Consider the following 144,179-nt stretch of genomic DNA (forward strand, 5'->3'; position numbering starts at 1 on the left):
TAAAAAAAATAATATATAAATTTATTTTTTTAATTTAGTAATGTATAAAAAAATAATTTATTAATAATTATTACTAAATTTAAAAAGCAGACCAAAATTGGTGGGATCACATGTGATTTGGCATTTTGTGGCAGTTCGCAAAGTTGACGCGGACTCCTCAGTTGTCCTTGGGTATATTAACGTTGTGTGTCGTTTCTCACTAAAATAGTATAAAAATACCACTTATTATTTGAATTTAGCGATATGTCAAAAAAGATATATTCTTGACATATTATTAAGGTTAAACAATAAATTTAAAAAATAGATTTGTATATATTTTTTTATTATAATTAGCAAAACATTATTTTGAGTTTTATAAAAATTAATTATTTTCAAATAATAAATAAATAAACGTTTAATGTGTAACTGATTGAAATCCCTCGTTCAATTGGTCACTTAATTATTGATTATTTATTCTTAAATTAAGTTAACTGTCTCTAAAATTTGAAACCAAAAAAAAATACTAGTAATTTTATATTTTTAATATAATAACATTGTCTTCTTTTTAGAAATGCTACATAGACTGAAATTAATATAGATATTTTGAAAACACAAGAATAATTAAATAAAAATATACTTCATTTTAGTATAAAATTTATATGGCAAATCAATTATTAATGAAAATAAATTTAAGTATTATGTAAATTAAAACTTTGAATCAATATAATTTACTCATTTTTTTTAGTTATTTGGATTTTTTTCGATTAACAAGTAAACTTTTTAAACCTGTCATATGTCAACTTCGAAATCAAATACTTAATAATGTTGGTTTTGTCGAAACAAGACAAGAGATAAATCTCGGGTATGTGTATTAATTCCAACACACACTATTTAGGTCAAGAAGTGTCGTTGTTAATATTGAACTTTACATTCAAATCTTATATACAGTTTGTCCAATACTTAAAGGGTCGTTTTAGAAATACTGTACCAAACCTACGAGAGTTAGCTCTAAAAAGTATAAAATCTGGGACCCCAGCACATTGTAAGATGTTTGTATTGTTGGACATAATTGTCTTAATATTTATATAAATATAAATATCCTTCCATTAAAAAAAAAAACATAAAAAAAGGGTGGGATATAAATATAAATATCCTTCCATTAAAAAAAACAAAAAAAAAAAGGGTGGGATTGATTGAAATATTTGTTGGTTTGACAAGAATTTCATGGATATTTTGGTAAATAGAGAGCAAAGCAACATGGGCACTTTAGTCTTTTTACTCTTCAACCACCTACAAAACTGCAATAATGATTATGCAAAATATCTCTCTCTCTCTCTCTCTCTCTCTGGGTGCAAGTGGAGAGGGAGAAGAAAGATGGACAGAGAAGATGAAAAGCCATCCCTAGCAACACCTCTGATTGATATCCTCCATGAAGATGATGGAAAAGGACTTGATTTTGATAGAGAAGAAAGGAACAAGAACAGTGACGAGAAGGGCATTAATAAGAGGAATAAGGAGATTGTGGAAGAAGTGAAGAAGCAACTATGGCTTGCAGGGCCTCTCATCTGTGTCAGTCTTTTACAGTTCTGTTTACAGCTTATTTCAGTGATGTTTGTGGGTCATCTTGGAGAGCTGGTCCTCTCTGGTGCTTCCATGGCCAGCTCCTTCGCATCTGTTACTGGTTTTAGCATGTTGGTGAGTAATTCATTGCGGGTTTCTCTCAATTTTGTTGTCCTCTATATATATATATATATATATATGTATATAACGGTATTATGATATGTATCAATATTGATGTTATATCAACCGATATCATATGCTGATATGAATATAAGTATCGAAGGTGTAAAATCTTGATATATTGTACATTTATGTAGCGGGGTTCTTTGTGCCTGATTCTTTTTGTTTTCTATTTTTATTTTTTAGAAAATACATAAAACTTTTTGACAATATGTTTCCTAGAACTTTTTTTTTTTTTTTTTTTCAAAACAATCCACCCTTTTAAAAAGTTTTTTTCAACAAAATGAAAACAATATAAAAAAAAATATGAATAGTTTTCCACCTTTCTATTATTTTTGTTTTTAAAAAAAGAAATCGATACTAAAATAGTCCTTTTATATATTCTTACGTTCATTTTTGCCTGGATTTTTACATGCGTGTTTCATAGTTTGGGGCGTTAAGTTTGCACTGCGGATGGGACAGGTTGTGTTGAGTTTTTTTATTGGGGCAATTACAGTACAAAGCTTGGGCCAATTATTTATAATTAAGTGGGGAGTGAAAGAAAGAAAATAAATAAATAAATAAAATTGCCAACAGGTGAAATTCACTTTTGCAATTACTAAAATGCCCTTGTTCAAGGTTTTGTAATTTTTTTTCTTCTAAATTTAATTACCCAAATACCATTTTTTTAGTACTTCTCCCTTTTTTTTTATTCTACCTTGCTAGTGAGACAGGTTTTTCAAAATTATATTTATTGTTTTATGAATACTAGTTTCTGAGTTTGGTAGGTTTAAAAAATGGCTTATTCTAGTCTGTTGATGTTGATAAGGTAACTACTATTAATTAGGGGTTGTTTGGAATGATATATATAAGTACTCTTTTTTATTTTTTGAGTAAAAAAGTAAAGAAAAAAAATATCTATGTTTGAGATAATTTTTTGACTTTTTACGAAAAAACGTATAATAAAATATTGTATCAAATATCCAAATTACTCTTGTACCCTTCCTGACACATACTGTGTGCATTCAGTGCGTTGTTCAATTTTGTTGACTTTGGGAATTCGTGGCTTACAATTTGGTAAAATGTGTAAAGATAGGTACATTGCCATGCACTTTTGGCTGTTGAATTCAAAAGGGCAAATTTGTAATTTTGCCCTCTATTTATTAATTATTTTTTTTCCACCCAAACATGGGAATATTGTTAACTTTTTTACTTTTTGAATGACTTTTTTACTTTTTAACTTTTTGTAGAAAATGTCAAACATCCACTTAATTTTAGGTACTCTATAGCTTCGCGGTGAATCAAATTTCTTAGTACTTGAGTGATGAAATTAAAGTATTTGCTTCATCACCACCTTAATTATATGCTCAAACATTTGATCTTATCACCATTGGTTTGGAAAATAGGTTTCTAACCATAGTTTCAGCTTGATACTGAATTGTACTTTCAGAAATTACGTCTTAAATTTGTAAAAATTAAAATTTATTTTTTTGTGATTAATGTCTTCTCAATAACCAAAAAGAGCACATACGACGGACGTTATTATGAAATTTTCACACTCGTCTGTTTCACGGTTTGTTTTTGAGTTAGCTGGGAATGGCAAGCGCATTGGATACCTTATGTGGGCAGTCCTATGGAGCAAAGCAATACCATATGCTTGGGATACAGATGCAAAGAGCCATGCTTGTTCTTTCACTTGTAAGCATACCTCTTGCAGTGATTTGGGCAAACACCGGTCCTATTCTTGTCTTTCTTGGCCAAGATCCTGACATATCCGAACAAGCTCAACTATACGCATGTTACATGATCCCTAGCATTTTTGCCTATGGCCTTCTTCAATGCCTTGTTAAGTTCTTACAAACCCAAAACATCGTCTTCCCAATGATGATAAGCTCTGGAATCACGACTTTAATCCACCTCCTCGTGTGTTGGCTTCTGGTGTTCAAGTCTGGCCTAGGTATCAGAGGGGCTGCCTTGGCGAATTCCATTTCTTATTGGATAAATGTGGCCTTGCTGGTGCTTTTTGTGAAGTTCTCTCCTTCATGTGCAAAGAGTTGGACTGGGTTTTCCAAGGAGGCTTTGCACAATATCCCCACTTTTATCAAACTTGCAATCCCTTCAGCTGTCATGGTCTGGTAAGTTTTGTGCATATCAGGTTTCTATTAAGCTCTACTCTCCCATTGTTTGTTTATGGATTTTATGTAATGAAAATTCATGATTGAGACCTTCTTGAACAGCATGGAAGCGTGGTCATTTGAAATGATGGTTCTGCTATCTGGTCTTCTTCCTAATCCTCAGTTAGAAACCTCGGTGCTTTCAATCTGGTTAGGATTGCATAATTTTCTTCTTGGAACTTTAGTGGGTTTCTTGAATTAAATCTTAAAAATTATCATCCATTACTAATATAAGTTTAATCCACAGCCTCAATACAGCTTCAACAGTTTGGATGATCCCATATGGACTCAGTAATGCAGTGAGGTCTGTTATACTTGTTTGAATTTAGTGGCTTCCCTTATTCATACTAAGGTTTCAAATTTTGGGCGATTTCTCAAATTTTTCGGTATTGCTTGTCACTATAGATTCATACTCTGTGTTTTCCTCAAGCAGCACAAGGGTCTCAAATGAACTCGGGGCAGGGCACCCACAAACTGCACGTTTGGCAGTGTGTGTCGTCATGGTCATGGCCATTACTGAGAGCGTTTTGGTAGGAGCAATCCTGATATTGATACGTAACATCTGGGGCTACGCTTATAGCAATGAAATACAAGTGGTCAGATATGTAGCAACCATGATGCCCATCCTTGCAATATCCAATTTCTTGGATGGATTCCAATGTGTTCTTTCAGGTCTTCTCCTTCCCATTTTATCTATATCACTTTTTAAGCTCACAGACAAAAAGATAACTATCCAATAGTTACAAGTTTATATCTGTCGTAAAAATTTGTGTGCACAACAATATCGCTTACAACAGAAACTAGGGTTGAGCCTTGAAAATTATTAGTCGGTTTTTTTGAGATAAAAGTCTCTGTCGATTGTGCTAACCAAATTGGTTTGTGTTTGTTAACATTTAGGGGCTGTTAGAGGATGTGGTTGGCAAAAGGTTGGTGCATTTGTGAATCTGGGGTCATATTATCTTGTGGGCATTCCTTCTGCTTTGTTATTAGCTTTTGTCATACACGTTGGAGGAAGGGTATGTTCTTCATCTTTCCTTGCTTTCGATCTATCTCTTTCTTTCTTGTCTTTACTTTTTCTCTGCTTTTTATTCGGATGTAGGGCCTCTGGTTGGGGATTATATGTGCTCTCATTGTGCAAGTTTTATCGCTTCTTATCATTACATTGCGCACTAACTGGGAGCAAGAAGTACTCTCTCTCTCTCTCTCTCTCTCTCTCTCTCTCTCTCTCCATTTTTTGTGGATTACATTGTCATCTCTCTTTCTTATTCTATGAGTGTACTCTTCTTTCTTGTTTTAGGCGAAGAAGGCAACAGAACGAGTGTATGACTCTATAATTCCTGTGGATATAGTGTCATGAAGCTGAAATGCTACAACAACAATAACAGAGCAGAGAAACTTCATTCCCTTTAACAATAAAAGTCATGATATACATTTTTACTGGTACAACTGGGAACCCCAAAGATTGAAGGCTCTATTGAAGCAACCCAACCAATGAAGCTAATTCTCCAAGCGTCTACGTATTAAGAAGCCTCCTACTTGTTAAAGAGAGGAAATTTTACCCAGTTAATTCAGTGACATCTCCTGTATAGAAGTGTTTACAGATTTATAACATTTATTTACGTATGAAAGAAGTATTTTCAAACTTCTGTGCTCGAAAGACTGTTTGAAGCAACAAAATTTGATGTGCAAGGATACATGAAAGCAAATTCTATTAAGATCATCAGTCGTGTGTATTAATAGTTTTGCGTAATTGTAGTGAATCTCGCAGTGAAAATCAAGACTCTTTTTGTATCCTTGTATCAAGACTTGTGCAAGAAAAAAAATCAAGAAACTACGTACTCCCATATAAGAATGGAAGGTACCAAACCATCGTCAAATTGTTCTTGTAATTACACATTCAATACTAAAAGCAGATTTGTTCCATTTCTCTATGGAAGGTACCAAACCATCGTCAAATTGTTCTTGTAATTACACATTCAATACTAAAAGCAGATTTGTTCCATTTCTCTATCCTACATAGGAAAAAAAAACTATCTGTTCCAGCACACCCCCCTCTTCACATTAAAACTTTTTTACCAAGGATTTTCAATGGATGCTCCTCCAGTTGACAAAACAACAAACAAAAAATCTTATACACGGTTCAAACTGTTTCTTGAAATTATGTTGTGAAATCCAAAATTCTGTGTTTGGTAACGTTTACGTTTTCAATTTATATTTACAAAAATTTTATAAACTGATTTTTGTTTATTTTTTGTTTATTTTTAGAAAAACATAAACTACAAACGCGTTTGGTAATTGACAAAATGTTTAAAAAAATTAAAAATATAAAAAAGAGTGAGAAATAACAAGTGGTGGCAAGTGGCGGCGGAAGACGGTGGTGGAAAGTGGTGACGGTGGGTGGTGGGTAGCTGGTCGTGGTAGGTGGTGGCGGGTGGGTGGGTGACGGTGGCGAGTGGTGGGTGGTAGCTAGTGGGTGTGGGTGGTGGTGGTGGTGGTGGCGGCGGGTAGTGGTGGTAGGTGGATGGCAAATGGCAGGTGGTGGTGGCGGCTAGGTGGCGGGTGGTGGTGGTGGTGGGTGGGTAACGGTGGCGGGTGGTGGGTGGTAACGAGTAGATGGCAGTGGCGGGTGGTGGGTGGTGGTGGTTGGTGGGTGCCGGATGGCGGATGGTGGTGGGTAGTGACGGGTGAGTGGTGGGTGGTGATGGTGGGTGGGTAGGTGGTGGGTGGTGATGGTGATGGTGGATGGGTGGGTGACGGTGGCGGGTGGTGGGTGGTAGCGAGTGGGTGGTCGTGGCGGTGGTGGTAGGTAGTGGCAAGTGAGTGGTGAATGGCGGTGGTGGTGGGTGACGGTGGCGGGTGGTAGGTGGTAGCAAGTGGGTGGTGGTGGTGGTGGTAGGTGGTGGCGGCAGGTGGGTGGCGGGTGGGTGATGGGTGATGGTTGTGGTGGGTGGTGGTGGCGGGTGGGTGGCAGGTGACTGGTGGTGGTAGGTGGCAGGTGGTGGCAGGTGGGTGGCGGGTGATGGTGGTGCCAAGTAGGTGGCGGGTGGTGGTGGTGGCGGGCGGTGGATGGTAGTGGCGGGTGGTGGGTGGTAGCGGATGGATGGCAGGTTGGTGGTGGGTGGTGGGTGGTGGTGGTAGTGGTAGCGAGGGGTAGATGGTGCTGGCGAGTGGGTGGCAGGTGACTGGTGGCTGGTGGTGGGTGATGGCGGCGGCGGGTGGTGGTAGGTGGGTGGTTAGTGGTGGTGGCAGGTGAAGGTGGGGGGTGGGCGGTAGGTGGTGGTGGCGGAAGACGGTGGTGGAAAATGGTGGCGGGTGGTGACTAGTGTTGGGTGGTAAAAAAAAAGAAAAAAAACTCAAAATGGAAACACATTTTTTGTGTTTTCATTTTTTAGCCAAATTTATAAACTGAGAATACTGATTTATAAATTAAAAATTTTACCAAACAAATTTTTTTTTTAAGTTTTTAAAATTTTTGTAAATATAAACAGAAAACTGAAAACGTAAATGTTACCAAACGACACCTAAGCTTTTTTTTCAAATTTATATTTACAAAAATTTGAAAACTGTAAACAAACAAACACTCATTTAATGTTTATTTTTGTTTTTCAAAAACTTATGAATAATTTACAAAAAATTCCTCAATTATTATAACCACAAAAAGTTGGTTTCCCTCGTTTTGAAGAAGAAAAAACAAAAAAAAAAACCTTTATTCCTTCCTCCTACCCCCTTCAGCCACCATCCACCACTCATCATCACTGTTGGCCACCACCTCTCACAGGCCACCACATACAGCTATTGTCATCAGTGACTGTCTCCGGCAATCACCTCTCATTGCCGGCAACCACCTCCCATAGGTGACAACCACATTTTGACAAGTCGGCTACCACTTTCGGCCATCGCTAACTGCCTACAAGCACTACATATTGCAAACAGCAACCACCTTTAGCCATCATCTCTGACTATCAACAATCACCTTCGACCATCACCTCCCATCGACCACCACCTCTCACTTGTTTTCAAAATAAGTTTTTTAAATACACAAGTGTACAAATATGTTTTTTATTTTCATTTTTTACTAAAAATAAACAGCAAGCCATAAACATTTCCCAAACAGCACCTAAATTACCAAATCAAATCTCAGCTAACATTTTAAATTCATTTAAATTAAAAGATGTGTTTTGAAGCAACGTTGATCAAACAAATCTCAATAAATACAATTTTAGTCGTATGAAATTTGAAGCAATCGAACCAAACTCTAAATTTGTTGACTATCCTGGTCGATTTCGTGTCTATAAACTTATGAGTGATTTATAAAAATATGAAGGTCTCATATCAAGAGTTCGTTTAAGACCCTTTAAAACTCAAAGGCAGGCCTAATTACGCGTAAGTGAGTCTGAGAATTCAGTTTCTAGGGTGGCTTCACATCATTTTCCTAATTGAATTGTTATTTGAAATGTCATTTTTGCATACTCAAATCTCACTCCGTACTCTTTCCATAGTCTCAAAATAATAATAATAATAATAATAATTCTACTACTACTACTATTATTATTATTATAGATTACTGCTATTGGCAAGACGTGATTTTCATTTTTATCAAAATGTTCAAAACATTTTTTTTTTTTTTGACAATAATTTTTTGGATATTTTAATTAGTAACTATACTTCTACATATATAGAACCAATAACAAAATTAATCCAATAAAATTAATCATAATTATACATATCACATAATGGAACTCAACTCATATTGATCTACTTATGTTTTATATGATTAATTATGTCATGATTATGTATCCATAGACTTATTGCTTTTATAATTAGTGAGCAAATGGGCAACCCCCTTCTAAACGGTGTTAAGTAATAATGCAACCTCTCTCTCTCTCATCTAGTGCGCAAAGACTCATTCTCTCATCTAGTGCAAGTTATGTAATGAGTGAGTTGACGTGGTGTACATTTTCATTTAGAATAAATTACACGGACTTTTCTTAAGATTTATGACAATTATAAAAATTTCCTCTGAAATTTTTGAAATGACACTTGCCCTCTCTTAGTCATGTACGGGAAAGAAATAATTCTCCTCGTATAATCTTGTTGACTAAGTCCACGCTCCTCCGTACGACGTCGCTTTGTCACCTGAAAGCACAAACGTGAGCTAGCCGGCGGGTGTGTGTCGAAAACCTCTCCGATGCCTAAGTCAGCAAACTTGACAAATAGACAAAACTCAATGTATTCAGAAAACAAAATTGTATGTTGTGTGTTACCTCTTCCAAGGTGATGTTTGTAAGCTTTATAGGTTTCGAGTGGCACAATCCTAGTAGGACTTTTATTCCTCCATGCTGAGTCCTCCTAGGATTCATACTCTAAAAGGATAATGCTTATCCTTTTACACCCCCCACTGCTTAAACCAAGTGGGATGGTTTTTACCATGGCCGGACTACAATTTGACCGAAGTACCCATGGCTATGTATAGCCGCAGAATAAGCCGAACTAGTTCTTCCTTTCATTTCTCTTACATCGGCTTCTCATGTACAGCACATGGCATGGTTGGACCGAACTAACAAAACGCGACCAGTATAACTCCAAGACCGGTCTAACTCAAAGGTACCGCTAGATCGACCTATTCAGAATACACCATGACCGGACTGACTCTGAGACCGGCCTAGCTCGAAATTGCCCGGGCCGAAATAGCTTTACAATTCTTCAGCCGAAGTAACTTCATCTCTTTCGGCCGGAGTAACTTTATCTCTCTCTTGGGCCGGAGTAACTTCTCGGCCCTTTCTACCCAGTCCGTACTTTGGGCCATAAAGTCCACTTCATAGCTCGGCCCAATTTTTACCAAAATTACCCTCTCAATTGCCCCTTAATTCCATCTGCACAGCATGATTGGGATTACCTGGTTACCAGCCGAGTTAACGTTTTTAAGCCTTTCCAGCCGGGCTAAAAGAACCCCTTTAGCCTCTCCAACAGAGCTAAAAAACCCGTTAACCTCTCCAGCCGAGCTTAATTTACTCCGGGTTCCGCTTGTCCGGTCAAAACGTCTCTTCAATCACTGTGATTGTAACGCTTCACTTTTCAATGACACGTGGCAGGCTCTGATAGGCTGTGGGCAGCTGTCACGCCGCCCTCGTACTACGAAAAATTTGAACAGTCCCGCCCTTTCTGCCTTTCGTCTTTTTTCACAAAACTATCATTCTGCCTATGAATCATTTACCTATTCTATTTATCTTCTTCTCTCTTCGTGCCTCTGCTTCTCCAACCTCTGAGTTCTCTGAGCTCGTGTTCTTTGTTGGTGTTGTTGCTCCCCTCTCCAGCTTCATCTTCTTCTGGTAAGCAAATCCATTTCACTTCCTCTGTTTTTGCTTTCGTATTTGTTTTATACATTTTGTTTACTGTATTTTTGCAAAACATTTTCTTCCATTTCTGTTTCGCTTCTATACTTTTACGAAAAAACTTTAACAGAACTCATGCGTGTATAAACTATTCTGTAGAAAACTAGTCTTGGATCCAAAATCATGTAGCAACCGAACTAGGATACTGTTTGTCCCGTACAGGTAGATCACTTTAGACAATAACCGGACTAGAACTTGTAGAAATAACAGCAGTTTCAGTAAGTTACCAACTCCCGAATCTCTCTGGCCGAGATAAGCTCATCGAACGAAGTTTGAACTCATTAAACTAGGAACCTCGGTCTTCAACCGAGCTAAGCCTTTGGGGCTAAGCCAGCTTTCCTAGTTTCTGAATCAAACTTCAGAAAACTTTCCCTAGAGGCTCAACCGAAGTAACAAAACTCATAGTTCAACCGATTTAGGCCTTTGGAACTAAACCAGCTTTCTTAGTTTTGTAGACCGAACTCAGAAAGCTGGCCCTAGACGATAAACCGGTCTAACTAAATTGTTTCCAAAGCCAGTATGCCGAGATGCTTGCCCAGATCTGGCTTAATAAGAACCCTGCTCAAACCGAGCTACCAAGCATTTTGTCGAACCGAGATAGAACCTCTCCCCAAAACCAAAGTAGGGCTCTTTTACCTTGCTTTTAATTTGTAGCACGGTCCTATGATCTGTGCTTAACCCCTTTGTTTTCTACTTTGCAGACTTAGGTTGCCCAGGCACTCCTCCGTGCGCTCAACCGAGCTACTGAGCACAATTTTTGCACCGATATAACTTATTCATAAATTATACAACAAATGGGTAAGTATAGGTATTTCGTAAACACTCTAGGCGGCCTAGCCGAATTCCGAAAGGACTATAATATACCTGATGGCGTCCACTTGTCTTTAGCCGAAAAGGATGTCATTCCCTGGGATAATGAAGGCTTTGTTCCCTTCACCCTCTTATCCATAATCGAGACCGGACTACGATTTCCAGTCCAGCCTTTGATATGTGAATTCCTTAGGCAAACTAGACTATGCCCAACCCAACTGTCCACCAACTCCTACCGCATCATAATGGGAATAGCCGAACTGAACCGCCAAGCCGGACTAAACCTTGGCCTGGCCGAAATCTTCCACCAATACTCCATTGGTTCAAAAGAAGATGGATGGGTCTATTATTTAAGAATACGCCGTCGCCGAGAGAAGATAATAAAACATACACCGGATAAAGACTTAAATGACGACGACTTCTTTTGGGTGTCTGGGAACTTCGAGGATCTCCAAGCCCGGATTCCTGGCCGACGTATAAATTGGAAAAAAGGAGAGCCCGGTAACTGTACTTTGGTTTTCTTGCTTGCTTTTTTGCATTTCGGTTTTTTTTTTTTTTTTTTTTCCAACAGCTGAACTAACAGTTGTCTATTTTCACAGATTCTGCCCACCTCCATTCCTTATACAGCTACCCAAACTTAGCAACTTTGCGCGCCGCACTACGGTATCCAGAACGTAGTTAGGCCAAATTGCTGAAGTTCGAGCCGACCTACAGATATAGTGGTCGCCAAAAAGCTAGAGTCACTGATTTTCTGCTTGAAGACGCCCCAGAACCGGACCCATCCTTACCCGAGATTAGACTGATCCCACTAACAGCTGAAGAGGAGATGGCAAAAAAGAACAGAGTCAGGGCGCTTTTAACCGAGACAACCAGGCCCGAAGTAACGCCACCAAGCCAATTGCAGCCTGCTGTTGTGGCCCTCCCTTCTCAACAGCCGTCCTCTTCTCGCTGAACCAAGCGCACCTGGACTCTCGAAACCGAACGAAGTTTGGTTGATGAACAAGAACCTGCTCTTCCACCGAGCTTGCCACCGAGCCCCCAGCCGGAGCCTTCTGACCGAACTACCGGTAACTGGGCACCAAAACTTACTTTCAACAACCGAGACATCCAAGACTCAGACTCGGTTGTTGTTGAGAAAGACCACCAGTTGGCCTTCAACCTGGCCAGGAGTGTGTGCCTCCCCAAAGACATGGAGCACCACCAAAAGCAATTGAACACCGAACTGAAGGCCATCCGGTCTTCCACAAAATCCATGATTCTGGTAAGTAATTTCGGCTGTTTTTCTTTTTAGTTTTCTCCAACTTTCACTGCGGCTCAAAGGGAAGTCTTTATTTTGTCAGGCCATTCAGAAAAACAACGTCACTCACAAAAAAGTGTTAGAGCTCAGGAAAACTACAAGGCAAGCCGTGGCAGAGGCCGAAGCGAAGACGGCCGAGCTAGAGGAGGCCAGAAAGCAAATGGTCGAGCTCCGAGCTGAGAACGGCCGACTGGCCGAATTAGTTAGTTCGGCCGAGGCAGAAAAGCAAAAGGCTGCCATTGCTCTAAAGGATAAGTATCTGCGGGAGCTGGTGAAGCTCAAAAGGAAGAAAGATGCCGAAATATCCCAACTGAAGGAGAGCGCAAAAGGAGCCGAAAAGCAAGGCTACAAGAAGGCAGAGGATGCTTATGTCAAGCAGTGCGAAGCTGCCAAGGAGCTATTCTTCAAGTGCAGCTGGAGGGCAGCTGTTGAGAAGCTCGGTCACGATCCACAGACCGAGGTTTTCAACCCTCCAGCCTACTTCATACCGAACTCCCTTGTGGAGTATGCTAATGCCATGCAACAGTAGTTTCTTGAAGGCTCAGACTCTGGTGAAGACTCAGCCTCTGAGGATACTCCGATTGTCAATGTGGATCAGACAGTTCGGTTGGAGCCCATGGTGGAAGACCTGACTGTTGAACGTCCATGGGAAACCGTGGTTCCGACTGAAACCACCCTTGCGACCGTGAGCGAGCTCCCAGCTGAAACCGATCTTCGTGATGATGCCGATGCAGCTTTTGATGCCGAAATTGAAGACCTTTTCTCTTGATTTTGTACTTTTTCTCTTTTTTGTTACCTTTTGTCTTTGTAACCAGGTTATGCCCCTCTATAATTGCTTTTCTATGAATGAAAATTTTGCTTGAACTCTTATTCCGGTTTTGATGTGTATGCTTGCGCTTGTAATGTCTTCTGTTACTCCAACTGTTATTCCGGTTTTAGATGGTTAAACTAACTATGCTCACCAGCCAACCACTCCTTAGCCGACATAAATACTTCGGCTGAGGAGTACACAGAGTTGTTTAATCCAGCCCACCACTCTTCAGCCATGCCCTTACTCCGGCTGAAGAGTATAAAGAGTTGGTTTAATCCAGCCAACCACTCTTCAGCCATGCCTTACTTCGACTGAAGAGTACAAAGAGTTGGTTTAATCCAACCAATCGCTCTTTAGCCATGCCCATACTTCGGCTGAAGAGTCCAAAGAGTTGGTTTAATCCAGCCAACCGCTCTTCAGCCACGCCCATACTTCGGCTGAAGAGTCCAAAAAGTTGGTTTAATCCAGCCAACCACTCTTCAACCATGCCCATACTTCGGCTGAAGAGTCCAAAGAGTTGGTTTAATCCAGCCAACCAATCTTCAGCCATGCCCATACTTTGGCTGAAGAGTCCAAAGAGTTGGTTTAATCCGGCCAACCTCTAAGTTAGTTTTTCCAGCCAACTTAGAGTAATGTTTGGTTATTCCGACCAAACGTCCTGCAGCCTGGATCCTTATCCTGGGCTTAGGAAGGGTGTTGGTTTAATCCAGCCAACCTCTAAGTTAGTTTTTCCGGCCAACTTAGAATAAAGTGTTTGGTTATTTTGACCAAACGTCCTGCAGCCTGGATCCTTATCCTGGACTTAGGAGGGGTGTTGGTTTATTCCAGCCAACCTCTAAGTTAGTTTTTCCAGCTAACTTAGAATAATATGTTTGCAATGTTCCTAAACTTCGCTAAAGCTAACTTTTACAGAGAGCAGCTTATGTTGAAAAGAATCGCTTGTCTTATTGAGGAAAGAAAAAATTACAAATGTTTGAAAGAGAAAAATCTAAAAATAAAACAACTTGAGATTGGCCGTGTTCTATGGCCTAGGGATTGCTTTGTCGTCCTTGTCTTCTAGGTGGTATGCCCCTTTGCCTGCTAACCCAACCACTTTGTAAGGACCTTCCCAGTTTGGCCCTAACTTGCCATCTCCTGGTACCACGGTGTTTCGCATTACTTTGCGTAGTACCCAATCGCCGATCTTGAATTGCCTTGGGTGCACCTTTTTGTTGTATTTTCTAATTAACTCTCGTTGGTATGAGGCAATGTGAACCAGTGCTCGTTCTCTTCTTTCTTCCGTAAGGTCGAGTTCCAATGTTATGGCTTCTTCATTCAAGTCTGGATCAAAATTTTCGCTTCGAATGGTGGGGAGGCCAACTTCCAATGGGATTACTGCTTCTATTCCATAGGCTAAGGAGAATGGTGTCTCTCCTGTTGATCGTCGAGGTGTGGTGCGGTAAGCCCATAAAACATGAGGAAGTTCGTCCGCCCATTTGCCTTTTGCCTTCTCTAACCTTTTCTTCAGTCCATCCAAGACGACTTTATTTTATGCTTCTGCTTGGCCATTTGCTTGAGGATATGCCGGTGTAGAATTGTAGAACTCTATCTTGTATTCTTCACAAAAGCCTCCAAAGATTCTGCCGTCGAACTGAGTGCCATTGTCTGAAATTAAGGCTTTTGGAATGCCAAACCGAGTGATGATATTCTACCAAACGAACTTCTTCATGTCTTTTTCTTTGATTGATGCCAATGCTTCTACTTCTACCCATTTTGTGAAGTAGTCTGTTGTTGCGAGAAAGAACTTCCTGTTGCCGGGTGCTGTTGGAAGTGGTCCTACTATGTCCAAGCCCCACATTGCGAAAGGCCATGGGCTAGTTAATGGTAGGAGTTCTCTTGCTGGTTGATGTATCTGGTGTGCGAATTTTTGACATTTCTCACACTTCTTCACATATTTTTCTGAGTCTGCCTGCATGTATGGCCACCAGTATCCTTGTGAAATGGCCCTGTAAGCTAGCGATCTTCCTCCTTGATGGCTTCCGCACACCCCTTCGTGTATCTCGTACAAGAATGCTTCTACTTTGCTGGGATGTACACACTTTAGGTAGGGTCCTGAGAATGACTTCTTGTATAATGCCAAGGATGGGGAGAGCCAAAATCGCTGCGATTTCGCTCTTATTCTGTTGGCTTCTTTTTTCTCTTCTGGTAGGATGCCGTCTTTTAAGAACAAGATGATTTGATCCATCCAAGAGGGGCCTAGTTCTGTGCAACATACCTCTTCTGCTTCGGGGTCTTCTATGCTTGGTCTAGGTAGGTAGTCGATTAGTAGTGGATGAGGTATGGAGGAATCTGCCATTGAGGCGAAGCCTGCTAGTTCGTCTGCTCTGCTGTTTTTCTCCCTGCCGATTTGCTCTATCCTTACTACTTCAAATTTCTTGATTTCTATTCTGACCAACTCTTGGTACTTGGCCATCCTATCATCCTTTGCTTCATAGTCGCCAACAATTTGATTTACCACCAGCTGTGAGTAGCTGTAGACCATTAGTTCGGTAGCCTTCATGTAGTGTGCTGATTTGAATCCTGCGAGAAGCGCTTCATACTCCGCTTTGTTGTTTGATGCTGGAAAGCCAAGGTTGATTTCTTACTCAACAACCAAGCCGTCTGGGGAGATGAGGACTATGCCAAGCCTTGCACCATGCCGGTTGGATGCTCCATCCACAAAGAGCTTCCACATCTCTCCAACGAACAACTTCCAGCACGTGGAGGGGTCAGATGATGTCGTGGGGTCAAGAATGGTGTTTTCTTCAAGGTCCATGCTTGCTGTCTGCCCCTCGCCATCTGATTGTACTGTTAGTGAGCCTTGGTTTGTTTCTTCCTTGTTGTCTTTAGTCTGGTCTGCCTTGGAGTCTGACTGAGTACCTTCTACTAGGGGTTGCGCTATTCCGACGTCAACTTCCATCCCTAATTCGGTGGTGTTAGTTAGGTCGACTGGGCAGATATGATGACTTCCAGGAGTAAACTCTGCGACGAAGTCTGCCAAAGATTGGGCTTTTATTGCGGTCCTGGGTTGGAACTTGATGTCGAATTGTCCCAATTCTACTGCCCACTTCAAAATTCGCCCAGAAAAGTTCGCTCTCTCAAACAAAGCTTTTAGTGGGAAAGCTGTGAGGACAATTATGGTGTGGGTGTGAAAGTAGTGTGCTAATTTCCTGGAGGCCATCATCAATGCTAATGCCAGTTTTTCCAGTGGCAAATACCTTGTTTCGGCTCCCAGCAATGCCTTGCTGACATAATAGATGGGCAGGTGTTGGATTCCTTTTACACGAACCAACACTGCGCTAACTGCGTGCTGAGAGACCGCCAGGTATAAGAAGAGTTCTTCACCAGGTACTGGGGTAACAAGCAGTGGTGGGGAAGACATATATTCCTTCAAGCTTTCCAGAGCTTGGTCGCATTCTTCGTCCCACTCAAACTTGGCTTTTAAGGCATGAAAAAATGGTCGTAGTCTGTCTGACGATCGGCTGATAAATCGGTTGAGTGCAGCCGCCATGCCGGTGAGATGCTGCACTTCTTTTACAGAGTTGGGTCTCTCCAGATCCTGGATTGCTTTGATCTGGGAGGGGTCTGCTTCTATACCTCAGTTGGTCACCAGGAAGCCCAAAAATTTGCCAGATCCTACACCGAATGCGCACTTGGATGCGTTGAGGCGCAACTTGTGCTTCTTTAGGATTTCAAACATCTCCCTTAAGTCCTTGAGATGGTCATTCTCATCATTGCTTTTGACCACCATGTCGTCGATGTATGCCTCCATTGTTCTGCCTAACAATGGTTCAAACATCTTGGTGACCATCCGTTGGAATGTTGCCCCTGCGTTCTTCAGGCCAAAGGGCATGACCTTGTAACAATATAGTCCTCTTGGAGTTGTAAAAGATGTGACCTCCTGGTCTGGCTCATGCATGGCAATTTGGTGGTAGCCTCTGTATGCTTCCAGAAAGCTAAGTCGGTTGTTCCCCACCGTTAGGTCCACCAGTTGATCTATCCGTGGTAGAGGAAAGCTGTCTTTTGGACATGCCTTGTTGACTGTTTTGTAGTCGACGCAGACACGCCATTTGCCATTCTTCTTTGGCACTACGACCGTGTTGGAGATCCATCTTGGGTAGTGCACTTCTCTAATTGCTCCTGCCTCCAGCAGGTTTCCTACTTCCTCTGCCACTATTTCGGCATGGTGAAGTGCCGATCTGCGTGTGCGTTGAATGACTGGCCTAGCGGATGGGTGGACATTGAGTTGGTGACTGATAAAGTTTGGATCAATGCCTGGCATGTCGTAGGGTGTCCAGGCGAACACTTCGATGTTAGAGGTCAAGAATTCCAAGACCTCTAATCTCTCAGTGCTGGACAACGATGAGCCGAGCAAGAAGAACTTATCTGGGTTCTTTTCATCTATTTTTACCTCCACCAAGTCCTCCACCGCTTTCTGATCAGCCTCTTTGCCGACATCTGCGAATAGTTCATTACTTTCAGGTTCTTCCACCGAATGAGCGTATCCTTTGGCTGCGCAGCTGCCATTCATCGTGGCGAAACATTGCTTTGACATGATCTGATCTCCATAGACTTCTTCAATTATTCCGGTGTCGTTGGGAAACCGCATTACTTGGTGGTAAGATGATGCCACCGATCGCATGGCATGCAGCCATGTTCTACTTAAGATGATGTTGTAAGTGGAGGGAACCTTCAATACCCAGAACTTCACTTGTTTCGTCACGCTTCCTGCTCTAACTGGAAGAATTATTTTGCCGATGGGCCATTCTGGCATGGAGTTGAATCCAATTAGGGGTGATACAGCAGGCGCCAAGTCTTTGTCTTGTAGCTTCAGCTGTTTAAATGTTTCGTAGTACGTGATTTCACATGAACTACCCTGGTCAATCAGAATCCGCTTGACGTCAAAATCTTTGACTCGGAGAATGACGACTAGGGCATCATTGTGTGGACAGTATATCCGTTCTAAGTCTTTATCTGAAAAAGACATGACGTTTGTTGCCTCTGTCTTCCCATTCTTTGTGGCTGGTTGGGCACTTAGCACCTCTCTCAAATGTTCAGCCTTTTTGATTGATCCCCTGAGCTCGCATACACGCTCAGGTTCAAAGACTCCATGTATCACATTGATAATGCCTTGAGGTGGGGCGTCGATTGGCATTCCGTTGGGGTTATTGTGATCCTAGGGGACTGGCTGCGTCCCTCCTTCAATGTATTTGTCCAAGTGACCTGCCGCCACCAACTCCTCTAGGTGCTGTCTCAATGGTGTGCAATTCTCAGTTCGGTGCCCCTTTTCTTTGTGGAAGGTGCACCGCGATCTTTCGTCATAGTCCTTCTGAGCTTCTCCTAGCTTGGCTGGCCACTTGACGAAAGGCTCATCTCTTATTTCGCTCAGAATCTGATATATCGGTTTCTTGAATACCGTGGTTATGGCAATGCGGATTCTCAACCACCTTTTATCCGGGTCTTCTCCGTTATCTCGTCTGCCACGTCTGTTTCTGTTCTGACGATCCACTGTATTGACCTTTGCTGAGGTTTTCTTTTCTAGTACTGCGGTTGCACTAGATTTTGCTTTGGCACGTGCGCCATCCTCTTCTACCCTGATGTGCTGATGCACTCTTTCCATCAGGGCTCCCATAGTGAGGGGTGGCGTCATGGTGATCGAGTCCCTTAGTCTGTTCCCAACTGGAAGGCCTCTTTTATACTGTGCGATGGTGAGATTGGTGGGGCAGTCCCCAATCTGATTAAATGTCTCCCAGTAGCGACTGTTATAGGATCTTAGGGTCTCTTTATCGCCCATGTCGATGGAGAGTAGCTGGTCGATCTCCACCGGGGTTTTAGTGTTTGTTCGGAACCTTGTCACGAAGGCTTCTGCCAATTGTGCCCAAGAGGCTATGCTGCCTTCTGGTAGTTTCTCGAACCACGTCAAGCCTAGGTCGCCAAGACTTGATGGGAAGAGTATGCACATTAAGGCCTCGTTTCGCCGGTATATAGCCATGACTTGGCGAAAGTGGCTCAAGTGTGAGTAGGGATCCGTCTTCCCTTCATATGTAGTGAATTTTGGCTGAAGGAAGCCTGATGGTAGGGGCGCGTTTTCAATCGTTGGAACAAACGGTGAAGTCTGTAGCCTTGCTAATGCCTTGTCCGTTGGTTCGTAGGCAGGGCGCGGTATTGGCATTCCAACCTCGACGCTTCCATGCGTCCGAGGAGCCAACCGCTGTAAGGCAGAAACTCTGTGCGGATCCCGCGCCCTGGCATCCTCCTTGCATCGTGCTTTCTCTTCGAGCACGGTTCGTAAGTCGGATGATCTTGGTAATTCCGTCTGTCTAGATCTGGTTTGGTGCGAATGCGAGGGCCAATACGTGCTTCCTTCAGTGTATGATCTTTCAGGCCTGGAGTGACGAGTTCTCGAAGACCAGGATTGAGTGTCGTCTGTCCTGAGGCTTCTGCTCTCTCCTTGCGAGGGTGTAGTATTCCTACTACGATTTTCGGAGTGGCGAGGGGGCGTCTTGTTTTTGCGCCCCTCTCCTGTCGCCACTTCTTTTTTTTTCATCTGGCGTTTCAAGGCCTCCATGTCCGCCGCCATCTTTCTTATCAATTCATCTTGCTCTTTCACGCGATCTTCCAGAGCTTGAGGGTCAATCCTCCGCCTTTGCCTGTCAGGACTTTGAGAACAAGAGTGACGGGGGCTGTTAGCTCGCCTCCCCCTAGTATCCCTCCTGGTGTTATGTCGTTGGGGCTCCAAGTCCACCATGGGAGGGACAGAGGGTAATCCTTCACGCCTTGCGCCCCCATCTGGAGTTAGCCCGTCGACGGCGGACTGCGGCAATTCTTCAATGTGTGCCATTGATCGTAAAGGGGAGAAGCTTTAATCAAGAGGTTTTGTTCTGTCTGTTATTCCCACAGACGGTGCCAATTGTACGGGAAAGAAATAATTCTCCTCGTATAATCCCGTTGACTAAGTCCACGCTCCTCCGTACGACGTCGCTTTGTCACCTGAAAGCACAAATGTGAGCTAGCCGGCGGGTGTGTGCCGGAAACCTCTCCGATGCCTAAGTCAGCAAACTTGACAAATAGACAAAGCTCAATGTATTCAGAAAGCAAAATTGTATGTTGTGTGTTACCTCTTCCAAGGTGATGTTTGTAAGCTTTTATAGGTTTCGAGTGGCACAATCCTAGTAGGACTTTTATTCCTCCATGCTGAGTCCTCCTAGGATTCATACCCTAAAAGGATAATGCTTATCCTTTTACACCCCCCCCCTCCACTGCTTAAACCAAGTGGGATGGTTTTTACCATGGCCGGACTACAATTTGACCGAAGTACCCATGGCTATGTATAGCCGCAGAATAAGCCGAACTAGTTCTTCCTTTCATTTCTCTTACATCGGCTTCTCATGTACAGCACATGGCATGGTTGGACCGAACTAACAAAACGCGACCGGTATAACTCCAAGACCGATCTAACTCAAAGGAACCGCTAGATCGACCTATTCAGAATACACCATGACCGGACTAACTCTGAGACCGGCCTAGCTCGAAATTGCCTGGACCGAAATAGCTTTACAATTCTTCAGCCGAAGTAACTTCATCTCTTTCGGCCGAAGTAACTTTATCTCTCTCTTGGGCCGGAGTAACTTCTCGGCCCTTTCTACCCAGTCCGTACTTTGGGCCATAAAGTCCGCTTCATAGCTCGGCCCAATTTTTACCAAAATTACCCTCTCAAGTCAGATTTGTGAATGAAATTGGGGAGCTTCTATTTACACATCCACCTTCCCCTCTTTGCACACACTTCATAAAAATTATTTTTATTATAAATTTTTTTTCAAGTGAAATTACTATTATAGACATCAAATAAACACATTCGAAAGTTAAATGTCGAAAAAATAATAAAAATTCGGAAGTCTACTTCCGAACCAATTGTTTATTTTCGGAAAGCAACTTCCGAACCAATTACTTATTTTCGGAAATCTACTTCCGAACCAATTATTTATTGAAAAAGATGTGTAAAGAGGGGAATAGGTGTGTGTAAATAGAAGCTCCCATGAAATTGTGTTAACAAAGAATGGTTTTTTACATTTTTAACCCTACAAATTATTCATATTCTCTTCACTTAACCAAAGACTTCTACCTTAACCAATAACCTGACCACACCCAAACCCTCTTCTACATCATCACTATAGCCCCTACAACTCCTCTCTCTCTCTCTCTCTCTCTCTCTCTCTCTCCATAAACGAAGGCAAAGCAAAATATTTCCCCCCACATCCCCAGTTACACTTATGCTGCAAAAAAAAAAAAAAATGGATGAGAGAGAAAAGTTGAGACCAATGAGGACTGTCAAAGCACAAATGTAATCTGTGCCATCTTTGGTACACAAAAAAAAAAAAAAAAAAAAAAAAAAAAAAAAAAATCTATGCCATCTATGTTAGATAATGTCTCAATGGGACCACATAATTAAATGTGGTGTTATCATTTATAAGAAGCCTACAATTTAAGTGATTCAATTTAGTTAATAGGCTTAAGAGTATATGTGTTATGGACCTAATGTGTAGATACTAGTTGTATAATTTCTATTTCTATGAGGGGCAGAAATAGAAATTAAAACATATTGGTTAAAGTTGGTTTTCATTCCTTTTGAACTTCCACAACCTTTCAATTTTGAAAACCAATAAATAGAAATTAAAACCAATAATGGTTAAAGTTGGTTTTCATTCCTTTTGAACTTCCACAACCTTACAGTTTTGAAAACCAATTACAACCTTTAAAAGGTTATGGTCCCTATTCCTTCCCAAGTGGAAAATAAGAATACTGCCATTTTTTTTCTAAATCCTCTCAAGGAGAAACATAAGGCACCAAAGGAGAAAGGATTAGAAGGCAATAACATAATCAATAACAAAGAGTTCATTGATAATCACGCTTCCGTTTAACCGTTCATCAATGGATTCAGGTATGTCATTTTGTCTTGATTTCTTGATAATACACATGGTAAATGATCCAAAGTGTAAGGTTTATGTTCTGAAATTTATGTTTACAATCTAAACTTCAGTGACTTCATTTGAGAACAACCAGTGCATTAAACCCATCTCAATGCCATTAGGTAAATGGGTTTTTTAAAAATTTAAAAAATAAAAATAAAAAGATAAAATTGAAGTTTTCTAATTTTAGAGAGAGAAACTAACAGATTAGGTTTTAATTCATAGTGTGTCTAGTATATGCACTTTATTATTTATGACAATTTATGATTCAAAAATATTAAACGTGTATATCATACTATGTATATATAAATGCGTAACAAATATGAATAGATTTTCTTTAATTTATCTATTTGACTCATGACAAGTATAAGAGTGTATATATATATAGGGCTATTTTTGTTAAGTTATAGATGAGCTCAGCAAGATTCATTCATGTTTTTAACGGACTATTAACAGGGTAGGGGAATATGTTACCAGCAATTAAACCATAAATAGGGGTGATAACTGAATTGAATGAGTTGAACAGTTAATTGTTCAAATTTGATTTAAAAATTTTAATGAGTTTCAAAATTTGTTCAAGTTTGATTCATTAAACTATCAAGTCAATCTCAAACGAGCTTTTGTCAAGCCGAGCTCAAATAGTTTGTTATATTTATATATTTTTAATAAGCCGAATGAGTAATTGACTGTTCAAATTTGGTTTGAAAACTCTAACAAGCTCGAAAATGTGTTCAAGTTTAACTTATTTACTTAATAAACTAAGCTTAAACGAATTTTTAACGAGCCAAACACGAGTTGAGCTCTAACCACAAGGCTATTAGGCCAAGTTTGGCAACCCAAAAATAATCATCTTTTTATCTTTTTTCCATCACATCACCTCTCTACTTTTCTGCACATCTTTTCGTAAAAAGACAAAAAGTGCACTTATCTTTTAAAATTCAAGGAAGGTCTGTGCGATTTACCCTTTCATTTATTAATTGATCTGTGGTAAAAAGTGAAGCCAAAATTTGATGTGGCGGAACACTCAGCACTCTTGACAAAGTACAAAATAACTTAGCTGTCGTTTGGCAAGTGGGTTGGATTTGGGTTGAGACTTAAAAAGCAAAAAAAAAAACAAAATAGACTAAATAAACTAATAAGATAAAATGTCATATCCAAACCATAATTATTTTACTTTTTCTCTCACAAAAAAAAAAAAATTAAGCAAAAATGGAGCTATTTTTTTCTCTCACAAATGGAGCTTTTTTTTTGGATAAATAATCAAACTTTATTGAGAAAGTATCAAGATGATGCAAAGAATACATATTAAAAAAAAAAAAAAGAAAGGCCTCAAAAGCCCGACCAAATTAATCCCAGACAGAGCTATTATATGGTAAGTTATTTTGTTCAAACTTATAATTAGTTTCACTTGTATCTAATCGATAGACACGTGTGTCCTCCAAGTGTCCAATAGGTGTCCGGGTCTTCAAAAAAAATTAAAAAATAGGACATGCTGTGTCGGGGAAGTATCCAACTAGTGTCAGTGTCCAACATGGATACGTCACTTTCTTACAAGTGTTCGTGCTTCTTAGCATGTAACAAAAGAGAAGAACTTGCCCACTCATTTAATGCAGTAACCCATCCTAGAATCATAGAATTATACAAAGAACACAAACTAATGCTGCTTTACATCAATTTGGCACCTAAGCTAAAGGATTCTATATACTATGCTTCAATGTTTAAAGGATTTCATTCATGTTAAGAGCTTCCAAGGAAAATTACCAAGTAGAGAATTCAGTACAAAAAAAGGAAAAGGTAAGAACGAGACCTAATTACAGCATAATAATCCATGGAACTTTGATTAAAAAAATTAGTATAGCTATAAGTACATGAGAAACATAATAATGAAGTATCATCCATTACCCTTCTACAATCACTACTTTCATCACCACCACCATCATCCATCACCCTTCTACAATCACTACTTTTATCACCATTGGGATTTCAAGTCATGGAAGGTGGATGAATCCCTGTGTTGAGTCAGAAAGGCAGAACAGGATGGAGTAGGAAAGCTAATGCAAAACTATTCACAATATTCGTTGATGATCTGCCCAGATCAATGAATGCGAAGATGTTGGTTGACATTTTCAGGAAGTTTGGAGTGGTAAGGGATGTATACATCTCTCACAAGAGAAGGAAAGTGAGGAATACTAGATTTGCTTTTGTCCGATATGACTGTGAAGTTGCAGCAAAAGTTGCTGTGAAAAAGGTGAACGGGTTATGGGTGGAGGACAAGCAACTGGTAGTGAAGCATGCGGATTACGGCAAGGTAACTCTGGAAGACAAAATCCAATACCAACCTAAACCAAATGGTCCTCCATATATTGGAAAGGGTGTAAGCAGTGTTTGGAAGCCAACAGTAGGACTCCGTTCGTATGCAGAGGTTACTAAGAACACTAGCGTCATGGGGGATGGAATTGCATCAATCAAGGCAGAGGAAATAGGTAACGGGTGGCTATATGGCAGTGTAGTGGTTCGTCTTAAATCTGAATATGCCAACCTCCAAATTCAAAAAGAAATTCAGGAAAGGGGTATGCAAAATGTCGTAGTCAGGCATGGAGGGGGTAGGGATGTGTTATTAACATTCACATCTAAGGAATGTAGGGAAGCCAGTATGGGGACCGTAAAGGAGTGGTTAGGGAATTGTTGTGACGAAATTGTGGAGTGGAAACCTGACCTTGTTAGAATCAGAGAACGTAAGGTGTGGTTATGTTGTTACGGTATACCATGGAATCTATGGAACAGAACAACTTTAAATAGAATTGGAAATATTTTGGGGGAGGTTATTTGTATTGAGGGTGATCTTTGCAACCCAGCATCATTTGAATGAACTAAGATTCAGATTACAACCAGGTGTATGGAGCCAATAAATAAAGCCGTTAACCTGGAATGCAAAGGTTCTTTCCAATCCGTAAGAGTGTGGGAACTTCAATCTGGATTACCAAATATCACCGCAGTGAGTTGTGTTTGTTCTAAGAAGTATGGTGGGGAAGAGGTCAGTAGCACAAACAATGGTGAGAAGGTGGTGAAGGAAACTGTAAGTGATGAGGCTATAGGAAATGATGACGGGGCTGATGAGTCAGCACAGAAGCTACACCAGGCTAATGACGTGTTTCAAAGGGATGGGTCATGTCAAGTAAGGAGCAATGATGCCGTGAATATGGAGCTACATGGGTGTTCTGAAACAGTGGTGGCAAAGTCGGCTGAAAATGTGCTCGAGGGAAAAACAAGTAGCATGATGAACGCAGCTGGAAACATAGGCAACAACTGCGAAGGGGTAGGTCAGAAAAGTCTTGAGCAAGTTGTCACGCATGGTGTTGTTAGAAGTTTAAGTGGCTCTAGCTTACTTAAACCTGGGGTGTATTTAGAGGTGGAGTTGGGTCTGGGTAATGAGGTGGGCTTAGGAAATGGGCTTGAAAATATGGAAAAAGGGGTGGAGGCACAAGCCCAAGGCCTGAATTCAAGTCTCCAGAGTGGGTCTCAACATGTAGTTGGCCTTTTAATAATATGTTCAGATGTATCACATACCCAGAACGACGCAGCACGCTTAAGTTCAGAATTACAGAAGAAGAAAGGGAGGAAAAGAGTAGTTAAACACTCTAGTGGGAAGAAGCTTAAACAGATGAAAAATGAGCTTGTAAAAAGCTGCGGTCATAAAGGAGCCTCATCAACTAAATTGGGTCCAAAAGGGGCAATTTGGAGAGCAGCAGCCATGGCAGCAACTGGTTCTACATCATATGTAAGTGGGGAGGCCAGAAACAGGACTTTGCTTAAAGAGGCTAAAGAGACTCTACAAATGGGGAAATTGCTGGGAGTTAACTACAAAGGTAATGAAGAGGTTGTGTTGTCCAGAATTATGGATCTTGAGGCAAAGGATAGAGAAAAAATGGGAGGGGAGTTCGGTGCTACAGCGTAAAGTACAGCATCTAGGGGTCAGAGGTGAGTGTTTTTATTAAAATGATGAAGATACTATCATGGAATGTAAGGGGTTTGGGAAAAAATGAAAAAAAGAATAAAATTAAATGTATGTTGAAAGCTAGAGGGGTTGATATTGCTCTATTCCAGGAAACAAAGAAGGCTTCTTTATCAGAAAAAGAGATTAAGGATCTCTGTGCTAGGGATAGGTTGGAATTCATGACGGTGGATGCTGAAGGATCTGCAGATGGCCTATTATGTATATGGGATCCAGGTGTGTTTCAGGTATTAAGTTGCTGTTGTAATAGAAGATTCATCCTTCTCTCTGGTACTTTATTCTTCTCCTTCGAATGTGTCTTAATTAATCTGTATGCTCCTAATGAAGTGGGTCAGAGAGGGAAACTGTGGGAGTGTCTCTTGAAACTAAAAGAGGAGTTTTCTAATCCCTGGTGTATAGGAGGGGACTTCAATGAAATTACAAATATTGGAGAGAGGAAAGGTTGTTCTAGGAGGGAGAGGGGAATGAAGGAATTGAATGATTTCATTGATAAAAGCGAGGTAAATGACATGCCCCTATTGGGTAGAAGGTATACATGGTGTAATGCCAGGGAAGGGGAGAAGTGGAGCAGAATTGATAGGGTTTTAGTGGATCCAAAATGGCTGGAATCTTTCAACCTGAAGTTGTGGGGGTTACCTAAAGTTTTGTCTGATCATAGCCCTTTACTTTTAATGGAAGATGAGAGAGATTGGGGCCCTAGACCCTTTAGGTTTATAAATGCTTGGACTTTACATTCTAACTTCCTACCTTTTGTGGAAAAGTGGTGGACGGAGCAGCAGGTGGAGGGATGGGCTGGTTTTAGATTATTTCAAAAGCTGAAAGGGTTGAAAATAGCACTCAAACAGTGGAACTGTGAAGTTTTTGGTAATGTGAATACTAAGTTGAAGCAAGTACAGGATGAACTTCATATGTTTGATCTGGTTGCAGAAGAAAGGGAGCTTGAAGAGGTAGAAAAAGCTAGAAGAAGGGAGGCTAGAGCTGAAGCTTGCAGGCTAACTAGAATGGTGGACTGGTTGTGGCTACAAAAGTCAAGACTCAATTGGAATTTGAATGGGGATAAAAACACTCGGTATTTTCATGTGACAGTTAAGTGTAGACAGGGAAGAAATGAAATTAACTCTCTAACCATTGGGGATGTGGTCTTAGATGATCCATGCAAAGTTAAGCAAGAGGTCCAAGCTCATTTTCAAAAACAATTTACTGAGGTTTGGAAGTGTAGGCCTTTATTAGAGGGACCCTTCCAGTCAGTGAGGGAAAGTCCCTATTTTGATCTGTTGGAATCAGAATTTTCTGAGGAAGAGATATGGAGTGCTGTTAAGGGTTGTGATGGTAATAGGGCTCCAGGCCCAGATGCGTTTAACTTGACATGCTTTCAGAAATTGTGGAAGGTAATGAAGTCTGATGTGCTATCTTTCATGGTTGACTTCCACAAAAACAGTAAGCTGGTTAGAGGGATAAACAGTTCATTCATTACTTTGGTCCCTAAGAAGGAGAATCCTATGGGCTTAGCCGATTACAGACCTATCAGTCTGGTTGGGTCATTGTATAAAATCCTCAGTAAGGTTTTATCCTCAAGGTTGAAGGCAGTCATTCCTCACATCATTAGTGTGAATCAATCAGCATTTATTGGAGGCGGAAACATCCTAGATGGTATGTTGGTGGCTAATGAGGTTGTGGATAGTTGGAAGAAATCTAGGAAGAGAGGATTGATTTTAAAACTTGATTTTGAGAAAGCTTTTGACACACTGAATTGGGAGTTTCTGTTCTCTATGATGGAAAATTTTGGGTTTGGCGAGAAATGGGTGCAGTGGATTAGGGTGTGTATAACTTCTGTAAGATTATCTGTACTTGTCAATGGAGCTCCTACTGAGGAATTCAGTCCCCAAAGAGGTCTTAGACAAGGGGATCCCCTGTCTCCCTTCTTGTTTAATATAGCTGCAGAGGGGTTGAGCATTTTAATGTCAAGAGCTTTGAATTTGGGGATAATAAAAGGGGTGAAGATTGGCACCGGTGGGGTGGAACTTACTCACCTTCAGTTTGCAGATGATTCACTAATATTGTGTGAAGCTAATGTTCGGGAGGTGCAAAATCTTAAGAAGATTCTGAGGTGTTTTGAGATGCTTTCAGGTCTTAAGATAAACTACCACAAAAGAATTGTTAGTGGAGTGTGTGTTCCAGATGAGGAGATGTTGGAGTTTGCTTCAGTGCTAAATTGTAAAGTAAGAACTATGCCATTTCAATACCTTGGACTCCCATTGGGTGCTAACCCAAGTAGGAAAGCAACATGGAGGCTTGTTCTTGACAAGTTTAGAAGTAAATTATCAGGCTGGAAAAGGAAATTACTTTCATTTGCTGGGAGACTTACGTTAATTAAGTCGGTTCTGTCCTCTCTGCCCATTTATTATCTGTCATTGTATAAATTGCCTCAAGGGGTAGCCAGAGACCTGGATAAGATTCAGGCTTCTTTCCTCTGGGGTGGTTCTGAATTGAAGAGGAAGGTTCACTTGGTAAAATGGAAGGAAGTAGCTAAACCAGTGCAGCAAGGGGGTTTGGGGGTTAGGAGAGTTAAGGAGGTTAATAATTGCCTTTTGTTGAAATGGAGGTGGAGGTTCGGGGTTGACAACAAAGCTCTGTGGAGGAGAGTCATTTACAGCAAATACGGTTAGAGGAGGGGAGTTGGAACCCTCCTGCTAGCCCCATTAACAGGTTTTCTAAAATGTGGAAAGACATATTATCAGGTTCTGATTAGAGTAGCAATCTGCTGGAGTTCTTTCTGAATAACTGTAAGGTGAAAGTGGGGAATGGCCATAGAGTTAAGTTTTGGGTGGATAAATGGTGTAACAACTTATGTCTCAAAGATGAATTCCCACTCTTGTATAGGTTGGTAGGTGAAAAGGGTGTGACTCTAGCTGTAATGCTGGATAGGAAGGAGGATGCTGGTGAGTGGGTGTTCCAGTTTAGAAGGAAATTGTATGATTGGGAAAGTTTGGAGGCAACCAGATTGATAAACCAACTAGAGGCAGGCTCAGTTCTTAGGAACTCTGAAGAAGATACACTAGTTTGGATGGCTTCAAAAACAGGGAGTTTTTCGGTTGAATCAGTGTACAGATTTATCGCAGAGGGTTTCGGTAGCTTCAGTCCAATCAGTAAAAGGATTTGGGTAAAACACATTCCACCTAGAGTTCAATTTTTTGGATGGCTTGCTTGGAAAGGAAAATTAAAGACTTCTGAATTTCTTACCAGGATTGGTGTTCTGCATGCTAATGCACCCTCAGTATGCTGTATGTGCAAGTCTGGGGTTGAGTCACTTAACCATGTGCTACTGTCATGCCAAGTGGCTTGGAGTGTATGGTCTGCAATACTAAAATGATGGGATGTTCAAGGTGCTCTGCCAAATTCAGTGGAAGCTGTTCTTGACTGGTGGGCCGGGGTGAGGTTTAGGAAAAATGTGAGGTTGATGTGGAAAGCTCTACCTTTGGTTGTTATGTGGACTCTATGGAACCATCACAATGAATGCTTATTTCGAGATGTTACCCCAAGTGGGGAGGGTGTTTCTGATCTGATTAAGGTAAGAATGGCTGTCTGGTTTAAGGAGGTATTTAAGGATAGTAGGTTCTCTGTGCATGATTTCATTTTTAATTTGGAGCACATCAGATTTTGCTTGGGGAGTGGTTCTAGGGGTGTTTCTTGATGCTTTGGTTTGCTGCTGTGATATTAATCTGCTTCCTCTATTCTGATCTGTTTAATCTGCCTCAACTGTTCTGCTATTTTGCTTCTTCTGATCAGGTCCATTGGATTAGTTTATCTATTCTGATCTGGTTCCTAGTCTGCTCTGTTATTCTGTCTTGTCCATTCTGGTATAAGCTGGTTCTTTCTAGTCCCTTGCAGTTATGAGCTACTCTGTTATTCTATGGCTTATCTGGCTCTCGAAGGGTTGCAGTGTATGCTTCTGGTTACAGTGTAGGTCCTATTGGATGCTTTGCAGTGGTTTGCAGTGGTTGGTTTTAGGCTGCAGAGAAGGTCTGTTCGTTATGCACTGGCCTAGGAGCAGTGTGGTGGTCTGTTTGTGTTTGTTGATTTTGCTCCACTCTTTTTGTGTTTCTGTCTCTCTGTCTCCTTCTGGTTTTGTCCTCTTTGTTGGTCTCTCACCAACTAGGAGGTTGGAGCTTTTTAAGCTCTAAGCTCCTCTATATTGATGTAATCTTCCATTCTCTGTATGCGTTTTCATCAATATAGTCTTTTCTTTTGCCGATCAAAAAATAATAATAATGAAGTCAAAAGGATCTAAACTAACAAAAACCAATTCTTCAAGTCAAACTTATCAGATGAAATATAAAATAGGAGGAAGTAAATAACCATGATAATCTAGATTTACCTGCAGAAAAGGTTGGCGTATGAGTTCAGCAAATATACAAGCTGTAGCCCACACATCCACAGCAGGACCATAAGCCTTGGCACCAAACAGCAGCCCAGGTGCCCCATACCATCGAGCAAAGACCTATCAATAGTAAAATTGGAGCATAAAAATGAGTTGTATTTTCAAGTAATGCAAATATATGACACCCAAAGAAACAGATGTACAAATGAGAAGAATATTGGTTATGATAAAATATAAAGATAAAGCTACAAACCACAATGAGAAAAATATATTTATACAGAGTAACAAGGTGATTTGGAATGTGAGAATTCAAATGTTAGAAGATTGAGGTGGTTTTGGAGTTGTTGCAAACTTTATGAAGGGTAGATGATGGCTTTGGAGAAGGGGATGATGATGTTAGACGGATTTCCTACAAGGAAAACAAGTTGATAGAGACCACAGATGGTTCTTGAAAGGGGATTTGAATTGCTAAAGTTTTATTTTATCCAAGGTGATGTTCTTTTATGGGAAGATAGTAACCATTTATAAGAGTATTAAAAAAGGAAGTCCTCCCCAAGTGGTGTGGCATGGGACAAGAGACAAGGGAACCAGTCGATCACCTTCTGTTTACAATGGCAGGAAAGATATGGGTTCTACTGCTGCCGTTATTTGATTTGCTAGGGGTATTTCCAAATTTGGTGGCAGAACCTTGGTTGCACAAAGCAGGACCAATAGCTAGACTAAAACCTAATAAGACTGCACATGAACTTGAACCCTAGGAATATTTCTTTGTTTTTTGATATCAATGCAATACTCCCAATTACCCACCTTTCAAATAAATGGTTTAAGCATATGAAGTTAATGCAATACCCTAAATGGAATTCAAATTGATTCACGTCAGCTGTGAGATATGTAAGATATCTAAATGAATGTTGTAATTTCTATATCTGTTGGTTACAAGAGTGATGCCCATTTATAGATAAAGCACCGAAAGGAGAAGACAAAAGCTATGCATAATAATGAAAGTGTGTGAGTGGTGTTTGGTCTTTACAACCGAAAGAAGAAAAGAATCCTATGCTTATGCTTTGTCCTATAATATATTATACTATATACATTATACATTAACAGCCCCCCTCAAACTCAAGGTGGAAAAACATTGACCAATTGGAGTTTGGAGACAAGTTCAACGAAGCGGTCAGGAGAACAGCTTTGGTGAAGATATCAGCAGGTTGATCAACAGAAGAGATCGGATGGAGATAGACAGTACCACGAGTAACGTGTTGACAAATAAAATGACAGTCAATCTCAATGTGCTTGGTGCGATCATGAAAAACATCATTGTGAGCAATTTGAAGAGCACTGTGATTGTCACAAAAGAGGTCAGTAGCACCAGAGGAGGTAACACCCAGATCAGCAAGAAACCAACGAAGCCAGAGAAGCTCCTGAGTAGTATCAGCAAGAGCATGGTATTCAGCCTCGGTACTGGAGCGAGCAGTAAAAGATTGTTTCTTGCTGCGCCAAGAAATAAGAGAATCACCCAGAAAAAAGCAGAACCCAGTAGTAGAGCGGCGGTCAGTAGGATCTCCAGCCCAATCAGCATCGGAAAAAGCACGAAGCTGGAAAGAGGAGCAGGCGGAATAATGAAGACCATGAAACATGGTACCTTTGAGATATTGAAGGATACGAATTAAGGCAGCATAATGAGGGGTACAAGGAGCCGACATAAACTGGCTGACAATATGAACGGCATAGGCAATATCAGGACGAGTAACAGTGAGATAGACAAGACTGCCAATCAGCTGACGATATAGGGTAGCATCAGAGAGAAGAGTGCCATCAAGAGGTGTAAGACGACTCTGAGGTTCGAGGGGAGTGAAGGCAGACCAACACGGGTGAGAAGATCAGAGGTATACTTAGCTTGAGAGAGAAAAGAACCCGTAGAATCATGAAAGATTTCAGGACCTAAGAAATAGCTGAGAGGACCAAGGTCTTTCATCTCGAAATGATGGCTAAGAAACTGTTTAAGGTGAAGAATACCATCGATATCATCACCGGTGATAATCATGTCATCTACATAAAGCAAAAGTAAGGTGGTCCCTTGAGCGGTTTTCCGGATAAAAAGAGCAGTATCATAAGAGCTGGAGGTGAAACCACATTCATGAATAGTTGAGCTGAACTTGGCAAACCAAGCACGGGGAGCTTGTTTGAGACCGTATAAGGCACGCTGAAGTTTGCAGACTTTATGAGGTGGATAAGTAGACCCAGGGGGAGGTTGCATATAGACCTCCTCGAGAAGAACACCATTAAGAAAAGCATTGGTGACGTCCAGTTGATAAAGATCCCATTGTCGGGAGGTAGCAACAGCAATCAAGCTGCGAATAGAGGTGAGACGAACAACAGGAGCAAAGGTCTCTTCATAGTCAATACCATATTCTTGGTTAAAGCCTTTGGCAACAAGGTGGGCTTTGTAGCGCTCAATAGATCCATCAGAACAAGTCTTGATTTTGTATACCCATTTGCAGCCAATGGCAGACTTGCTAGGAGGAAGATCAACAATGTCCCAAGTATGAGTTTTGGCTAAAGCCTGCAATTCAGTAGTCATAGCTTGCTGTCAAAGAGGATTAGAGCGAGCCTCACGATAAGAGGTCGGTTCATAAGTAAAAAAAGCAGTAGAACCAACAATAAAGTCACGAAGACGAGTAAAAGGTTGGGTTACCCGGCGTAGTCGAGCAGAGGGAGGAGGAGCCAGAGGAAGAGACTCAGCAGGAGGGGAGGAGCTCGAGGGAGCAAGAGCAGGACCATCAGAGGGAGCAGGGGCATGGGACAGACCAGGAGGCAAAGCGATCTCGAGAGAAGCTGGCAAGGGCGGTAGAGGAAGCGGATCAGAAAACTCGAGAGAGGCTGGCAGCGGTGGTGGAGTAAGATCATCAGAAAACAAATCGGTAGAGGGATCAGTAAAAAACAGAAAGGGTGAGGGAACGGACAAACGGAAGAGAGAGAGAGAGAGGAAAACATTTTGTGTTCCCAAAAGACCACATGACGAGAGATACGAAGTCGTTGGGAGAGAGGATCCCAACAACGATACCCTTTATGTTCAATACCATAGCCCAAGAAGCAACAAAGACGGGAACGAGGTTCAAGTTTGGTACGTTCATGAGGTTGGAGAAGAACAAAATAGGCAGAGCCAAAGACCCTAAGGTTGGTGTAAGGGGGACGGGTGCCATGCAGACGCTCATAAGGAGTGTGATTATGAATGACAGGTGTAGGGATACAATTGATAGTGTAAGCAGCAATGAGAGCTGCCTCTCCCCAAAAATGTTCCGGACAAGAGGAAGATAGAAGAAGAGCACGAGTAGTGTCGAGAATATGCCGATGCTTCCGTTCAGCACGTCCATTTTGTTGAGACATACCGGGACAAGAACGATGAGGTTGAGTACCATGACTCTAAAGGAAGGAAAGAAAGTCAAAATCTTTATATTCCATGGCATTGTCGGAGCGAAAAAGCTTAATAGTTTTAGAAAATTGTGTGTTAACCATTGTAGCAAAATTATAATAAAGTTGTTTGAGCTCAGAGCGAGTTTTCATAAGGAACAACCATGTAAAACGGGAAAAATCATCTATAAAAACAACAAAATAGCAGGCTCCGCCCATAGTGGGAGTAGGAGAGGGTCCCCAAATATCAGAATTGATGAGATCAAATGGTGCAAGAGAAACAGAGTCACTTTTATTAAACGACAAAGCAGGTTGTTTAGCAAGTTGACAGGACACACAATCTAAAGCATCAGAACTTACAGGACCTAAATGACCACTAGAAATTAAAGTTTTTAAACGACCAGCAGAAAGATGGCCTAAACGACAGTGCCAAAGCTGAAAATGAGATAAACGAAGAGCAGTGGTAGCAGTGGTAGGAGCTGTGATCTGAGAGGAATCCGGAACATGAAGATGGATAAGTTCGTAGAGGCGTCCATGCTTACGGCCTATCCCAAGAGTTTGCCCCGTCCGAGGGTCCTGCACCAAACAACCAGCATGGGAAAAGGTAACAGTTAGACCATGCTCACATAATTGACTAATGGAGATAAGATTTAAAGTGAGAACAGGCATAAGATATACATGGGATAAAGATAAGTGAGAGGTGGAAACAGAACCAACATGACTTACAAACAGAAGAGACCCATCAGCAGTATGGATAGAAGGAACATGAGGAGTAAAAGAGAGATGAGTAAAAATAGTAGAGTCAAAGGTCATGTGATTACAACAAGCGGAGTCAAAGTACCAGGAAGTGTTACCTGCGGTGATAGACAAAGCAGTAGAGGGAGGGGTACCGGATTTCTGCCAAAAATGTTGAAACATGGCTTCGACATCTGTTTGAGAAAAGACTGGAGTGGAAGGATCTATAGGGACAGGGGAAGGTAAATCCTCTGAGGCAGCAGCAGCAGCAGCAGTGCGTTGAGCAGGGATGGGTTTAAACGGAGTCCCAGAACGATGTGAGGTGCTGCGGGAAAAATGCCCGGGAGAAGGACCATTGCGAGAAGCACGGGCGGGATTGCGGAAACAATCTTGCTGGAGATGACCAGGACCAGTCTTGTTACAAAACCGACAGAGGCAAACAGGACAATTAACCAGAAAATGAGTCGACGAAAGACTGCGATTTTGACAGTAGTTGCAGAAAGTTGACTTCTGTGGTGAAGGTGGGGAAGGAGAACTCCGAGTTTGGGGAGTAGCAAGAACAGAGTCCACAAGGTGCGGATAGAGAGTACCAAACCAGGTTTCCTCTGACAGGAGTTCAGAAATTGCTTGCTCAAGAGTGGGTAAAGGAGTGCGATGAAGGAGAGATGCGCGTACTGGCTCAAAACGGAAAGTAAGAGCCATGAGAAACTGAACCAAGCGATGTTGGTCACGGTAAGTAGTAAACAAGGCAGCATCCTTAGTACAATCTCATGGAGGTTCAGAAAGAGCGAGCTGATCCCAAACATAATACATTTGGGAGAGGAAATCATTAATGGTCTGAGTTGTTTCTTGGCGCATACGGTGAAGATGACTCAGAAGCTGATATTGGTTAGCAAGGCCAGTAGTCTGATAGCGTTCCTGTAAAAAATTCCAGATGGCCTTGGCTGGAGAGAAAGCAGAGTCAAGTTGGAACCGACCAAACTGAAGGCTGATAGATGTAATAGAAGTATTGCGAAACCAGGTAATGATCTGATAGTTTTTACTATTCCAATCCTCTAGACGGTCGACATATTTGGCAGCGGAGTCCGTGGTGGCAGCGGATTCCGTGGTTGCGGGGATGGGTTTGCACACATCCCCAGTGATGATGCGCCAAAGTTTCTTTCCTTTGAGGAACCCAGACATAGCTTGTGCCCATAAGACATAGTTAGTCCCATCAAGAACAACGGAAATAGGGTGGTTAGAGGAGTCGAGGCGATCCATGAGGGAAAAATCGTACTTTCGAGGTAGAATTTAAAAAATCCGAGGGTACCAGTGAATTCAGAAGGTCGAAATCAGTGGGAAAGGAGTGAACTGACCAAAAAATAGGACCAGAAAGGCACTAAATTGGCTTGTCAAAGTGAATGGAGTGGTCTGGTCAACAAATTCGGTCAAAGATGATGTCACGGGCGACAGTGATGATGTCACAAGCGCGGCGCACGTAAGCAGAGAAGTGCGCGGCGCACAATAGTAGAGGAGAGCAGGCGGCGCACGAAAACAGCTAAGGCTGACGTCGGCTGACGTCAGAAACACGCGACTCACGTTAGCAGAGGAGGCCGCGGCGTACAGTAGCACAGGACAGGGTAAGAGGCGCGTAGAGCGCGTCTGAGAACGAGGAAGCGCGTGGCCTTAAGTTCTGGCGGCGCGTGGAGGCGCGTGGAACGTCGGCTGGTGATGAATTTGGTGGCGTTAGATTCGTCGTGAGGAGACGAAGGTACTGGTGTGGTCCAATATGGAAGACAGATAAGGTCGAGATATGCAACAATCTGTCAAAATGTGATGCAGACGAGAGACACAGCAATCTGCGAAGGAAAAAAAAAATGTAGTGCAGCGGAAGAAGAGACTAGGCAAAACACCTGTGCTCTGATACCATGTGAGATATGTAAGATATCGGAATGAATATTGTAATTTCTATATCTGTTGGTTACAAGAGTGATACTCATTTATAGATAAAGCACCGAAAGGAGAAGACAAAAGCTATGCATAATAATGAAAGTGTGTGAGTGGTGTTTGATTTTTACAACCGAAAAAAGAAAAGAATCCTATGCTTATGCTTTGTCCTATAATATATTATACTATATATACATTATACATTAACATCAGCAGTGCCCCAATCATCATCTCTTGTTATTACATATATAGTTGCTCAAACAGGGTACCAAATTGCACATTATAAAAACATGGCCTCCTAATATTGCCAATCCACCCCCCACCCCCAACAAGGGGGAGTGAGCTTGCTACGATAGAAATTCTTACTCGTATACGTATTGACCATTGACTTGCATACTCAGACACGGATCAATGTCCAATAGAAAAGAAGCATACCTGGTGGGTGAACCTACGGTCTTGGCTCCCAAATAAACGTGCTAAACCAAAATCCCCAAGTTTAAGTTGTCCATGCGGTCCTATCAACAAATTGTTTGGTTTCATATACCTGAAAAGGACAAGTATAAACAATTGAGGAAAAGTACTATCAAGAGAAGTACAGAGGTTGCACCATTTCTTGTGTGTTTTGAATACAATTTACTTATCCCAAAAAATATATATATTTAAATAACCGCAACCAATGACCTCAAAGAAGGTTCTCCAAAAAAATGTACCTATGCAAAACCCATTTCTTGTGGAAATAAGCGAGTCCCATCAAGGTCATTTGTAGGTATGATTTTACATCAGCTAGCAAAAGAACAATTTTTCTATCACGAATGACATACTCTAGATCCGTCTCCATGAACTCAAACACAAGATGCAAATTCCCCTTATGACGGAATGCATCAATCGGCTCAATTATATTTGGATCCTGGAGCTCCTTCAGCAATTTTATTTCTCCAAGGGCCGTAAAATTCACCCCTTCCTTCTGCGTCCCAAGCCGGATTTTCTTAATTGTGACTGTTAGTCCCGTCTGTGCAAACAAAAAAGTAGATCCTCAAAACCAGTTTTTTATTTTTTAAAACCGAAAAACTGCTAAATTGCTAATAATAATAATATGTTACTGTCAGTTAAACCCAACCAATTGTAACTCTAATATCTTATCTATCATTCAAAATATCATAACGAACAAGTGATATTCATAAAATAAACAGGTCATCAAGTTTTACAATGACATGGGTTCTATAAAGCACAGGTACGGATATAGGTACAATAAGGTATATCGATAGTCAAATCCAAAATAAAAATAGGGTATAGGTACGGTTGGTATGTTTGTTAAAAAAAATATTTATTTTTAATTTGGAGTAACACAAAAATTGATTAAATAGTTTAATTTGTTAAGATCCAACCTATAATTAACATTTAATGTCAAAAGTAAATGTATAAACTAAAATTAAATGTCATTATATTAAATAACTTACAAATCATAGCTTCATTTTAAAATCATGTTAAGTATAAAACTAAAAATAAAAAAGAAGTCTAGTAAAACAAATTTTATCTCTATAATAGAAGAAAATATTGTTTCGACTAAGGTACGATACGGGTTGAGTATATATTAGGTATGTCTGGATACGTCAAAAATTAAAAAAAAAATTTGAGTACGTGTTTCATGTACTCATACGCGGGTAACGGTATGGGTATGGCATGTTTGTCAAAATAGCCATACAGCGTGGGTTGAAACCCTATATAATAACAGCAAATGCCAAAAATTCAAAATTCAAGCTCTGAGACAGAATAAAACATCTTTAATCACTCTTTGAAACCCAATATAATAAGAGTAAATGCCACTTGTCCACACAAGTAGTGAAAAACTCACTCTGTTCAACTGCTGAGAAAATCCAGGAACAGAAAAGAGTTTCCAGTCATTCATCAGATTAATAGGAGGGACAAAACAAAACCAAAAAAGGCAAGCAACCGAGCCTAATAGCATCTGGGTTTCCATGAATCATATATTCTCCCTATAACATGAAGAACAAAACACAAAAATATCATCTATATACTGTAATTATCATTCCCTCCAATTTCTCACCTACCAAACAAGAGATTAAACTAGGAGATTAGTTGAGTGGAACTTAACATCAATTGATAAATCAAAAAAATAAAAAATAAAGGGAAAAGTAAAAGGATCAAAAAACAAGAAATATGGGTTTCCTGGAATCATATTAGTCCCAAAACATGAAGAACAAAACACAAAACTAGCATTGCAATATATTTTCCTCCAATTTCTCACCCACCAAACAGTAGCTTAAAATAGGAGGTTAATTGGGAGGGAAGGGAATGGGAACTTTAAATAAATTTAGAAATGAAAAACAAGGGTGAAAGGAAAAGAAACAGAATTCCTACTCAGAAAATTGAAAAGAGCAGAGACAAGAATCATCCAACATAGAACATTGAAACCCTGGAGAGAAGTACATTGGTGTTGACGGCTTTGAAGACGACACCATAGGTGCCTTCCCCGAGGACTTGGCGCTTCAGGTAGCGATCGGCAACCTTCGTAGACAATTCAATAACAATAAGCAACAAAAAATTTGTGACTCAGATAGCTCAAATCACTCAAAATGACGTTGTTTTGAGTGTAATTAAGTATAAAATGACGTTGTTTTGACAGATTTGAGCCATTTAAATCACAAAATTTTGAGCTACCAAACATTTTCGAATAGGGTCCAGCTTGTCTCAAGTTGAGATCAAGACTGGACCTGTCCAGTCCGCCCCTATAGGGCCCATTTTTGGGCCTGTTTTGATAATCTAAACCGCTGAATGTGTAGAACTCGTCGAGTAATATATGCTTATAAAAAACCACGTTGATCGGATATCAATAACTATTTGATCAAATCAATTTTGTATAAAAAAAATAGACGGTGAAAAAATTAACGGTTGATAAAAAACTTTTTTGTTTACATAGCTATCGATATCCGATCAATGTGATTTTTACAGGGATATAGTACTCGACGAGTTCTACACATTGAACGGTTCAAATTATCAAAACGGAATCCGTGATGAACCTTCACAAGCCCAACAATACGGTCCAGTCCGATCTTAGACTAGACCAAAGCCACTGCCTTTCTAATAATAAGTGATCAACTTCATAGCATCAACATCACATTATTATTCCTAATAAGTGGCTTATTAAAAAATTTGTCATAAAAAAAAGTTATTAATTTTAAATTTTAGTGGTAATTTATAAAAATTATGATAAAAAAAAGTCACTCATTATTAATTTTTAACCACATGCATAAAAAATTGTTAAAAAAATTATTTTTAGCAACAATTTTATCAAAACTTATTTTCAATAGAACTTGATGGGAATTAAGGCCTCGTTTGGGAACAGGTTAATTTAGTAACTTTTTGACTATTTGGCTAAAAAAGTAGGTAAAAAAAATTTATATGTTTGGGATGACTTTTTAGCTAATTACAAAAAGATGTGCAAAAAGTAGAGAGAAAAGAGAATCTTTAACTTTTTTGTATGAGTTGTTGACTTTTTGGCTAAAAATGTAACTTTTTGACTTTTTGACTAAAAAAATAAATCCCTAAACGGGGCCTAAGTCCAATTATTAAGAGTTATTGGTAGTTTATCTTTACTATAATAATTATAGAGGAGGAGGAGAGGGAGGAGAAGGGAGGAGTGTTGTTCTTTGCGCCAACTCAAGTGTATAAATCTACCACCAATGCAATGATCTGTTGGTTCAGTGCTAAGGGTTTGTCCACCTCGTTCGAATGCCTGGTTCAAGTCTCCCTATGATTATTGGATTACACTTCCTTCCTAATGTCCAGAGATTATACTGTAATCATCGTTTTTTTGTTTTTTTTTTTTACATTCAGTTATGTGGGTATTCTAAGCTCGCTTACCCACACTAAACTATGTGTCTATAGTTCAAATAAATTTTTTGAAATAAATCTTATTCCTTGTAATCCGTAGCCTCAAGATATACGTTTATTAACTAGAGAATTTAAACTTAAAATCTGAGAAAAAATCTCCAAATCTCATTCGTAACGCACTAGACCAATCACCTTTTGAACATAGTTTGACTCTAGTTACAGTATTAATTTCGGTAAATATATGTAGATATTAAGAAATAATGCCTAGCCTATTCGCACATTCATTTTAACTACCTTAAAAAAGTGTATACATGGCCTCATTTCATTGTGGACTGAGAACTCTCTAGGAATTTCATAGATGGATATAGATATTAGGTAATGAGATATAATTAAAATAATATTATAATTAAAAAAAATTATTCATAATAAAATAACATAATTTAAATATGCATATAATATTTCCTTTTTAAACAGATATATATATTAGAATTTTCCTAATTATGCATACGCAGTTGATCCATCACCGAGAGAGAGTCGAGGGGACAACTTCCTTGTCAACTATCGGTAGTTTCATTATTTAAGTTGTGATTATTTTAGAATGTAAAGAGCATTTTAAGTTGTGATTTATTCTCTTAAAATTTAGAAATGAGAATATAATTCATTATATTTGGCACTTATTACACATTGATTATTGAGTTAGATGAAATATTTAACGGTACACTTTAATCTACAAATTATAAAGAGATTATAGTTATTTTCAAATGAATTTGTACATAAACAAAAACACAATAGATAAAGTAAAATTTTACCCTAAATTACTCCTACTAACCTCTTTTTGCGTTGGATAGGAAAAACTATGATAGCATTTGGTAGAATTTTCTAAATATTATTTGAGAATAGAGTTGTATTTTGAGTTTGCGAATTTTGGAATTATGATTTGAGTGTGAAAAATTTAGTTTTGGAAAAAGTTTTGAATTGAGTTTGAAATTAATGACGTGACATATGATATTTAATTCAAAAACTTACAACTCATAACCAAACACACAACCCAAAATCCTATTCAAAGCTCATAAAAAATTCTGAAAATATTTTTATTTAAAATATAAAAATAACAGGTGTGCAAAAAAAAAAAATACACCGTTTTGGTTAACCAGTCGAACGGTCCGAGGGATGATCGGGTTAGCCAAATTTTCCCGTTTAAAAATGAGTTTTCAAAGGTGGGTGCGGAATTAAGTTTTGAAAACTATAACCAAACACTACGTGCAAACCAAAAGGTGGAATTATAATTCCAAAACTCTTACAAACAGAGCCTATAATTCATAAATAAATACAATGATATCTTAACTTTATGTTCATTGATTAAAACATATTACCAAATAGGGCATGGGACTGGACCGTGCTGTTGGATCCATGGGGGCCCACCACGGGTCCCGTTTTGATAATTTGAACCATTAATGTGTAGAACTCGTCGAGTACTATATGCTTGTAAAAAATCACGTAAATCGGATATCGATAGCTATGTGATCAAATCAGTTTTGTATAAAAAAAATGGACGGTGAATAAATTAACGGTTGATAAAAATCTGTTTTGATCACATAGTTATCGATATCCGATCAACGTGATTTTTTACAGACATATAGTACTCGACGAGTTTTACACATTGAACGGTTCAGATTATCAAAACGGGACCCATGGTAGGCCTCCACGGACCCAACAACACCGTCCAATCCGATTAAAGACTGGACAGAAGCCATTCCCTACCAAATAATCACTCCTCATTATATTATGATTCATCCTAATATTAATTATCATTTATTATGATTATTATTTTGACTGCACCTAAAAAGATCTTTGGTTATGCTTTCAATAAAATCTTTTTTTGTTATGACCACAAAATTTGTTTTAAGAGTTTGACAAAGAGATCATCTCAATGTTGTAAAGGTTCCATTTTCAAAATTTGTTTATCCTCTTCAAAAACAATGTCTTACTCAAGTAAAAGCCACTAGGTAGTATCGAAATCAGCACTCAAAAAAACTACTCACAAATTCACAATCTACTGTGTCCTTCTCAATGTTTGTTGAATCAGATCAGATCAGCCAGTTCAACTGATAAAATTAATGACTAGACCTAGTTTCTGTCCGAATGACTTCTCAAAATCGGACTATGCCAAAAACCAGTCTCTTTTGAGAGAATTGAAAAAACTAGTTGTTCAACAGGGAAAACCGGTGAATCGGTCCTGGTTTTGTTGAAACCTACTAGTTGAGATTTCTAATTTTTTTTATTTTTCTTCTTTTCTTTTCTTTCTTTCTTATATATATAATATGTATATATATATATATATATAATGGGGAGTCTCATTAGAAGTTTGAGAAGTTTATGAAAGTCTATTCTTATTTATAGGAAGAGATTTTTCAATGAGATCCTAAAAATTTGACGTAATAAGGGTGAATATCGTCTGAATTGATTTGATGTGAAATAAAACTAGGATCAATCCGTTGTCAACGGTTTCATAAAAATTAAAACTAATCCAATCCATTTAAAATCGTGAAATCAATCTGAACCAAACTATTTAAACACGATTCGCTTAATTTGGAACCATAGATTCACATAATCTATTAATAATGAAAAATCATATAACATTTTTTTTTCAACATTAATTTACGTATAATTTTTCAAAACATAAACATCCACATTGTTCCACTATTAATTTAAACAAATATAATATCCAATTCCACAGCAACAACAGCAGCAGTCATCACCAAATTCCAAAAAAAAAAAAAAAAAAACTAAAACAAGTTCCACATTGCACCATTACAAAACTAAAATTAAAAAACAACATAACAATAGCAACAAAAGAGCTGCTGCACACACAGGATAGAAAAGATAATTAAATGTTATGAACTTAGGGTTTTGGTTTTATATATGAAAGGTAGGATGGTATGTATTAAGAGTGTATCGTATGAATATAGACTAAGTTACATACGGTTCGGATCGATTCCAATTTGGAACCGTAAAGTGAAATCTAAAACTAATCCGCAAAAAACAGTTCCTCAATTTTCTAATCCAAAATCGGACTAAGGATTCAAAAATTCAATCCAAACCTACTGGATTGAATTGGACCGGTTTGATTTGCAAATTTTACGAATTCTTTTGTCAGTCCTACCATGTAAAATTCTTCTCTCAGTCCTACCATGTGAGATTCCATCAAATTATTTGAATCATACTGATTGGAAGGAGAGTTAAAAATTTAATTTCCCTCTAAAATTAAATCTAAAATTCAATCAATTTGTTTGGAGTGTTAAAATTTTTTAATTTCTTTAAAACTAATAACTTTTTTTTAGTAAATACTATGCAATAATTTTTATTTTTATTTTAATACTTATATATATTTTATTTATTTATAATATATAATTATATTTTTTAATTATATATTATTAATTATGGCATCAAGATTCGACCGTTTCAACACGATAATTAAATCAATAACTCGTCCATCCGATCCTTTTTTCAATTCGCTCACTAGTCCTATTTTCAAAACATCCATTCTCACCGTCGTTTGTCACTATTTTATCAATAATGCTAGCCATTACAAAAATAAATAAATAAATAAATAAATCACGAAAAACCTCCACAAATTTTTTATCCTAAGATTAATTTATAATATTTTGTTATATGTTATATGAATTTATCTACAATTTGATGGCAATTCGACCAAGAATGTAGCTATAGAATAGCCCAATCTGGATTTCCTTCACTTTTTGAGATCCAAAAGGTAGGGAAGGACTAATCAGCAATAAAAGCACACGAAGCGAGAAATGCAACCCACTGTGATACACTCTAAAAAAGCTTAGGAAGGAGAATATAGAAATCTTTTGGCAACAAATTAAAAAAATCAATTTTTTGACTTTCTAAATTTTGTTAGCCAAGAGTCTCCAAAAAATCAAAAATCAACTTTTTACCAACTTTCCAAAACACTACATAATCACTTTTGAATTAATCTTACAAAAAATTTTATGATGTGCAACATTACTTCTATTTTATATCACCCCAAAATATATTCATAATGGATTCCATATTTAGAAATAATCATTAAGAGAATAACAACAATAAAAATAACATCTTACCATGTATAAACAAAACAGCGGAAAGAATAAACAATATTAAGTTATAAAATAAGCAAGGACATTGGATGTAACCCAATGGTCTAGTAGCTACCCCTTAGGTCATGTTTGATTCAAAAGACTAATAGTGAAGTATTAATAATCCTATTAAATTAGTGTAGGATTCACTATCCAATTGGATTAATATCCATTGGATTAATAATCTCACCCCTAGCCCATTACTAATAATCCTACAAATTTGTTAGATTAATTATCCATTGGATTAATAATCCTAAACCAAAATGTTAAAACAAACATGAGATAATTGGGCCCACGGATTAATAATCCTAATCCCATGCTCTAATCCACCCAATCAAACATGCCCTTAGGGTGTAGTGAGAGATCAGAGGTTCGAGTTGATGGAGCAACGACGGCCCTTCAGTTGTAATCTAATTATACTAACATCCCAACGCTATTGAACAACAACAAACAAACAAACAAAAGGGTTATAAATTAAGCACATCTATAAAAACCAGAAATTACAACTATAAAGTCACTTTCAAATGGGGGGATTGGCGTCTCAAATTTTACCCCCCCCAAGCAAGCATCAAACGTACCAAATACTTCAGAATTGCTATCCAAAAAAACAAAAACATGCAGACACCACAAGTAACAATAGCCAACTACTCGTAATAATACAACACAAAGGCACACTGTCAATGCCATATAAAAAAATCAATGATTTGATTCAGTTGCAAGCAATGCTCCGTGTGCTGGCCTTTTCATTTGTTTCCATACGAAAATTTGTACCGTTGGCTCAACTTACCTGTGAAAAAAATAAAAAATTAAACTACTTAAAATCCTGAGACATTACAACTCAGCAAATGATAAAAAACAGCCTACATGTCTAGTTTTCCTGAACGAAGGTAGCATACATTTTTATTGGTGGAACAACTTAATTGGCTTAAAATTCCACGGCTCATACGACACGACCCCTTCTATGTGAATGCAGAACATAAAATAATGTAATGCATTCTTTATAATAAGAAAACAGCATTTTCTGTACTTTCTCAAATGGACATAACCACATTGTGGCCCGAGGGGGGTAATAACGCCTCACCTTTTCAAGAAACCATATATATATAATACAAAGCAAAAAGAGTCAAATATTTGCCAGATAAAAAAGGATTGAAGGGGTGAACAACAGTAGCAACCCCCCTTGGGTGTAACCATAGTAGCCGGGTAATTCTATTTACACACCACACAACTCTCAATACACACCACAAAGATTTTTAATACTTTGATTTCTTCTCACTTCACACCATCAATTTTTGAAAAATCCTAAATTACCCTTTATATTCTTCAACTCTCTATCCAAAATCCTAACCTTATCGCCTACCGCCAATCCGTCGCTGTTGCCTACTCAAAGAGATGAAAAGCAGAGAATCAATTGTCCATCTACGATAGAATAACAGAGAATTGATTTAATGATTTGAGATGAAGAAGAAGAAGAAGAAGATGGATTTGTTAAAGATTAGTCAGATCGAGAAAAATGGGAAAAGAACCTGAATCGACAAAGTTGGACTAATCTTGATAGATTTTTTGGTGTTCTCTCTTGCGCTTTCTCTCACCCACTTGTTATTTCTTGCACTCTCTCTTTCTTAATTGTGATTGTGAGATCCCGATCTACTCTCTTCGTCAGTTTACGACAGTGCTAAGGAACAACTCCCAAAGGGGTGGGGAGAATGAAAGGAGTGGAAGAAGGACAGTGCTGGGGAGAGAAGATGGTTGGTAGAAGTGACTAGGAGGGGTGGGGAGGTGCTATGAGGTTGTAGATGGCGACGCTGACGCCAGCACCAAATTTGCAGAGAGAAGAAAGATGTGTAGAGTTTAGAATTATGTCCAAAATGGTAATTTAATAAAAGGATACAAGTGTAATAAAAAAATTAGTATGAAAATCGTGTGTACTGAGAGATTTGGTGGTGTGTAAATAGAATCACCCATAGTAGCCCCTCTACCCACTGGGGTGCCGAATAGGAAATGACTAAATGGGCCCAGCACTGCAGGAATACTGCACATATCCACAAGTGCTCCCTCCAGACAGGCTATGATACTAGCCCCCAGAGGGCATAGTGGCAAGTAGACAGTGGCCCAAGACTAGCAGGCATGAGTCTCTCATCCCCAAGCATCACCCTAGAGACTTGAACTCATGTCCTCCTCGTCAGCAAATCATAGGCTATTCCCATTTTGCTCTATTACCAACTCCATAGCTTATGTTCTTATTTTGATTTATTACCAAAGTAGAGCTCATATGGGTTAATCCATAGTTTTTACATTTTGTTTTAAGTCATTTGTTATGTTTGGAACTTAAGGAGAAATTGAGAACATATTGAGTGGATTATTTGATGAATGGATCTAAAATCTTTCTACATGTAGTTTGAGAAGTTTGGATTAGTATTCTCAATTTTATGTGAAAAGTAGATTTTGATAGATTGTATGAACTACAAGTTTCATTGACGACAACTTGTGGAATGCCCCATTGAATAAATATTTTTAAAACACCACTGTTTGCCCCCCCGCCCCCAGGTAAAATTGTGGTTCAACCTATGGAAATAGTCTGTAACTAGATATGGAAAGAAAATGTAAGTACATAAAATTCTTTACCTCTCACACCAAAATTGTTTAAGAACTAACACTAGGCAGAAAGATCAGTAACTTTTCCCACTGCAATTGTTTTCCCTGCAAAACATGATAATCCTTGTAAATTCGTAGTGGTTAAAGAAACAAATAAAAAACCAAAAAGCCTACAAACTAAAAATGGAGGTTATCAATAAGACAAGGGACATGTCAGTTTGTCACCTTCAGTACGAAGAGTGAACCTTCCAAGTTGTGGAAAGTCAGAGAACTTCTCAATGCATATCACATTATTCACCTGGAAAAAAGCATTTAAAGCAGGAGAAAAATTCAGAGAGTAGAACAGAAGAATCACCGAGTACAAGGTTTTGGAATTCCATAATCACTTTTTGTCAAGAATGAAAAATAAAAGCAGCAGGGAGGAAGGTGGGAATAACAGCTACAAGTTTAATATGGAGATTCCTCATTTCTCAGAGATCAAATGATGAAAATGACCTGGATGCGACATACAACGATGGCACCATTCTTCACAAAGAGAACTTTCTTTCTCATAGGCTTTTTTGTCTTAAGATCAATCTGTTGCATCAGTTCAACAATCTCACATTCCTCCACAACAGCATGAATGTGCAACACAGCCTTGTAACCAGCAGTAAAAATTGCCTGAAACAGCAGCAATGTCACTTGGAATTAAATGAAAGGGAAAAAAACAAGTTTGCCTTCAAGAAGTGACAGTTACGGAGGGGGAGAGGGGAAAAAATGACAGGACTTTGTGAACAAAAGAAAAAAATAATATTCACATACATTATCCAGCAACTCAAGGATCTGTAACTGGGCAACAAACTCAGATACTACGGCTATTGGCCTTGCTGCATGGAATAAAATGTATTAAAATCTTGATTAGCATCAGACAATCATTCAAGAACAAACAACACAAACAAGGATAGAGGTGGAACCAAAAATTAAAATAAAACACAAGATATTTACAAGTTACATTCACTATCTTAAATTTTTCATGTCCAAATTTAAAATAAAATAAAAATTATTGTCATATCCCCGCCATGTCCATATCCTAATTTTTTGATAATTGTTGTATTGTGTCTGTCTCTGTGGCTTCGTAGGGTATGTTAAAGCTAGTCTCATCCCACTTGACTAACAAGTGGGTGGTAGCAAGTAATTCAACTAGCGCAATATCAACTAGGCTAGTTTCATCCCACTTGACTAACAAGTGTGACTCTAAATCTCACCTTTCATACATAAGCATCAATGTTCTTTCCGCCATCATTCAACAGGATAGACTAGTAATACATGATTGTTCTAAATTGCATACAACATTCACATACATTATACAACCAACACAATCAAATCCATCAATCATACCAAGTAAAAAGGTTTGATATTCCCAACAAACCAATTTGTTTAAATAAACTTACCAACACCGCACAAGACAAAACCACATACAATATCCTCTTCTTCAATCCCAGACAATCTAACCCTCAGGTTCTCACCAGGTCCAGCACGCCTAACTTTATCTTCATCACAGTATACAGCAAGAACTTTCACTTGAGCCTGCAGGATGAATACGCGAGGTCCTCATATCTCAACAAAATTGATAAATTCATACAAAATAAATAAAACATGGGGGGGGGGGGGGGGGGGGGGGGGGGGTTGGGTGGGTTGAATGGCAAGAAGGAAGCACCATATTTGGCATGACCAACAAGTTATCACCCTCGCGCACACTGCCAGATTCTACTTTGCCCATGACAACGGTGCCCATATCCTTAAATTTGTCAATAATAGGCAATCTACAATGCCAAAAAAAATTGACAATTACATAAATAGTTTAAACAATAAAGTCAAAATTATTGTTACAACAAAATAGAAAATCCAAAAACACCAGTTCCATTCCTAGTTTTGAAAATGAGGAGTTAGGACCAACATTAAAGATCTAGAATCTACACATACAATGCAAGATCAACCAAAAGGCTCTGTATAATAAAAACTTCAACAATACTCCCTCCACTGTGCCAGAAGACAATAAAAAAAATACACTAATAAATTTCAAACCAAGTTCAAAAATGGTTTTTAGACTACCATTTGATATGCTAAGATAAAGAACAATACAACCTTAGAAAATTCAAGGCATTCTAGGTAGGCTAAAGGATCCTATCTAAGAAGCACTGATTAGGATTCAGGATAACTCAATGAAGCGCTAATAATAACTACCAAGCATAACTCAATGAAACATGAAACAATAAAAAATTAACGAGTGACATAATTGAACCAGCACGCCAAGAGAGGAGTTAAATATTAGTACAAAGCATGAACATAGGAAGCTTCTATCGCACCTAAATGGGCCTTTAGGATCACGTTGGGGAATTTCAACAGCATCAAGAGCTTCAAAAAGACATTGACCATTCCACCATGGACAAATACTTTTGTCCACTCTTGTTTTCATATTTGCACCAGCAAGTCCAGATATAGGCAGAAACTGAACATCTGAAAGTTGAAATAAGCCAAATTAGAATGAATGTAAATAAAATCCTGTATCCTGATATTAGCTAGCGTGGGACATGTGTTAAGCGTTCATGTGCAGCACAACTATGCTTCATTTATAGAAGTGACCATGCTGATGCTATATGTTAGACAAGCATAGAGTCAAAGACAAAGATCATGAATCTAATCAACACAAAGAACAAATATCAAATTAGTTTTTAAGAAGAAAAAAAAATTAAGTGAAATAGCATGAAAAGAAAAAAGCAGCTCCTGGACAATTGCATGAGCTATCCAACACTACCATTGAAAATTAATAGTTCTTGTTAACAACACTTTCATTTAACATGATGAATTACCAACTCAAAAGCAGCAATGTGTGCAAGACAGCATGCTTTCAGATCAAGGCAGATACTCTTTTTAATATCTAGATAGCCATATTAAAGAAGCAAACTTGCAAAAAAAAAGACAACCACATAGCAGCATGAGTGTCATTCACCTTTCTTCACGTTGTAACCCGAAGATCTTAGAAATGGTATCATCTTCGATTCAATTTCATCATACCTGTTAAAGAACACCAGTATTAAATGAAAAGAAATTGCAAAAAAAACTAGAGTCGTCTTACACAAATACATTGAAATCTCACAAAGCACCTCTCTTTTGACCAGTTCACGGTAGGATCATCCATCTTGTTTACAACAACAAGCAACTTAGAGACACCTAAAGTTTTAGCAAGTTGTACATGTTCACGGGTCTGTCCACCTCTTTCATATCCAGTTTCAAACTCGCCTTTCCGAGCAGATATTACCTGAGAGAAAGAAATTTTTAAGAAACCAAACAAAAGATTCATCCAACTAGCAAGCATGATTGAAAAACTTTTGTACAACTTACTAGTACACCTATGTCCGCTTGAGATGCCCCACTGATCATATTCGGCACATAACTTTTATGTCCCTGAAAAATCAACACCACAACTGAAAATTGTAAGGGCATCATTGAAAAAAAAACTTGAGCCAAAAACAAAATGGAATAATTTGTTCTTTGTTTTGCACTAATAAAACATGTTAAGTTCATAACACCACTGAGAATATATTTGGACCAACATCAAATACCAATTAAATATAAAGTTGGGCTTATTTGGATCTTAGCTCTTTTAAGATTGTACATATTGACCTTCAGGCCCATAAGCAATACCAGACAGGCAGGCCTTCACCCATATATCTGGTGCACACTAGATGAAGCCTGCAAGAAATCTCAGGAAAAGGGAGAGCAGAGCACAGGCTTGCTCTTTTTTTCCCTTATTGATAGATATACAAGTAGGTGTTTGTTTTGTATGGGCTTCTTTATGGGTTTCCACCAATTCTAGATGGATCTTTGGATTGATTTAACCCCACCCTAACTTCAACTCGTCTACCAAGTTTACTTGGCTCCCAAGTAACATCAACTTGACACTTGAATTCTCACACAAGTGAAGTATTAGCATTGTTTTGACCTGAAGTATGAGATCTTAGACCTCAAATATCGAATATCAAACCAAAAACAGCCTTATATCCCTATTAGGTGGAGTTAGCTACATGAAAAAAAATTCACCATTTTGCTCTATCATGCTATGTGCTATGTCAAATTCAATTGGGTGAGAAAGGACCATCTGCCTTGGTAACCAAATTTTACAGATTATAAAATAAAATACTGGTGCAGACCCAGCTCAAATTCTAGAATCGTATAAAAGAGGAAACCCAACTAGCTAATGGAATTCATACACCAAGTGAATACATCCAAAACACCACCCTTGTTAGAATTTCCCATCTTTACCTTCACCTACTCCACTACACACTCCACTTCACCTATCTCCACTTCACCACACACTCCACTTCACCTAACCCACTATCACCTCCACTACACCTACTACCACATTTTCTTCTATATATAGATTGTATAGGAATTGTAATTAATCAATCTTGTAATACATCAAGATATCCATCAATAATACAATTTATTCTCTTTCTCTCTCTATCAATATTACTAACATGGTATCAGAGCAAGGTTAACAACCTACTCATTTTGCTTCACCGGCGGGCGGCAGCCTCGCCTTGGCCGCCCGCCGGACCTCTACCTATTCCATCTCTAAACAGTATTTTCGCTACATATAGATTTCCATCTCTAAACAGTACACTTGCTGCACATGCTCCTCCATTTACTCCCTGACTAAGAAATTCCTTATCAGTGTCCAAATAGCCGCTATGTATGGCTGCTTCTAACTGATCTTCTTCGTCTCTGACAAATTCAAGTGCTTTCACAATGTTCTTTCCCAGATTTTCAGCAACATAATCTGCTACCTTCTCAGAAACTCAACTTCCTTGAAAAGTGTTACCCGAGAAAAGCTGAGGAGACGTGGGGACATCCAATTTTCAGTTGTTGATAACCTGTCTGTTGCTTCTTCACCAGTAAGCCCCATGGATGCATCTGGTTCAAATCTTTCTGGAAAGGATAAACATCCAGAAGCTACTGGAATGGGCTTATTCTCTCCAAATTTGTTGGAATCACTTGGCAAGTCTGGTACACCACCCTTTTTATGCCCAGGATCTCAAGAACCTTCAATGGGCTCATCCCTTTTTTCTCCCTATTATTGTTGGTGCCCTCCTATGGCATCAATTTTTCAATACACAGTAAAACCTCCACAACTGCCTATGTCATTCACTGAATCACTATCTTTACCTCCACTTTCTTCTTTACTACCAGCTACAAGGTCTTCTAGTGTGTTGACACCAATATCACCTCTTAATGTGTCTGATCTCCCCCCTCTGGATTTTCCTACTTTGCTGCCTGAGCCACTGGTCAGGTTGCCACTATCTAGATCAAGTTCACCCCAGATCCTACCATTCACACCTCTAATGTGTGACCCTATTGTTCATATTCCAGTCATTGATGTTTGTTCCTCAGGCCAGTCTATCCCAGGTGGTGGTCTTGCTTACTATGTCACTGCACCATCAAGCTTGGCAGACATGGCAGCCAATCCCTTTCATGCTCTCTTCTATTTAGAGTTCATGCTGTCAGCCTGTGCACTGTTCTCAAAAAACTTGGATTGAGGTTTCTGGATCTTCTGCTAAAGATGTGGCCAAGCAACTTAAGGAGCAACAATTTTTCTGTTGATTTTTCTGCATTACCACACCTACCATTCGAGTTTGCACAACACCCATATTTTATTCATCTCAGGGATCAACCCCGATCACACTGTTACAAAAAAAAAAAAAAAAAAAAAAAAAAAAAAAAAAAAAAAAAAAAAAAAAAAACAAACAAACAAACAAACAAACAAACAAAACAACCACATCCACTGGCAGATTTTTTCTTCTCTACTCTGCAGCCGGTCTCTTCTTCTTGCCTCCGTCCTGGGCGGCCCTTGACGGTGCTGCCTCCGTGTTTCCCACTCCACTGGGCATAATCACTACTCCCTGCTCCTCCACTGAAGCATATGGTGGACCTCCAAAGCGGAACATCACGGTGGCCTTCCGCTTCAACTCCTTGTTTTCTGCCTTTAGCACACTGATCTCTGCTCGCGCATCCTTATACATGCGTTGGAGCAGAGCCAGCTGGGAGTTTAAATGCTGCACCTCATTTGTTCTACTCTGCAGCCGGTTCGACAAATTTGTGACCGCCGTCATGCTTTCCACACATGCCTTCAAAGTATACTGATTGGCCTCCACATCCGACAGCCCTGCCATTCTTTGCTCCACAGACCGCATCGGAAAGTTCAACGGAGTATACCCAGCGGTGTTTGGTTGAGGTTCACTGGCCACCGCACCAGTTCTCTCTCCTGTGGACTCGTTGAGGTCGGGAAAGAGGGTGAGCAGCCCGCGGGAAGACGAAGCCATTTTTTCTGGGCAACAGAGTGTTATAGAGAGTGTTACAGAGTTTCTTCTCAGCAAAACCTCTCTTTCTAAGCAGAATGAAGAATTTTTCAGAGATTTCTCTCAGTTTTTCTGTCTCAGTTTCTGCCTCCTCCGCTTCGGTTTATAAAGACCATGACACAGAGGCAGCCACGCGCATCGCGCGCCTTTTGACGCCGACAACCTGGCACGCCTTTTCATGGCACGCCTTTTGATGGCACACCTTTTGATGAGTTGGGCACGCCTTTTGATGGCACGCCTTTTGACAAAATTGGGCACACCTTTTGAGGGTGCCACTTTTACAAGGGTCCGACAAGACTCTATAAACTGTCCCGACATTTGATACCGGTTAGCTTTTTCAAGGGTCCGATAAGACTCTGTAAACTGTCCCGACATTGATTCCGGTTAGCTCCTTTATGGGTCCGACAAGACTCTGTAAACTGTCCCGACATAGATTCCGGTTAGTTTCTACAAGGGTCCGACAAGACTCTGTAAACTGTCCCGACATTGATTCCGGTTAGTTTCTACAAGGGTCCAGCAAGACCCCATAAAACTGTCTTCTACAACGGTCCGACATGACCCCATAAACTGTCTTCTACAAACGGTCCGACATGACCCCATAAACTGTCTTCTACAACGGTCCGACATGACCCCATAAACTGTCTTCTACAACGGTCCGACATGACCCCATAAACTGTCTTCTACATCGGTCTGACACCCCCATACAGTGTCTTCACCAACGGTCTGACACGACCATACAGTGTCTCCTATCCTTTTTTATTTTTATGTATTTTCTTGTTTTGTTACTCTCTCCAAACTCAAGTTGGTTAGTTTCTCTCCTCCTTGAGTTTGCGGGGGGCTGTTAGAATTTCCCATCTTTACCTTCACCTACTCCACTACACACTCCACTTCACCTATCTCCACTTCACCACACACTCCACTTCACCTAACCCACTATCACCTCCACTACACCTACTACCACATTTTCTTCTATATATAGATTGTATAGGAATTGTAATTAATCAATCTTGTAATACATCAAGATATCCATCAATAATACAATTTATTCTCTTTCTCTCTCTATCAATATTACTAACAACCCTTAACTCATAAAACTGACCAAACAAATCCACATTTCCAAATGATATATGGTCTATCCTTTTTTTTTCCTTGAACTATAAAAAGAAAAAAAAACAAATAAATATGTATGCATATAACATGGCAGAGGGCGGCCTACTGGAGCATCCAGAATTGTAAATCTTGAAGTTTCTGTCTCAAAATGTGCTCTTCCGACTTCAACTGTTTTACCCTGAAGTAAGATTGCATATTAAAACATGGACAAATAAGCAAGCTTTAATTCTAAAGCATAAATGAATGGAAAGAATGCATACCATTTGAACTGATTAAATATAAGGCCATAAATGATATCACAGCAAACTAGACACATGAAAAATACCTTAACTCTCTCCTCTTCATTAGTGTCCATAATATATGCCATATACCTAGGACATAACAAATAAACATGATCAAAAGGCACAATTAAATAAGGGACCATCCATGTCATAATCATTAGATATTCAAATGCTAGAAACAACATATTCTGAATAATGATCATCATCCGTCTAGAAAAATACAATAAAGCCAATTAAAAAATAAGATGAAAGTTGTGATATCCAATGTTGATGAAAATTCTCAAACAAGATTAAGGTCTATACTCTATAAAAGGAGCCCGTAATTTATTCATCATTCCGAACAAATAGGATTTTGGAGTTAGCTAACTAAATCTCACATACTTACTTGGGGAAGGTAACAAATAAAAAAATGGGAATAAACATTATGGAGTAGAACTAGACAAAACCCCTTATGCATAACAACAAATGTTAAAAGAGCCATGAATGATATGTATAATTCTAAAATTATTAAAAATTATAGGGATGGCTATAGAAGGACTTGACATAAACCAAGGAAAACGAGGCAAATAACAAGACAATGTGGGCTGCAATGGATCCTCACTGAAATCAATGGAGCAGACACTTTTTGTGCTAAACATTGAGGAAATTATGGATTGCACTGAAAACAAGGGGATTTATATTATGAAAGTGCTGAAGGTCACTAGAAACATTGACTGAGAGTGACTACGAGGAATAAATTGAAATCCTATTATAATGCTCTAAAATATGATATTCAATGAAAAAAACATATATTGATAACTATTCTCTGGGATTTGTTCCTTATTTGGGCTTCCAACTGCTGTAAAAGTAGTAGCTTTGGCTCATCCACATTATAGTCTCCTAATTAGAAAGCAGTGCAACTCAGAAAAAAGCACATATATAGTACTAATGCAATATGTCAGGCAACAAACAAGCTTTTTATGGACAATTCAAGATTCCAATATGGGCAATTTGGCATCCAATCCACATCTGATATCTTGAATTTAAGTTTTGCAGCTGTATTAAAAATGAATATTTGGTGAAAAGCAAAAAATATCAACTAACATCAGAAACATATACAACATAATCAGGAAACGCAAGGGCCAAGGACTTGAGAAGATAAAAAGAGTTAAAAGACTTGAGAAGATAAAAAGGTTAGGACTGTCCCATTCAAAGACTAGGACAATTTCAAAAATTTCATGGAAAGTAAAATATAATATTTTTTCCATCACAAGGGATTTCTAGTTTTCTGGTCATGAATGATTGTTAAGAAAACTGGGAGAACAAGCCCAAATTAGGAATCCATTTCATAATTATAAGACCATCGAATATTTTTATTTTTCAGTAATCAATATAATTATTACTTAAAAACAACCACCCAAATGCTTAGGGCAAGCTCCATTACACACACAAAATAACTAACCTAACATCTGTCAGTGGAGTGGATGGAGTGCGACTAAGTTACTATATGTGCAGCTACCAAGTTGCAAAACTCTTTTGAGAGAGAGAGAGAGAGAGAGAGAGTGTGTGTGTTTTTCAGTCATCACATGTTCTGCCACAATAGATGTACTAAAATAAAACACAGGTAACAAGCTTTAATTGAAAAGCAAAATAAGGTCTCACCAACTTTGTCGACTTTTATCCTTTGCTTCTTTCTCATATTTTTGGATTGTGCGGTCATCCACCTGACCACTAAGGAACAGTATCTGCCCTCCAGTGGTGGACTTCCCTGCATCTGCATCCCACATGTACATATTTTTGGTAAGTAATAAACTAGTTAAGCAAAAAGGATCAACATACCACACATTCAGATTTAGGCACTGAAAATCAACTAGTGCTAATGAGCCAAACAAAATTCCATTAGTCCATAATTTCTCTTGGACATGTTTTCTATCAGACTATCATCATCCATCTAAAATACCAGCTGAATATCATATTTGACTAGATAATACCACCAGAGATCAAAATGCAGGAAGAGAATGAAATCAGGAGCAAAGGTTGATTTGAATCTGAGCTCATACATTTACAATCAATAAACAGAAAATGTTTTAAAGCAGATTCAGAAAACATGCATCAAGTGATAGAGAATGAGAAAAAAACTACATCAGTCCAATCATCACTTGCATCAAATTTCTTTCATAAAAAGATCCACCTCTAACATAAGAACATTATAAAAATAAAAATAAAAATTACAGTTGGAATAGAAAAATCCATTAGAAAGATTTCAAAATTAAAGTTTATTAGAGTCACTATGGAAATACAATTATTCTTGCATGTTCACAAAAGAGCCATCATGCAATCTTCTGATTTGGTAACTTCCTATTCACACTTGCAAAATTAGTTCTCACCAAATTCTAACCAACTTTAAGAGAACCATGATTTGTATATAATGTTTACTAGTGACAATAGAGTATTAGAAAAGAAAACATGAGATGACTTTAAATAACTTTGACAATAATTTCACATGTCCACTGGCATGTTTGAAGTTTTTTTTTTACGTGGCTTTAATGACCTTAACAATAATTCACCAAGAGGAAAAAAATACATGCACTTGGAAAAGTCATTTACCAAGTTGCAATAGTATTAGGCATCAATCATGTTTTACCAAAGAGTTTTATTAACAATGTCTGATATGTTTAAGGGAGAACCTAATAATTAAAATAAAAAGACAAATAAGCACCACGAACCAATTATCCAAAAAAAAAAAGCACCAAGGACCAGTTTCCATTTTGTTCCTCACACGGAAACCACCAGAAATTGATCACTTCTAACAAATGCCTTTAAGAGAACAATAATAGTCAGGAAGTTACGTAGGTAAGCCATTCAGTAATAAAGCAATAAAACCTAGGCTCCTATCCACCAAGCCACCCATAAATAATAAAATTTTTGTTCAACAAGACGTCATTAATGGAATGCCACCCAAAAATACACCAAGACGTGCATCAAAAAGCTCTACAAATTCTTAGGATTCGTTGAGAGTAGGTTTACTAACCATCGATATACACTCAAAAAAAAACTTACAAATAAAAAAGACTTACAAATGTAAACAGAACCTCTCTACTATCAAATGATTTACAATTCCTCTACTAACCCTGAATGATCCACATATTGCATAAGGAAATCAAAAACAAAATCTTCTTCTTCTTTCACCTACTCTAGCGATGTGAACTATGAAGAAGTTCAACCACTCCCTCAAAAGAATACCAACCTCATCATTGTTACTTTTTACTTGCTAGCTTTTATGCAATACTGAATGACCTAAGCACGCGCAAAAGATGGAGATGTTTTTCCACACAAGGAAAGCAAAAAATCAGGCAGTAGCTTCACTCCTCACTATTAGAGTTCTAATGCAAATAGAAGAGCAGAAATCAAGATCAGAAATGCCCTTAGTCTGGCAAGCAAAGCTTAGTCAGACGAACAATGGACTCGACTTAGCTCTGTTTGGCGCAGCTCATTTGCAACTCTAGTTGATGCATTTGAAATGTGGTACAGAAAATATCACATATACAGTACAAATTCAGGGAACATTGAATCTTCTGATTTCAATCGCATATTATAAAGCTGCTAGATAATCTTTAAAATGTTATACTATTAACATTTGGAAAATTAAGTAGTACAAAACTTTATTCATAATCTACCAAATATCTGAATCAATAATGACCCAAAAACAAATAAGACTGAACCACATTTGTAACTTTCAAGTAAAATAGCAGCATAAAAAGTATATAAAGGAACTGGAAGTACAAATTTAATTTATTGAAATACCAACCACCACATCAAGACAAACAGAAACCTCTGATAAATTTCCTTCCATTTTAAATCGACTACAAGGCACTGTTAAAAAAATTTAGAACCCCATTAACACTTGTTTGAGAAATGATGAAAGATAAAGGTTATTATAAACTTCATATTACAAGCTTGGTTATTTGTGTTCCAACAATATTCAAAAGTGAACTTCTTCTACGAGCTCATGATCTACTTTCAATATGCCTATGACCAAAATACATGTTGCATATCTAGTAAACTCAATACAAGCTCACAGGTAAATTGTGTCTACATCAGGCAAATATACAAATATACATATATGAAGCTAAAACATTAAGGTGTATGGTTTCAGTTCCCACCTCCATATTGGTTAAATGGAAACAGCTACAAACACATGCACGCGAGCACAAACACAGGTCAAAAAAAAGTGCACAAAAACCCAAAATTAAAATTTTGACCGAACACATGGATTCTAAAATTTTGTGCTTGTTATGGAGATATTGTCTAGGATTCTTGCTGAAAAGGCTTCCCTCCCCGAGTTTAAATATCATTGGAGATGTAAGAAAAACAGGATTGTTAATCTTTGTTTTGCTGACGACTTGATGATCTTTTGTAAGGGGCCTGTTCCTACTGTTGTGGCTATTAAAGAGGGTTTACAAGAATTTCAGGCATTGTCTGGTCTCTCTACTAGCCCTAACAAAAGACATGTCTTTTTCTTTGGATGTGAGAAGAAACTGAGAGATGAGATTCTTGATGTGACTAAATTTGCTGAAGGCCAGCTTCCTGTTAGATATTTAGGGGTTCCCCTTATCTCTACTAAACTCAAAGCGGCTGATTGTTAACAGCTTGTGGAGAGAATCACTAAGAGAATCAAGAGTTGGACTAACAAATGCTTGTCCTATGCTGGTAGAGCCCAGTTGATCCAGTCCATCCTTTTTTCCATGCAAGTGTATTGGTCCTCTCTCTTTATCCTTCCCAAAAAGATTATTACGGATATTGAGAGTTTATTTCGTTCTTTTTCTGGACTGGTAGTGATCTCAAGAAGCATGGGGCTAAAATTCCTCGGGATAGAATTTGTGCTCCTAAAAATGAAGGGGGTCTGGGTTTTAAATCGGTGGAAGTGTGGAACAAAGCGGCTGTGGCCAAACACATTTGGTTTTTATTCTCCGGGGGTGAGCAATCGATGTGGTGTCAATGGGTTAAATCCTACCTTCTCAAAGGAAAAAGTTTTTGGAAGGTGACGGCTCCCTCTGACCCCTCCTGCGTTTGGGGTAAGATTTTGGCACTTAGACCCATTATTTATCCCCTAATCAAGCATGCTATTGGGGATGGTTTGAACACTTTCCTGTGATATGATAATTGGCACCCCCTTGGCTCTTTGAGAGATAAGTTTGGGGAGAGAATAATGTATGACACTAATCTCAATTGTGAGTCCAAAGTTAAGGAGATTGTCTGTGACCAGGCTTGGAAGTGGCCCATTGCCAATACTTGGGAGGTTAGGGATCTTATTGATAATACCCCTGATACCTTACAGCCTGGCCATGGACCTGATAGGGTTATTTGGACCCCTGATAAGCATGGTTCTTTCTCTATCAATTCCACTTGGAATATTTGAAGGAAAGCTTTTACCACTGTTCCTTGGGCTGCTTTGATCTGGGGTCCTTGTAATATCCCTAAGACTAGCTTTGTGACTTGGATGGTTGTCCAAGGTAGACTCACAACTAGCGACAGAATTGTGTTGTTTGGCATTGATTAACCTTCTGTCTGTGTTTTTTGTAATTGGGATTGTAAGGATCATTGTCACTTATTTTTCCAATGCCCATTCTCTGAAAGAGTGTGGATTGGCCTGCAGTCTAAGATTGTTCTTTCTTGGCCCAATCTGCCTTGGCCTGATCTGGTACCTTTCCTGTCTCAACAGATCAAAGGTAAGTCTTTGAAGGCCATTATCTCTAGACTTGTGTTTACTTGTACTGTCTATTACTTGTGGTTAGCTCGGAAAAATAGAATTTTAACCAAGCCTTAATTCCAGAAGAGATGGTTATTAAATTGATTGTGGACATGATTATGTTCCGTATACTTTCTTTTACTAACTTGAAAAGCTGCCCTAGTGACAGATGGTTGTTGAATACCTGGAGTCTCCCCCAATCTATCTTAAATGACTATACAGGTATGGAAGGAGGCACTAGAAGAATGAGGGATAATGGGAGTTCAGTAAATGTGGGTTGAGTGAAAGTGAGCAAGAGTGTGTTCTCTAATGTTTTGTTTCTTGTGTAGCTCAGTGTTTGCCGGAATGAAGATCAAGTATAACCAATGTGGGTTGAGGGATGTAAGCACATCTATAATACCAACCTGTCACTGCCCATATAGTTTATTTCTAACGTACTACATATATAGCCATACTTTATCTATTTTGCAGGTACAAGAGGCTATGAAGGTTTATGTTGCAACCATGCTCTGTGGGTTGAGTGATGGGAGCTTATATATTGTGTGCTTGTCTTTTCTTGCCGAGTGTTGTGAGCTTCTAAATAGAGGGTTGAGTGATGTGAGCATTTATGTTATCTATGTTGGTGATTGTGATTTGGAAAAACTGCATATGGTAATACAACCTTGTCTAATTGAGGTGTTCTTGAGTAATATCTTATACTGGACAGGATTTATTAACATAAAGTGGAAGGAAGCTACAAGTACATATGGCTGCTGGGAGTGCCTAAAGTGTGAAGAAAGTTTTACTCATATTTGTATATATTTGTCTAGTGCCAGTTTATGTCTAGATAGGACCTTTTTTGGCCTGCCCTTGCGGGCTATGCTAGGGATTGCTCCTGTACTGTGTTTTTCTTTGTTTTGGGTGGTTCAACATACAGTCCGTATAAGGTTCTTGAACATATTAAAATCTTTTAATCTGAACAAATAGACTTTTTGTTTCTTTCTTTTTCTTTTTTCTTGTTTGCCATGACGGCTATGAACAGGTGAATATGTAGTCTAGTCTTTTTTGTGGTGGCAGTTTTTTGCTATGTTGGTAGTCCTAAACAGGTGGGCTGTTTTGCTTCGTTTTTTACTGTGTCTGGCAGTTTTGTATAGGATCTGTTAGGGCCTGGGGCATGCCCCTTGTATTTGTGTATCCTCTTGTCTTTTTAATTTATGACTTATTCACCCAAAAAAAAACATTTGTCAGCATTGCAGAAAGTAGGAACATTGAGAAAGCTAGCACAAACAACATATCATGGAAACAAAAAATGGGAAGAATAAACAAAAGGAAGCAATGCCATCACTCGTGGGGTATATAGTCGCATATGTAAGGTGTGACAATATCAATAGTCAATAGCCAACAAAACATATCCTGAGTAGGCAACATAAATCATAATTATATGACTGACTTTGATGACCAAAAATTTAAGACCAGTTAAAAAAGATCAACCTACCAACATGGCCAATAAATACAACATTCAAATGGCGCTTCTTATTATCTTCAATCTCGTCTTCAGTATCTTCAGCAGCAGAGACATCCTTGGATTTCACTGAAAACCAATAAAAGTTTTAAAAAAAAAAACTGGTTGGAGTAGATATACCCAATATCAGCACCTACTACCAAAAAATTTCACATACGTACTTCACAACAAAACACAACAAATAAAAGAAGAAGAAAGAAAAAGAACAAAACAGCAAGCAAAAACCCCAATATACACATACAAATATTTATTAATTGGTGTTGCCTTTGCAAGTGCAACGAAGATATGTGGCGGGCATCACATTTGGTTGGTGGGGAGGCAACATGTGGAAGAAAATGTGGAAGGCTTGATGTTTAGGCTTTTTGTGCTTGATGTGGCTTTCTAAAGAAAGAAGTGTCGACTTTTTTTTTTTACTATTTTGTATAGTTCGATCTCATGGAATGATATGCCTAGCCTCGAAAATATTGTGGATTATTACAAGAACCCCCCCCCCCCCGCCCCCAAAAAAAAAAAGGAATAACAAACCTTCCATGATGCCTTTTGCCTCCACTGGCACTGGCTGAGTGGTTGCATTGACCTCATCCTTCAAATCTGAAACCAATCACACAAAAGTACTTTTCATCAGTCTCACATGAAATATTCTATGATAATTCACATCACTATGGCAAACATATTACTGCTCAAAAAACGAGTGACCATCATGTTTTATTTCACAACTAGGAAAATAATAAATGCTGGTCCCTTTTCTCTTTTTATTGTTGGGGACATGTGGATTGGGTGGGGGGGGGAGTTCAAGAAGTCTAAAATATGGGGTGTCCAAGTTGGATCTTTAGTAGCATATGGCTATTAATGCAATAGGCAATCAATAATTTCTCATGACATTATAAACATCTAAACTAGATGACCTCTTCAATCCAGTTATTATAATAACTAACAGACATGATTGTCAACAGCTTTCACACGGAAAACCTATACTAACAAGAAATCAAAAACTCTCCATCTCCCAATTCCCAAAATTGTTCTTAACTTTGAACCAAGTTACCATCTCAACAACCTGACATATTGCATTAATGCTTCTTTGATAAATGACCAACGACCAACCCCAAAAATGCCCGGAGTCCGTAACAACTGACGAAATATTTCACAAGCTTTAACACCAAAATCCCTCCAGTAACATATTTATGTAGTAAAGTGTGCCACTACAAACTTACAAAACCATCTTTTGAAAGAATATATATATATAAAGTCAGTAGACCTTTTAACACCTTCAAAAGGTAAGTGGATAACTCAATTGTTTCATAATTCACCATAAGAGGCCTATATTTCAATGGGTCACCAAAAGGAGTACCAATGTACTCCGTGTAAAACGTGCACTGCCAAATTGGGCATGCATACAACTCTAAAAGTGTACATGTCCATGCTAATTTGTGTACGCAATTGATCCATACTGAAAATAAATCCTACAAATTATTACGTTTTTTTCCTTCTCAAGTCATCCAAAGATGGGGCACCTAAAATGTGGCATACTATTTGAAAATCCCTCACACTCAAAGTTAACTCTAACTATCAGCTACATTATTTCCCTTTTTCCAAGCACTAAATAATGTAGTTCCTACATTAATATTTCTAAAATTTAAATAGCACCACATGCTGAGTTTTCCATCTTTTCCAACATCCAATTCTTGTATTTTCCATTTTCTATACGTTAAATTTCAACAAGTTGCTAAAAGTATATAGGACTTCAACAAAATGCAAGCCAGCTTCATGTTCATAACATCGATAGAACTCACTCAAACCAAATGGAGCACGCGATAAGCCTACCTTCACTGTTGTGGAGAGAATATACAACTTGAAGCAGTGAATGTCTATGTCTACGATAAGAACCATGTTTACCAATAGAAAACAGCATTGGGTTCTTAACGAAGCAAAACACAATTTTATGCCAATCCAACATGCAAAAGCAGAGCATACATCACGAAAGATAGAATAAAATATAAAAGAATAATAAACATGTAAAACAGCACGAAAACAACAATGCCAAAAGGCATCATTCTCTTCAAACAAATAAAAAATTAAAAAAAAAAAAGGGAAAGGTTCAATAGCAATCACACACAGATAACAGAATTTTGGTGATTCAGCCAACCTTCTTCCATCTTATCGGGTATTTCAACTTCGTGAGTCGGCTTCACATCATCTGCATTAACCATATTATCTTCTGATAACATTCAACCGAACATTTAAATAACATATTCAAAAATAGCAAATCCATAGTAATAATATTCACCTTGTTTGGTTTAAAACTCTTTTCAGAAAATTGAGGTTTTTCATTTTCCATATATTTTTTTTTAAATATTTTACTCAAATCTTTTATTTTTTAGATACACCTAACATAGATATACTTGAAAAGTATAATATTTGTGGAAAAAAACTTTTAAAAAATCACCAACTAAAAAAAATACAAAAATTCAGTACATTTTAGTATTTTGTTGTATTCAATGAATTTTTAAAGAATTTTTGTACAAATTTTATATTTTTTAAGTTTATCAAGATTAAATGAATCTAAAAAGTTAAAAAAATAATGACAATTAAATATTTTTGAAAAAATCTTTAAAAATACAAATTAAAAATTTTGAAAACTGTTTTTTTAAACTACAAACCAAACCGGGTGAATATTATTATAGCTGTATATGGGTACCAATAGATTCAAACCAACAAAAATGAAAATCCAAGAATTCAAAGCCAAAGTTATAACACTAGCTAGCAGTAATAATATTAAGAACAAAAGTCACTCATACCAGATGAATCAAGCTGCAGAGCCCGGATATCCTCCTCGATATCTAGCATAAAAAAAAATATAAAAAAAATTTCTAAAAATCACAAAGCAACCCACAAAACCGCCTAATAAAACAGTTTAGGGTTCGTCAATAGCTTATCAATCCCATCCCTTTACCTTGATTTTGGAAATTACAATAAAAATAATTCAAATTGGAATTAAAAAATACAAAAAAAACATAGATCGGAACACATGTTGATGTGATGATAATCTGAAAGTTCATAGAACTAATGAGATGAACAGAAGAGTCGTGTATGTGTTGATGAGAGGGGAGAGAAGAGAGAGAAAAAGCGTACCCATTGTTTGAGAGGCAGTGAGACTCAGCACCGGCACTAGGGTTTTTCCTTTGATGAAAATACAGAGAGAATAGAATGATTGTGATGAGATTCGTGAGGGTAACGTTAGCGAATAGTAGTTATAGGGTTAATTTACATACGCAGCCCTCTACTATCTTTGATATCAATTTACTCACAGCTATCAAGATACTTTTTTTTTTTTTTTTTTTTTTTTTTTTAACGAAAAAAAAAAAACATGCAGTAAGGAATAATCAGTTGCAGGCTTGATTTGACTTAATTTATACAAAGTGATCTACTATCGAGGCATTAACGGACTTCAACTATAAGAATAGAGGTAAGTAATTATTATTTTGATTATTTACTCAATCGTTTTTCTCTGTCTTTCTCATTTCTCTTTTAATTTTTTCTTTTCTCTACACTTGGCAATTTTAAATCCTCTTTGTTGAAGCAAAAAAACCGTCAGCGCAATCGCTTAATAATTGGTTTAATTTAATCTATAAAAATTTTTCAATCCTTACTAGTACACTCATATTTATGATAAAAAAAATTAAAAAAACATTTTCTGAAAATCAAAACAAAACAAGCTAATTAATTTTCTCTTTTTTTACACGTTTTTCAAAAAAAATCAATTTTTAACTTACTTTTCAAAACAAGTCTTTATTTAACTTGAACTCGACTCGATAATTAATTAGGCTTAAGCTTGAGTTGATTCATTAATATTAATAAACCTCAAACTTCGCATGGCACAGTAAGATTTTTTTATTATTATTTAATACATAAATAATAGGTTTATGCTATTATTTATATGTTATTGAATATATAAATAATATATTTATTATAGAATTTAAATAAAGATGAACGAGTTGGGCTTGAAAATCCGAGTGGAACCAACTTGAAAAGAGTTTCGTTTGTTTGCAACCCTAATTGTATCACTTTAGTCCTTGGTGAAATTGGATTTTTTTAATTTTTATGAATTTATAAATGTGTGATTTTATAAATGTGTCGTGATTTAATTAAGGAAAAATTAGTCTAAGGTCCCTCTCCCACTTTTAGTAATGGAAGAGATCCACAATATTATTTTTTGATGTCTAAGGTCTCTAAACATATATGAGAGAAATTTGACTCTATCTCTCCTCCTCTATTGGAGAGCAGCACTTCCAATCTCTTTCTCTCTCTCTCTCTCTCTCTCTCTCCGAAACCCTAGAGAGAAAAGATGGGCAAAGTCAACCAACTTGAGGAAGAATGGTATGGAAACTCAAAGAAGAATTCTAAGTCTGAAGGACCAATCCGGTCGGAGTGTTGAGTTAACTCTATGGGGTGATTTCTACAATAGGGAAGGTCAAAATCTGCAAGAACTGGCTGACTGTAGGCTTTTCCCGATTTTAGCTGTCAAAGCTGGGAAAGTTAACAACTTCAGTGGAAAATCTATAGGGACCATTTCTTCCACCCAGCTCTTCACAAGTCCAGATTCTCCAGAGGCCCAAAGCTTGAGAGTTTGGTTTGATCAACGGGGCAAAAATATTGCTTCTCAATCCATCTCTAGAGAGATGCCTGGAGGACCAAAGAATGAGATTCGTAAAACTGTGTCTCAGATCAAGGACGAAGGCTTGGGAATATCAGATAAGCCAGACTGGGCTACAATGAAGGCATCCATATCATTCATCAAGACAAATACGTTCTGCTACACCGCTTGCCCACTGATGATTGGAGATAGACAATGTAATAAAAAAGTGACAAGGTCAGGAAATTCAAGATGGCAATGTGACCGGTGCAATCAGGAATTCGAGGAGTGTGATTACAGATACCTTCTTCAAGCTCAAGTTCAGGATCATACGGGGTTGACATGGGTGACCTCTTTTCAGGAATCAGGTGAAGAGATTGTGGGTTGCTCAGCAAATGAGTTGTACTTCTTGAAATATGAAGAGTAGGATGATGTCAGATTTGCAGAAATCATCCACGGCAGTCTCTTCAGAGAATATCTGTTTCGGCTCAAAATCAAAGAGGAAATGTATGGTGATGAACAGAGGGTATTCTACTGAAAACAGACACCTGCTTGATTTGATCTTGAGAGTTCGCCCTCACTGAATAATTCAAAACTGAATTGAATGGTTAGTGATGCAATACAATTAGTTATGTGAAGAATATTGGTCCGATTATGTTTAGGAGGAACTGGCAATGAATTCGTAGTTATTGATTTTATGAATAAATGTCAACAAATATATATATATATATATATATATTCATGTTCACCAAGAACAAAGAGTAATAGAAAAAGGAATTTTTTCATTCCAATGGATGTGTCTGCAGTGTGTTTGTTAGTGTAAGAATTTAGAAATCAAAAATCCAAATATGAGAGAAAGATCAGTGGCTTCCCATGAGGACACAGCTTTGTAGATATCCAGAGAAATTCCTTATCATTTTCTCTACCTTCAACAACAACAACAACCATCTAGCTTTGAATTTCTCTGGTCTAAACCAGAGAAATTCTCTCCAAACTAAAAAAATTCTCTCTGGTTTACTTAAAATTTTCTTTGATTTGTTTACCATTTTCTTTGCCTTCAACAACAACAACCATTTGAATAAATCAACCCCAACTATTAATTAAACAACAGATTTAAGAACATAAACCATGCAATGGTTTGGACCAGAGAATTTCTCTGGATTGTTCAAATTTCTCTAGGTTGTTCAAATTTCTCTAGTAGGTCTTTGGTTTGTTTAAATTTCTCTGGTTGTTCAAATTTTTCTGGTAGGCCTTTGGGTTGTTCAAATTTCTCTGGAAGCTTTGTTATTGCCTCATGCTACCTCCAGTTAATCATTTGTCATGTTGTGTATTTGTGTTGATACTATCAAAGTGCTCTTACTTTTATGGCTTTCATGGTGCTACTACAGCTACTTATTTGATGTAGAAAGAAGATGATGATGATGAAGGCTATCAAAGAATTTATCTGGAGGAAGAATTTGAATTTGAACTCAAATAAATTGGTCTAAGGTTTATTAAAATGATTTCATAAAATGATATTGTGATACAAAGAAAATTGGTTAAAATGAATCTAGAAAAATTTGAATTTTATCTGGTTTATAAATGAACCCAAAGAAATTTGAATTTGAATTTGAAACCAGAGAAAATTGGTCAAAATGAACCCAGAGAAATTTGAATTTTCTCTGGGTTGAACCCAGAGAATTTCTTTGGGAAGTCTAGAATTTCTCTGGAGCAAATTTCTCTGGACAGGATTTATCTAGATTGAAATTTCTCTGGATCAATGTTGAGAGACCTTAAACATTATGAAAATATTGAATGTCCTTATGTTATACAATCTTAATATCAGGGACCCTAAAAAAAAAGTCTCTTTAATTAATCAATGATTTTTAAGTTTGGAGAGAATAGGGACATTGATTATTTTTATAAAAAGTAATTGTTTTGAGTGTGAAAATATGTCGAGTATTAAAAAAATATGATATATACACACAGCAATTAATACGAATTTAGCAAAAATCCCTAAAAATTAATTTTATTGTTGGATAATAACACTTTAATAAATGTTAATGGTAATGTTGGCACCATAAATCCATAACTCAAGTTATGAAATGTGAAAAGATGATGGAGAATAAAGTAAAAAATATGGAGCATGAAGCGGAGATTGAAGGAAGTTATGGAAGGTCATGTAGAATGAAATGGAGGTGGTGGAATAGTGGGTAATTTTAAGTAGTTTTTTCCTACAAATGTTTGCCTATAAATAGCCATTCATGGCTACATTGTAAGAGATCCATAATTCAAATCAAAGACAATTGATTTCAATATTTCTTGTCGTTTTCCTTATCTTAGGAGTAGTTTAATATAGATTTATATTTCGAAACATTTATTTTTAGCATTTCATTTTCAAAACATTTTATGCACTTCATTTTCGAAGCATAGGCGTAGAGGTAAATAATTATTACTTTGATTGTTCACTCAATCGTCTTTCTCCGTCTCCCTCATTCCTCTTTTAATTTTTCTTCTCTCTACACTTGGCAATTTTGAAGCCCTTTTTGTTGAGGCAAAAGAACCGTCAACGCAATCACTTGAATTCTTTTGTGCAACACTAAGTTATAAAATAGTTTAAGTTGGCCATTACAATTTCTTTGGAATTGAAATGTATAATTTTATCCCATTATTACAATGATATTAGTACAAACAAGTAAAACATTACTATGTAGTACAATAACATTTTACTATAACATAGTAAAATATTATTCTATTACACATTAATATTTTACTCTGTAGTGTAGTAACATTTTACTGTCTAGTAAATTATGGGTCGCTGTAACTGTTACAACCAAATATATCCAACCAACTACACCAAAACTCACAAAATCACTGCAATGAAGTGTATAAGCATTTATCATAAGCATAATCACATTTACTAATAACACAGACACATATTACCAAAATAACAAGTAATCATATTCCATTATATATATAGGGAATTTTTTTCATAAATCCTATTTCTAACAGTTTTATGCCATAAAATTCAAATCATTTTTTATTATTCCATTAGGTTCATTTAGTGTAGAAAAACCAAAGTACCCTCCCTCCACTTCTCCTGTGTATACTCCATTCTGAAAACAAACCATTCCTATTCCATCTCTTCACTCCACAAAACACTGATTTCCCAAAAAAAATCTCATCGTTGGCCCCAAAAAACTCCTAAACCATAACCCTAGATTCACATCGCCTCACTACCGTTGTCCTCCACCATCCACTGCTATTCCACTTCATCTTACCGCTGCAAAGGTTTACATCAAAAGGAAGGTAGTTCGTTATTCCATGTTTCCAGTCGGTCGACTGACGGTGGTCCACTGACTTCCATACCCATCCACAATGTGGAGCAAAAGTAAGCACCATCATTCCACCCTTTGTTAATATAATGTAATTCCCCATGTATATATTTACATTGTCATATTATTATTGTTGTTTTTGGATTTGATTTTGTAATGAAATCCCTATTTTCACTCTTTGTCCATCTTGGTTGTACGAGCACGAAATAATGTTCTCGTATAATCCTGTTGATCAAGTCTGCGCTCCTCCAAACGTCGTCACTTTACTCCCTGAAAATACAAACGTGAGCTAGCTGGCGGGTGTGTGCCGGATACCTCTCTGATGCCTAAGTTAGCCAAATAGACAAATGGGTAAAAGCTCTGTGTATTCGAGAATCAAAGTTATGATACCTGTACATAGATTCTGTTATGAGCTTTTATAGGTTTCGCGTGGCACAATCCTAGTAGGACTCTTATTCCTCAATATAGAGTCCTCCTAGGAATCATACTTCTGAAAGATAATGCTTATCCTTCAACACCCTCCTCACTGCTTTAACCAAGTGGAATGGTTTTACCTCGGTAGTATGACAAAGAAGCCAGGCTAACATATACTGATGTGGCAAGTTTCACTGAACTCTCCTTAGCTCAGTTCTACCTTGCTTTACCTAGCTCGGTATCAACTTGTTTGCATAACGCAACTCCTCGTACCCCAGTTCAGAATACTCGAATCGAGCTAACTTCAGTCATCTATGACCGGGCTAATAGAGCCCAGTGGCAAAGTCCATTCTACTTAGCCCATAGCTCGGCTCGCTTCTTTCCAGTTCTAGCTTGGCCCAGACTTACGCTTTTTACCCTCTCAATTGCCCCTTAATTCCATCTGCGTAGCATGTTTGGGATTACTTGTTACCAGCCGAGCTAAAGGTTCAGACCTTCAACCGAGCTAAATTGTTACCGGGCTATCGCCCTGTCTGGTCAAAAAACGTCTTTTCAATCACGTTGTTCATCTTAATCGCTTTCTATTCTTATAGACACGTGGCTGGCCCCTATTGGTTGAATACAGCTGTCAACGCCGTCTTCGTACCTCGCGAATTTTGAACAGTTCCGCCTAAAACTAGGTTTTATACAAAAATCCTATTTTTTCAAATCAAAACATTTCACTATTCATCTTCTTTCTCTTGCCTTCTGAGCCTCCATTTCTCAATCACAACACTTGTAATAACTTGTGCTCCTGTCTGGCATCTTCACCGTTTGAAACTTCATCTTTTTCTTTTAAGACTGTAAGTGACTCAATCCCTAACTTTTTTCCGTCTATTCCGTGAATATGTATAATATAGATGTATATACACATATATTTTCCAAAACACACTCTGTAGTTTTGCTCAAACGGGTAGGAACCACGAAAACTCAAAAACCAGAGCCCCAAACCATAACCACCTTGGTTGAATCTTCAATGAATTTGGAATGCGATCCTTCCGATCGAGAATAGCACCATGACCGAACTAGGAGCCACTTTGTGATAGGCGCACACTCGACCGAACTAGCACACCTTACCCAACAACCGAGCTAAGATCCCGAATGCTTAATAACCGGGCAAAAAGCTGACGTAATAACCGAGCTAAACGTTATAAACCTTTTTAGCTGTTCTTAGAGTTTTTTTATTTTTCCTTTTTTTTAAGCCCGGTTTAGTTATCTGGGCATAACACTTTTTATCTTCACTTTGCAGACTCTGACTAGGTTGGCTAGGCACATCTTTGCACGCTCGACCGAGATACTCTACGTTATCTCAATACCGAGCTAGGACACCGGGCTAAGTTATTCATAATTTTAAGTCATAAATGGGTAAATATCGATTTCTAGTAAACTCACCACGGGCTATTGCTGAATTCCGCAAGGACTACAACATCCCTGATGATGTCCACCTTTCACTAGCTGAGCTAGATATAATTCCATGGGGAACATCGGGCTTTGTTCCCTTCACCGTTATTTTTATCGTAGAGGCCGGACTCTGATTCCTTGTTCAGCCACTATTATGCAAATTCCTTAAGCAGACTAGAATATGCCCAACCCAACTTAGCACCAATTCTTACAGAATAATAAATGACATCGCCGAGCTAAATTGCCGACTTGGCCTTAACCGCGGTATTGCCGACTTGGCCTTAACCGCGGTTTAGCCAAGCTATTTCACTAATACTCACTTGGCTAGAATGAAGACGGTTGGGTATATTATTTAAGAATAAGAAGCCGCCGAGAGAAAATAATAAAAAACACACTGGATAAAGACTTAAACGATGATAATTTTTTCTGGGTTTCTGGTAACTTCGAGGACCAGGAAGCCCAAATACCGGGCTACAACATAAATTGGAACAAAGGGACTACTGGTAAGGACACATCGGTTCTCACTTCTATATGTTTTTTACCCTTGCTGTTTGTTAGTTTCTCACCGTGCTAACTGTTTGCCTTTTTCCTTACGCAGATTTGGACCAGCTTAAGTCTCAATACCAATACCCCAATTTGGACGCTCTCCGCGCCGCGTTTCGATACCACGATTGAGGTTGGGCCGAGCTACTTAACTTCGAGCCGACTTATAGATACAACGGAAGAAGAAAGACCAGGATAACTGACTTTCTCCTTAAACCATCCCCTGAACCAGATCCCGCTCTTCCTCAAATTAGGCTGATCCCACTAACCGAGGAACAAGAAATGGCTAAGAATAGAGCAGTCAGAGCACTCATCACCGAAACAACGGCCCCAACTGTGGGGGATCAAACCGAGATACCACATGCTGGCCAAACACATGAGGCCGTGGCAGCCCTGCCAATAGCTCGGGCCTCGTCATCTCGGCCAAACAAGTGTGCTCGTACCTCCTCGACCGAGCCACGTCTTATTGATGAAGAGGACACCGTGCTTCCAGAGACCACACGACCGAGCCCAGAACCAATGCGTTCTGACCGGCTAGCCCTTCTGAGTGGGCACCAAGAGTGACCTATAAGAACCGGGCCATAGCAAACACAGATTCAGTGGTCGCTGAAAAAGACCACTCGCTTGCCTTCAACCTCGCTAAGAGCGTATGTTTGCCAGCCGACATGGAGCATCATGATCATCTGACCGAGCTGAAGGCCATTCGTTCGGCAACAAAGTTGATGGTGCTAGTAAGTTTCTCTTCTTGTCTTTCTAATTTGTATATCTATTTGCGTGGTTTTAACCATAATTGCTATCTCTCATTTGCAGGCCATGCAAAAGAATCATGTCGCTCACAAGCGCGTGTTGGAGCTGCATAAGACCACACGGCTGGCTGTGGCAGAGGCCAACGCTAAGATAGCCGAGTTAGAAGTATCCAAGCAGAAAATGGCCGAGCTTAAATCTGAAGTTGCCCGGCTCACCAGGCTGGTTAACTCGGCTGAGGCAAATAAGCAGAAGGCTTTGGCCGAGCGAAAAGACAAATATCTGCGCGAGCTGGCCAAGCTCGAAAAAAAGAAAGATGCTGAGATCGCCGAGCTAAAGAAGAGCGCGGACGATGCAGAAGACCGCGGCTATAAGGAAAGGGAGGCCACCTACATCCTACAGTGTGAAGCTGCCAATGTGGATGGAAGGCAGCCATGTCAAAGCTCGGTTATGGCCAAGAGACCGAGGTCTTTCAGAACCCTCCTCCCCACCTTATTCCAAGCTACATGGCGGAGTACGCCAATGTTATTCAGCAAAAATTTCTTCAAGAAGAAGAGGAAGATGAGGCATCCCCAGAGCCCAACAACACCCCGGCTATTACCAATGATCCTGGTCTTCAAACCGCTTAGTTAGCTTGAGTGGAGCCCCAGGTGCCCAGTACGGTTGAAGATGTGACCGACCTTCCTGCTGGAACCGGGCTACGGAGTGATGAAACTCGAGTTGACCTGGACGCCGACCTAGATGATCTTTTTGCCTGACTTTGTATTTTTCTTCTTTTGAGATCAGTTTCTGAAAGCATTTTGTAACCGGGCTGGAGTCCTTCATTGTAATGCAGTTTCCAATCTTGAATGAAATCCGCGGTTTTTGTCCGTCTTTTTGTTTGGTTTATTTCATACCTATATTTATTTTTCAACTCTGATTTGTATGAATTTGTTAACATTTTCTGGCTGAGATACTTATCTCGGTCTTGAAGCCTTGTTATCTGTTTGGTCATACCTGCCAAATCTCTTCAGCCTAGATCCTAATCTTGGCTAGAGAGAACTCAAAGTTGGTTATTCCAGCTAACCTCTCTTTAGCCTAGATCCCTATCTCGGCTGAGGAGAACTCAAAGTTGGTTTTTCCAGCCAATCCTCTCTTCAGCCCAGGTCCTTATCTTGGCTGAAGAGTACTCAAAGTTGGTTATTCCAACCAACCTCTCTTCAGCCTAGATCTTTATCTTGGTTGAAGAGTACTAAAAGTTGGTTATTCCTGCCAACCTCTCTTCAGCCTAGATCCTTATCTTGGTTGAAGAATACTCAAAGTTGGTTATTCCAGCCAACCTCTCTTCAGCCTAGATCATTATCCTGGCTGAAGAGTACTCAAAGTTGGTTATTCCTGCCAACCTCTCTTTAGCCTAGATCCTTATCTTGGCTGAAGAGTACTCAAAATTGGTTATTCCATCCAACCTCTCTTCAGCCTAGATCCTTATCCTGGCTGAAGAGTACTCAAAGTTAGTTATTCCGGCCAACCTCTCTTCAGCCTAGATCCTTATCTTGGGTGAAGAGTACTCAAAGTTGGTTATTCCTGCCAACCTCTCTTCAGCCTAGATCCTTATCTTGGGTAAAAAGTACTCAAAGTTGGTTATTCCAGCCAACCTCTCTTCAGCCTAGATCCTTATCTTGGCTGAAGAGTACTCAAAGTTGGTTATTCCTACCAACCTCTCTTCTGTTGCCCCTAGCTGACAAATGACTGAGAATAACTTTTACAATAAGAAGACTTTATACTGAAAAAGTAAACTACTTGTACTATTTTGAAAAAAGGAAAAACTACACTTATTCTAAGGAAAAAGCTAAAAATAAAATAACTTGAGATTAGCAGTATTCTATGGCCTGGGAACAACCATGTTGTCTCTATCTTCCAAGTGATATGCCCATTTTCCCGCTAAACCAACCACTTTGTACGGTCCTTCCCAGTTAGGTCCCAACTTGCTATCTCCGGGTACCAAAGTGTTGCTCATTACTTTGCGTAATACCCAATCCCCAATCTTGAATTGCCTCGGATGCACCGTTTTGTTATATTTTCTAGATAACTCCTATTGGTACGAAGCAATGTGAACTAGAGCTCGTTCTCTTTTCTCTTCTGCAAGGTCGAGTTCCAAGGCTATGGTTTCGTTATTTAAGTCTGGGTCAAAATTTTCATTTCTAATAATGATGAGGCCTACTTCCAGTGGGATTACTGCCTCCATGTCATAAGCCAAGGAAAAAGGCGTTTCTCCAGTTGACCGCCGAGGTGTGATACGGTAAGCCCATAAAACATGAGGAAGCTCCTCAGCCCACTTGCCTTTTACTTTCTCTAACCTTTTCTTCAATCCATCTAAGACGACTTTGTTTGATGCTTCCGCCTGGCCATTTGCTTGGGGGTATGCTGGTGTAGAGTTGTAAAATTCTATCTTGTATTCATCACAAAAGCCTCTAAAAATTTTGCCATCGAACTGAGTGCCGTTGTCAGATATTAAGGCCTTGGGTATGCCGAATCGAGTGATGATATTCTGCCAGACGAACTTCTTTACGTCTTTCTCCTTTATTGATGTGAGTGTTTCTGCCTCCACCCACTTTGTGAAATAGTCTGTTGCTACAAGAAAGAACTTTTTGTTGTCGGGTGTCGTTGGAAATGGTCCTACTATGTCCAAGCCCCACATTGCGAAGGGCCATGGGCTAGTTAATGGTAGAAGCTCTCTAGCTGGTTGATGTATTTGGTGTGCGAACTTTTGGCATTTCTCGCACCTCTTGACATACTTCTCTAAATTTGCTTGCATGTATGGCCGCCAATATCCTTGTGAAATTGCTCTGTAGGCCAATGATTTTCCCCCTTGGTGGCTTCCGCATACGCCTTCATGTATCTCAAACAAGAATGCTTCGACCTTGCTAGGATGAACACATTTTAGGTAAGATCTTGTGAAGGATTTTTTGTACAAGGCCAGTGATGGAGAGAGCCAAAATTGTTGTGACTTTGCTCTTATTTTGTTGGTCCCTTTATTCTCTTCGGGTAAGACGCCGTCTTTTAAGAATACTATAATAGAATCCATCCATGAAAGGCCTAGTTTGGCACAACATACCTCAGCTACTTCGGGTTCTTCAATTCTTGGTCTTGGTAGGAAGTCGATCAATAATGGATGTGGGATGGATGTATCTGCCATCGAAGCAAAGCCTGCTAGTTCATCTACTCTACTATTTTCTTCTCGACCGATCTGCTCTATCCGCACTACTTCGAATTTCATGATCTCCTTTCTGACTAACTCTTGGTACTTAGCTATCCTCTCATCTTTCGCCTTGTAGTCTCCTGAAATCTGGTTTACTACTAGCTGGGAGTCACTGTAAACCATTAGCTCGGTGGCCTGCATGAAAAGTGTGGATTTTAAGCCTGCTAAAAGTGCTTCATACTCCGCCTCATTGTTTGATGCTGAGAAGCCAAGGTTGACTGCTTGTTCCACTATTAAGCCATTTGGTAAGATGAGGACTATGCCAAGTCCTGCACCGTGCCTGTTGGATGCTCCATCTACGAAGAGTTTCCACATCTCTTCAACGAATAGCTTCCAACAAATAGATGGATCGGACGATGTTTTGGGATCATGAATGTTACTGGTGTTTTCCTCCAATTCCATGCCAGCTGTAGGTGTTATATCTTCATTGTTAGACCGCCTCAAGTCTTTGCTTTTTGATGAGTCCTCACTGAGAATGGCATGGTTTATTCCCTCATTCTGATCCTCAAGCCTGTGTGGTTTGTAATGTGGCTGGGTATCCTGTAACAGGGGTTACACATTTTCTACGGCACTTTCCATCCCCATTTCAGTTGTACCAATCAAGTCAATTGAGCAGATGTGATGACTTCCTGGTGTGAACTCAGCCACGAAGTTTGCCAAAGCTTGGACTTTTATTGCGGTTCTGGGTTGAAACTTGACATCGAACTGTCCCAATTCTACTGCCCACTTCAAGATTCATCCTGAAAAATCTGCTCTCTCAAACAAAGCTTTTAAGGGAAAGGCTGTTAAGACGTTTATGGTGTGGGCGTGAAAGTAATGTGATAACTTCCTTGAAGCCATCATCAAAGCTAAGGCCAGCTTTTCCAATGGTAGGTACCTAGTTTCTGCACCCAACAAGGTTTTGCTAACATAAAAGATAGGCAGGTGTTGGATTCCTTCCGCTCTGACCAACACTGCGCTAACTGCATGTTGCGAAACTGCTAAGTACAAGAAGAGCTCTTCTCCCGGTACTGGGGTTACTAGCAACAGCAGAGAGGTCATGTAATCTTTCAAGCTCTTTAGGGCGCAGTCGCATCCTTCGTCCCACTCAAACTTGGCTTTTCATGCTTGGAAGAATGGTCGGCATCTGTCTGATGGCCGACTTATAAACTGGTTGAGTACGGCTACTAGGCCGGTGAGATGCTGTACCTCCTTGACTGTGTTAGGTCTCTTAAGGTCCTGGATTGCTTGATTTGAGAAGGTTCTGCTTCTATACCTCGGTTAGTCACCAGAAAGCCTAGGAATATGCCTGATCCTACGCCGAATGCACACTTGGATGCATTTAGGCGCAACTTGTTCTTCTTTAGGATTTGGAACATTTCGTCTAGGTCCCTGAGATGGTCTTTCTCATCCTTGCTTTTGACCACCATGTCATCTATGTAAGCCTAAATTGTTTTGCCTAACAATGGTTCAAACATTTTGGTGACCATCCGTTGAAATATGGCCCCTGCAGTTTTTAAGCCAAAGGGCATGACCTTGTAACAATACAATCCTCTGGGCGTTGTAAAAGATGTGACCTCCTAGCCTGGCTCATACATAGCAATATGATGGTAACCTCTATACGCATCAAGGAAGCTAAGTCGATTATGCCATGCCGTCAAGTCTACCAGTTGGTCTATCCTGGGTAAGAGAAAGCTATTCTTTGGGCATGCCTTGTTGACTGTTTTGTAGTCCACGTAAACACGCCATTTTCCATTCTTCTTTGGTACTACTACAGTATTGGATATCCACCAAGGATAGTGTACTTCTCTGATAGCTCCTGCCTCCAGCAAGTTTCCCACTTCCTCTGCCACTATCTCTATGTGGTGGAGTGCTGATCTGCGAGTACGCTGTATGATTGGTCTAGCAGTCGGGTGGACATTAAATTGGTGACAGATGAAGTTTGGGTCAATACCAAGCATGTCGTATGGTGTCCAGGTGAACACTTCGATGTTAGAGGTTAAAAATTCCATGACCTCTATTCTATTAGTGCTGGACAAAGACGAGCCGAGTAAAAAGAACTTTTCTGGGTTCTTTTCGTCTATCCTTACCTCTACCAAGTCTTCCATTGCCTTCTGTTCAGCTGCCTTGCCAACATCCGCAAACAGTTCATTGCTCTCAGGCTCTTCTACCATCTGTATATACCATTTTGCAGCGCGGTTGCCATTTACTGTGACGAAGCACTGCTTTGACATAATTTGGTCTCCCAAGATCTCTTCAATTACTCCGGCTTCGTTGGGGAACAACAATGCTTGATGGTAGGCTGACACTATCGATCACATGGCGTGCAACCATGTCCTCCCCAAGATTATGTTGTAAGTGGAAGGAATTTTCAATACCCAGAATTCCACCTGTTTCGTCATAATTCTTGCTTTGACTGAGAGGATTATCTTGCCCACTGGCCACTCTGGCATTGAGTTAAATCCGATTAGGGGAGATGTTGCAGGTGCCAGGTCTTGTGTCCTCTAGTTTCAGTTGTTTAAAGGTTTCATAATATATTATCTCACATGAGCTTCCTTGGTCAATCAAAATCTGCTTGATGTCGAAATTTTTGACGCCTAGAATGACAACCAGTGTATCATTATGAGGGCAATATATCGTTGCTAAATCTTTGTCTGAAAAAGATATGACATTCGTGGCCTCTGTTCTCCCCTTCTTGATGGCAGGTTGCGCACTTAATACCTCCCTTAAGTGTTCAGCCTTTTTGATCATCCCCCTAAGCTCACATACCTGTTCAAGTTCGAATATCCCATGTATTACATTAATTACGCCTTGAAGTGGAGCAGTGACCAGCATCCCGTTTGGCCCGTTGAGGTCCGGGGGGGTTGGCTGTGTTCCCTCTTCAATATACTGGTCTAGGTGACTAGCAGCTACTAATTCTTCCAGATGTTGCCTCAGGGTTGTGCAGTTTTCAATTAGGTGCCCCTTCTCATCATGGAAGGTGCAGCGGGATCTCTCATCGTAGCCCCTTTATGCTACTCCCAACTTGGCTGGCCGCCGAACGAAGGGTTCATTCTTTATCTCGCTGAGAATTCGGTAGATGGGTTTATTGAACACGGTGGTGATGGCAGTGCGAACTCTCAACCTCTTTTTTTCTGGGTCCTTCCTGTTGGCTCGCCTGCCTCGTCCATTCCTGTTTGGTTGTTCTACCGTGTTGACTTTTGCTGCAGTCTTTTTGTCTGGTATTATTGTTGAGCCAGATTTTGCTTTAGCCTAGGCGCTATCTTCCTCCACGCGGATATGTTGGTACACCCTCTCCATTAGGGCCTCCATCGTAAGGGGTGGCATCATAGTAATTGAGTTCCTCAACTTGTTTCCGACTAGTAAACCCTTTTTGTATTGCGTGATGGTGAGATTTGTGGGGCAGTCTCCTATCTGGTTGAAAGTCTCCCAATATCAACTGTTGTAGGATCTCGACGTCTCCTTGTCGTCCATGTCAATAAAGAGTAGCTGATCGATCTCCACTGGTGTCTTGGTGTTCGTTCTGAACCTAGTCACGAACAACTCTGCCAATTGTGCCCAGAAGGCGATGCTGCCTTATGCTAGCCTTTCGAACCAGGTTAGACCTAGGTCGCCAAGGCTGGATGGGAACAGGATATACATCAGGGCCTCATTCTGCCGGTACACTGCCATAACTTGGAGAAAGTGGCGAAAGTGCATGTAGGGGTCTGTCTTCCCCTCATAAGTGGTGAATTTGGGCTGGTGGAAGCCCGAAGGTAGTGGTGCATTCTCTATTGCCGGAACGAGCGGCGAGCTCTGCAACCTTGCTAATACCTTATCCGCTGGTTCGTAAGTAAGGCGAGGCATTGGCATCCCTACTTCGACACTTCCATGTGTCCTAGGGGCCAATCGCTGTAGAGCTGAAATCCTGTGGGGGTCGCGGGCCCTGGAGTCCTCCTTCTATCGGGCCCTCTCCTCAAGTACTGACTGTAAGGCAGATGATCTAGGCAACTCCGTGTACCTAGATGTCGTCTGGTGCGTGTGCAAGGGCCGATAGGTGCTTCCCTTAGTACACGATCTCTCAGTTCTTGTTCTCTCAGACCTGGAGTAACGAGTCTTGGAAGTCCTTGATTGAGTGTCGCCTATTTTAAGGCTCCTACTTTCTGCTTGTGATGGTGTGGTATGCCTATCACGATCCTCCGAGTGGCGAATGGGCGTGTTGCCTTTGCGCCCCTCTCTTGTTGCCACCCCTTTCCCTTTTATCTGGCACTTCATTGTCTCCATGTCTGCCGCCATCTTCCTAATTAACTTGTCCTGCTCTTTTATGCGATCCTCCAGAACTTGAGGGTCCATCATCCGCCTCTGTCTATCAGGACTTTGAGAGCGACGGGGGCTAGTGCCCCGTCTCACCCTTGCGTCTCTCCGGGAGTTCCGTTGCTGGGGTTCTAAATCCGCCATGGGAGGGATAGAAGGCAAACCTTCGCGCCTCTCACCCCCCTCCGGGGTTTGCCCATCAATAGCTGATTGCGGCAAGTCTTCATTGTGCGCCATTACTTCCAACTAGAGAGGAAAGCTTGATCAAGAGGTTTTGTTCTTTGTGGACTTCCCACAGATGGTGCCAATTGTACGAGCACGAAATAATGTTCTCGTATAATCCTGTTGATCAAGTCTGCGCTCCTCCAAACGTCGTCGCTTTACTCCCTGAAAACACAAACGTGAGCTAGCCGGCGGGGTGTGCCGAATACCTCTCCGATGCCTAAGTTAGCCAAATAGACAAATAGGTAAAAGCTCTGTATATTCGAGAATCAAAGTTGTGATGCCTGTACATAGGTTATGTTATGGGCTTTTATAGGTTCCGCGTGGCACAATCCTAGTAGGACTCTTATTCCTCAATATAGAGTCCTCCTAAGAATCACACTCCTGAAAGATAATGCTTATCTTTCAACACCCTCATCACTGCTTTAACCAAGTGGAATGGTTTTACCTCGGCAGCATGACAAAGCAGCTAGGCTAACATGTACTGACGTGGCAAGTTTCACCGAACTTTCCTTAGCTCGGTTCTACTTTGCTTTACCTAGCTCGATATCAACTTGTTTGTATAATGCAACTCCTCGTACCCCAGTTCAAAATACGCGAATCGAGCTAACTTCAGTCATCCATGACCGAGCTAACAAAGACCAGTGGCAAAGCCTATTCTACTCAGCCCATAGATCGACTCGCTTCTTCCCAATTCTAGCTCGGCCCAGACTTACGCTTTTTACCCTCTCATTGGTGATATTGATTTTTTTGTTAAATATGAATAACATTAAGAAATAAATGCACAATTTGCATTCCTTTCCACCCTCTGTTTTTCAATCAATGATAACATAATGTAATCACCGATGTATACATTTACATTGCCCTATTATTATTGTTGTTTTTGGATTTGATTTTGTAATAAACTCCCTATTTTTACTCTTTATCCATCTTGATGATGTTGATTTTTTTTTTTGTTGAATATTACATTCATTTATTATTAATGTTGTTTGTGGTTGTGATTTGTAATGAACGCCCTAGTTTTTTCCCTCTGTCAATGTTGGTATTGTTGATTATTGATGTCCATAGAACCCCAATCTTCACCTAAAAATCTAATGGAATATGATATAAATATTCACATTGTGACATCAATGGCAATATTCACATTATGAACATCAATGGCAATATTCACATTATGGTTGTCAATCTTCTTTTGGGTCAATGTGAATTCCATTATACGTAATGTTAAAATTTACATCAGATTGTCAAATATTAGTAATGACTTGTTTGTCTTAAATTGTCATGTGTTATTGTTTTGTAATACACTCTTTATCTCCTCCTTTGTGTCAATGTCAGACTTGTTGGTGTTGTTGGTTGTTGATGGTCATAAAATAATTACAGTCAAAACTTTGGATGGTTGCTAACCCTGTTTTGGTTACATGTTAATTCTTGTAAGCATATTGTAAATAATTACATCATATTGTTTCACTTGTTATTGATTAACATCAATGTCAATATGCAAATTCTGAACATAATGTCAATAATTACATTCTGAACATAATGTTAATATTTACATTGTAACATTCTGAACATAATGCCAATAATTACATTCTGAACATAATGTTAATATTCACATTATAACATTCTGAACATAATGTTAACATTCACATTGTAACATTCATATTGAATATTCACACCATATATTTGGCTGTGAACATTCACAGTCAAATATACAATGTAATGATGTGAAGATTAACATCATGTATACGTCGTGCTAGTTTAATAGTTGTAATATGTTATTATTTCATATTTCATCTGCTATTTTCCTCCCATTTTTTAGTGGTTATTCTTGTTGGAGTAGTTGATTATGATCAAATGATTTGAAGTGCCAAAATTTTGCTCATTTTTTAGACACGTGAACTAATGACATGATATATGATCCATGTGAATATTCACACAATTTATTTAATTTTTATTGTTTTATCCTATGTTGTATAGTGTTCATGTGAATATTGACATCATGGTTTTGCTCAATGCAACCATGGTCACATCATTCAAATTTTGGATGGTTGTCAACCCTATTTTGGTTACATGTGAATTCTTGTAAGCATATTAAATAATAACATCTTATTGTTTCACTTGTTATTGAATGATTGTCACGATCCAAACCCGCTCCTATGGGTTCAGCATCGTAACCGGCCAGTAATCCTGAGATTACTAAAGGCCTCTGAGACAGATTAATATAATAATAAGGGCTAGCGGAAGCAAATAACAAATATACAATATCCATGGAGCTGTGCAGACCTATATGAGACAGAAAAATTTTAAACTTTTATATACATATCTGTACATCATCCTTACGACATCATATACATATAGACTAAACCAAAAAGGACTTAGCCCTATTTACAAAATAAACGAAAACTTGTTTAACCAAACAAGAAGACAAAGCTTAAACTTTATGCACTTAGCCATAAACTCTAGACACGTCCGGAACCTCCACGAGAGGCACATAGGTAGGCTGACAGAAAGAAGAATCCATGCAGCAGCTCTAGGACTAATCACACGCCTGATCACCTACATACATAAAATAATACAGTGAGCTGGAGCCCAGTGAATAATAACAAAGTAAAGGGCTTTTAATGAATGATGTCCATCACAGGATCAGAAATTAGAGCTTATATCAGAAACATATTCTTATTATATCAGAAACATATTCTTATCGGAAACAGAGTCTTATGCATATTCGGGTTTCAAATCAGAAATAAATTCAAATACATGTTCATATTCATATTCAGATTTTGCATAAGATCATACGTGGTACACCCATTAGCTATCAAATCAACTTGGTCCTGAGACCCACATGTATAGTCGGTACCGACGACCATAAAGGTCCATATCTTGCGCGCAAGTAGCCATGGTATTGTTATCCCCAGGTAAGGGCCACGTGAATGTAGGTCTTGGTATTATTACCCCCGGGCAAGGGTCACATGAATATAAGCCACAGTATTGTTACCCCTGGGCAAGGACCACGTGCATATTGGCCACAATATTGTTACCCCCGGATGAGGGCCACGCGCAGATTGGCCACGGTATTGTTTCCCCCGGGCGAGGGCCACGTGAACTAAAGGTGCCACAAATACATTTCAGAAAATTGGACATTCATTCATAATTCATAAAATAGCATTTCAGAAAACAGATCGTATCATATCAGTCAGAAAATACTTAAAGTTAAACATAACTTTACAGAGTTATTACTCACAGTGTTCAGATGCTTGGTCCGCCCTTGTAGCTGACCCTACACAATTCATAATACACATAGAAATCGGGTCACAATATAATTTATTCTGTTCTTAACTTGTTTAATTCTCTTTTTACCAAATTACACATCAATTTGCAATTTCACAAATTCATCACAAGTCGCAAATAATATCATCAACTCAACATACTTCTTAACACATATCTCAACACAATCCAACATAATCCACACTATTTAACATGATTTAACTCATCACCACTAAATATAATTCAACATCTTTCAGGGTGAAGTCTTAAATTCCCATTTCATCATTTCATCTCAAGGCTCTTATCATCCATAACATTAATAATCTTGTTCCCCAATTTGCACCTCACATAATAGCATGATTCACAATGTCTATAATAGAGGTTCATTCGCAAATTTTAAACATAATTTTCAAACACTTTCAAATTCCAATTAAACTTGTACTTATATAATTCAACGTACCAATTCCATGATTCTACTTTCAATTTGGGCAAAATCATTGGTAATCATCATGGATCAACTTAGGGTTTTCAAGAAAATTAAGGATTTCAAGAAAAATCCAAACTTCCCAAACTATTACTGTTTATTCCAATTTTCTCATTGATTACACACCTAAGGTTCATAATCCATCATCTTAACCCAACAATTGCACCCCCAACATTTCAAACCCTAAACCCCCAAATCTCATATCGGACCCTATATGCTCAAAAATATAGATTTTGTATTTATATAGTCAAAATACCATAAATCCATCCATTAATGCAAGTATTGAAAGGAAACTAGGACCCCTATCTCAAGAATCAAGCAAAAGAACGAAGCTCCAAGAAGAATCCTTCGCCAATCCGAAATCCAATCGGTTGAAAAGTGAGTTCTTCAAGCCGTCATCACTTTTTGGTGGAAGATCTTGATCAATCTAAAGGGAAATGAGAGGCATTTAAGGTCAAAGACCTAGGGTTTTCGGACCTAGGTGAGAGGGATGAAGAGATGAGATGAAAAGTGTGAAGAATGATCTAGAAATGTGTCTTTAAACTTACTAAATTTGCGCAGTCAGCTCGAGCATCTCTTTTCCTGCTCGAGCGTACCTGTTTTCAGCACAGATTCCAAAACTTCAAACATGCGTAACTCTCTCATCCGGACTCCATTTTAGGTCGTTCTTGTGTCCAAATCGAAGCCCCGGAAATAAGCTTTCCAATGGTCTAGCCTCACATATAAATTCAAAGTGTGGAAAAAGAAAAGGGCAAAAGAGTGACAGTTGCTCTTAAGAAAAATAATCCGAATTAAATTCTTGGTTCACTCTTACTTTACCATTATGCTACCATTTCGATCAATAACCCAAAATAAAACAAGGAGATTCCAAATACACTAATAAAAAAATGTCAAGGACAATCTCACTTTCCACGCTCGAGCGCACAGACCAACAAAGCTGTCCGTTCGAGCGACCATTCCTACACTCGAGCAAGAATTCACAACTTTCAGAATTTCGGACCGTCTGCAAAAATGCTGGGAACCTCTTAAGTTCGCTCGAGGGTCAACTCCCCCGCTCGAGCAGAAGGAAAAATTTTAGATCGTTACAATCTTTCCCCCTTTAGGAAGTTTGGTCCTCCAAACTTAAATCACTTGTATCGCAGTCAAATCATATAGTTTTGTCTCCTTCCAATTTTTGCTCTCAAGTAACTTCCTTATCACAAAATCTCATCGCAGGAGTTTAACTCATCATCATTTATGTATAGATTAATAATCCAAATTGGCTTAGCCACCATAATTTATCCTCTAATATAATGGTGGACCTCATAGTTAGCCTCATATTTAGGTTCACAACATCAATACATAAAACGCATTATTCATGAAACTCATATATTTTGTGTAGCTATTCACATAACTTCAAATAATTCTCATATTTCCCAAATAATCAAGGCTCAATCTCAAATAATACTCATGACTATACTTCCTTGTTTCAAATGAATTCAAACTATTCTATCATTGATATTCACACAGTTTAATTCCTTTATTCGACGGCCAGTGATCAATAACAAGTAAAAGTTTTAATGAATGACGTCCATAACAGACTCAAAAATCAGAATTCAGATCAGAAATAGATTCTTATAATTGTTCAGATTTATAAATAGTCATATGTGGTACATCCATTAGCACAAACAGATCATATTGGTCATAAAGACCCATATACAGAGCAGATGGTCACAAAAGACCCTTATACAGAGTAGATCAGACAGATGATTATGCATAATCAGTTCTATGAATGGAACCCACGTGAAACCCTAGTACCAGATAACAGATAACAGATACACATGATGCTAAGGATGCCACGATACATTTCATAAATAGGACAATCATTTATCTATACAGAAGATATCATTTCAGAAAATAGAGCCTATCATATCAGTTAGAAAATACTCATAATTGAACATATCTTACAAGGTTGTTACTCCCAGATAGTAATTCATAATTCATATATAGCAAAGATTGATGCTAATGATATTCATGACCCGACTCTTTCGTTTCAAATAAATCACAACATTTTATTGCGAATAGCCACTTGAAGTCCTCAAATTAGATTATGTATTTGATACAACAACGATAACTAACCCGAATTCCTGGTCCACAAATTCTTTGACCAATGATTTGGATATTTGCTCCCATGTAATTCATAAGTCATCTAGTCAAATAAGTGGGGGAATTTACTCAATTAGTCCCACAAGAAAGATATTTAATCTCGGAAGTCAAAGACAAGTCACTTAGGTGTCTGATTAACATTCACTTAATAGATAGAAGGTCCATTCACATACATCGGGGTTTTGGGTCATATTCATGGTACAATATTCCACATAATATGATTTTTTTTTTTTAACTAAACATATTCTTATTGATCTCTTAATTAAGTACTAACCTTCATTCTGAGTAAGTGACTTGGGATATCCTTTCATTTTTGGACAATCTTTCACCCGATGTCTTATTTCTACACATCCGAAGCATGCTCCCGTAAATCAATGACATATCTGTCTATGAGGCTTGCGACACATTGGACATATTGGGGCAGTTTTACTTTTTCATTGACATCCCACATGAAGTGCTCAGAACAGGTTGGGTATGTCAGAACAGGTTGGGTACGTGAAGCAACCTCAACAACAAATTCAAATCCACAATGTCTCTGACCACAATAGCCTTATTGACAAATCAATAGGGTGGGGTTTTGTTCCATTAGTTCTAAAAGAAAAGTCATTTACTTCTGAAAGTCAAAGACAATCGCATATGGCCAATATTCACATATCATACTCAGCATTACATCCCAATAATCCATATTAAAAGCATTGAGTCAAATCTATAGTATAGCATTTCCAAATAATATAGATCCTCCGGGTAATGAAGAAACACTTATTACATATCACTAATCCCAATAATCAACTCATTTATGTTCAAATGGGTTGAAATAAAAGAACGAGTTCTGAATCAATCATTATACAAACGTTCGTTCACAGGTAGAAAGGGTGCTCAATAGTGGTCTCGGCAAACCAAAGCATTCCCATCCCAATTGTTTCAATAACCTCAAATTAAGTTCCAAATGCCCAAGTAGATGAGTTCTAAATTTACCATAATCAATTAAACAAATATAGGAAAGTCAATTCTAACTTAAGACCTTTTTGCATTTACTAGACATTCTACCACCAACTTTCGAACACATTCTTTGATTCCTTAGTTGGCCAGTACTATATTGGCATAGACAATTGACGATTCATTATTTCCATTCTTATCGAGTTATTGTTAAAACTAAGCTTCAACCTTCTCAATCCTTTGCAAATTAGTCAATTCAAAATTATTATTTTTTTGTTCCATGAGGTTCTTTAAGAAATACACATTTACAACTTCGACGAAGAATAGTATCTTGCTTTCTATTATGCATTAACTCTTTTGACTAACACTAGAAGCGAACTTCATTTCCAATGTTGACAATGCAATCCTAGCAAATAAAATTGATCTCTTTCCAATATTAAACAAGCCAATCTTCATTGGTTTAGCCCTTAGTCACACTTCATTAATTCTAGTAATTTCGATCAAGTTTTAAGTAACCAGATCCTAAATTTATCAAACTTTAGGTAGGAGAAATTCACATAACCAAAACATATGATATAACTACTCAAAATTCCATACACATGCTTAAGGTACTCCTTCACTTATCAATTACGTTAGGTACTAATCCTTAAATTGACTGGTCGACTTGAAATCTCCTTAAAATTTTATTATTCCTGAATAATCTTTCATTAGCTGTTTTATCTCTCCATATTTGAAGTAGGCTTCTTAAAATCTGATAATAAACCCGTTAGAATATTTTCAACAAATCGAACATTTGGAGAATGCACTTATATCTTGTTTACAATTACTTGTCTTTCCAAATTTTGCTTAACACTTAACATTCTGCTTCTTAGGCATATTATGTGATCACAAGGCAAAGGTGGATAATACTTGAAATAAAACTGGTAAGCTTAAAGCATAACATCAGAAATTTGACTATAAGTTAAACAATTATACAAAGTCATCGGTGGGGCAACCTAATCACTCCCATGGAGTTGACCGAGAATTTCCGATTCGAAGCTACGCCGGCTGAACGCGATTCTAATTGGACTTTCAAGGTCATTCAACAAAGGTATGAGACTCTATGGTTCACACATTAGATTCTTCACTGAATCAATATATTTCTTACATACTTAACAGTTTTCTTATCCTCAATCACCATAGCTCCACGTACCTCATTGAATCATCAAATTCCTCAATTTTCTCAAATATTCTCGTAGTCTAATTTTACATTCAACTATGCAACTTTCGTAACTTCCATCAAAGATTTCATTAATTCCTTCTAATACCGCGTTCCCACAGATCAATATACTCGTATTCATTAATGTGCCAACCAGAAAATTACATTTCCTTTATAGCATTAAAATTCCACAACAGCTCTTAACTTCAATACTAAACTTATTGAATAAACACATTCCAGTCTCCCCTAATCATTGAAATATCAAAATAACCCTTAACTCTTATAACACTATATTCTTACAAATCATTACGCTTGTGCCCACCAAATTTTTAGTCGAAAATTATAATTTCCTCATAACATCAAAGTCCCATAATAGCTATAACTTTTGGTCTTCATACAAAACTTATCGAATGAACACATCCCGACCTCTTTCAATCGTCAAAATTTCACAATAACTCTTTATTTTTAGTTTCAATACTTAGTTTATTAAACAACCTTATACATATTTTTCTGAATGCACAACATAACATTTACTTGTTAGATGCATGCCAACTTAAATTCATCCTAGACATTCTAATGCTCAATGGATACATGTGTGAGATATTAACTCGTGCTTTGATACCACTCTATCACGACCCAAACCCGCCCCTATGGGTTCAGAATCGTAACCAGCTAGTAATCCTGAGATTACCGAAGGCCTCTGAGATAGATTAATATAATAATAGGGGCTAGCGGAATCAAATAACAAATATATAATATCCATTGAGCTGTGTAGACTTATATGAGACAGAAAAATTTAAAACTTTTATATACATATCTACACATCATCCTTACGACATCATATACATATAGACTAGACAAAAAGGGACTTAGCCCTATTTACAAAATAAACGAAAACTTGTTTAACCAAACAAGACAAAGCTTAAACTTTGTGCACTTAGCCATAAACTCTAGACACGTCCGGAACCTCCACAAGAGGCACATAGGTAGGCTGACAGAAAGAAGAATCCAGGCAGCAGCTCTAGAACTAATCACACGCCTGATCACCTACATACATAAAATAATACAGTGAGCTGGAGCCTAGTGAATAATAACAAAGTAAAGGGTTTTTAATGAATGATGTCCATCACAGGGTCAGAATCAGAGCTTATATCAGAAACATATTCTTATCGGAAACAGAGTCTTATGCATATTCAGGTTTCAAATCAGAAATAAATTCAAATACATGTTCATATTCATATTCATATTCATATTCAGATTTTGCATAAGATCATACATGGTACAGCCATTAGCTATCAAATCAACTTGGTCCTGAGACCCATATGTATAGTCGGTACCGACGACCATAAAGGTCCATATCTTGCGCGCAAGTAGCCATGGTATTGTTACCCCCAAGCAAGGGCCACGTGAATGTAGGCATCGGTATTATTACCCCCGGGTAAGGGCCACATGAATATAAGCCATAGTATTGTTACCCCTAGGCGAGGACCACGTGCATATTGGCCACAATATTGTTACCCCCGGACGAGGGCCACGTGTAGATTGGCCATGATATTGTTACCCCCGGGCGAGGGCCACGTGCAGATTGGCCATGGTATTGTTATCCCCGGGCGAGGGCCACGTGAACTAAGGGTACCACAAATACATTTTAGAAAATTGGACATTCATTCATAATTCATAAAAATAGCATTTCAGAAAACATATCGTATCATAGCAGTCAAAAAATACTTAAAGTTAAACATAACTTTACAGAGTAATTACTCACAAATGCTTGGTCCGCCCTTGTAGCTGACCCTACACAATTCATAATATACATAGAAATCGGGTCACAATATAATTTATTCCGTTCTTAACTTGTTTAATTCTCTTTATACCAAATTACACATCAATTTGTAATTTCGCAAATAACATTATCAACTCAACACACTTCTCAACACATATCTCAACACAATCCAACATAATCCACACTATTTAACATGATTTAACTCATCACCACTAAATATAATTCAACATCTTTCAGGGTGAAGTCTTAAATTCCCATTTCATCATTTCATCCCAAGGCTCTTATCATCCATAACATTAATAATCTTGTTCCCCAATTTTCACCCCACATAATAGCATGATTCACAATGTCCATAATAGAGGTTCATTCGCAAATTTTAAACATAATTTTCAAACACTTCCAAATTCCAATTAAACTTGTACTTATATAATTCAACCTACCAATTCCATGATTCTACTTTCAATTTGGGCAAAATCATTGGTTATCATCATGGATCAACCTAAGGTTTTCAAGAAAATCAAGGATTTCAAGAAAAATCCAAACTTCCCAAACTATTACTGTTTATTCCAATTTTCTCATTGATTACACACCTAAGGTTCATAATCCATCATCTTAACCTAACAATTGCACCCCCAACATTTCAAACCCTAAAGCCCCAAATCTCATATCGGACCCTATATGCTCAAAAATATAGATTTTGTATTTATATAGTCAAAATACCATAAATCCATCCATTAATGCAAGTATTGAAAGGGAACTAGGACCCCTACCTCAAGAATCAAGCAAAAGAACGAAGCTCCAAGAAGAATCCTTCGCCAATCCGAAATCCAATCGGTTGAAAAGTGAGTTCTTCAAGCCGTTATCACTTTTTGGTGGAAGATCTTGATCAATCCAAAGGGAAATGGGAGGCATTTGAGGTCAAAGACCTAGGGTTTTCGGACCTAGGTGAGAGGGATGAAGAGAGGAGATGAAAAGTGTGAAGAATGATCTAGAAATGTGTCTTTAAACTTGCTGAATTCGCGCGGTCCGCTCGAGCGTCTCTTTTCCCCCTCGAGCGTACCTGCTTCCAGCACAGATTCCAAAACTTCAAACATGCGTAACTCTCTCATTCGGACTTCGTTTTAGGCCGTTCTTGTGTCCAAATCAAAGCCCCATAAATAATTTTTCCAATGGTTCTAGCCTCACATCTAAATTCAAAGTGTGGAAAAAGAAAGGGCAAAAGAGTGACGGTTGCTCTTAAGAAAGATTATCCGAATTAAATTCTTGGTTCACTCTTACTTTACCATTATGCTACCACTTCGATCAATAACCCAAAATAAAATAAGGAGGTTCCAAATACACTAATAAAAAAATGTCAAGGACAATCTCACTTTCTACGCTCGAGCATCGCTTTCCACGCTCGAGCACACAGACCAACAAAGCTGTTTGCTCGAGCGACCATTCCTACGCTCGAACAGGAATTCACAACTCTCAGAATTTTGGTCCGTCTGCAAAAATGCTGGGAACCTCTCAAGTCCGCTCGAGCGTTAACTCCCCCGCTCGAGCGAAGGGAAAAATTTCGGGTCGTTACAGTGACATAAATGCCAATATGCACATTCTGAACATAATATCAATATTCATATTCTAAACATAACGTTAATATTCACATTGTAACATTCTGAACATAATGTCAATAATTACATTATAAACATAATGTTAATATTCACATTGTAACATCTTTTGGTTCAATATGAATTCCATTATACATAATGTCAATATTTATATCAGATTGTTACATATTGGTAATGACTCCAAACCGATGACAATATTAACAACATAAGATCGTAACCATCACAGACATTTACATCATGTTTTGTTCTTGCAGGTTTGTTGTTGTAATATGTGACTGTTCTCACCTCTTTATGTCAATGTTGGTTGTCATGTGCTATCACCTCTTCATGTGAACATTTACACCAACTATTCATATACTATTTCACCATCACCATCCCATTATTCACATGGCATATAATAATTTACACTTGTTATCACTATTTATTTGTGAACAGTAACATTAAATTTGTTTGTATTTGAACAAATAGGCCTTCTCCGTAGATTTGATAGCAAAAGAAAGAGAGAGGAATCCCCGTGTCAAAGGCAAACCCGATCAAATAGCTAGTCCTGAACAAGTGAACATGAAAAGGTCAACTACCGGTCTAATATCACTGGATTGGTGAAACTATTGAAGGCTACAAAATTTACAAATGGTCAATTGAAATGCCTTAGGAAAACACCATTTTGGCCCTTATTTGATTGTTTGATCAGTAATGAAGTCGACCTCAACTATTGCATGAAATACAATGATGTCATTGTACGTATAGTGCAGACATTCAAGACATCCAGTGGGAGGTTTACATCAGGGATAAGAGTATTCAAATTTTTATAAGTGATGTATCACTTATTTTTGGGGTGGATTGCGGTACGAAGCCAATGGACGTCTCTTATAGTGCAAAACCAACAATCGTCATCATACACCGAACATACAAAGATGTCAATCACTTAAGTGCAGCAAAAATACGTGAAATTCTGAATGAAGCATTAAAGGGCACAAAGAAACAAGACAATGAAGAGGTTACAAGATTAATTTGCATGTATGCATGCGTGAAACTATTCTTTTTCACGTCCGAAGAAACAATTTGATGGGCATTCTATTCATATATAGACCCATTAGACAACATGATTGAATATGACTGGGTTGAGAGCATTTGGGCAACCTTGATGGAGTCGGTGGGCCAAAACTGGGGAAAACCAGGACGAGTCACTCGATGTGTTATGTTGTTAATGGTAAATCCTATAAATCTTATTCTATATCTAATATGAACATTCACGAGGTCTGTAGCGACCCTAATTTTTCGTAGGTCATTATTTATTTATTATTACTTCATTTTATTTTTGATTTTATTAATTGCGTGATTACATGAGAATTTAATGTGTTGTTTAGTTAATTTAATGTGATATTTAATTAGTTTAATGTGGTATTTAATTATATATAATTAATCTAAATATTTATATATATTTATATTTTTTTATATAAAAAGTGTTATATATATATTAATCTTATATTATATATTTATGTATACCTAAAAAAAAGTGTTATATGTATTGATTTTATAAAGCATATTTATATCTGTTGAATTTGTATAGTATAATATTATATAATGTCAATTAGGTTATAAGGAGGCTGTCACTAAGATAAAAGGGGGGAAAAATCAAAACAAAACCAAAACGAGAGGTGTTGTGTGCAGTGGCTGTGCAAGCTGTGAGAGAGAGAGAGTAATCAAGAAAAAGAAAGGGTCATGCGGCTCTGTGTGTGTGAAAGAAAGTGTTAGGGTTTTATTTTGGGGGTTTTATTAATTCTTCAAGTAACTCTTTGACCTTCGAAAAAAATATTGTGAGAACAAAACCCACTTCCCTTGATTTCTGTTTAATTCGTTGTTTTTATTTATTTATTTTTATTTATTTGATGTTAGTTTGATTTTGTATTTACATGAAGATAATAAATTGATTTTGATTATTTTGATTAGTTGTGTATGTCAGGTTTAGGATTTTTATATGTATTTATTTTATGGTTGTAATTGCACTCAAGGTTATATGAAATTAAAATAAACTTAAAACCCATAGATAAATTCCTTGTATTCCACCATGACTCCATGGATTGTTATTTTATTTGAGTGTTGGTGAGAAAGAATGTATAAAAAAAAAAAGGTGAGGATTTTGAGATTTATTCGAATGCTTTAGGCTTGGCATTGTTATTTTGTTCTCATGAGTAGATGAGAGATTGTGTATATAGATATTATTGCCTTGTTTTTAGGAGTAGACGAGTACTTTGATTTACGCGCGTACGTATATGCTAACCATCCGAGAAGTGTGGGTCAAACTCGGGTCGATACCCCCGTGCAAGTTTGACTTCGGAGCGGTTTTAGGTATACGGGAGGTACATGGGATATATGTGTAGGTCGGAAGTGAAACGCTGAAGTGGTGGAGTTAAGGTACAAAGAATTTAATTATGAGTTTATTAGTATAGTGTGAATCGTATTGATTTGTACATGTTGAAAATAGTAAAAAACCTCAATAAATTATGAAATTTGGGTAGAGGCATGTATACGTAATTCCAGACAACTTTTGTGTTTTAAATTTTTACTAAAAAGATCGATTAGAAATTGTAATCGGGTGATCTTTGTTACAATAGTTTTTATTTATTTTAGTATTGCAGATTTTAGATGTTATTTTAACCCACGAAACAAGCTCATTTTTATTGGTCAAGCATAAACTTAAGTAAAACATTATTCTAAACACCTTTCGTGTTTTGAATTTTTCAGAAAAAAATCATCCTAGGGCAGATTCTTTTCGTTTTCAGCTTCAGATTTTTCGGTTGAATTCCGTCTAGGTTCTTCTATCAAGTTTTTCTCTCAACCTATCCAGTTTCTACTAAATTCGTTTGCAATGTCTTTTAGGAAATTTAATTCTATACAACTTTTGTTCTTGGAGTTTTGGTTAATTCGAATTATTTAAGCATGAAACGACACATTTTTATTCTTCTTCAGCAAGTTGCTTATGATTAAATTATCCTAATTTTATTTTTGCATAATGGTAGGTCTTACTAACTTTTTATGCAGGGTTGACCCACCATATTTTTTATTTTTATTTTGTTTATTTTATACTCAATTTAAATTTCATTGTGTACAAGTAAGAAACTAAATGTCACTGTATCTCGAAAAACTAACCATTTGTCTCAGTGCGGATGGAACTACTTGTCTTGTCCCGTAACAAGATTAAATGTATTTTTGTTTGTGTCTGGTGGACACGTGGGTGTCAAATATTTCTACTCATACCAGTATACTTATTTACTGACCTGTTTTGTCTCTTAGCATCTCGGGTGCATTCTGTTTGAGTGCAGTCGAACTTCCTTTGTAGGATTAGTTGGGACTACGGTGGTGAAGAGAAATAACTATAGTTGTTGGACATGTCGTTTGGACTTTTTTTTTGTTTTCTTGAGCTTAGGGTTGATATTAATTTATGTATTTATTATTTTTTTTATGACCTTAGTATTTTGATAATTTGGCATGGTTTGTAACCTTACATTATTTAAGTTATTTTGACTATTTATTATTACTTTAATGTTTGAGGAATTGGTTAGTTATGAATTTATGGAGGATGGATTGGTTGGCGTTTTGTTAGTTTTTTTTTTCCCCCTTGTAATCTTTTGAGGATGGAAATTTACTTAAATCCTTTGAAGACATGAACGTTTAGATTTTGTTTCACCCTTAGGATTTGGATGATGGAATATTGATTGGGGTTTAGTCCTAATTTAATATTTAATTGTCCAAATTTTGGGGTGTGATATCTGTCCACTCATGTTGTCAGCAAAACAAATATGACACACACATCGGTACACACTGGTGGCAAGGTTAGCATAAGTACACAGTGATGTGAATGTTCACGACAATGTGGAACGTTAAGAACATTCACATCAATGTGTACTGATATAAACATTGACACTAGTATTTTGCTCATGTTAGCACCAAAACAAATGCGGAACACACATTACTAGGCAATGGTGTAGAAGTTGACATCAATGATGTGAACATTCACATCGCTGTTTATTAATGGAAAAAGTCACGTTAGTAGACATTGGTGTAAGCATTCACATCAGTGTGCTGCTCATGTGAACATTAACAACAGTGCTTACTGATATGAACATTCACGATTGTGTTAAATATGATGAAATCAATATTGATGTTTATTATTTGTTTCATTACTGGTTGTGTGAGCGCAACACCATCTTACAACCCCACAAACTTAATGCCATTATGTGGTGTGTGAAGTGGGATCTCACAGCCTTACATACCAACATGAAGTCCATATCTTTGGCGAAGCTTGGTTTAAATGAGGTAAAAGTATAACAAAAAATGTTATGAACATTCACATACTGAGACAAGGAACTATGTAACCAACATAATGTTTCCAACTCCAGGCATATAGCGGCGAGCTGATGACATCCCCAACAGAAGCAAAAATGTACCATCGTACCAATTTGAATGTGGAGCCCAAACATGAGGTTTTGTTGAATGCACCACCAAAGCAAGATGAAAGCAACGACAATGAAAGCAAAGACAATAAAGACAATGACAATAGCGATGGAATTTCTAGCAATGCTATTGACCTAAATGATGTTAAAGATGACATCAATACCAGCTTTAACAACCCCAATGCTGAGAGAGGTATCATCATAGCACAACCAAGTGAACCGGACATCGTGGATGTACTTATAAAAGAAAATAAAAAAGCTTGGGGTCTTGTACGACAATGGGAAGCAAAATACAAACAGTTGGAAGAATGATGAGAGTTGAGGACAAGGGTGCTCACTGCACTTGAAGCCAAATTATTCGACCAATCGAGCCCCATCTAATATGGACATAGAGATCAAGAATTGCATGGAGCGGAAGGATACAAAAATTCAGCGGTTGACAAAATTGGTCATCAACCTAGAATGCGAAAAAATGATTCTTCAAAACCTTTACGATGATTAGTCTGTCCACATTATCACGCAAGTCGAAGCACAAAAGGTTCTTGACAGCCTTAAGAAGCATCCCATTGCAGCACTGAAAGACATTCTCAGTCCACCATCTAGGGTAAAGCGCATCAAGTAGAAGGTAAGGAAAGAGCACTGCTTGGATGACTTTTAATACCCCGACTTGCCTGGCCAAAGAAAGGGAAAAAGGGAGCTGAAGAGCAATCCCATACAGTCCACATTGTACAAGATTTAGACAAACATCCACAAACAAAGTGCCCAAAAAAATACAAAAAGTTAATATTAATCAACAAACTGAAGGTTTAGGTCAACATGAGCAAACTCAACAAACAGAAAGTTCAAAATTTGCACAAGAACGGAGGTGATGAGTAATGATTATACATATTGAGATTTAATTTATTTTTATAATGATGTTAAGCTTCATATATGTACTTAATAGATTAGATCATTTTATAATTATGCAATGTTAACATTCACATTTTCTGTAATCATAATGCACAGGTTACTTGTGTGGTGAGGGACTCAAAGTCTAGAAATGTGTATTTTGATGACATCATACACATCATCAAGAAAAAATCAATACATAACAACGTATGGCACTCATAAATGTGTACAAAACACATACGCACACACACACTGTAAAGACACTAGAAATAATATACTGCCACCCCTCTGTTTGTGCGGGTGATAGATGTATATGGTGAAATACTACTTGAACTACAAGAGCTGGTCAACCCAACTTTAGAGGATTCGGCATTCATCTTTATAAGCACATGTTTGGTAATAACTAGACTATTTGTTTGTTTATGTTTGATGTTGATGAGAATGTTCACATGAACAGTATTTGATTTGTATGTTGAATAGATATGAATGTTCATCTAAATAGTATATGCTTATATTATTGATTTAAATGCTAGGCAGATGTGAATGTTAACAACAATATTATATGACTGATTGAGAAGTTAACAGGTGTGAACATTCATATATGTAATACATTGTAGGACTGCTTGACAAATTAATAGATGTGAACATTCACATCATTCACAGTGAATATTGATATAAATACTTGGTACATCATTGTATGTCCATTGTATGCAGAAAGTCATGCAAGAGTACCCTCTCACAAGAGAAATAAATTGATTAATGTACATATCAATGACTATCAAGGCCAAAAATACTTTAGCTTCCCAATACACCAGGACTTTCACTGGACGATTGTTGTTTACGATGTCAAAGACAATTTGTGGAGGCATTATAACTCACTACGACTAAGACCCAGCATACATGACCCATATATTGACAAAGCACAAATAGTCGTAAGTGACTGACACATATAATACTTGTCATGATGTGTAATATTTGAACTTTGACGTATGCATTATGTTGCTTTGTGCCTAATATGAAATTTTATTATTCCCCCCATGGCAAAGGGACTACATCGAGGCAGTGGTGCGCAACATCGGACTATCATCACCACTATGGACCAAATTATCACGCCAAAATCTGTCGCAACCAATCATATCAATAGATGTCTGTCCTTAGCAAGCATCCGAATCGTAAGCCTCAAATCAATTTGTACACATCTTCCACAACCATTATACACACCTAAATTTCAAAAGCTAATAATAACAACTTTGCATTTTAAGGGTAGATTGTCGGCCTGCAGTGTGTTACATCATGAGGGCGCATGTATACCGTGAGAAAATTTTTGACAGACTTAACCGTTTTGAATGGTGTCAAATAAGAGACTTATTAGTACATTTTTTTTTGAATCACAGAAAGACAATGCAATGTGAAAACCTATAGGTGGGGGGTGTCCACCTATAACTGTTATCCGAAACTATTATCCACATTTAAAATAATTTAGTATCAATAGATTTGACATATTGAAGCAGACTAGCTTGATTGTAAATCAATTCTATATCACTGCTTGTACTGTTGTTTTTCATTTAATATATGTATATGCATTTTAAGGCCTATTTCGTGTTGATCATTCACATTGAGATTGTATTTTTTTTTTTTTGACACACAACATGATGTGAATTTCTACATCATGGAAGGATCATACACATTCTTATGTTTAAAGCCCTACAACATGGATGTGAATATTGCTTTAAGTGCTATTGTAACACAATATGACAAGTGTAAATATGATATCTCTTAACACATAAGTCAATATTTATAGCAAATAATTTGATGATGTGAGTATTCACATCGTGACTTTTGGTGATGTAAATGGTAGCAGCGATGTCAATATTCACACTATACCCATGCATGCATCATAATATATACAAGAATATCTTATCTTTGCTAACAAAAAACACTCACAATTACATTTCATAATACATATTTGAATATTCACATCTTCTGATTTGATGTTGTGAATAGTTACAGTGATATAAATATTCATGTCATCTACTTTGATGCTGTCAATGGTAACAAGAATGTGAATATTCAAGCCACAATAATGTTAAAAAGTTCATCCCATGTGCAAGTATTCACATAATGTGATTATCTTACACAAGTGTGAATGTTCACATCATGTATTCATTCTTAACACACCAACAAAAATGTCAGTTTACTACCAAAAAAAAACACACACACACACACACACAAATCAAATACTAATGCATTATTATGTTTGCCAACACAACGTAATCTTATTGCAACACAATGTTTACCAAAATAACACAATCTTATTTCAAAAATCAATATAAGAATTCCATGTAAAACACAATGTTGAAATGAAAAAATATACACCCTACATCGGCTCTTTGCATGATTTCCGATTGTGGCTTCCCAACTTATCACATCTCCCACACCTTATTTGCTTCAGTTTCTCACCCCTTGATGGGATTCTATTCTTTTTCGGCCTACCAGGTGGTCTTTTCACAGTTGGTGGGTATATAGTGAAGTCCGTGGGATCAAAATGCAGCTTTTCCATTAACGGTATAAGGAATATGACACCCGAATAGGCTATATGATACGTCTCTACATGAAAGTAATGTTCCACACAACCATTAAGATTGTAGCTGCTCTTTTGAATAGCAATAACAGCATGGTCACATGAGAATCCGTTGATTTGCCATTTGAAACAAGAGCACGTACGCCTTGCAATATCAACTGTAATAGATGGTATAGAATAAATCTCAAACACATCCTTATTGGCTTTGCTCACCTACCAAGACCTGTTGTCATTGAACGAATCAAGAAACATTGTTTCGAATGTAGGACAAATAAGCTCATTCCACTTGTTTGCTTGGTCACACCGCGCAGACATTTGCCATATCAACTGAGTATGAATTGTGTCCACCATCTGAGTGATAGGAAGATTACGTGCTTCTTTAATCCAATTATTAAATGACTCTGCCGCATTCGATGTCATCTCCCCATAACGCATTCCCCTACATAACATCACAAACATTGTACAATATTGAATTAAATTTCTTCGAAACTGAATATGAAATTTCACATCGTCACAAAACATAACTGAAATTTCACATCGTTACCATTCTAAACTTGACAAATAGAATACATCAGGAAACTACTATTATCTGAAGTATGAATTCGTCTAGTGTTCAGGTGCCAATTCCTTGAAAAAACTATGTGCTCATTGCTTACCCTCCTCTTTTAATTTCTCAATTGTTTTTCATGGAACCCTACCATAGTTGGCTCGTAAGCACAGTCACCCAAACTACTAACGAGTTGGTCTCTAAATCCATTATCAATTCCCTTTATTCGATCTCTTAAATTGTTCTTCAAGTGTTGTAAGCAATAACCGTGGTGAACAGATGGGAACACCTTCGGCATCACTTCTAACATACCAAGATTACGGTCTGAAATAAAAGTAATTTAACGCTTACCATCAACAGCCTTCCCAAGTTCGTGCAAGAACCACGATCAATTGGTCGCGGTCTTTGAATCAATAATCGCAAATGCAACAGGGAATAGACCTACAAAAACAACACTATTAAACAACTGTTCACAATATTCCAATGTGAATAGTAACACAAGTAGTTTACAAAAATACTATAAAGCAAACAGGTTATGTGAATATTTATACTGTGTAATGGTCTGTCATATATCCACATTATGCCGCTCAATATAAATATTTACATGGATACATAGCTAAAAAAAATATTAACCATTGTTTCCATCTTTTGTCGCTGCTGCAAGTAGCTGGCATTTGTACTTTCCTTTGAGGAATGTTTCATTGAGGAATAATAAAGGCCGACAAGAATTGTACCCAAAAATACACGCAGTGAATGATACAAAAAAATAACAAAACTGTTGACTACTCGCGTTATAGTCAATATTGACATAACTCCCCGAATTGTAACGCATCACAGCATCTGAATACCATCGCAACTAGTCAAACGATAATGAGTGATCTCTATGAATAACAGCCTTTGCTTTCTCTACGCCCAACCATACCACGTAGTAACTCACATCTAGCCCATAATCCCTCTTCAAAATAGTTACCACCTCACATGGCCGAGTCAGCGGCTTGCCCCATACAATTTCAAATATAGTACTCGACACCAAATCAGAACTAACTCTCAGATTCTTCGATGTTCGAACATCCGTACCACAACTATGCACATCATTGAACCTCTTGATGTAGAAAAAACTATTTGCTCGTTGTGCTCTACAATGTATAGCCCACAAGCAACCTCTCTCCTCGCTCATCGAACATACCGTAGTGACCCTTGTTGTCTCATTTTTGACATACATAAACTGACACCCATATTGGATTGCATACTTACATAAAACATCACGAAATTCTTGTGCACCTCCAACAAACCGTTGTCCCGTATGCATAATATTATTTGCCCAAGGGGCTGACAACAACATATTCTCCTTATGGTTGTAAAATCTCCAGCGTGCATCAATTTCTTCTTCACCCCCCACACGCAGTGACCCAGAGCTACTCGGCTGACCAATGTCACTTCTCAACTCAATGACAACCTCTACATGTTGTATTCCCATTGATTTAGCAAGCAATAACATGTTCTAAAATTCTTCCTCATTATCTAAATCACACCTATTAATCTCAGGTAGCCAACAGAACAATGAAATAACAAGCAGACAACTCATCCCATTTTTCACACAAACACTCCACCAAATGTGAATAACACAATGCACAGGTAACATTTATTACAGTTGTACTGCAACCATATGTACACACCAACATCATAAAGATATCCATCTCCTGTAAAAACACAACAATACAACAGTCAACAACCACATTACAACTATACGAACAACAACACATACAATAATCCAAACCATATGAAAATTCACATTGTGCAAAATTAAATACCTATATATATAGTTCAACTACTAAATCCATAATGAAAACTATCACCACCATCTTTACACAACATAAAACATTTTACAATATCAAAATGACACCACTAGAATGAGGTTACAGTACACAACATGCAAGCAACCCTCCATAACTTCATATTAACAAGATGTGAACATTTACATTGTTACATATACTCTGAACTATCTCGCCTATATAGAGCTTCATTAAGAAAACATCAAAAACTCACCAAACAAACACTTGCATCACCACATAAATCAAAACATAAAATAAAACAAACATACAAAGTATATGCGTATATATAAATTTTACACTGCTAAAACCAAACTCAAAATGTCACCACCATCATTACAAATAAAATATGAATATCCACATTCTTCACATAATCTGAATTACCTTCCCTCCAGAGGGCCACGTAAAATGCATATAATTGAACAAACAGAGCATCCGATCCATATCAATAAAAAAACAGAGCATCCCATCCATCATGCAAATCAAAACATAAACTGAATATGTATTCATAACCAAAATGATACTAACCTTAATCATGCAATCCTACACTCGTCTTGTAACTCGAAAACAACTGATTTCAACTAATCATGCTCCATAAATCGTCACAACCGAATACTGTCCAATCCGTCGTCTTCACTCCAAAATCATTGAACCATACTACAACAGCAACAATGAACCCTAGCACATCAAAGCCTTGAAACGAGCAAGCAAAATAGAAACGTATCCATTTGAATTAGAATAATGATAAAAAACGTGAAGATAGAAACTAACAAAGCAGAATAAACAAAAAAAAAAAAAGAAACGTGGTATGCGTATCAACACTATATATAAAGGCATAATAGTCCATTTAAAAATATAAAATTAATAAAATTGACCTCATGAAATAAAAAGATAAGTACATGGGACTAATTAGGCTTTAATAATTCTTTGTGGACCTAATGGGTTACAACAATTCTAAAATAGATTTATCAATAAAAATCCCATATATATATATATATATATATCATACTTTAACATCATTTTCAAAATATCATTTACAAAAAAAAAAAAATCAAACCCTACTTAATTTCTTAAAATAAAATTAAAAAAATCGAACATTGTTTACATTTTTTTCACCATTTAAAACAGCTAAGATATTTTTTAAAAAGTTATAATTCTATTTGTTGTTTCATTGACATTCTCTTTTCCGATGACAATGTTTCACTTTTACATTATTGCTTTTGTACTTTTCTTCAGTTCATGATCTCAGATGATTATATAAGAACACATGCACTAATGCCGTTTGAAAATAATATATTCCATTGTTGTACAATTGTTTTTCAGAATACCAAACTTGTCTGGTAACAAACAATGTAAAAATATAATAATTAAAGGCAATAGGCAATAGAAATAGTAAATTTTATTATGAAAAATAGTAACATTTAACTCTGAAAACAATAACAACATAAAAAAAAACACGAACACGAACGTTAAACAAGGATTTCATGAATTAAACCCCACTAACTAAACCAAATAAAACTCCATACAAAGTCCAAGAAATACAAACTAAACCCTAAAATATCAAAAGAATACGAAACCACACTCTCTCAATGCAGCCGAAAATATCAATGTGGCATGATTATAGATTCCATAACGATGAATGTCATCTTAAATCTTAGATTTCATTTAAAAAATAAAAAATAAAAATTGAACAAAGACAATATAAGATGATGAAATCATTCAATATGCAAATCTAAGAGTTCAATGTCTAAATGTTACCACAAAAGAGATGATTTACTTGGTGTTTTCAAACTTCAACAACTTCTAATGGTTGATTCGAAAGTAACGAATGGTAGAAGATGAAGAAATCATTCGATACGTTCCAAATATACGACAATGGCGATTCAAACTATCTCCATGTGCTTCAAATTTTGCTTTGATCTAGGTTTTTTGAAGGAGACTTTTGTCAAAGAAGAGTTTTGAAGTATGTTTACACATAGAACAATCGTTCGACTTCAGGAAGACCCACGAATACCCACCACTTCGTCTATTCTAATCGTCTTTGTTAACTATATATATAGACGAGCATTTAAATCTTTTTGTCATATTTTTTTATAATTATAGGTTGTTTTGACAACATTAATCAGTGCGTTTGGTTTCAATTTTTTGTAAATTGAGTTTGTTATTTTGCGTGTTTTTTTTAGTAAATATTATTTAAATTTTAAACCTTTTTTTTACTTTGTTAGATGGGCCTTAATTAAATGTATCTAAAAAGTAAAATATTTTAAAAAATTAATAAATACACAAGAGTACAAAAAACGTATTGAATTATTGTTTTTTTTTTTTGGTATTTAATAATTTTTTTAAAGATTTTTTTCAAAAATATTATACCTTTTAAATGTATTTATGTTAGGTATATCTAAAAATTTAAACAAAAAAAAATTCTTAGAATATTAAAAAAATTAAGTAAAAACAAAAAAATACGAAAAATAAAAAAAATTAAATTTTTAAAAAATGAATCTTGAAAATTCAAACAAAATAAACTGAATTTTTTCCTTGTCATTTTCATTGAAAAGGCCTCTACAAGGGAGGTTTTACCAAAAATCCCTTTTTATTTTTTCAATAGAATGTGAGTAATTACAAATATAAGAAGTTTTACATTAAACTAGCCATTAGCCCAACAATAACTTAAAAGGCAACTATCACCAAATTCAACCACTACGACAAGTCCAAGAAGCTTTGGAATAATTAATCAACTAACTACTATATACAACTCCCATAATGCATAAGAAATAAACACCACAACAAATATCGAACTTCTTGAACTGGAATCTCACACCATGAAGTGGTGTTTACATAATTACAATGCCAAAGGCGCATTTTGGTTAGATAGATAATACAGGAAAGTGAAAAATAAAATAAATTTTGATGTGTTTGTTTAAATAAAGAATCCTATAATAGAAAGTAATGTAAACTAAAATTTCTCGTACAATTTAAATTAGCTTCTTAGTTAGGCTATTAATTTCTCATAAAATATGCAGGGAAATTTATTTTTTTTCCCACCAATCTAAGATTTATTTTGTTTTCCTTTTTGACTATATTTCTCTCCACAACTCCCTGCTATGTAGTTATTGTATTTTTTTTCTATCATTTTCTTACAAAAATTTCCATCTATTCAAATGCATATAAGAAAATTAATTTTCATTATTTTTCCTTTCTTTCATTTCACTTTCTACTATTTTCATTTATATCATCCGTTTCTTTCTAAACAAACGAAGTCAGAAGCATTGGTTAATTTATCATAAGTCAAAACTTGATAATCATAATGCAAATACAAAAAATAACCCTCTGACAAATTAAAAGTTTTCTTCGTATTTAAACAAGTCCAAATAAGATTACATTAAAACAATATGACACAAACCTAACTAACTCAAACTACACTGATGGATTGATGTTTTTGTGTATTAAAAAGAAAAAAAAGAGAAAAGAGAAGAAAAGAGAAGAGAATGGACTGGGTTGGGCTGCACTAATGTTTGAAAGTCAATAGTCCAATACCTTGTAAAAAGCCCAAAACCGTGCTCCAACCAACAATCGTCGGCCAGCGATACTGCTACGGTGAAAGTGGGCTTGGGTTGGTTTTCCAAACGGGCTAATGAAAAATCAGACCCGATCAGAAAACAGCAGGTAAATCCGAACAGTAATGAACTCAAACTTCGAACTTGGGCCTTGTTTGGCAAAAGTTTTTTTTTTTTTTTTTTTGCTTTTTGGGTTAAAATTAAAAAAATAAGTTAAAATAATTAATAAGATAAAATTTTATCATTTTTCATAAATATCATATATAATTACAAAATAAATCAATCATTTTTTCAAACATAAATATTGTAGTATATTAAGGCCTCGTTTGGGAACAGGCTGATTTAATAACTTTTTGACTAATTGGCTAAAAAAATAGGTAAAAAAAACTTGTATGTTTGGGATGATTTTTTGACTAATTACGAAAAGCTGTGCAAAAAGTAGAGAGAAGCCGTAATTGTTGACTTTTTGGTATGACTAATTGGCTAATTGACTAACTTAGTAACTTTTTGACTAATTGACTAAAAAGGTAGCATCCCAAATGAGGCCTAAGATAATAAAAATTAAAACAACCAAATTCTCAAATAGACTGTCCCAAATTTTAGTCAATGATAATGTGTGTGGTAAAAATTAAAATAGTACATAATGTTTTATGAATTTGTAATATTATAGACGAAAGGGGCAGGTGAAGTTATCATAGCTCTATAAAGTAGGAAACAGAGATCTAACAGTAGATCTTCATCAATGGGTTTTGGGCTGTCCCCTGTTCATATGCGAAATGGTCTATTCTGCCCCTTGAAAAAATTTAAAATTACTTTATGTTATTGTCGTTTATTATTTTAACAACAATGATAGAGATCACTAATTTTGGAGCTCTAAAAAGACCACTAATGACATGACACTCAATAAAAAAAGAAAAAAAATACAACACCAAGGCCAAAACATCAAATCATTCCTGGTGGGACCCACTGCCACATCATTAGTGATAGCACTAATTAGTGCTCTCACTCATTTTCCTTATTTTAATTATTAGAAAATTTAAAAATTCGGGAATAAAAAAAATTATAAAAATTACATTTTTTATTATAATAAAAATAAATTTAAATAATTATATTTTTGTCAAAGTGTGATCAGCCTCTGTTTGGGAAGTGGGTTGACTTTTTGACCTTTTGACTTTTTTGACTATTTTAGCCTGGTCTAAAAAACTTGGTTTGAGAATGACTTTTTGACTTTTTTGATTTTTTTGTGAGAGAAGAGTGTAATAATTATGGATTGGATGTGATGTTTTGTTTGTTGTAACTAAAATAGCCTATTTTATTTTTTGTGGCTAAAATAGCTAAAAAAACTGGAAAACTTCTTCCCAAACGGTGCCTTAGTGCAATTGAAAATTATGTCTTAGTCTCGTTTTCACATTTATAATTATTTTGAGTTATTTGTATTTAAGTTATAATTTTTTAGGAAAATGAGTGGGACCTCTAATTAGAGCTACCACTAGTGATGTGGCAGTGGGTCTCACCCACTGTCACACTTTGTATTGTGTCTGTTTGTTTGTTTTTTTTTTGTGGTGGGTTTAAAGTTACTAAATTGCACTATCGAATTTTTTATTCTATCGGATGAAAAAAATAATTAGAAATTTATTAGTTAAAGTTGAATAAATGTACTAACAAAAAAACATTCAGACTTAAAACATGTGGATTGATTATAGTTTGAATGTTATTCACGATATAAAATTTACAAATTTACATTATACCATATATTAAAGTTCTAAATATTTTGTAAGATACACAAATACCTTTATAAGGATTTATTTATTTATTATTTATTTTTTTTACATTTTGAATTACCTTTATAAAGTTGAATATAATAAAATGTGTAGTTAACTTAATTGATGGTTTGGCAAGAGTTCATTGGGTTTTTTTGGCTCAATGAGCCATAAAAGACAGAATAGGCTCATGAGTCACAACAGACAAAACATCCCATCCAACCCCATAATCATTACACTCTTCTCTCACAAAAAAATCAAAAAAGTCAAAAAGTCAAAAGTCCTTCCTAAACGGAGGCAAAATTTATTAATTGTTGTTAGCCAAGACTTTTAAATTTTTAAATCACGAGATTATAATTATTTCAATTGCTTAGCTCATCTTTTGTTTGCATAAAAAATGAAATACATGTGTATAAATAAACTGATAATGATAATTTAATGATTGGTTATTAACTTATGGAAAATATTACATTCTATAAACATATATAATACATAAAAGATATAAAAAGATGTTAAATGCATATTTCAATCCATATTGCTTTCCTTATCTAAAAAAAAATAAATAATCCCTATAATTATACTAATTTGCAACATAATAAAATGCATTAAAAGAATTGCCACATTGAGAGTAGTTCTCATAATTATCACGTGATTATTTTTTACACGTTTCTTAAAAGAAAATTCAGTATATTGATTGTTACTGTGTGGGTGATTTTCTGACCACACTGCCCGTTTAGTGATCAGCAGCTAAGCACCGGCAGAATAGATGGCTCCAGCAACCTGTAACAGAAAAGAAAAGCTCCGGCGGTGGTTCTTCCACCCGGGGGCACTCCGACGATCAAGTCAGTATGATTCTCAAGGATAATCAAGTATTAAACTGAATACTCAAAGTATGAATTACATACCTTAGACCCACGGGGGTGCCTTTCTTTTATAATGTACTCAATCCAAGTCCAACTAGAAGTATGACTTCTATGAACTCCAATCTTAGTGCTTACTCTGGACTCTTTAAGAGATATAGATAAACTCCCTAAGAGCTTTATCCTTATCTTAACTAAGTCCCCTCTTTGCCTTAGGACTCTTGTCCCTTATCTTCGGACTCCGACATCTTCGGAGATGACCTCGGCTTCTCCGAGATTACCTCGGTTTCTCCGAGATTACCTCGGCTTAACTACCAGGGCACGTGGCACCTCGGCTGACACGTCGGCGTCACCATGCCACGTGTTGGTATTCAAAAAATATGTCCCCACAACTGCCCCCTAGGTTCTATTACCTCGGAATTCTGAGGTGATGGAACCTATTCCGAATTTTTTTGTCACTTCCTTTCTGAATAATGGCTCAAGAAGACTGCTTTTGCCAAGATTATCTTCTTTCAGCCGACGTGTTCTCTTCGGAGAACGTGGCTTCGGTCGTACTCCCCTATGCACATGAGCTGTCATTCATGTCTAACTGTTCCTTCCACGTGTTTCGTCTTTGTTTGAGCGTGTTAGTGACGCGCCTGGAAGCTGTCTGTTCGTTCGTCCGCGCCGTCTGACGCGTGCGTTACCCTAGGCGCAATAATTGCCCTTTTTTTGCCGCCGTTTCAAATTTTTGACAAAACTTCTTTTGCCTCTATCTTTTCTTCACTTTTTCTTTTCATCTTCTTTACTCTTTCTCTTCCGAAAGCTCGTTCTTCCTCTTCAAATCTGCTATTGCTTCAATTTCTTCTCTGGAACTGTTCTTAGTCCCGTATTTCTTGCAAAGCCTTTTTTGCTGTCGCAACTGGTTTCTGGGTTCGACGAGTATTGCCTTGGCTTCACTTCTCCTGGTAAGTCCCTTTCCTTTAATTTTTTTTTATTCTCTTTATGCGCTATTGTCAGTCTGTTGCCATTGCTGATCTTACTCGAGGTCTGGGATCTATTTGTATCTTGAATTTTGTGGCTATATTTTGAACCTTTATGCTTTTCCATCATTCTTTTCGCCGCTGTTCTTGATTTTTTCCTGTACCTCTATTGTTTCTGAAAATTATACCTCTGTTCTTGAATCTGAAACCTCGTTTTTGTTTTCTCTTTTTTGTATCTGCCCCAGATCTGTGCCCTCGATCTTTATCTTAATAGTTCGTAGGTTTGGGATTTGTCTGTAAAACCCTTAATCTTTAGGGAAACCTGAAAAACGCCCGTCTTCTGAAACATATTCCTCTTAATTTAGGCCGACACAATGGGTATGTGGAGGCACAGGGTAAATACCCCAACAAGTCTTGAATACTTTAGGCAAGAATTCTCTATCCCAGCCGACGTTCATCTTAAGCTGGCTGGGGATAATGACACTATCGTGCCTACAGACCATACAATGCCTTTTCCAGTAGTTGCTTTTATCGAATGTGGACTTCGGCTTCCACTCGATCCCCTTTTTCGTCAAGTTCTCTATTTCTATAGGCTAAACCCCATGCAACTTACTATCAATTCCTATAGGATAATTAATGGTATTATAGCCTTAGCTAGGCAAGAAAACCTCAGAATCACCCTCGCCGACCTTCAATATTGTTATACCATGTGCCCTCTTGATCTGAAGGATAGGGGTTTTGTATATTACCTTAAGCCGAGATCCACTCAGTACAAGATTATAGCCGACCTTCCAGACTCCAACAAGGGGGCTGGAGATGACTATCTTATTGCCTCTGGAAATTGGGAATTTGGCCCAGATGAAGATGTCCACCTTTACCCTCTTCCTCGAACACTTACAGAGGGCAAGAGTAAGAGCCCTGAGTCAATACTTAGTTGTTTTCACTCAACACTTAAATACTTTTGTTGTTTCTGACGTCTGATTTTTTGCAGATCTTCATCAACCACCGAAAAATTTTCGTCAATCCTTCTTCCCAGGACCAGATCTGAGAACACTTCTTGGTCTTCCAATCCTTAAACGAAAAGCCCCAGTATTATTAAACTTTGTCCCCACACACAGATCCATTTTACCCGACGTCCCTCGAAAAAGGAAGAAGAGTCTCTCTCCACCAACAGCCACAACCTTAACTGCTTCTACATCTCGGACAGATCAAGAGTCCACATCTGACCCAGCCGATCTTCCATCAACTTCGGCCCCCTTCTTAATACCAATTCCTGAACGTAAACGCCGACGAAGGCTAGTAAAGACTGCCGAGATGGTTCGTCCGAGGCCTGTCGTCCAAGACCTTCTCGCCGATATTCCAACTGATGCCGAAGCCGTACCGGCGCAATCAACGCTCCCTCCCAAACAAAAGAGAGTAAAAAAGGCTCAGCCTAAGGCCAAGGCTACAGACGCCGAGGCTGAGGATGCTCTGCCGATTTCGAAGCTAGCTGAAAGCAAAAAATCAACCTCTACTGCAACCAAAAGGTCTGCTGAGGGCCAACCCTCAGGATCTACACAAACAAAGAGGCCAAGGTCATCGTCTGCGACGACCTCGGCTTCAAAGAAGCCTGACATCCCATGGGCCCCTGATCTTTCTCTGGAGGACAGGCCTATCATGGCTAGTGAAAGTGCTGATGATATCAACGTTGCTGTTGCCCTTAGCACTGCTCTTCTTCTACCGAATGACTTGGAGCGAAATGCCAAGTTCAGTGAGTATGAAAATTACGCTCTGATGCTCCAACACTCTGCTCAAGTAAGTATTTCTATTTGTATTTATGTTTCTTCCTTCTTTTTCTTTCTGAGAAATTTTTCTGATACTTCTGTTTGCATTCAGGCTATCCAACATGCCCACTCATTTTCAATGCAATCCTTTGAGAATCGTCAAAGATTGGTTGATATGAAGAGGGAAGCGACCTCAATGAAGAGAGAATTAAGGGCTCTTGAGGTAAAAATGAAGAAACTAGAGGATCAAGCCGAGGCTGCGACGAAGAACCAAACCTTAGCTCTTGAGAAGGCCGAAGCTGCTGAGGCCGTTAAAAAAGTAGCTGAGGCCGAGAAAAGGGAGGCCGAGGCTCAGAAGGTCCAAGCGCAAAAAGAACTTCAACAAGCTCTGGCCACCAAGGAGGCCGAAGTCAAGGAGGCCGATGAAAAGGCCTATGCTCAAGGCATGGCCGACGTTGCAGAAGAATACAAACTTCAAGTCAGGCAGGCATGCAACAGGGGATTTTCCCTTGGTTGGATGTCTCTGATAAAGAAGCTTGATCTCCCTGCTGACTCGCCATTGCGCCAGGTTGATGCTAATCTTTTACCATTTCTTCCTCCAAGTCAAGCTGAGGATGAATCAGAGACCGAGGTAGAAGCTGAGGGTGAAGACGAAGATGAAGGTGAAGCCTTGGTGAGAAAACCCAAGGGCGCTACTGAGGCCAAGTCCTTTCCAGCTGAGCAAATTTTAGACTTAACTCAAGATGAAGTGGGTGATGAGGCTGAGGAAGTGCCCAGGGAACCTGTTCAGGGGTGTCCATCATCTGATCTTCTTCTGACTGACAGAAGTCTTGACACAACTTTAGCAGAGATAGATGCCGAAATACGAGCGGAGAAGGTGGCCGAGGATATTCCAGCTGAATCATCCGAGGTTCCAGTTTCTGCTGCTGCTGATGTTCAAGAGTCTTGATTTTCCCTTCTTTCTTTTCTGGATTTTGGACTTTGTTCTTTCTTTTAATTCCTGAACAATGTACATTCCTTCTTATGGCCGATGTGCCTTTTTCAGTATGTAATTGCAACTGTTCTTGCAATGGATATTTTTGATCTTGTGATGTTCTGTTGCTTGCTTCTGCATAGTTCTATACTTAGAAATTTTTGCATGCTTTCTTTGTGCAATCTTCTCGGGGTTACATACCCTGGGTATAACTGCAAGGCTTTTACTTCGGCAGGATACTGACCTACAAACCTTGTATAAATTCTGTCAAGAACTAAACATATACTACTCAATGTATACTTTTGCCATCTTTTTTTAAGTTTTCAATAAGTATTTAAACAATGATTTCGTTCTAACCTACTTGTAAATTGCTACAAATTTCAACAAGTGTTTAAATAATATACTTGACCTTTGCATCGACCCGTTAATTTTCTGTATACCTCAGTGGGTGATCATACGTCGGCTTAACATAACCTTGTAAATGGCTACAACTTTTTAACAAGTGTTAAGCATCTTCTCTAGGGTTCAGACAACCCAGATATTGCTATGAGAACTTACGCAATAATCTCGGCCTATCTTCGACTTGTAAATTGCTACAAATTTCAACAAGTGAAGGTAGGGAATCAGCTTGATTCCAACTTGTAAATTGCTACAAATTTCAACAAGTGGATCAAGGAATAACATCGGCTTAACTTCAACTTGTAAATTGCTACAAATTTTAACAAGTGAGGATAAGGAATCAGCTTGATTCCAACTTGTAAATTGCTACAAATTTCAACAAGTGGATCAAGGAATAACATCGGCTTAACTTCAACTTGTAAATTGCTACAAATTTCAACAAGTGAAGATAAGGAATCAGCTTGATTCCAACTTGTAAATTGCTACAAATTTCAACAAGTGGATCAAGGAATAACATCGGCTTAACTTCAACTTGTAAATTGCTACAAATTTCAACAAGTGAAGATAAGGAATCAGCTTGATTCCAACTTGTAAATTGCTACAAATTTTAACAAGTGGATCAAGGAATAACATCGGCTTAACTTCAACTTGTAAATTGCTACAAATTTCAACAAGTGAAGATAAGGAATCAGCTTGATTCCAACTTGTAAATTGCTACAAATTTCAACAAGTGGATCAAGGAATTACATCGGCTTAACTTCAACTTGTAAATTGCTACAAATTTCAACAAGTGAAGATAAGGAATCAGCTTGATTCCAACTTGTAAATTGCTACAAATTTCAACAAGTGGATCAAGGAATTATGTCGGTTTAGTTTGCCTGAGTTTGATATGTCTTTAATAACCATTAATCATACGTGTTGAGAGAATTCTGAAAAGACTTTATTGATAATATCGGCCAAACAATGATGTTTATCTAATGATAGAAGAATTTCAAGTTACAAGTATTCCAAGGTCTGGGTAGTGCTTTGCCCTCATTGTCTTCAAGCCGATATGCTCCATTGCCCAATACTGAAGTAACTCTGTTGGGTCCTTCCCAGTTCGGGCCAAGCTTGCCTTCCCTGGGATCCTTCTTGTTTCCGACGACTTTTCTTAGGACTAAGTCGCCAACTTGAAAATCCCTTGGATTAACCTTCTTGTTGTAAGCTCTGGCAAGCTGTTGCTGGTATACTGCAAGCTGAATTGCAGCCTTCTCTCTTCGTTCTTCCAGCAGATCCAGGTCTCGGGCTAAGAGTATGTCATTGGTGCCATTCTCTACTCCCTGGGTTCTGATCCCTGGGATGCCGATCTCCAATGGGATGACTGCTTCTGTGCCATAGGCCATGGCAAAAGGGGATTCTCCCGTTGATCTTCTCGGCGTGGTCCGATATGCCCAAAGTACGTTGGGCAGCTCGTCCACCCACTTTCCCTTTGCTGCTTGGAGCCTCTTCTTTATCCCATCCAGGATTACTTTGTTGGACGCCTCTGCTTGCCCATTACTTTGAGGAAAACTTGGAGTTGAGAAATAGTTTTTGATCTTGAATTTCGCACAGAAGTTTTTGATAAGTTTGCTGTCGAACTGTGTTCCGTTGTCGGCAACTATTGCTCTTGGAATCCCAAATCTGGTGATTATGTTTCGCCAAATAAAATTCTTGACATCCACATCTCGGATTTTGGCAAGAGGTTCTGCCTCTATCCATTTTGTGAAGTAGTCCGTTGCTACCAGTAAATATTTTCTTTGCCCAGTTGCCTGGGGAAGTTGTCCTACCAGATCCATGCCCCATTGGGCAAACGGCCAGGGGCTGGATACTGGGTTTAGGTCGGCAGCTGGCTGATGTATCAAAGGTGCAAACCTTTGACATTGCTCACATCTCTTTACATAGGCTTCGGCATCCTTTTGCATGTAGGGCCACCAATACCCCTGGGTAATGGCCCTATGGGCTAACGATCTGCCCCCGGCATGGCTTCCACAAATTCCTTCATGAATCTCATAAAGAAAATCTTCAACCTGCAAAGGGTGTACGCACCTTAAAAGTGGTCCAGTGAAGGACCTCCTGTAAAGATGGCCTTCCGCTGTTAGGCTGAATCTGGCCGATTTCAGTCTAATTTTATGTGCTTCTTTGTGGTCTTCTGGCAGCTTCCCCTCTTTTAGGAATGCAATGATTGCATCCATCCAGCTTGGTCCAAGGCCTACGCACATTGTTTCTTGTTCGGTGATCTGTTTATCTATACTCGGGGCCGACATGTAGTCGATCATAATTGTCCTTGTTTTTCCAGTTTGAATTGAACTGGCCAGGTTGGCTAATGCGTCGGCGTGGGTGTTGTCATCTCGGCTGACTTGGAGTAATCTGCAGTTCTGAAATAGGGCCGCCAGTCGGATGACTTCCTTTGCATATGCCGACATTCTTTCGTCTCTGGCTGCAAATTCTCCTGTTGACTGGTTAACAATTAATTGTGAATCACAAAAAACAATTACCTCGTCTGCCTCTGCTGCTGCTGCTAGCTTTAGTCCTGCAATTAATGCCTCATATTCTGCTTCGTTATTGGAGGCTTTGAACCCCAGTCGGATGGATTGTTCTACAATCTCTCCATCTGGAGATATCAGCAGTACTCCTGCTCCTGCTCCCTGGCGGTTTGAACTTCCATCGACATATAGTCTGAACGAGTCGCCGATGTAGATGCTGCATGGTCTGAGCCTTTCTTTCTCTTGCTGTTTTGTCTTTGACTGGGTTTCTTTTTGTTTGTCGGGGTGATGCTCATCTCGGCTCGACGGAGCCTGAGGTGCGATGGCTTCAGGTGTGAGTTCTGCGACGAAGTCGGCCAAAACTTGGCCCTTTATTGCTGTTCTTGGCCTGAATTCTAGGTCAAACTGTCCCAGTGTTACTGCCCATTTTGCTATCCTTCCTGTTAAGTCTCATTGATGTAATAAGGACTTCAATGGGTGCTCTGTTAGAACCACAATCTTGTGTGCCTGGAAGTAATGGCTTAGTTTCTTTGAGGCCATTACCAAGGCTAGCATTAATTTTTCCAGTGGTAGGTACCTTGTTTCTGCGTTAGCCAAAGTCTTGCTTACATAATAGACAGCTTTCTGCTCCCCTTTTTCCTCGCGGATTAGCACTGCACTGACTGCGTGTTCAGAGACTGCTAAGTACAAAAATAATTCTTCTCCTGGAACAGGGTTAGAAAGGACCGGGGTTGTGGTCAGGTACTTTTTCAGATCGGCTAAGGCTGCTTCACATTCTTCGGTCCACAGGAAGTCTGTGGCTTTTTTTACCAGGTTAAAGAAGGGTCTGCACTTGTCCGAGCTTCTGCTGATGAATCGGTTCAGGGCTGCGGCCCTTCCAGTGAGCATTTGGACTTGCTTTGCCGATGTTGGGCTCTGTAGCTCCAGGATGGCTTTGATTTGGTCTGGGCTGGCCTCTATGCCCTTTCTTGTTACCAGATAGCCTAGGAATTTACCTGACCCAACTCCGAAGGCACACTTTGCGGCGTTGAGTCGGAGCCGATATCTTTTGAGTATGTCAAAGACCTCTTTTAGGTCGGCAAGATGACCTTTTGACTCCTTGGTCTTTACGACCATGTCATCAATGTAAACTTCTACTGTTTTGCCGATCAGATGTTTAAACATCTTTGTTACTAACCTCTGATAGGTTGCTCCTGCGTTTTTCAGCCCAAAAGGCATTACCTTATAACAGTACAGGCCTTTCGGGGTGATGAACGCGGTCTTCTCCTCATCTGGAGGGTACATAGCAATCTGGTGGTACCCTCTGTATGCGTCTAAAAAACTCATTCTTTCGTGTCCCGAAGTGGCGTCTACCAGTTGGTCGATTTTGGGCAGAGGGAAGCTGTCCTTGGGGCAAGCTTTGTTGAGGCTGGTAAAATCCACACAAACCCTCCACTTGCCATTTTTCTTTTTTACTACTACTGTGTTGGACAGCCACGTTGGGTACTGGACTTCTCGGATTGCCCTGGCTTCAAGGAGTTTGTCTACCTCTTCCTCCACTGCTTCGACGTGTAATAACGTCGGCCTTCTGGCTCGTTGAATCACTGGTTTTGCCGATCTGTCGACATTCAAACTGTGGCAAGTGACCTCGGGGTCAATGCCAGGCATTTCATAGGGTGTCCAGGCAAATGCCTCTATGTTTGCCCTTAAAAAATCTTCTAGTTCTTTTTCTTCTTCTTTGGCTAGGCCGGAGCCGAGAAGAAAAAATCGTTCTTCGTCGCCCTCCTGGACGAAGATTTTCTTTAGTGCTTCTTCGCTTTTCTCGGTCGGTTCTTTCCCGACGTCTTCCAGGACTTCCATGTCTCCATCTTCAACTTCTGCTTTCTTTGGCTCTTGTATACTACAGGTGGACTTTATGGCTGCCATGGAGCAATTTTTGGCTTGTAGTTGATCCCCTCTGACTTCTTCAATCCCATGCTCCGTTGGGAACCGGAGTAGTTGATGCAACGTCGAGGGAACTGCCCCCATTGCATGCAACCACGGTCTTCCAAGGATGATGTTGTATGGTGAGGGTGTGTCAATGACCAGGAATTCTGTCCTGATCTTCTTAGTGCCGGCTTGTACCTCTAAGCTGGTTGCGCCCAGTGGCCATGTTGGCGTCCCATTAAAGCCGACCATCGGGCCGCTGGATTGCTCTAGGTCATCGGGGTGAAGGCCTAGCTCTCTGTAACATCTGACGTACATGATATCACAGGAGCTGCCTTGGTCTATTAGGATGCGTTTTACTTGGCATTCCCCAACCTGGAGGGATACTACCAAGGCATCATTATGCGGATGTTGGACCAGTTCTAGGTCGGCTTCGGTAAAGGCTATTGTTGGCCCTTGGCATTCTTCTGGCCGATGTCTCTTGTCCCCAACTTGGTGGATATGCTGCAAATGTCTTACCCTCTGGGTTTCTCCTCTGACCTCGTTTTCGTTGACCCTTGAGTGGATCACATTGACCACCCTTGGTTCTCCTGCCTGTGGTCGCTGTGCTGGGGGAGGGGGTGCTGCTGGTGCTTGGGGCAACCTTGCCTGTTCTTCCCTTGTTCTGGCCTCATCGACCAGGTCCCTCAAAAGGCCTTGCCTTACTAGGTCCTCCAAGTGTGCTTTTAAGGCCCTGCAACCTTGAGTTGGATGCCCTCCTTCATTGTGGTAGGCACAACGTCTGCCGACGTTTTTTCCCATGAATTCCCCTGGTGCTCTTTCTGGAGCCCTGAAATATGGTTGATTCCGAATCCGATCCAAGATTTTATGGATGGGGATCCGGAATACCGTGGTTACCGCCTGTTTATTTCTTAATTCTATTTCTTGCCTGGTGAGTCCATTGTTGATTCGGCCTCGTTTTGGCGAGTCGTTTCCCTTTTCTTGCTTCACTTCTTTGTTTCCCGACGTATCTTCCTCGGCCCTGGCGTATTTCTCAATTCGTGCCATGAGTTCTTCCATGCTCTTTGGCAGTGTTTTTGCCAAAGACTTCCGTAGTGGGCAGTCATCTTTCAGGCCGTTCTTGAAAGACACGACTGCTACTTCCTGGTTGCATTCAGGTATTCGGTTGAACACCTCGTAGTATCTCTTCGCATAGGCCCTAAGGCCTTCTTCCTTGGTTATTCTTAGAGCCATCAAAGCATCAACCCTCAGGGGTTGCAGCTTGTTGGTCACGAACCTGGCCACAAACATCTCGGCCAGGCCTTCCCATGTCTTTATACTTCCTTTCGGTAACTTGTGGAACCAATCAGATGCAATTTCCCCAAAGGATGAGGGGAATACCTTGCAGAGCAATGGTTCGTTCCCGCTATATAGTGCCATTGAATTTAGGTATAGCCCAACATGAAAGTTTGGATCTGACTTACCATCATAGATTTGGAACCTCGGCATACTGAACCTCTTGGGTGGTTCGAATTTGTCCAGTTCTACCGAGAAGGCTGTCTTCGGTTTTACTGGGGAGTTTACCTCGGCCTCTGCATTTTGCTGCCTCCTCTTGAGGTAGTCCCTTAAGTCTTCTTTGCTCCTCCCTGGAGCTCGGCTGTCTTTTGATTTTAGTCTTTTTGGTATACTGCTCTCGGCCTCGAGGTGGGTCCGTTTGGGTCTCTCTTCATGGGTTGTGTCAAAGTGGAGTACTTGCCCCTGAACATGTCGGTGTTCTTTGGGGTCTGGATTCTTCATGTGTTGCGTCCTTCGGGACTCTTCTTGCCTCGGCCTTTCTCGTCCGACTTCCCTGGAAGGCCGGTGAGAATGCCTTCCGCTCCTGGTATGTTGAGGGACCTCGGGGATTGTTTTTCCTCCACCCTTCTGGGTGTTGGTTGCTGGCATTGGCGTATCGTGCAGCGGGTATGGTGGTTGCATAACATTGTTCTGCATCATGAAGTTGACGACCGACTGGAGGTCCGCCAACTTGTTTGCTAATTCCTTTACTTCCTCGTCTCTGCGTAGGCACCTGTCCCTCCATACCTGGAGGTTGTCTTCATTGTAGTATTTTCCTTGGTTTGATCTTTTTGTTGTGTCACCTTCCTGGATATCGTCGTTCTCCCTGTGACCCTGGTCACGGGCTTCTGTATTGCGATTGTCTCCTTCGGTGTCAAGGTTAATCGGTCTGTTGCTTCCAGAAGGAGCATCGTCCCCAGCGTTTCCTTGTTGTCCGTTACTGGCCATCTATTCTTCCTTCGTTCCCACAGACGGCGCCAAATTGTGTGGGTGATTTTCTGACCACACTGCCCGTTTAGTGATCAGCAGCTAAGCACCGGCAGAATAGATGGCTCCAGCAACCTGTAACAGAAAAGAAAAGCTCCGGCGGTGGTTCTTCCACCCGGGGGCACTCCGACGATCAAGTCAGTATGATTCTCAAGGATAATCAAGTATTAAACTGAATACTCAAAGTATGAATTACATACCTTAGACCCACGGGGGTGCCTTTCTTTTATAATGTACTCAATCCAAGTCCAACTAGAAGTATGACTTCTATGAACTCCAATCTTAGTGCTTACTCTGGACTCTTTAAGAGATATAGATAAACTCCCTAAGAGCTTTATCCTTATCTTAACTAAGTCCCCTCTTTGCCTTAGGACTCTTGTCCCTTATCTTCGGACTCCGACATCTTCGGAGATGACCTCGGCTTCTCCGAGATTACCTCGGCTTCTCCGAGATTACCTCGGCTTAACTACCAGGGCACGTGGCACCTCGGCTGACACGTCGGCGTCACCATGCCACGTGTTGGTATTCAAAAAATATGTCCCCACAGTTACAACTGAAAATAGTACAATCGGAATGAATTTTGTACAAAAACATGAGGATGTTAGGTGTGATTAATTAACGTTTTTTATTGCACTGTATTTTAGAATAATGAATTAAAAGATAAAATAATTAAAATTCATAAATATATATATATATATATATATATATAAATTATTAAAGTAGGAACTGTTGATACAGTTTATCCCAGTGAATGGAGCGAATTGGTCCAAGTTCCTCAAGCCCAAGCTCAAATGATTGAGCCCACCGGATAACCTGCAAACAAGTTCAACGGGGAATGGGGTAGTCCCCCAATGAACCCTCCGACGAGTAAGTTAGGAAGAGAAGTAGAGTATATGGGGAGAGATTAGAGATGGAAAGCTTAACCTTTTTCTTGTCTTCAACGTTCGCTTATATCCTTTAGCAATCATTTCACTGTCCCTTCTGACCTGCTCTCCTCGCCGAAAGCCTATGCTATAGCTTACCTTGCTCAGGGTAAGGGGGTCTTGTTCCGGCGGAGAGATGTTATCGTAATAAATGCTGTGATGGGCTGCATTAATGGTGATGTGCAGTGGCAATAACTTTGCAGATCTTTGTCTGCTGATGTGGCTCGTCCTTCTCTTGCCGTGTGTCTGAATGCCATTGGCTCTTTATGCCATGTTGGACTCCAGCAGTCCTGGACCTCACCAGCTGGGTTATGCACTGGGCTCCAAGTGATGGGCTTGGATTGTCCATAGGTGATTCGTGGCCTTTATGGGCTTATATATGTCAGTAGTCCCCCATTCCCGAGTGTAGCTTTAGTCTAACGAAGGGAATATTAATGATGTAGATGAGTGTGTTAGGGATTGGCAGGGTGGAGGTCGACCAGAAGGGGTGATCGATGGGGGTGAACCGACCGGGAGGTGGTTCGACTGCGTAGATCGACCGAGTGGAAGGGCCGATCACGGAAAGGACCGACCGCAAGGTTGGCCGAGTGGGATGGTCGACACTAAGGAGGGCCGACCGCGAAGGGTGGGCCAGCCGCGTTGGTTGGCCGAGCGGGAGGGCCGACCGCGGTGTTGGTCGAGTGGGATGGTCGACACCAAGGAGGGCTGGCCGCAGTGGTTGGCCGAGCGGGAGGGCTGACCGTAAGGAGGGCCGACCGTAAGGAGGGCCGACTGCGGTGTTAGCCGAGTGGTATGGTCGACAGCAAGGAGGGCCGACCGCGAAGGGTGAGGTGGATGGGCGTGGAGCTCGAGACACGGCGTGTCACGTGGTAAGTTAAAGTGGAAAAGACAGGGTAAGGGGAGGAGACAGTGGATCGTGGTCGTACACGTGGCAATATCCCGTAGGGGGGGAAGATTAGGCGTTGGATCATAAATGAAACGGTAAGTCATTATGGGTGTTGAAGAGACAGTTTTGGCGGATGATTTTGAAAAGTTTTCAAATTGGCAAAAATTAATTGGGATCCTTGGAATACGGGAAAACCATGGGCTTTTGGCATTATTCGATTCACCTACTTGCTTACGAAAAATCAAAATATTCCAAGTGTGAATTCCTTTGTTGTTCACAATACACCTCTGCAACACTTTTTCGATTTCCTTGTACCTACCGCCGAAGCGATTCGCAAACACACCACAGAAATGGCCCAAGAAGGAAATGCGATTGTCAGGGTGGACCCACTTGGAGATGATGATGCAGTGGATTTAGCGGTGCAGTATAGGACAGAGAGAGTGGGGGAGTTGGTGGTACGATCCCATGGTTCCACCATGATAGTAGCTCCAAAGCCAATTAGCCAGGTGGAACCAGATCATTGGCACATGAAGGATGACAAATCCACGATTACTGCGGTGGGGTTGGAGGCTATCCACGAAAAATAACAGATCCCTGGGGAAGTGGAGTTATTGCTGCAGACATCAACGGAAAGGCCGTCTGACGCCAGGCCAGGAGAGTTTTCCCTTTATGAGGAAGCTCTGAAGGGTGGACTGAGGTTGCCACTGCCGCAGGTGGTAGTGGATGTGCTCAACCGTCCGAAGGTAGCACCGGGGCAACTAATGCCCAATGCATGGAAGATCCTGCTGGCTTGTGCAAGTGCGTGGCCGAAAGCGAATAGAGGGGAGGCCATGACAGTAGACGAATTCTTTGCATGTTATAAGGCCTCGGTGCAGCAGGAGACGTGGGTTACTCTGCAGGCAGCAGTGGGGAAAGGGTTGGTGGCGAGGCTGCCATCGTCGATCAAGGGGCGGCGACCACGATGGTTCTACGTATCTGCCAATGGGGGGCATGGGGTGCGCACCATTTGGAAAGTGCCCATCAGGTCTGTGGAGCCGAAACTGGGAGCAGCCGCGGAGGGGAGGGAAGGAGTGGTGGGAGAAAGAAGGGGCCAAATGGGACGAGCTCGTTCAGCCGTCTGCATTGTTTGAGGCAGGGTTGGGTCCAAAGCCAAGTAGTGGGGACCTCGACCGAGCGGAGTTGGAGGCGAGGAGAAGGACTCAAGAGGCGGAGGATCAGGCCATCCTTGCTAAAGCCCAAAAATTTAAAGAGTCCCAGGTCGACCGACCACCAAAACCGGTTGCGAGGGAGAGGATTCGACCTCACCCCAAACCCTTGGGAGAGAAAAACTTAGGTGATTTTGTGCCACGGCTGCCCCCAACAGACCCTTTGAAGGAGAGGTCTTTGAAGGAGATGGAGGCGTTGAACGTGGGGAAGAAGAAGAAGAGGGTGAGGCGGAGTGAAGAAGTGCTTGCCCAGAAGAGGAGGAGGGAGACAAGTGTGAAGGACACCAGTGCTACCAAGGGGGCTGAGGGGGGAGAAGTGGAGGGGACCCCAAGAAGGGTAGGTGGCTTAGAAGCGGTGGATGTTACTTCAGAGGGCATGAAGGTGGTGCCAGTGGTGGCGGCGATCGCCGCGGGGGTCGCGAGGGCCGTCCCTGAAGGGCAAGGAGAAGATGGGGCAAGCGGCCCTAGCTGAAGAAGAGAAGAACAGCGCCAGGAGGGCCCTACACCCCAAAGAGGGGGAGTTAGTCTGACCACAGCGATCTACCACGCTCGCGCGGTGGTTGGGCGGTTGGAGGGAGAAAAAGGCCCAACTAGGGCAGGGGCAGACGGCCTGGTGGGAATCGTAGAAGAGGCAGCCCTGCGCTCGGCATCCAGATTCAACGAGGCTGAACTACTGAGGGGGTTATGCTCCGCCCAAATGGAGGTAACCACCTTAGCAGGGGCTCTGTTGAGGAAAGCGGGGGCTGCCAAACTCAAGGCAGATGAGGCCAAGGCCCAGCTTGCGAAGTTGGAGAGGGAGAGTTGGAAAGCTGCCCATGCTAAACTGTAGGCAGTTGAGGTAGAGTGAGAGAGCACATGCCGCCAGGTTGTGTCGCTTGAGTTCTAACTTACGGGCGAGCAGAAGAAGTTGGAGGAGGCCCAAAGAGCCTACGCCGTCGCGGTCGAGCGACATGAAGAGGCCATGAGCAATAATGAAGAGCTGGTCAGGCAAAAAGATGAGGCCGATGGCAAAGTGGGCGATCTCCAGAAGGAACTGGAGGGCGAGCGCGCCAAGGCAGTAGAGGAGAAGAGGAGGCTTCAGTAGGAGTTGGAAACAGAGAGAGCGCAGGCGACGGCGGAGAAGGAGAGCCTGAAGAAGGAATTGGAGGCGAAAAAGGCAAAGGCTGCGTCGGAAAGGGCGACCCTGCAAAAAGAGCTGGACGAAGAGAGGGCGAAGGCAGCCTCTGAAAGGGCGGCTTATCCCGATCTGTGCATCGCAGCAATGGAGCAATTCAAAGGGGGTCTGCCGAATTTCAAATGGCGGTTGATGCCGCGGTCGCGAGCAACTTGACTAGGCAAGAATCTGGGGGGGCGGGCCCATCGAGGACGACTGCTGGAGGCAGAACTGAAGCAGAAGTTATTGAGAGCTTCCAGCAGTCAGACTTTTATAAGCACAAAATGGCTGAGTACTGGGACAGTGGCTGGAAGACGTTCAAACGTAAAGTTGAAGAGCTGCTTCCAGACTTAGACCTTAGTAGTGTAACGATTGGCGAAGACGATGTGGCCCAAACCCCCCTGGATGAGAGCATTGAAGAAGAAGACCTCCTCTCCAGTGAGGAAGAGTAACTGGAGAGGAAGGAGAAGGAGACTGTGCATCGACATTGTTTTTGTTGTTTTTTTTTTTTTTTGAATTGCTGTAATGAACTTTTGTATAAAGTTGTGGATAAATAAAATTTCAGTTGTGTTGTGCATTTCACTGTTTTTGCTTGTGCGTCTGAAATGGATGAAAACATGTAATAAAAACTTGTGGTGAACTTGTGATAAAAGCTGCACTTAGGAATTCCTCAAGACAGAGTGGGATTGAAATTGTAATAAGGACTGGGTAGACTCCTTAAGGCAGAGCGAAATTGGACTTGTAATAAAAACTCAATGCAGAGTAAAGTTAAACTTGTGATAAAAAACTCAATGCAGAGTAAAGTTAAACTTGTGATAAAAACTCAATGCAGAGTAAAGTTAAACTTGTGATAAAAAACTCAATGCAGAGTAAGGTTAAACTTGTGATAAAAACTTAATGCAGAGTAAAGTTAAACTTGTGATAAAAAACTCAATGCAGAGTAAAGTTAAACTTGTGATAAAAAAACTCAATACATAGTAAAGTTAAACTTGTGATCAAAACTCAATCCAGAGTAAAGTTAAACTTGTAAAATATAGTAAAATTACAAGTGTATGTTTGCCACATTGCTTAAGTAAGTTGGTGGTTCATGGAGGGAGACGTGGTTTGTGAGGAGGAGAAAGCTAACTTGTGAGGGTTTGATTGGGGAGAAAATAACCTGTGTCTGACCCTGGGGCTGTGGCGCTCGGTCTGGCTAAGATTTGTTAGGTAGGCCGAGTGCCTCTTGCTCGGTCTGGCAAAGGCTCTTACTGCTCAGTCTGGGCGAGGTTCTTAGTGCTCGGTAGGGCCGAGGTTTTTGATGCTCAGACTGGCTGAGACTCTTGTGCTCAGTCTTGCTGAAGCTTTGGATGCTCAGTCTGGCTGAGGCTTTTGATGCTCAAGTGCACATTTGAAATACGCTCGGTCTGGCTGAGGCTTTTGATGCTCAGTCTGGCTGAGGCTCTTGATGCTCAGTCTGGCTGAGGCTTTTGGTGCTCAGTTTGGCTAAGGCTTTTTCGTGCTTAGTCTGGCGGAGGCTTTTGGTGCTCAGTCTGGCTGAGGCTTTTAGTGCTCAGTCTGGCTGAAGCTTTTTCGTGCTCAATCTGGCTGAGGCTCTTGATGCTCAGTCTGGCTGAGGCTTTTGGTGCTCAGTCTGGCTGAGGCTTTTTCGTGCTCAATCTGGCTACGGCTTTTGGCGATCGGTCTGTCTGAGACTTGTAATAAGTGCTGCAAATGAAAATGTTATTGAGACAACACATAGATAGCCAAGGTATAGAATTGTTGTCATGATCAGTGTAATTCAGTCGATACAAGTTTTCATTATGTAACAAAACAAAAAGAAAATACAACAACTGAGCAATACAACAGTAGGGACTTATTAAAAGTAGCGCTTCAGGTGTTTAGCGTTCCAGGGGTGGGGGAGATCTCGACCTTCCATGTCGTGAAGTCGGTAAGTGCCCGAACGCGGTCGGGTCTTTACAATGTAAGGTCTCTCCCATTTGGGTGCCAGTGTACCCTCGGTCAGATTTTTGGTGGCAAGGGTTCTTTCTCTTAAGACAAGGTCTCATACAGCGAACTCCTTTGGTCGGACTTTGCGGTTGTAGTGTGTTCTCATTTTCTGTTGGTATGAGGCCAGTCTGACAGCAGTGGTTTCTCTGAGTTTTTCAATTAGGTCCAGGTCTGCCCGACGGAGCTCTTCTGTTAGTGTTGGATCCAGATGTAAAACTCTAGGGGTAGGCAGACCGACTTCTACTGGAATAACTGCCTCAGCGCCGTATGTTAAGCGAAAATGAGTTTCCCCAGTGGGAGTCCGTGCTGTAGTTCGGTAAGCCCAAAGTACATTTGGTAGTTCCTCGGCCCAAAGCCCCTTGGCAGCTTCTAGCTTGGTTTTGATGATCTTCAGAAGAGAACGGTTGGTGACCTCAACTTGGCCATTGGCTTGGGGATGTCCGGGGGAAGAAAAACATGGTTGAATTTGGAGGTCCGCACATAACTTCCTGTACTTGGCGTTGTCGAATTGTTTGCCGTTGTCGAAAACAATGGCCTGAGGAATGCCAAATCTGCAAATGATCGACTGCCAGATGAACTTGGTTGTGTTTCGCTCAGTAATGGTGGCAAGGGGTTCTGCCTCTACCCACTTAGTAAAATAATCAATGGCGACAATGGCAAATTTGGTCTGGCCTCGGCCGGTGGGTAAAGGGCCAACTAGGTCAATCCCCCACTTGGCGAATGGGTAGGGGCTGCAAAGTGTGATCAATTCAGTAGGAGGGGCACGGGGGATACTGGCAAAACGCTGACACTTATCACATTTGAGCACGAAGTCAGTCGCATCTTGGTTGAGAGTAGGCCAGAAATATCCAGTGCGAAGTATCTTGTGGGCCAGGGACTGCCGCCCGAGTGATTGCCGCAGATACCCTCATGTATTTCTTGCATCACATAAGTTGCTTGAGTCGGATTGAGGCACTGCAGATAAGGGCGTGAGAAACCACGTTTGTACAGAATGCCGCTGGCGAGGATGTAATTGGACGACCGGGCCCTGACTTTGGCAGCTTGCTGTTGGTCGTCTGGGAGTTCCCCCGTTGTCAGAAATAGAACGATGTCCGACACCCAAGGGATGGGCTCATTTTAGAGGAATTGCATTTCATGCTGGTCGGGGGAAATGGAAGGGTGGGATAGGTATTCGAGGCGGACACCGCTGCTGAGGTCGGACTGGTCTGCGGAAGCCAACTGGGCCATCTCATCTGCCTTAGAGTTCTCCGCCTGAGGAATGTGCTTGATGTGGAAAGTATTGAAGAGGCGAATAAGGGGAAGTGCAAAATCCCTGTAAGCCCGCATTGTGTCCTCCTTAGCATCGAATTCTCCCGTGATCTGTCCGACGATGAGCTGGGAGTCACTGAGCACTCGGAAGTGGCTAACACCAATGTCCCTGGCTAGGTGAAGGCTTGCTATCAGTGCCTCATATTCGGCCTCATTGTTACTGGCCTCAAACAAGAAACGGAGTGCACATTTAAAATAACCACCCTCAGGGGCAGTGAGGATGAGGCCCGCCCCACTACCTTGCTTGCGGGATGATCCGTCGACGTTGAGGGTCCAAGAGTGAGGGTCTTCTGGCTCGATGAGAGCTGGTGAGGGTGGAGAGGCAGTGGTTGGGGTGGGATTAGTGAATTCCAGGATGAAATCGGCTATAGCCTGCCCCTTAATTGTTGTTCGGGATCGGTACGAGATGTCAAACTGGCTGAGTTCCACTGACCACTGCATGAGTCTGCCAGAAAGTTCTGGTTGTTGCATGACCTTCTTCAAGGGTTGGTCGGTAAGGACCACTATGAAGTGGGCTTGGAAGTAAGGACACAGTCGTCTGGAGGCGGTGACCAAGGCCAAGGACAATTTTTCTAACAGTGGGTAGTTCTGTTCCGCTCCCCTGAGGGCCCGACTGATGTAGTAGACCGGTCGTTGGACAGAGTCATCTTCCCTGATAAGTGCTGCGCTGACAGCGGTGTTTAACACTGCTAAGTAGAGGAAGAGGGGCTCGCCCACGATTTGCCTGTGAAAGGAGGGGAGGGTTGGAAATGCACTGTTTTAACTGTTGAAAAGCCTCTTCAGATTCAGATGTCCATTCAAAAGTTTACCGAAGAACTTTGAAGAATGGTAGGCACTTATCTGTGGCGCGGGAAATGAAACGATTGAGGGCTGCAACTTGGCCAGTGAGTCTTTGGACCTCTTTAACCGTTCTGGGTGACTGCATCTCAACCAAGGCCTTGATCTTTTCAGGGTTAGCTTCAATGCCCCGCTGACTGACCATAAAACCCAGAAACTTCCCGGGTCCTACGCCGAAGGCGCACTTCTCTGGGTTGAGCTTCATTTGGTACTTGCATAGGGTGACGAAGGTCTCCCGCAGGTCGGCCGGATGATCAGTGGAGAGTTTGCTCTTAACTAGCATGTCGTCGATATATACTTCCATATTCTGACCTATTTGATGATAGAAGACGGCATTGACCAACCGTTGGTAGGTGGCCCCAGCGTTCTTCAATCCGAATGGCATTACTCGGTAATGGTAGGTACCTCGGTCGGTGATGAAGGATGTATGTTCCCGATCGGACGGGTGCATCAGGTTTTGGTTGTAGCCAGAGAAAGCATCCATGAAGCTGAGCATTTGATGACCGACCGTGGCGTCGACCAGCAGATCTATGCGGGGCAGAGAATAGCTATCTTTGGGGCAAGCTCGGTTCAGGTCAGAGTAATCGACACAGAGTCGCCATTTGCCATTGTTCTTGCGGACGAGGACCACGTTTGACAACCATTTAGGGTAGTCGACATTTTTGATAAATTGGGCCTCAAGGAGTTTGTCGACCTCTGCGGCTATAAGAGTATTGCGCTCCGGATGAAAGATGCGCTGCTTCTGGCGGTAAGGTCAGAAATGAGGTTCAATGCTGAGGCGATGAGTTATGAAAGAAGGGTCGATACCTGGCATATCTGAATGAGTCCAGGCGAATACATCATTGTGCTCGGTCAGAAGGGCAGTAAGGTCGGCCTTAGCTTGGGGGGATAGTTGGCTGCTGATCTTAGCAGTTTTCATTGGGTTGTTGGGATCGATGGGAATCTCAACGAGCTCCTCCACCGGCTCGCCTCTGACCAACTCGTCCTCATCTTGGGTGTCAAGTACTTCAATGATCATGGCCTCCTTCAGCTTGACTTCCTTGAGTGAGGCGACATAACATTCCCTGGCTATGGTCTGCTCTCTCCGTACTATCCCGACGACCTGGTCGGTGGGAAACTTTGTGGCGATGTGGTAGGTTGAAGCGATAGCTTGAAAAGCGTTGAGGGTGGTGCGACCAAGGATGATGTTGTAGGCAGAGGAATAGTCGACCACAAGGAAAGTGAGCAACTTGGTAGCCTGCCGTGGGTATTCGCCGATGGTGATGGGGAGATCGATGGAGCCGATGGGGTTCACCCGGTCACTAGTGAAACCGACCAAGGGGGTTTAGAGGGGAGACAGACTTTCCTCCCCAATTTTGAGCTAGCGGAAGCAGCTGAGGAATATGATGTCTGAAGAACTGCCGTTGTCGATGAGAACTCGTCTGACCTTATAGTTGGAGAGAAGGGCAGAAATGACGAGAGGGTCATCATGAGGATAACGGATGCCAGTACAGTCGGCGTCCGTGAAGGTAATGAGCTCTGTCCACTGCTTGGGCTGTTTGGAGGGTCGGTCTACCGTGTCCACTGCTCTGTCCGAGCCTTGCCTTATCTTCCTAAGCTCTGCCCTCTGAGCGGAGCGGGATGGTCCGCCACAAGCAAGGCCACCAGAAATGACTCGGATTTCACCAACTGGCGGAGGGGGATTACCTAGGGGCCGAGGCTGTTGTGGGGGGGGTCATGGCCTTGGTTAGGTTGGGCTGGCTGCCGGGGTGGGGTACGCCGGCGGTTGTTTCTAAGGGGCTCGGTTCTTTGCCTCTGTTGTGGGCGGGTGTCCGTGAACCGGCTGAGACGCCCTTGACGAATGAGGGTCTCAACCTGATCCTTGAGGTTAATGTAGTCACCAGTGTTGTGGCCATGGTCCTGGTGGAAACGACAATATTTGGACTAGTCTTTCCGGTTTGAAGGGGTCCGTGAGGGTAGGGGCCATTTGAGGGGGTAATCCCGTTGCATCTGGTGGAGGACTTGTTCCATAGGAGAATTAAGGGGCGTGTACCGCTCGAACCAACTGGGCAGTCGGCTGGTGCTAACCGGTCAGTGCGAGGAGGTCGGTCGGTATATTGGGGTGTTTGGCTGTTATACTAGGTGTTTTTGGGTTCCGAGTCTTTTCTCTTTTCTCTGGGGGTCGGGTTTTTGGATATTGGATCCTGCCGAGCAGCTAGTGAATCTTCGGCATTCATGTATTTTTGGGCTTTGGATAATAGGGCTGCCATGGAGGTCGGGGGGGTTTTGGAAAGGGAGAAGAGGAAATCGGATGATCGTAGCTCGACCATGAAAGCCGTGAGGATGACCTTATCGTCATTCTCCGCTACTTGTAGGGCTTCGGTGTTGAAGCGGGTAACGAAGCTGCGCAGCGACTCCCCCTTGGTCTGACGGATGTTGAGGAGTTGGGTTGCAGGGCGGCGTTGGCGCTGGGCTCCAATGAAATGGCTGAGGAAGGAGTCGTTGAGATGTTGGAAAGTGGAGACAAAGTCCGCTGGTAACTGACTGAACCACAGTCGAGCTGACCCCTTCAGTGTCACGGGGAAAGCCCGACACATGATCTCGTCAGGGAAGGCATGGAGGATCATAAGGGTACGGTAGGTTTCCAGATGGTCGACTGGGTCCGTCGTACCGTCAAAGGAGTCAATGGTAGGCATTTTGAACTTGGCGGGCAAAGGTTTGTCCCGGATGGAGGCAACAAATGGTGAATTTGCCGTGGTAAAGGGTTTATGCTGAATATTCTGCATGACCCCTTGGAGTTGGAGCTTCATTACTCGGAGCTCAGCGTCCCAGAGGGAAACGTGGTCACCATGGTCAGTCAATGGAGGCTGGACGCTGCTGGCCTCTCCTTCAGGGGCTGGTGCTACGACCGACGAGTGTGGGGATGGTGGTGGTGGATTTATATGTGGGTGGGGAGGTTGCAAACCTTCCAAGTTGGGTGGATGGAGTTGTGGAGCAGTATGGCTCGGGGCACTTTCTTGGTTGGGGGGAATATCTGGAGGTGGTGGAGGAGGCATCGGAAGATTTCTTTGGAGTAAAGCATTTATCAAGGCCTGGTTTTGCTCGGCCATGCGGTTAATGCTGTTGGTAAGCTCGATAAAATAGTGTGGTGGGTTGTTTGGATTTGGGGGGTCGGCCTGATGGTCGGCAGCATTATTGTGAGAAGCCATGGATCTAGTCGTGACCATGCACTTTGACGGGTAGGAGAAAGAGGTTGTTGGAACGGGGTCTCCGGCGACAGTGAACACAACTGGCGCGGGGAGCAAAGCGTTCCCACAGACGACGCCAACTGTTGATACAGTTTATCCCAGTGAATGGAGCGAATTGGTTCAAGTTCCTCAAGCCCAAGCCCAAGCCCAAATGATCGAGCCCACCGAATAACCTGCAAACAAGTTCAACGGGGAACGGGGTAGTCCCCCAGTGAACCCTCCGACGAGCAAGTTAGGAAGAGAAGTAGAGTATATGGAGAGAGATTAGAGATGGAAAGCTTAACCTTTTTTCTTGTCTTTAACGTTCGCTTATATCCTTTGGCAATCATTTCGCTGTCCCTTCCGACCTGCTCTCCTCGCCGAAATCCTATGCTGCAGCTTACCTTGCTCAGGGTAAGGGGGTCTTGTTCCCACGGAGACGTGTTATCGTAATAAATGCTGTGAAGGGCTGCATTAATGGTGATGTGCAGTGGCAATAATTTTGCAGATCTTTGTCTGCTGATGTGGCTCGTCCTTCTCTTGCCGTGTGTCTGAATGTCATTGGCTCTTTATGCCATGTTGGGCTCCAGCTGTCCTGGGCCTCACCAGCTGGGTTATGCACTAGGCTCCAAGTGATGGGCTTGGATTGTCCATAGGTGATTCGTGGCCTTCATAGGCTTATACATATCAAAAGCCCCCCATTCTCGAGTGCAACTTTAGTCCAACGAAGGGAATATTAATGATGTAGATGAGTGTGTTAGGGATTGGCAGGGTGGAAGTCGACCGGAAGGGGTGAACCGACCGGGAGGTGGTCCGACTGCGCAGAGCGACCGAGTGGAAGGGCCGATCATGGAAAAAACCGACCGCAAGGTTGGCCGAGTAGGATGGTCGACACCAAGGAGGGCCGACCGTGAAGGGTGGGCCGGGCGCGGTGGTTGGCCGAGCGGCAAGGCCGACCGCAGTGTTAGCCGAGTGGGATGGTCGACAGCAAGGAGTGCTGATAAAATAATTAAAATAATACAATCGGAATGAATTTTGTACAAAAACATGAGGATGTTAGGTGTGATTAATCAACGTTTTTTATTGCACTGTATTTCAGAATAATGAATTAAAAGATAAAATAATTAAAATTCATAAATATATATATATTATTATTAAAGTATGAACAAATTAGCCTCCGTTTGAGAAGTGGATTGACTTTTTAGCTTTTTGACTTTTTTGACTATTTTAACATGGCTAAAAAAAATTTGGTTTGGGAAGAACTTTTTGGTTTTTTGATTTTTTTGTGAGAGAATAGTGTAATGATTATAGATTTGATGTGATATTTTGTTTGTTGTGGCTAAAATAGTCTATTTTGTCTTTTGTGACTATTTTAGCCACAAACCAACTTGCCAAACAACACCTAGAGGTTTGAGTATTTTATTTTTAGCGATTTTGTTATCTTAACAATGTTGGTCTTTTCTGGCAAAGGGGTTGAAAGTAATTTTTTTTACTGTCAACCTCTTTTAAATCATATCACTTTTCTATTTTTTATATTAAAAATAAAAATTCAAAAAGTTAGTTTTGAACCTACTTCTCAAAATAACCCATTAAATTCATACATTACATGTTACAATTAGGATTTGTTTGATTAGACGGACTGGATAAGGAGGAATTAGAATCCATCGGACTTGAGTCTTGGGACTGTGAATCCCCCAGACTATTTGGTTGGATTGGATATGTATCCTGTGTTTGTTTTTTCATGGGATTAGATGTCTGGAAATGACTATTTTTCGTAAATCCAACGTTTGGTTAGACGGACTAAATATGATAAATGAACAAAAGACTATTTTACCCTTTTTCAATTGTTTACTAATATTAAACATATCTTTAATATTTTAATTATTTTTAGCTAGATTAAATAAAAATTTATTTTATTTTATTTTTTACACAATTAAATAAATTTATTTTTTTAAAAATAAATAAATAAATAAATAAAATATCAATAAAAATATATATTATTTTTTAATTAAAATTTTAAATAAATTTGTTTTTAAAAATAATAATAATCAAACAATGAAATTAAATAAAACATCTATTAAATTTAAATAATGAAATTAAATAAAATATAAACAATATTTTAAAATAAATCATCAATAAAATATCTATAATTTTTTTTAAAAAAATTAAATAAATAAAACATCAATAAAAAGTTAAATAAAATTATTTTATTTTTAAATTGAGACATTTAAATTTTATTGAATTTTATTAAATATAATACATAATTAAATAGTAGAGGGTCAAAATGGTCATTTTGACCACCTAATCCCAACAGTGGATAGTCTCCCAAAAACTATCCCATACCCCCCTAGGACATAATAGTCCCCCATATGGGGGATAAGGAATCCGACGGACTAAAAAAAAAATCAAACGGCGGATAAGGAGCACTATTTGAATTACAATCCAAATAGTGGATAGTTCCCCCCTAATCCAGCGAATCAAACACGCCCTTAGGGGTGATAAATAAATCTAACAAGCTAAACAATTAACTGTTCAAACTTTGTTTGATAAATTTAAGGAATTTCACAATTTGTTCAAACTTTGTTCGTTAAACTTTCGAGCTAATCTCAAATGAGATTTTATAGAGTCAAATTTAAGTAGTTTGATATTTTATATAATTTTAGGCTTATTGAACATAGCCAAACGAGCAACTGACTGTTCAAATTTTATTTGAAAATCTTAACAAATTCTAAAATGTATTCGAATTTAACTTATTTATTTAACGAATCAAACTCGAACGAACTTTTAACAAGCCGAACACAAGTTGAGCTCGAGTTATTTGGTTTGTTTATCACCTTTAGTTACAATTTTTCAAAATATCATACTTTGGCGGTGTTTGGGAACAAATTTTTTAGGTTTTTTTTTTGTTTTTTTTCACTAAAAGACAAATTGGTTACAAAACCAAAAAAATACAAATCCAAACAAAATATCACATCAAACCCCATAATCATTTCACTTTTTCTCTCACAAACATCACATTCAACCAAAAAAAACCGAACTATCTTCTCAAACACAAAAAAAAAATTCTCCAATAACTTCCTACAACTAAAAAAATCTACAAAAAAATCCACTTTCCAAACACCTACTTTGATAATGCATTTCAAACAATACAAATACAAATTATATATTTTCATTGAACAATAAGTAAATAAAAAATCTATTTGTGCTTTTTTTTGATTTTTTATAAAAAAAAAATAAGTAAATAATGATATGATAACTTATAATAATTTTTTTACTAAAATATTGGTTTGGGATGTTCTAAAAATTGCACTTTTTGACTTATTGACTTATATGGGTTGGATTTGGGTTGAGTTTGATGTAATGTGTTAGAGAGGTGATGTGATTTAAATAAGATGATATGACTTAAATAGGATAGTAACTTTTTGACTTTTTATATTATTTAATTTATGCCAAACCAACCAGAAATAATTATAAAAGAGATTGAGATGGGAAGCGTTTTTTTTTAAAAAAAAAAAACTCAAAAAATTTAAGTTTTTAGATTTAACTCGACAAAATGAACTGAAACATTATGATTTGTTTAAAAATTTCAAAAAAATTTAAAAAAGACAAAAATAAGCAATCTTTGAAACTTATTTTGATTTTTTAAAATTTTTTTAGAGTTTTTTTTAAAAATATGTTTTTAAAGTTCGTGGAGACGAGACCAAGCAACAAAATAAAAAATTTTGGTATAATATTAAAAAAATCACAAAAAATAAAAAGATTCACAAAAATATGTTATTTTTAATTTATTTTTTTTGAGTGGCCAAAAGAAGCCTAATCGCTACGCCTTAGGCCTGATTTGATATCAGTGGTGTTAGAGACCACTAATTTAGTGTCATTTTGGGAAGACACAAAAAACGCCACGTTTTTGGCTTGTGAAGAAAAACGCTAGCAGCCGAAAACGCCGGGACTTGCATTTGGAAAGTGACCAAAAAGCTACGTTGTGAAATTACCTAAATATCCTCCATGTTAACAAATTGCTTAAAATTCCAAAGTTTTGCAAGGGTATGTTGGTCATTTATTTTGATTTGATGCCATAAATAAATATTAAACCAAAAATAAAAAAAGGCCAGCTTTTTACTATTTCCCAAATCACCTCAAAAAAAGTCAAAAAACTTGATAAAAAGCCAAAAGTCAACTTTTTACCAACTTCCCAAAACACTCCTTAGTGGCTCTAAATTTACTATTAATGAGGTGACAAAGCTAAAAAAAAAAAAAAAAACAGACATAACGCATACTGTGGCAGTAGATGGGACTCACTGCACCTACTGCCATATCATTAGTGGTAGTTTTAATTAGAGTTCCCACTCATTTGATATTTAGTTAAAAAAATCATAATCCCTCTAGTTTTAGTTTTTAGAATTTATTTTTAAATTTTTTTTAATTATTCGTATTTCATATATTTTTTGAAAAATGAGTGGGAGCTCTAATTAGAGCTTCCACTAGTGATGTGGGAGTGGGGTCCCACCCACTGCCACGGTTTGTGTTTTTTTTTTTTTTTTTTTTTTTTTTTTTTTTTGCTTTGCCACCTCATTAGTGGTGGGTTTAGAGCCACCAAATTAGTGGTCTCTAATACCACTCATATTTTTTTTGTTTTCGCTTAATTATTTTAATATTTTAAGTAATTTTTAAAATTTTTAGACACACCTAATATAAATACACTTAAAAAATATAATATTTGTCAAAAAAATCTTTACAAAATTTACTAAATACCAAAAATATAAAAAAAATTACAAAAAATAATTTATATTTTCATATTTTTGTGTATTTATTAATTTTTAAAGTATTTATTTCAAAAATATTTACTTATTTATATATATTTAAGTAAGATGTATTTTAAAAAGTTTAAAAAAAATAAAAAATATTTACTAAAAATAAAAATATATATAAAAAAATAAAAACTAATTTTTCAATAAATAATTTAAAACATTAGTAAAGCCAAACACAGGGGGTATGTTTGGTTTGGTTTTGGGAGAGTAATTTTTAAAAATTATTTTGGGGAGAGAGTTGAGAAATTTTTTTAGTTTGTTTGGTTGTGTATTTTGAAAGTAGTTTTGGAATTTGAAAGTTTGGAATGATTTGATATTTTGTTATAATTGAGTAGATGTGTGTGAGAGAAAAATTGATTGAGAAAGAGAGAGGAAAGAGAAAAAGTGATTAATTTATAAGTAAGAGAGAAAATGATTTTGAAAATGATTTTCAAAAATTTACAAACCAAACGAATTTTTTATAATTTATTTCTCAAAATCACTTTACAAATTCAAACCAATCATGGCTAGGATGTTTGACTCCTAGGCCTAGTTTGGGAAGACTAAATAAGTGTACTTTTTGACTTTTTATGAAATATGGGTTGGGTTTGGGTTGGGTTTGAAGTGATGTGTTAGACATGTGATGTGACTTAAATAAGATGATGTGACTTAAATAGGATAGTGACTTTTTGACTTTTTATCTTTTTTTAATCATGCCAAACTTGGCCTTACTATTCGAACTACTTTTTTTTTTTTTTTTAGTATGATTCTTATATAGCCGAGTGTAACTTCAAAATTTACGCTAACGTTTGGTATAGTTTAGAATTATACTCTGAGCGTGGAATTATATATTAAGTTTTTGAATTTTTGAATTATGATTTAAAAAAAATATTATTTGATTATGAATTTTGAGTTGTGTTTTGAATTTGTGAAATGAGTTTTGAATTGAGTTGCGAATTTGTGAAATGAGTTTTAAAATAAAAAAAAAAAAATTGTTTGGTTATGAGTTTTGAATAGAGTTTTTAATACTTAGGAGTTGTTTGGGGTGTCTTAAATAAGTGCAATTTTTATCTTTTTAAACTAAAAAATTGAGAAAAAAATAAATATTTGGGTTAACTTTTTGATATTTTACGAAAAATGTGTATTAAAAAATTATATAAATAAGTGTATAGGAGAAGTTAGTGAAGTAGCCCATATAGTTTGGGCAGTGTAGTGTAGTGGACTGGTTAGGAGATGGGAAATGATTGCCTCATTTTCGGACATGAATTAGACGGTATTGTTCGGCCCGTAGGGGCACACCACGGGTCCCGTTTTGCTAATCGAAACCGTCAATGTGTAGAACTCGTCGAGTATTATATGCTTGTAAAAAATCACATTGATTGGATATTGATAGCTATCTGATCATGTTAGTTTTTTATCAACTGTTAACTATAACACCATCCATTTTTCATACAAATTTGATTTAATCATATAGTTAATGATATCCGATCAACGTAATTTTTAATGCATATAGTACTGGACGATTTCTAAATATTCAACTGTTCGGATTATCAAAACGGGACCCGTTGTGGGCTCCCACAGGCCCAACATTACCATCTAACTTAGTGAATATATATGTAATTTTTTTTTCCCTTTCACATCAGTACTTAGAGTGGTGTAAAGTCGGTTTGTATTAAAATATTATGTATATTAATTTTTTATATTTTTAATTTGTAAATAGTAATGACTTTTCTGTGTTTTTTTTTTTTTGTAACTTTTTGACTTTTTAAATTTTTTTAGACACGCCAAACCAGGCATTAATTCAAAAACTTATAACTCATAACCAAACACATAACTCAAAACTCTATTGAAAATTCTATTCAAAACTCATAACTACTTTTTTTAAAATTTAATTCAAAAAAATAATTTTTTATGTAAATTTTTTATAAAATTTTCAAAATATTTTTTATTTAAAATATTAAAAATTATATTATTTTTTGTTAAAAAAATATTCAGCTAATACTTTAAAATTACTTTTGATTGTATATTTAGTTAGATTTGTTTTTTAATTATTTTGTTTAAAAAAATAATTTCTATATTTAAAAAATATAAAAAAACAAAAATAATTTTTTTTTTTCAAATAACAAGTTACAATTGCAAAAAAAAAAAAAAAAAAAAAAAAAAAAAACTATTTCACTCTACTGACCAGACGTTCTGGGAATGTTTAGACAAACAATCGAATAGTCCCAATTTACAAATTCAAAATTTAAAAATTATACTATGCGAAACATGCATTCCAATATATGCCTTAGACTCAATTTTAAAAAATTTAAACCAAATATAACATTCAAATATAAGGGTAAAAAAATTGATTTCAAACTTAAACCAAACCCAACAATTTCTTGTTTTTTTTTAAAAATTGTTTACCGATGATATAAAACAAAATAGGAACAAAAAATATTAAAAAACACACTCGCCCTGTTTCTATGCATTTTGAAATTTTAAAAGTAAAAATCAATTTTTATCTTAAAAATTAATTTAAATAAATTGATTAAAGAAAAAAAAAAACAGAAGTAATGATTGCAGTGCTAGTTGTGAGTTGTCAGTAGACAACAAGGACGTTGATGGGACAACGCATGACAGTATAGCGAGTGGCCCACTTCAGTGCACGTTAGCATCCATCAATACCTTTCTTTACATCGGTCATACGCTCCTCCAATTTTCTAATGTAAAAAATTTCATCAAAAAAATAAATAAGGGTCCGTTTGATAAGAATTAAAGTGAGTTTTCTTGATTATTTTAGACATAAAAGATAAAATAGGTTATTTTAGTCACAAAAAATAAAATATCACATCCAATCTATAATCATTACACTCTTCTCTCATAAAAAAAGTCAAAAAAGCTAAAAAGTCATTCCCAAACCAAATTTTTTAGCCCAAGTTAAAATAGTCAAAAAAGTTAAAAAGTTAAAAAGCCAACCCACTTCCCAAACGGAGGCTAAATATAATAGAAAAGTTTGCGTTAATACTTGTCAAGTTTGAGGATATATTATTTTAATAATTTTTAAATTTTTTATAAAAGAAAATATGTAAAAATATGGGTGTGTTTAGTTTATATTTGTAGAGTAGTTTTTCAGATAAAAAGTACGAAAATTTATTCGATTTTTCTTTTTTAAAAATGATTTTGAAAAATTATTTTGCGGAGAGAGTTTTAAAAAAAGTGATTGGTTTGATGTATATGTGAGAGAGAGAGAGAGTGTGATAGTGAAAAGTAAGTAACCAAACAAAATTTTATTTTTTTTTTTTTTAAATTTGTTCGGTTTGATTATTTTTGAAAATTTGTTTGTAGAGAATTTTTTTTAAAATTTTTTTCTGAAAAACAAACCAAACAAGGCCAGAGAGAATAATATGATAATTTATAATAATTTTTTAATTAAAATATGTTGTTAGCCAAAAAAAAATTAATGGGTTTAGATATGGGTTGACTTTTTAGCTTTTTGATTTTTAGAATATTTTAGCAGTGGTTTGGAATATTCTAAACAAGTGTGTTTTTTGACTTTTTATAAAAAAAAAATTGTAAAAAAATAGAGAAAGTGGGTGGAAAAATAGAGATGCGATGTTGATTGATGTGATCCAAATAAGTGTATGTATGCAAAAAAAAAATTATTTTTTTAATGCATGCCAAACAATTAGTTAGTCTGGAACTAAAAAGTCTCGTTTGGGATAAGTTTTTTGACTTTTTAAATTATTGTGAAAAAAAATGAAATGATTAGAGTTTAGATGTAATAGTTTATCTTATTAATTTTTTAAACTATTTTATCCTTTTTTTTTTTTGTTGACTAAAATAGCCAAAATATTAAACTTTTTAACCTGCCAAACAAAGGCAAAAATTCACTTGCCAAACAGGGTTACACTTTGGTACTTAGGTTTAGGGATGTACGCGGTGCGGGTCGGTGCGGTTTGAGAGAAAAATAGAAACCATATGGCAGGTGGCGGATTGATAAAAGTGTCACTAAAATTTGTCATTTTCCTTATCAAAAACCGACAGTTCGGTTGGCAAATAATGGCGGATTTGCCTTGGCGGTTCGGGCGGATTGGCGGTTTATAAAAAATATAATTCAAATTATAAAACTTAAATCAAAGAGTAAAAAAAAGACGAGAGATACCGTGATGTTAAGCATCTTGCGAAACTTTCTTCTGATGAAGCAAGTGTAGCAACAACATGATAATATCAACGACTATGCCATCAGTTCATTACAAACATCTATGGAAGCTACAATGATCAAATACAATACATACAATTAATATCATTCAAGGTTTACAATATATTGAAAATGTTTACTGTTGAAAAGTATTTAGATTGAAAAGTGAGCTGATGTAAGTTTGCAACATGGCCAGAAAAAAAAAAAAACAAAAAAAAGATTGAAAAGTGAATTGGAATCCAACTTTATTTTGGATTCCTGACATCTTGAATTCCCTTCGAGCAGTAATGTAATACTATATTCTAAGGTATAGAACAACAAGCAAACTTAAGTAAAAAAGAATTTTTAGAATCTTATAAAACGTGATTTAATAGCGGTGCAGGTCTGTGCGGTTTGGAAGAAAAATAGAAACCGACAGATTGATAAAAGTGTCACTAGAATTTGCCGTTTTTCTTACCAAAAACTGACGGTTCGATTGACAAATAATAACGAATTTGCCTTGGCGGTGCGGTTTGGTGCGATTTTGACGGTTTCGGCGGTATTATGCACACCCCTGCTTAGGTTGGTGTACTTGGGAGCTTGGTGATTTGTGTGGAAAGTTGGGTTAGTTTTTTAGTTTTTTTATTTTTTTTATTTTTTTTAGACTCAGTTAAAAAGTTTGTTTAGATATTTTTTTAAACATTTATAAGAAAATAAGTAAAATAATTAAAATTTAAATGTAATAATTATATTAATTTTTTTATATACTTTATCTTTTTATAACTAATTTAGCTAAAAAAAAACTAATCCAACTTCCGTCCCAAACAACCATTTCATATGCATCAATCTGTTGATTTTTTGACTTTTGAAGGTTATTATTGTAATTTTAAGCGTACCAATAAGGATCAATCAGTTTTTATAGAATATAAATTGCCAACTAATTATCAGATGATTGTGTTTTAGTTCTTTCAGCCTCAATGAAGAGGACTTTTACTAGTGACTTTGTTTAGGAGAATTAAGCAAACAACGATTAAATGAAGAACAATTTCATTAAGTAAAATGAAAGACTTACAAAGATCCAAATCAGCCTCGTAGAGGTTTATAGCAACAAACTATTTGAAACTACGCCTATGAACGAAGTGCAGTGCAGAAATTTGAAGTATAAAAATGTAAAAAACAAAATATGTAAAAACTGGAAGGAAAATAAAATAGATAAAACTGATTTTTTTGATCTGAGTCTGGGGGCTCTTTCTGGGGTCTTCTCTGCTATTTATACTTCTCAATGACAACCGTCGAAACGAATTTCTAACTATCAAACCACCTCTCCACGATCGCTGATGTTTCCTTGCAGTTAGCTCTATTGTGCCATATCTGCAGTTAGGTTTCATCTTGATTTTGAATTTGAATATATGTATAACTATTAAAGTCACGTTATCTTGCATTTCTTTACTGATCCAATGCTATGTAGATCTACAATAACCAATACTAACTGCCACGTATGTGATTACGATTGAAGATTTGAATTGTCTTCTCATATTGCCCTCATCCTGCCACGTGTCGAACTGTGATTGGCTTATACAAAATATGTACCCAACATTACCCTCGCACTAAGATACCCAATACTTGGTGATATTAGTAGATCAAGGTATTTTACCCACGTCTTAGAACGTGCATGGGCTTTGCACTTTTTTGAAATGCATCCGTCATTTATCAATGAAACATTTGCATTAAATTTTCTTCTAACCCTTGAACATTCCCACTATCTCAGTATTCGAAAAAACTGGTACATCTTTCATGCCCAAGCAAGTCTTTTCTTACATTGATCAAGCATACGAAGAGTTACTTGATGATGTTGTTCGTCCTCGAAAGAACCTTCATGCATTGATTAGCCACCTTTATCCACCCTCATTTATATACAAGTTATGGAAGCTTTCGCAAATCACCGACCTTCGAACCAAGAACCTACTGCTTACGATTCTTTGGAACACAAATTTGCAAATCATGGATATCGGAAGCTCTTCTTTTCGTATGGGATGAAGCTGCTGCTTCTTTTTCTTCTACGACCTCTGACTGGGAAACTTGGCCTACCCCTACTCAACCTCAGATGAGGGAACGCATTCATCACTGATTCCCAGAATTCGATGACCCTCTTGAAATCCCTCATTCCAAACGCAGTTCTGTAATATATCCATATGTTCCTATTGACCGTATACGCAGTCTTGAGGACATCTGCTTTCAGCATGGTATACTACTACCTTGCCATCTCGGATGGTTCGAAGTGTCCAACGTCCTAATGAAGCTTTAGGGATCAGTTCTGCGCTTTTAGCCAAAAAAACAAAACTTTATACCTCTGATTGGCTAGAATGTGTGGCCAGACCTGAATTCCTAGATTCGATTAGGGAACCTCCGACTGCTCCTCCTCTGCCTTCCAATCCAAATTGGATTGATGAATTGAGGCCAATACTTCACCCCCCTACAAGGCCCTAGTGTCTCCAACTCCTTATCAGTAATTTAGGGCTTATACCTTGCTTGCTGCCTTTTCCCATTTATTCTTTGAAGTCCTTTGAGATGGCATTCCCCACAAAAACTTTCTATGGGATTGTGACATTATATCTCAAAGTCATCTTCTCAACCCTGTGGCCCAAATAGAGCTTTATACCTTTTTAGACCAACTTCCTCTCCTGCTCAACTGGCACTTCCAGGCTTCCATTACCAGTGAAGTTCTGGATGAAGCCTTCTCTGTTCGAATTTAGGTTCAGTATGAGGCAGAGAACCTCCTTGATGAATATGAGACCTTCAGGAGCCAGGATTCTGAGCGTAGGGAGAATGTTGCAATGAACGAAGTGTATGAAGAAGAGGAGATGGATGCCACAGATAAAGCCCTAAATGGATAGAATTCGAAGTGAAGGCTCAACAACTCACTTCTCAATTAAGGGCTTACCAATTAGATAAACCAAACCTGGACTAGATAGATGATAGAATAGGAAAAGAGTATTCATTATTGAATTTTGTTGGACTAAATTCCATGATCTTGTAACTTTGTCCATTTCATATTTCTATGAAATTGAGAATGCAACCAAATGAATCCCGGTGTAAACAACACTTATCATTAAAACTAGGCTTTTCGAATTTCATTTGTCAGACTTTGAGTTACCACTCCAATTGTAAACTTAGTTGTATGGTTGATGTTAAATTTTCAAACTCAAGTCCTAACTCAAACTCTTCCAAAGTGTGAAAGTTTCTTTTTAAGAAAAAATTATCGCCCTTCATACCGATTCTAGGATTAACATAATTCTTCAGCTATTAGCTTCGAATTAACCAACTTTGTCCTTTGAAACTTGATTTAAATACATCCAACGAAATACTAGAAACCCAATTTGAACTTTTTCAATATATGGAGTGTAATTGACAACTTTTGCCGGTTTCCTTTCAGAATCAGAGCTTCGAATTTACCAATTTTGCCCTTCGAAACTTGATTTGATCATATCCAATTCCCCAACATATGGTTAATACAATCAAATAATTTCAAATCAACTAATTTTGCTTCGAACAAACAGTCTATACCTGGGCGTTCTTGCACTCTTGGGTGGGGAATGTGCTTCAAAGTTGACTTCCTGCTTTCGAAGTTGTTTGTCATTTGACTTTGGCACCAAAATTTGGCTTTGAGCCAAAAATCTGATTTCGAAGCCAACATTAGTATTTGAGATACATTTCCCTCCCAAATTGTCACCATTGAGGAGAACTTTTTGTATCTGTACTTTTAACACTTCTTTATTGTCACGACCCAACCTTGGCCTAGGGTTGGAATCGCAACTTACTAACATATGTTATTTGTAGCAAATTAAACTGCGCAAGCGGAAATAAAATAATGAAACAGAAAATTTACTTCATTTTACTATTTAAGAAAAATAAAATACATCTCTAGGGCTTTAGTTATTTTATTAGTCAATGACCAGCTCTAAGTAAGACAAAAAGGAAGCAAAACT

At 38.7% G+C, this 144,179-nt stretch overlaps 4 protein-coding genes and 1 pseudogene across 9 annotated transcripts; 3 read left to right on the forward strand and 2 right to left on the reverse strand.

The window, feature by feature from the left end:
• Positions 1-1,252: 1,252 nt before the first annotated feature.
• LOC114291573 (protein DETOXIFICATION 16) lies at positions 1,253-5,514 on the forward strand. Its single transcript, XM_028235423.2, has 8 exons — positions 1,253-1,674; positions 3,289-3,833; positions 3,936-4,022; positions 4,120-4,176; positions 4,306-4,544; positions 4,770-4,888; positions 4,972-5,058; positions 5,170-5,514. Exons 1-8 carry the CDS (start codon positions 1,354-1,356, stop codon positions 5,227-5,229), a joined length of 1,515 nt encoding a protein of 504 aa, XP_028091224.2. The 5' UTR covers positions 1,253-1,353; the 3' UTR covers positions 5,230-5,514.
• Positions 5,515-30,446: 24,932 nt separating this feature from the next.
• LOC145824180 (cyclin-dependent kinase D-1-like) lies at positions 30,447-39,580 on the reverse strand (the record flags this gene model as incomplete). Its single annotated transcript, XM_082923795.1, has 5 exons — positions 30,447-30,676; positions 37,064-37,172; positions 37,339-37,637; positions 39,077-39,154; positions 39,551-39,580. Coding segments are annotated over 5 exons (693 nt in total), but the record flags the coding sequence as incomplete, so codon positions are not given.
• A 5,504-nt stretch (positions 39,581-45,084) lies between these two features.
• Positions 45,085-65,647, reverse strand: LOC114324086 (Translation elongation factor EF1A/initiation factor IF2gamma family protein). Of its 6 annotated transcripts, none has more exons than XM_082866767.1 (19): positions 65,359-65,647; positions 65,025-65,066; positions 64,373-64,423; positions 62,755-62,820; positions 62,203-62,298; positions 56,642-56,753; positions 55,045-55,090; positions 54,826-54,897; positions 50,596-50,658; positions 50,358-50,512; positions 50,204-50,268; positions 49,560-49,710; positions 48,911-49,016; positions 48,645-48,780; positions 48,016-48,080; positions 47,710-47,874; positions 47,440-47,512; positions 47,245-47,319; positions 45,085-45,406 (listed from the first exon to the last, which is right to left on the reverse strand). In XM_082866767.1, the coding sequence occupies exons 1-18, from the start codon at positions 65,360-65,362 to the stop codon at positions 47,276-47,278; spliced, it is 1,512 nt and encodes a 503-aa protein (XP_082722893.1). In that variant the 5' UTR covers positions 65,363-65,647; the 3' UTR covers positions 45,085-45,406; positions 47,245-47,275. The 6 variants fall into 6 exon arrangements, with proteins under 6 accessions (XP_082722893.1, XP_082722891.1, XP_028127604.2 ...); XM_082866765.1 differs by having other exon boundaries at positions 64,343-64,423; positions 65,359-65,607; XM_028271803.2 differs by having other exon boundaries at positions 64,373-64,444; positions 65,359-65,499.
• Positions 65,648-66,605: 958 nt separating this feature from the next.
• LOC114255953 (replication protein A 70 kDa DNA-binding subunit A pseudogene) lies at positions 66,606-67,286 on the forward strand (annotated as a pseudogene).
• A 42,989-nt stretch (positions 67,287-110,275) lies between these two features.
• LOC114280412 (uncharacterized) lies at positions 110,276-112,716 on the forward strand. Its single transcript, XM_082923797.1, has 4 exons — positions 110,276-110,810; positions 110,893-111,695; positions 111,777-112,606; positions 112,710-112,716. Exons 1-4 carry the CDS (start codon positions 110,276-110,278, stop codon positions 112,714-112,716), a joined length of 2,175 nt encoding a protein of 724 aa, XP_082779923.1.
• The last annotated feature ends 31,463 nt before the right edge of the window (positions 112,717-144,179 follow it).

This window comes from Camellia sinensis, chromosome 4 (genome assembly GCF_055761805.1).
Source record: "Camellia sinensis isolate YWXY chromosome 4, ASM5576180v1, whole genome shotgun sequence".
Taxonomy (NCBI): domain Eukaryota; kingdom Viridiplantae; phylum Streptophyta; class Magnoliopsida; order Ericales; family Theaceae; genus Camellia; species Camellia sinensis.

Excerpts from the sequence above, each read along its gene's own strand:
- LOC114291573 (XM_028235423.2), top strand. The coding sequence starts at position 1,354 with ATGGACAGAGAAGATGAAAAGCCATCCCTAGCAACACCTCTGATTGAT. Across the intron at positions 3,834-3,935 it reads CCTTCAGCTGTCATGGTCTG|CATGGAAGCGTGGTCATTTG; the intron begins GTAAGTTTTGTG and ends CTTCTTGAACAG. Across the intron at positions 4,889-4,971 it reads TCATACACGTTGGAGGAAGG|GGCCTCTGGTTGGGGATTAT; the intron begins GTATGTTCTTCA and ends ATTCGGATGTAG.
- LOC114324086 (XM_082866764.1), bottom strand. Across the intron at positions 50,269-50,357 it reads GTGAACTGGTCAAAAGAGAG|GTATGATGAAATTGAATCGA; the intron begins GTGCTTTGTGAG and ends GTTCTTTAACAG. Across the intron at positions 47,875-48,015 it reads TCCTTGAGTTGCTGGATAAT|GCAATTTTTACTGCTGGTTA; the intron begins GTATGTGAATAT and ends CTGCTGTTTCAG.
- LOC114280412 (XM_082923797.1), top strand. The coding sequence starts at position 110,276 with ATGGGTATGTGGAGGCACAGGGTAAATACCCCAACAAGTCTTGAATAC. Across the intron at positions 110,811-110,892 it reads AACACTTACAGAGGGCAAGA|ATCTTCATCAACCACCGAAA; the intron begins GTAAGAGCCCTG and ends GATTTTTTGCAG. Across the intron at positions 111,696-111,776 it reads TGCTCCAACACTCTGCTCAA|GCTATCCAACATGCCCACTC; the intron begins GTAAGTATTTCT and ends GTTTGCATTCAG.